General features: G+C 53.8%; 2 protein-coding genes, 1 long non-coding RNA gene and 1 pseudogene across 6 annotated transcripts; 1 reads left to right on the top strand and 3 right to left on the bottom strand.

Moving 5' to 3' along the window:
- Nucleotides 1-51823: 51823 nt before the first annotated feature.
- Nucleotides 51824-57090, bottom strand: FOXF2 (forkhead box F2). The gene is made up of 2 exons (XM_067751834.1): nt 55688-57090; nt 51824-52706 (listed from the first exon to the last, which is right to left on the bottom strand). Exons 1-2 carry the CDS (start codon nt 56844-56846, stop codon nt 52540-52542), a joined length of 1326 nt encoding a protein of 441 aa, XP_067607935.1. The 5' UTR covers nt 56847-57090; the 3' UTR covers nt 51824-52539.
- A 663-nt stretch (nt 57091-57753) lies between these two features.
- Nucleotides 57754-90945, top strand: LOC137231466 (uncharacterized). 4 transcript variants are annotated; one of them, XR_010946559.1, is made up of 5 exons: nt 57754-57891; nt 71025-71208; nt 73718-73800; nt 87458-90097; nt 90464-90945. It is a non-coding gene; the product is annotated as an uncharacterized lncRNA (long non-coding RNA). The 4 variants fall into 4 exon arrangements; XR_010946558.1 differs by having other exon boundaries at nt 71025-73239; XR_010946556.1 differs by having other exon boundaries at nt 71025-73800.
- A 3871-nt stretch (nt 90946-94816) lies between these two features.
- Nucleotides 94817-95131, bottom strand: LOC137232946 (small ribosomal subunit protein eS27-like; annotated as a pseudogene).
- Nucleotides 95132-106089: 10958 nt separating this feature from the next.
- Nucleotides 106090-109511, bottom strand: FOXQ1 (forkhead box Q1). Its single transcript, XM_067751831.1, has one exon. The coding sequence runs from the start codon at nt 108047-108049 to the stop codon at nt 106922-106924; it is 1128 nt and encodes a 375-aa protein (XP_067607932.1). The 5' UTR covers nt 108050-109511; the 3' UTR covers nt 106090-106921.
- Between the last annotated feature and the right edge of the window lie 31445 nt (nt 109512-140956).

The raw sequence follows: 140956 nt of genomic DNA, 5'->3' as shown, positions 1-140956 counted from the left end.
GTGTCTCTGCAGGGCCCGCTCCTGACGAAGCCTGACACTGTGCTGCTAGCAGAGGAAACGTATGTAGCAGCTGCTCGTCACGGCCGGCTCACGGGGGAGAGCTTGGAGCCCTGGAGGCGTTGCCAAGGGGCCCAGGTGATTCGCAGGTGCCTAGGTGTCCTGCCCTGCTTTCTGCTGAGGCTGTGTCACGGAGGGGAAGGGCTGTGAGTGCCTGGGCCCTTGTGTGTGTGTGGGGGGGGGGGGGGCGGATTCCCGCCACGAAGGAGCCTGAGGCTCAGCTGCCCGGATGGGCTGTGAGGGCCGCGCCGGCCACCCCACGTCCAGCTCAGTGGCCTTGGAGCAGCCAAACACGTGATTGCGTAAACTGAGGCGCGCTCTGTTCTGCCAAGTCCCAGGGACCCGTGGGGCCAAGTGAGAGCGCGAGGGCGCGGTGCGGGGTCGTCACCACTCCCAGGGTGAACCGGGGTGTGCTTGCTCCGGCCCGCTCCCGGGGGGCACGGCCCGGGCACAGGAGAGCCCCTCAGGCGGATGCTGCCCAGCTGGGAGGGGTGGCCCCGGCGCCCGGTCCTAGTGGCGGCCGAGTATCCTGGCCCCGAGGTGGGACCAGCGGCCGGAGGACCCGAGGCCCGGACGCGGCCCGGAGCTGAGGGCGGGGCCGGCGAGCTCACTGTCAGTCGCAGGGTTGCGCAGTGAAGGGCGGCCCGTCCCCGCGTGAGCGGCCCCTCCCACGAAGGGGGTACCAATGGGCGGGGGGCGCCGGGAGGGCCCGGGCAGCGGAGCAGAGCTGAGGCTGCGCTTCGGTTCTGCCGGGGAACCACGCCTCCCCGGGGGAGGCCCGCCGGCGCCCCGGCCCCGGCCCCGGGCCCGCGCCACATCGTGCGGCCCAGCAGCTGCCCCCTGCGCACACCCGCACGCGGGCTCCGGGTGCAGGCGCACGTCTGCATGCGAGCCGAGGCCCTGGAGGGGTGGGGGGCTGGGGGCCGGCCTGTGCCCGCCCACCTGCGCGGCACCTGCACAGGTCGGGGCGCAGACTGGGGCCCTACGTCCAGTCCCGGGGACGGCCCAGCGAGACCCTTGGTGTCGGTGCCTGGAAAGCTGGTGGGCTCGGCTCTCCCCCGACGAAGGCAGCCGCGGAGGAGCCTGGGGTCGCCGAGGACCCGAGCCTACTGGGCCCCGAGGCTTCTCTGGTCTCACCCTCACGTCCCGGGAGGCACGCCCTGCTCTCCCCGTGCACGAAAAGTCCCGAGGGGTTCGGGGGCAGAACGTGCTCTGTGTTTGTGGTTGAAAGAGGGACAGGAACTGGATTCCAGGCAGGCTCTGCCGCCTGGTCCCCTCTGGCTCTGGAGGCCCCGTGTGCACAAGAGGACAAGCCGTCCCTGCCACCGCCAGAATGTCTGGGTGCTGTACACAGCATGGGGGCCAAAGTGAGGCCCAGAACAAGCAGTCGGGATGACCCAGTGCCCTTTAGGCTGCCAGGCTGGGCTGGGGAGATGCCGAGCGGGGGCGGTGGCCTCTGAGTAAGGACGGGGGTGACGATTCATCTCGCTGGGTGGTGCTGACTAATTCGTCCTCCTTAGAACAATCACTGAGCCCCTGGGGGGCCCTCAGGTGGGCCGAGCAACTCCGACAGGAGCTCTGTACACCTGGGGAAGCCCTGACGTGGAGCGACAGAGCTGCTGGCCCAGCGCTGGGTGGACCCTGGGCCCTGGTGTCGCCAGCTGGTCCCTTGACTTTGGGCCCTTTCTCACTCCGAGAGTCCAAGAGTCTAGTTCCAAGCCTTAGATTCCCTCCTCCTGAAAGAAGCCTTTGGATCCAAGACTTCACGTGGGCACCGCAGGCCCTGCCCACAGCTCCTTCTAAAAGACTTCACGTGGGCACCGCGGGCCCTGCCCTCAGCTCCTCTAAAAGGTCCTGGAGCAGGTGCTCATTTTTCCCTTGGGAAGAGGCCACTTTAGTCCCAAGTGTTCCTTTGCCTTCGCATCGCAAACACCAGACTTGCGTGGGGCTGGGATTTTCGCTCAGAGACTTGTTCTTTGCAATGAGATAAAGTAAGCGCACCCCAGAGGGTTTTGCAGACACAGCAGTAGCCACTGCACTGGCCTGGGGACCCTCCCCTGCTTCATCCGGGGTGAGCCCACGGCAGGTCAGCCACCCCTGCGGAGCCGTGGGCCTGTCAGGCCCCTGTGCCACGTGCGCACCAGAAGTACGTCTTATACTCCCAGCCAGCACTCCCCCATGTACGTAACTAAACAAAGGTCTCACAAAAGAGTGCTTACTTTTACTCCCTGCTCTGATATTCCCAATCACGTTTTCTGTTATGTTCATTCATGTTCTACCTCTATTTTGTTATAAAACAATGCTGGTTACAGCCCACTAAAAGGATTTCATGACCCACGAATGGGGTGAGACCCTTAGTTTGAAAAACCCCATTCTTGTAGGTTGAATTCTGGAGTCAATCCTAACTTTCAGGCATGTTTTATCCTCATTTTATAAGAAAATTCAGGCTTTGGTGTGTCATAGCTTCCAGGGTTGTCAACCTTGCTTAGAGAAACGAGTTCCAAGAAGCTGAGACTTAGGTACGTGTGTATTTATTCCTTCCTTCGACAGACATTGGATGCGCCGTTACTGTGGTTACGGGGGACAAGGCACTGCCAGACGCTGAGGGTATGAATGTCAGTAACCACAGTCTCTCCTGAAAGAGCTCGTGGGCTGGGGGATGGGAACCAGTTCAAGACTGAACTGCCTTGGGGTTCCCTGAGCATTGCTTTGGGAACAGGACTCCATCTGTAGGACGGGAGGATGGCCTCTGACAGGTTAACATCCTGTTGCTTTGACCTCCAATTCTGGGGCCACCATGTTGAGAGCCCCAGCTGTCCGCCCCGGGATACAAGCTGGGCCGAGGTCCTTCTCCTTCTCCTGTGGGCACCTGGGATTTCCTGAGACGCCCCGGGAAGGAGACCTGAGCCTCTGGGCCTCCGTGGTGAGGGGTGGCCAGCAGGGTGCCCGCAGGGGCCATTCGGGAAGCCACAGGCAGACGATGCTCTTCCCCAGTGGGCGAATCCGTGAGGAGCTGAACCTGTAGCCTCGGAAAGGACAGGAGTGGGAACACCGGGCCAGGCTCTTCCAGTGCTTTACAAAACCCACGCGACCAGGCCGCGGGGAAGGGGCTGAGCCCACTTTATAGATGGGGCAGATATAGTGCGCGCTGCCCGAGATCCCACAGCCAGTCACCGGCAGAGAGGGGAGGAGGTTGGTCACCTGTGTGCAGGGGCTGATCCCCAGGGAGGGAGGGGCACGAGGGGCAGTGGTCCCCGCGGGAAGGCTCGGGATGGGGGAGGCCTGAGCATCCCCCCAGTCCTGCCCTGCACCCCGCTCTCCGCCGCCCTCTGTCCTCTCCAGGCCGAGGCCGGACAGCGGCACCCAGCGCTGCTCCCCGGAGAGCAAAAGGTGCTTACTCAGTCTTGGCCCTTGGCCTGAGCCGCTTTCTGTCCCTTCCCCAAGGTCCCATCTTAATCACTGAAATGCATCGGTGGGGACCCCGACGAGGCTCAGGCCTGCGGTTCACAGGGAAGACATCCTTCCTGTTTCCCAGAGGGTCTGCCTCAGCCTCTGTGCTTGTAGACGCACAGCTAAGGAATCCTGTCTGTGTGACACATTGCTGCCAGGCAGCTCTGCCCACTTGTGCTGGTCCCTTTCTCCCTGACCCATAAGGCATCACGGCCCGGGAACACCTGGGCAGATGTCCCCTGTGAAATGTCCACGCGAAAGCATCAATGGTTTCGAGGTTCTCTCGTATTTCCACATCAAAGTGTGCGTAAAAACAACCCCTGCTCCTCGGGGAGACCACAGATGCTGGGGCTGGGCCCCTTCCATCCCCTGCAGGTCACTGGCTTCGCCAGGGCCTTGCTTAGGAAAATGGGTCATTTTGGACTCTTGAGTCTGCACTCTTTGGCCCTGTATCAAACTAAAAGTTTAATGTGAGAATCGAACCATCATTCTGGGGCAAGAAAAACTGTCTAGGTGCCCGACAAAGCCATATAGAATTTCACAGACCAGAGCCAGCATTATTCAGAGTTGCACACCCGCATCCCTAATTCAATTTATTTATTCAGCCGGGGACTTGGGGAATATACAATTTAAGCTGCAAAACAAGACTATAAAGGGTGTTGGATATCAATCTGGTACTAAAAGAGGAGGCTGCGGCCCAGCGTCTTCTTGACACCATGTGGCTTTCTCCAGAGGTCCGTGTGTAGGTCCAGAAGGCTTTGTGCTGACACAGCCTTTGATAAGATCAGCCTTCGAGCTGCGGGCGTTTCACTGGGAAAACTAGAAAGAGTTCAGTTTTGAATATGCCATGAGTTTTGAAGAGGCCCCTGGCATGAGCTTTGATGGGGTGGGATCTGTCTTCCGTGGAGGGACAGACTTTCTGGGTCCTGGATGAGCTGCCTTCCTCTTTGTGCTCTGGGCTGGACTGTCCCTACCCCCAGCTGCCATATGGTGAAGTCCTAACACTCAGGGCCTCATACGTGACTCTGTTTGGCACAGGGTCTTTACAGAGGTGATTAATCTAAAGTGAGGTCCTTAGGGTGGATCCTAATCCAATACGACTGGCGTCCTTATAAGAAGAAGGGGTTCGGAAACAGACACACACACAGGGAGAAGACGGCTGTCTGCAAGCCAAGGAGAGAGGCCTCAGTAGAAACCAACCAGTAGAAATTAATACAATGTAATGAGTGAAAAAGATACCCTTCCTCCCTCCCTGCCTCTCACCCTGCCCTGCCCCATCCCTGCGGAGGAGCGATGAGAGTGGTTCAGACAAAGGGGGAGGGTCCTGGGTGGAGAGGGACGAGATCAGGAACGTCTGTTGGCAGCTTTATTTTTGTAACAAGTGTGAATCCAACAATACAAACACAGATAGGAAAGGAATATCACTTTTCTATTTCCTTTCAAATCAAATCAAACACGACCCAATGCTTTCAGTCCATCTCATTAGAATAAAAATAAAATTAAAACAAAACCCTGCTTCTTTTGTGAAACCTCTGCTTCCTACGTTGGGCAGCTGCATGCCACCTGCCTCTCTGGCCAAGTTCCGCAGACTCTGCCGACTGGACGCCCCTCACCTCTGTCTCCTCCTTTCTGACCTGCCCACTGGGAGGGTTTCCTCAGTAACTTCTGTTCCTACACCTCTTCCACACGACCACCAGTGAGATGGTTCTAAAATGTCCCTGCAGCACGACGCTCTTGCGCCCGTAGGGTGAAGTCTTTATTTTGCCTTTATTTTTGAAAATGTTTTCATGGGACAGAGACATTTAGAATTTATATTTTTCTTTCAGCACTTTAAAGATGTCATTTCACTTTGTTTTGGTCTCCAGTATTTCTGATGAGAAGGCAGCCGTATTAATGTGTCTTTTTTTCTCTGGTTATTTTATGATTTTTCTCTTTCTCATGAGTTTTTAACAACTTGAGGTTGGGGTGCTCAGGTGTGGTTTTATTTGTATTTATCCCTCTTAGGACGTGATCATCTTAAATATCTGGGGATTGTTTTTAATCAAATTAGGAAGAATTTTGGCCAGCAGTTTTTCAAATCTTTTTTCTGTCCCATTTTCTCTTTTCTTTCCTGCTAGGACTCCAGCTACACATAGGTTAGATTGCTTGACGCTATCTCACATGTGACTTTAGCGCTATTCATTGTTTTTTGAATAATTTTTTCCAGGTCTTCGGTTTGGATAATTTCTATTGAAATAATCTGTCTTCAAGGTCATCGATCTTGAAATATTCAGCATTGTGCAGGTTTCTTTAAAATTTCAGATATTTAATATTTAACCCTAGGAGATTTATTTATTTAGAATTTCGGTTTCTCTCCTAAAATCCTCTAACTCTTTATCTTTTCTTGCCAGCTTTTTTCACGTATCTGTTATTTAGTCATTTGGGGTCACCTGTGACTCTGCCCTGTTGACTGCTTTTTCCCTCGACTCTGGGTCATCGTTTCCTGCTTCTTTTCATGTAATTGTTGTATATTGGGCACTGTGGGTGACATGCTGTAGAAATTCTAGATTGGCTTTTACATTCCTATGAAAAATGTCGGCATGGAAAATGCTAGCAGGAAATTAATCCCTCTGTGATTCCATTCTTTCTGGGATTCTCTCCTCCTCTTCTAGCCACCATGGTGGTTTCTAGCCACCGTGGTGGCCCCAATATCTGGCCTCTGCCATCTGCACCCAGCGACTACTGCTTTCCCCTGGTCTCGAGCCCCCTGGCGCCTGTGAAGAAGTGTCCGAGGAGGACATATTGGGTAAATGGGGATCTTCACTCCGTCTGCGTCTTTTCTTTCAAGAGTTGCATCTTCTCCAGTTTCTGCCTCTGTTCTTTGCTCTCTAGTGCCTCAGAATAGCTGTATCCTATCTTTCGTTCAAAGTTTATAATTGATGCTGACAGGAAGCTTAGCCTGGCATAAACTGCTTTGCCATTTCTAGAAGCTGGAAATCGCCAAGACTCTAAATATGCCATCGCATTTAATCTTTACCACATCTCTAAGGGGGTCAGGATGGTTTTGCAGAAGACACTGAAGCTCAGGGAGATGGAGTAACTTACCAACCGTCACCAGCGGGTCAGTGATGGGAAGGACTCCAGCTGGACAACCGATTCCACAGCCAGTACCACAGTCATTGAATGCATCTGTCCATGCATGTGTGAAAACCTGTGTGCCTCCAAAGCAGTGAGCCTGGAGGGGGCCGGGGATAAGAGCCACAAGCACCTGGGGTGGGAGGCACAGCGGTCCTGTGGGGACGTGGAGAGGTGTCCCCCTCAACAAGACAGTGTTCTTCACGAGGGTCCTCACTGCAGGGCGATGACAAGGCACCTCTCTGGGCTACAAATGCATTGACAGTGAGGAAGCATCAGATCAGGACCTGAGTGGATGAGCAAGAGAGTGATGTTGGTGAGTCTATTTTCTGGAAATTCCCGTGAAGATACGCTGGGGGAGAGTTTAGAGAGAACGTATTAGAGCTGTAAGGTGATGCAGGTGTGCAGATGGGACCCTGCGCTGGACAGACTATTGACATGAATGGGCCCATGGGATTCCAAGATCTGACCAGTTGTAACTGGGAACCCAACAGCCATGTTCAATGTTTCCTCGAGAAAACGTGTTCGGGCAACTGCCAGACGATGGACTCAAAATAACCTTAGGATAGCAGTAATAGGTAACATCTAATTGGGGCGTGTTCTGTGCCCGGGCTGTGATGAATTTCTTATCTACATTATCTCATTTAATCCTCGCAGTAACTCTGTGATAGGTACTGTTATTGAACCTATTTTATTTTATTTTTTATTTTTATATTTTTAACATCTTTATTGGAGTATAATTGCTTCACAATCGTGTGTTAGTTTCTGCTTTATAACAAAGTGAATCAGTTATACATATACATATGTCCCTATATCTCTTCCCTCTTGCATCTCCCTCCCTCCCACCCTCCCTATCCTACCCCTCTAGGTGGTCACAGAGCACCGAGCTGATCTCCTTGTACTATGTGGCTGCTTCCCACTAGCTAGCTATTTTACATTTGGTAGTGTATATATGTCCGTGCCACTCTCTCACTTCGTCCCAGCTTACCCTTCCCCCTCCCCGTGTCCTCAAGTCCATGCTCTAGTAGGTCTGTGTCTTTATTCCCGTCTTGCCCCTAGGTTCTTCATGACATTTTTTAGATTCCATACATATGTGTTAGCATAAGGTATTTGTTTTTCTCTTTCTGGCTTACTTCACTCTGTATGACAGACTCTAGGTCCATCCACCTCACTACAAATAACTCAATTTCGTTTTTTCTTATGGCTGAGTAATATTCCATTGTATATACGTGCCACATCTTCTTTATCCATTCATCTGTCGATGGACACTTAGGTTGCTTCCATGTCCTGGCTATTGTAAATAGAGCTGCAATGAACATTGTGGTACATGACTCTTTCTGAATTATGGTTTTCTCAGGGTATATGCCCAGTGGTGGGATTGCTGGGTCGTATGGTAGTTCTATTTGTAGTTTTTTAAGGAACCTCCATACTGTTCTCCATAGTGGCTGTACCAATTCACATTCCCACCAACAGCATAGGAGGGTTGGTCTACAACTACAACTAGTCAGCGCTACAACCACTCTGTGATACAGCCTGTGGGGTCCAGGACATGGCACCCTAGGAGGTCTGTCTATTTATATTTAACTTCATAGCTGAACTGTATCAATAAGATGTTCTCTCCTAGGACTTTGGAATTAAAATTGGAGTCACTAAGCAGTCTCGGTTAGAACTTGAACTGGGAGGACGTAAACCCTTGGGAACAGAGAGCAGTCATCTTTGCCCCATTGTTGAGAAACAGAGAGAGACAGACAGACAGACAGACAGACAAGTGAAGAGAAGCACAAACGGAGAAATGGAGGTGGCGGAAGAGCTGCCCTGCCCTGGTTTCACGTGATTTCCATTTCCTGGTTCTTGTCCCTCTTGGGTCTTGACTGTACTTCTTGTCCTTGTGTTCTACGAGGTTCCCTCTATCTCCGTAACCCATTTTTTCACAGTCGCCTTTTTTTTCTTTAAAGATTTTTTTTGATGTGGACCATTTTTAAAGTCTTCATTGAATTTGTTACAATATTGCTTCTGTTTCATGTTTTGGTTTTTTGGCCGTGAGGCACGTGGGACCTTAGCTCCCCCACCAGGGATCGAACCAGCCACCCCTGCATTGGGAGGCGAAGTCCTAACCACTGGACCTCCAGGGATGTCCCTCACAGTCGACTTTTAATGCATTTCTGTTACTTGCGGGGCAAAGGAAGAGGGGCAGATTTAGGAGGTGATGAGTTCAGCTGTAAACAGGCTGAGGTAGCGGTACCAGGTGGCGCCTCAGGCAGATGAGAGCCTTAGTGACATGTGGGACGACGAAGAAAAGGACATCTCCATCCTGAGCACCCAGCCCATGGCCTGGAACGTGGTAACCGTCTGACATCATACATTAAATAAAGAATGAAGATTGATTTGCTGCGCAGCTGCAGACTTCTGTTTCGTGGTTGAAGATTCTGTGATACCCCAGTGACTCTAGTTCTGGGCAGCAGCTCCCTTTTAAAGCCCTGTTAACGGAACGGGAGATTGAGTTTATCATGAGTGGCTTCTAGAAAAATTCCATGGGAAGGTATTTCCTTTTTTTATTGCTAATTCCCCTCACAAAATCACCAACGTTAGCTAATTTATTCTGATATTTGGGGTCTCTCCTAAAAGTAGAGAGGGAAAAGCAGCTGTAGTTCAAAGTTTCTCTTCTGCATTTGACAGGTAAACCTCAAAGAGCCTGTGCTCTGGACTGCTGGAATCTACTTTTCTGAGAATTAGCAGCGGCTAATAAGAACCTCAGCTCAGGAATGAAGCTCATTGGAATTATTTGAAAAGCTGCTCGATGAATTGCTACGCCTTTTTCCAGGTGTTTTCTCTTTGGGCCTAAGGGTCGAAAATGTAATTTAAAAAGCAAATTGCGAGGCAGGTACTTGCCAGTAGACTTAGTTTAGATCAGAGATTTGAACGCTGCAACTACCCTGGAGGGAAAGCCAGGGAGGAAGATTAAAGAGACCAAAGCGTGGACGTAACTGATTTGAAAGCAACTCACAAGGAAGATGGGGAATCCTAGCGGTTGTACCAGGGATTAGGAAATGCAAGTGATTTGGGCCATTTTACTTGCTCTGAAAACCACACAAAATCGTTTTTCCATTTTCCTTAGGGCTTGGAACCTCTGTGTTCACCATAAATCCAAACAGATGTGTCTGATTCCAAACGTTCTCCCAAAAGACCATGTCTGCACCTCCACAGGGCAAAGTGGCATGTGGTACAGTGGAAAGCGGGACCCTTGTGTGATCGCCCGTTGATCTTATTTTGCTCCAGGTGGAGAAAGGGGCAAACCCAAGTCACGGTGGCTGCAACTGGGTTTTGAAAGCACATGCTGGGTTCCATAAAAAGTGAAATGCAAAATTAAACTCGGAGAACCAAAGATTTCATTGAGCTCCAAGGAAGAAGAAAGTGCGAGAGGCAGGGAAAGAATAAAACATTTGAGGGGGGAAAATCTACTTGAAAATCCCTGAATTTTGTCTGTTTAACTTGATGTTTTACTCTTGTAGTTGCCTATAGGGGTCCCTTGTGGTGGGGGTTGGGCATGTCCTTCTCCTTACTCTGAGGTGCTGATTGTAACCGAACACACGCACACATACACCACCACCCTCCCCCTACCACACCACCCTCAGCGTTTGGAGGCAGGACACCCCAGGCTAAAAGCAAGGATAGAGCGTTTGTATGCAGAGGTCAGCCTACCCTGGATTTATATTTACTGAGTCTGCTTGAGAGGCTTAAAGTCCTAATTTAACAGCCATCTGTTACAAAACTTCTCTAAATCAGCCCTTCTCCTATGTCAGATGCTATCTGGCATTTCTTTCCACAATTCAGCCAAACCCGTACTAAGTTATTTAGCTTATTTCGCGTCTGCAGCGCGCTGACGTTCCTAGCAAATTTACCTACTCTGTTCTTTGTATTTACTTTGGCTGACGCATCACTGCGTAGTTAGACGAAAGGAAATCGCTCTGTGTCTTCTAAGTTGCTAACGCTAAGGGGAGCACTTAATCTTTTGAGGAGAAATCCAACTTCAAGACACGTGACAGCAAACACATGGGCTCCTTGTGCTGCAGTTCTCAGGAAGCGTGACTAATGTCCAGGGCAGAGCACACTTCATGACGAGAAATCACATCGGAGTTAGCTGGATTGCTTCAGCACTTGAAAAATTCAGCATCTGGGTCTATTTTCAGAGATCCTTGTGCCATTTGAGAAGTGTGCTTCCTTTTTCCTCTCGGTTACTATGGTAATAAGGATACTATTTAAGTGCAGAGTTTATCGATTGTTTTCTTGATATAGGTATTCTGCCAGGCCACGTAAGATTCATAAGCTCATTTACTTGTTCAAGAAAGTTGTGAGGGGCTTCCCTGGTGGCGCAGTGGTTGGGAGTCCGCCTGCCGATGCAGGGGACACGGGTTCGTGCCCCGGACCGGGAGGATCCCACATGCCGCGGAGCAGCTGGGCCCGTGGGCCATGGCCGCTGAGCCTGCGCGTCCGGAGCCTGTGCTCCGCAACGGGAGAGGCCACAACAGAGAGAGGCCCGCGTACCGCAAAAAAAAAAAAAAAAGTTATGAGGTAGGCAAGTGCTTTGCACAGTACCTGACACACAGAAAGTGTTGAAAAAATATGAACTACTGGTTTTAACTGTTAGAATGCTCTGGCCCAGAGAAGTTAAATCACATGCTCCTGGCCCCACAGCTAGTGAGTGCGAAGGCGGCTAGTGAGAACTCAAGAGCAGTGACTCTGAAGCCCATTCTGCTCACCTGGAATATCCCCGGAGATAGTAGATCCCATGCCCACACTGAGGGTTATCAAAGGAGCAGTATTGACCCCCCTGTATTCCATTCCCTTATCCCAGGCCCCTTGGGGACCAGTGGGGTGAGAGGACGTTCCATGGTTTTGGAACTAAGTTAAGGTGGCCCCAAGGGACTGAACTTGGACCTTGGACCAGTGCAAGTAACACCATTGTCTACCTGGAGCCAATTCTGGGAAAATAGGTAACTGGTAACTCTGTTCTCCGCCACCCCTCCCCCATAACCCCTACACGTGTGCACACACATACACACACTTAGCGAACACCTGTGCACTTGCATGCACACACTTAGCACACACGTGTGCACACATGCACACACAGCACACACACTTACCCAGCCACATGCCCGCACACACATCTCAAGGTCTTTCCCTCCTCTCTCCCAGCCTCCCAAGGCCCATTCTCCTGCCAGCGGTAGGACTGGGGGGTAGAAAGTCGCCCCTCCAGTGGGAGGACTTTGGAGCAGCTCAGGGGGCGTTGCTGGCCCGCAGCTTCAGCAGGAGTTGATGGGGGGCCGCGAGGAGTCCTGGAGGCCGTGCTACTCCTTCATGAGATAGGCCTTGACTCAGAGGGGCCGGGTACCCGTTATAGATTCTTGATTATCTAGCAATTAGAGTCTAGACTTTTTTCAGAAAATAATTTAACTTTTTACTTTGAACTAATTATGGACCCACAAGGAATGGCAAAAAGCATACAGAGTCCTAACACCCTCTCCCATCCTCCCTACAGAGTCCTAACACCCTCTCCCACCCTCCCTACAGAGTCCTAACACCCTCTCCCACCCTCCCTACAGAGTCCTAACACCCTCTCCCACCCTCCCTACAGAGCCCTAACACCCTCTCCCATCCTCCCTACAGAGCCCTAACACCCTCTCCCATCCTCCCCTGACAGGAGCCTGTCACATCACTGTAGCGCTGTCAAAGGCGGGACATCAGCATCGCACTGCTAACTAGACGTCAGACCTTAAGCAGGTGACACCAGCTTTTACCTGGACTCATCTGTGCGTGTGTGTGTGTAATTCTGTGCCGTTTTATCCCACGCGTAGATTCGTGTATAACCAGCACAAGCGAATTCTGAACTGTCCTGTCCCCACAAAGTGGCCTGCTCATCCCATCTCTTCAGAGTCACCTCTCGTCCCCATCCCTGTTCCCTAGAAACCACTGGTTTTTCTCCATCTCTATAATCCTGCCACTTCCTTAATATTGTATAAATGAGATTATGTAGCATGCAGTGTAATCTCCCAAGACTGGCTTTTTTCTTTTAGTGTACAGCCCTGTGGTCCGATCACATACTTGCATGCATCAAGGTCCAGTCCTTTTTACTGCTGAGTACGATGCCTTTGTGTGGACGTCCCACATCTTAGCGATCCACCCTTAGAAGGACGCTCAGGTTGTTTCCAGGTCCTGGTGATTACAAGAAAAACTGCTGTGAACACCTGTGTGCAGGTTTTTGGGTGGACTGGTCCCTGCTTCTCTGGGATAAAGGCTGAGGAGAACAAGCCCTGCACTCTATGGTGCGTGTATGTTTCATGTCGTAGGAAACTGTTTCTCAGACCGGCTGCACCGTTTACCTTCCCACCAGAAGTGTCTGAGGGACCTGGTATCAGGTCTGGCCCCAGGATCTGTCTGGATGGACCGGGATGCCACTCACGGGGCAGCCAGTGAGAGATGGCATGGGTGGGAGGGGGTCACTGAGGGGGGCCTGGGGGCTGGACCTGGACGCTGGTGTTTATTTATTGGAAGATGGTGGTAAAATGTACGTGACCTAAATTCACCACGTTAACTGTCGTCGGGCGAGCGGTTCCGTGGCGTGAGGCACATTCCCGACGTTGTGCAGCTGTCACCACCTCTGTTCCAGAACCTTCTCGTCCTTCCAGCGGAGCCTCTGTCCCCATGAAACCCTAACTCTCCGCACCCCACCCACGTTCCTGGCAAGGGAGCGTTAGCTGTGACTGACACTTTGGGATGCGCTCTCTTTTGGGGGTCGGGAGGCCTGGTGTCTTCAGACCCGGGGGCTTTGCGGGCCGGGGACACCAGGAGCTGGGGGCCCCTCGGCGGACCCCTGGAGGGAGCATCCTGGGGGCGGGGCATCTGCGCGCCTTCGGGGGGCCTCTCCGGGGTGTGTCCGGTCCCCTAACATCCCTCTGTGCAGGGTCTGGAATCGGCAGAGACGGCGTGGCTGAGGGGAGACGGGGCAGCGGGAAGGAGGGGCCACCTGGAGGGGGCGGCCTGGGGGCCCGAGGGCAGGTGAGCCTAGTGGAGGGACAGCGGGTGAGCAGCCATCAGAGAGATTCCTTGTCCAGCTGTGTTTGAAGGGACCTGGCCGCCAGGGAGGCCCTTTTAGGGCTGTCATGTGACCCGGGGGAAGAGGAGGCCTGTGCTGGGGACAGGTGACAAGTCCAGAGACGCGGCAAGAGACGGAGATCGAGGGGTGAGGGACCCACGGAGAGGGCAGCATGGGGAGAGGGCAGTGCGGAGGGAGGGCTGAGACTTGGGGGTCTCCCGTGTGATCTGCCGAGAGTGACTGTCGCCTTGACAGCCCGGCTGTGGACTAACCTCCAGTGTCCCCACCCCCGCCCTCTTAAGCCAGGGACCTCGGGTGGAGGACGGGCCCCAGTTGGGTCCCTGGTGCTCCCGTGACAGCAGGACCTTTGGAAGCCATTGCATCCTCTGAATCCTCTGAATTCAGGACCCATAACAGGACCTGTCCAGGCTGTGCCAGAGGCTTGGCAGACGTCAGGGTGTCGTTAGGTATCATCAGGGCGTTAGATCAGCGTTTCCCGAGCCTGCCAGCCCCGCTGTACCCGCAGAGCCCCAAGGCGGCTCCCCGCCCTGGGGGTGCCCCCAGAGAGTCCCCTCCCTTGAGTGCAGGTGGGACTGTCCATGTGGCAGGATTTCACTCCTGTGATTAGGTCACTACCGTTGACTTTGAGTTAATCATAAGGGGAGATTATTCTGGGTGGGTGCAAGGAACATTCTTGTAATTGTGAATTTCTCTGGGTTTTCTTGGGGGGTCGTTCACGATCACGAGCCCGTTCACACTGTGCTCCCTCCTGCACTCACGGCTCTGCTGTAACCCCTCCCCCCTCCTCAAGGCCCTGGTTTGTGAGGAGGGATATGAGCCTTCCCAGAGTCCCCCAGGCACTTTCAGAATCACCGTTCCAGATGCTTTTTGGAACCCAATAATTCTGTTACAATTCAGTAATGGAAATATTTGGGATCAGAGGAGGAAAAATGATTTTTACTTGGGAAGCTTAGAAACCGGGAAACTTGAAGACATTCAGAGGAGAAAGGAAGGAAAACAGGGGTGATTGGGGTACAGTGCGGATGCTTGGAGCTTACAGTCCAGGGGGCTCCACGTTTACAGCATCCGAGGGAGCCCTGGCTGGGGCAGTGCTACGTCCTGAGGTGAGGGAAGGTTCTCGTTGCTGGGTGGAACGTCCACCTTATGTGTTACAGTCAATGGGCATGCATATGCACATGTATTGTATAACTTGCGGTAACTAACTTCCTAAAGACAATTCAGTAGCTTTGTTCCCTTTGGCAAGGATGTATACAAAGTAAATGCCCGTCAGCAGAGAGAAGGTTCATAGATGGTGGTGTATCCCCAACACGAAGGATTATGCAGCCTCTAGAAAATGGAACGATGATTCCTCCCCCGAGCTGGGAGTGACTTCCGTGGGGAGTGAAGTGTGAATACTAAGACCCCCTATTTGTACACAATGAATCTACTGCGTAAAAACAAACACCGCATCTCTCTATATTTATACAGATATTTGCGTCTGTTTATAAGAAGGAGAAAGTACGGACACACCTTTGTCAGGTTTTTAGGAAGGGTGCCCCTGTTTCCTTACTATACCTTCGTCCTCTGCCACAGACCAGAAGCCTTTTGAGGCACGTGGAAAAGTTTCGCTCACCATGCGACCGTCTGCCCTGAAAGAAGCCACTGCGTGAGACGCTGAGGCCTGAAGATAAAACAGCCCTCGGAGTTCATTAAAGGCTCCTGTGGGGACAGGCGATCATCTGTTCTGATGGATGTCCCTCTCTTGCCATGGTCGTTCCGTGTTATGGTTCACGGGTGATTGTCAAGTTCACGGCCCCGGCAGGAACATCTAACAGCCCGAGTTCAGGATGAACTGGTGGTAGGAAGCCCGTCTCAGCCGTGGAAACGTGTCCTGATGATTTTGCTGAGACGTGTTCTCCATGAATTAGCTGTTGGCTCGAATAGAAGCTTGTGTGTGTTTGAGCCCCATCAGCTGGCGTTTAAGCTGCGGTTCATCAGGGCCGATCCTGGCCCCAGCTAGAGTTTCACAGACATCTGGAAAGTCAGCGCTCTGGGAGGACTGGCATTTTTGTGGGGTTGAAGGTAGGGGTTGGGATTACGGCAGGTATTTGGGGCATTCTTCCCCGGCCCCTGTGTGGGTCATGGGAGGTCCTCTGCCTCTCCGCTCCCCCAGGTCTCTCTTAGCTACACTGTTTACTCTTTAGATGATGACAGTGAGAACAGTAATGATTGTCTCCGGGTGTAACTAAAATTCTGAAGGTAGATTCTACGTTAAGCACGTGATGCAAAACACTGGGAACCTGTGTCTGGTCTTCATCACAATACAAAGTAAAGGAATGTAGCAGTGAGCTGAGTTACTTTAGTCCTACGAGAATCTCTGGGGCTTTTTTTTTTTTTTTTTTTTGCCGTACGCGGGCCTTTCACTGCTGTGGCCTCTCCCGTTGCGGAGCACAGGCTCCGTACGCACAGGCTCAGTGGCCATGGCTCACGGGCCCAGCCGCTCCGCGGCATGTGGGATCTTCCCGGACCGGGGCATGAACCCGCGTCCCCCGCATCGGCAGGTGGACTCTCAACCACTGCGCCACCAGGGAAGCCCTCTCTGGGGCTTTGAATTCGCTGCTCTGGACAATCTGAATATGATGGTTTGGGGCCATTAGGAGAAAGAGGCCCCGAGGCAAGGATCCCTTCCAGGCAGAGCTGGCTCACTAGCCCCTGCAGCCCTGCTCCCCATGCCTGGTGGATGTGGCTGCAGACGTGGGTGCTTCCCCACCGGCTTGCCTGGGGTGGGCCGCGCCATTGACTTTGGCAGTGACTTTGTGATCTAATGTGACTCAGAATGTGTCCTGGGCTGAACGCGTCCTCCCAAATTCAGGGGTTGAAGTCCTAATGCCCAGGACCTCAGAATGCAACTGTGCTTGGAAAAAGTCTTTAGAGAGGTGATTAAGGTAAAATGAGGACATGCGGGTGGGCCCTGACCGAATAGGACTGGTGTCCTTATCAGAAGGGGAATTAGGACACAGACGTGCGCAGGGGGAAGGTTATACGAGGACACGGGGAGAAGACGGCCATCTACACACCAAGGTGAGAGACCTCAGAGGAAACCAGCCCTGCCGACACCTTGATCTTGGACTTCCAGCCTCCAGAACCATAATAAAGTCCATTTCTGTTGCTTAAGCTGCCCATCTATGGTGCTTAGATACGGCCACCCGAACAGACTGGTAGTGTCAGTGCGCTTTCTCTGCTTTCTCTCTTCCCATCTTTGTGGGTGGGATGTGGGTGCCGACGGCACACCTGGAAGCATGGTTGACGATGGTGGACCCTCCGTTGTCCTGTCTCTGAATACCTCTGTGGATTGCAGCTGGCTACTCACAACATTCGAGATTTTAAGTGAATGAGAGATAAAGTTGTGTTGTGCGAGGGCGTGAGATTGTGAGGCCTATCCGTTACGACAGTAGAAATACCCTCCACAAGTGGAGAAGTCTTCAGAGTCACTGAAGAGGCGCAGACGTCCCACCCGGGAAGGAGCCACCAGCCTGAGAGGAGGCCCGTCCTCCTGCGCAGAGCACTTGGGGGTTATCTGCAAGAGGTGGGTTCCAGCAGCCTGGACCCGCACCCATCACCAGATGGCCCTGGGGCTGGGAGGGAGTTTGTGCTGAAGCCACGTGCAGCCATGAAAGATGCCGTGATTGGGGACCAGAAACCTGGGGTGAGGACTCCCGTTTAGAGAAACGGTAGGTCCCTGCAGTAAACAATAGCTGTGGGAGAAAATACGGACCTTTCACGCGTGTGTGGCTTCCCCATCGGGGCCGTTCACGTTGAGTGTGCTGTGTGAACTGTTTCGGGACTAAGTAACTTAACAAGTCACCAGAGCACTGAGTGACTGAGAGGTGGTGCCCTGGGACAACCAGGGGCCAGTGACTTTTCTGGGGTCCTTACAGTTCCTGCTGTTGGAATGAGCTCCAAGTTCACGAGTTGACTCGGAGCTAAGCCCCAAACTGCTCTCGGCCACAAATGAGTTAACGGTCTGCCATCCAAACCTGGGATCCCTGGCACCGTGTGCAGGCTGGGGTGGGAGCCCAGGTCCGGAGCCGTCGCAGCCACCAAGCCGTCCCCCTGCCTCCGAGCACCGTTCTGTGCGCCGAGGCCAGCTCGAGCCCCCGATACATCTTCCATCCTGCGGGCCTTGTCCTTCTGAGCTCAGAGGGCACTGAGCTTTCCTGCCCCCTTGAAGCCTGGCTGGCCAGACATGCTAGGATGGGGAGCCCCTTCCGAGCGGAAGCCTTGGGGGGCAACCCGTACTCCTCTGCTGTCCCTTCCCTGGCGCTGTGATGGTGTATCACGAGTTGGGGTCCGTGACGCAGCTGGGGAGGATGAGCTGCCCCAGGGAGGCTGTGTCTGAGGATGTGCCCGGACCTGCTCTGCACTCGCCAGGTCTCACCTCTCGTCCGGTCAGTGGCGGGGACTCGGGGTTTCGTCACCGCGTGACCTTGGCCGTCCTGATGAAATCCCTGTGCAATGTCTCCTAACGCCGACGGGGCGGAGGCTGCCGTTCACCCCTCTAGATCTGCTCCACTCCTCTTTCTCGGGTGGGTGGGGAACTCTGACCTGGGCATAGAGATGCTTAAATAAACGTGACGTTACCCGACCTGCGCACAGCTAGGGTCTGGCCTTGGAACTCAGTCCCACTGTGGTGGCTGCCGTGTAACCCCGGTTTCTGTCTTTCTTATTCATTGTTTTATCTGAGCGAAAGCAAAACTGAATCTGGGAAGCTGGGCTGTCCCCATCTGCGCTCTGCCTCGGGCTGGGACAGAAAGGAAGCCTCACTTCCAAGATCAGGTGCTGGAAGACCGTGTCTTCCACCCTGGGGGTCCCGTCGCCCTCTCGCCCACTTGCTCTGAGGGAAGCAGCTGCCGTGTGGGAGCTGCCCTCTGGAGGGGCCTGTGTGGGAAACGCAGCCCGCAGGGGCCCTGTCCCGCCCACATTAGGATGAGGCTGCGGTCCCAGCTGACAGCTCAACGGCAGCATCATGAGAGACCGACGGGTGGAGGCGCCCAGGCTCCTGACCCGTAGAAACTGAAATGATAGACGTTGGTTGTTTTAAGCCACTACGTCTTGAGGCGGCTTGCTATGCGACAACAGATAACTGACACACGGGTCAGAGGGCCACGCGTGGGAGGGGCAGGTCCAGTCTCTGACTCTCGCTGTTAGAGGGAGGGGGCCTGCCCTCTCCGTCTGCTTCCCTGTCTCCTAGCGGCCAGGCACAGAGGGGGCACATGCGAAGCGTGACGGATGAAACAGGAAGGCAGGAGCCTGGCCCGGCCCCCCCCCCCCCCCCCCCCCCCCGCTTCATGGAGCTGAACTGTCCAGCCAGCTCCGACTTTCATGGAAAGACAAATAAGCTTCTTTCTGTTTGAGCCATTGAGATTTGGAGTCTCTTATAAGGACGCTGAGCCTCTATCATGACGAAAACACCCACCTGAGTTCTGCAGGATGGGAAAGTCCCAGGGAGCAAAGTGAATTGGGACCGAGCTCCTTCACAGAAGCTGAGGACACTCGTGTTATTGAAAGTTTATTGAGAGACGTGAAGTCAGATGCACACGAGCTATTTTCTCCCTTTAAAACCGTAGATGATAGAAATGTGTTTCTCGAAAATGAAATGAAGGCTAGATTTGGGAACACCAGATCTGGGAATGGCATTGATCACTGTGACCAGCTGATCACTAAGAGGGAGAGAGTTCAGGTACGTGGCAGGCAGGCTCGTGAATTGCATCCGTATTCACAAGAATTCTTTTGTACATCAGGCTAAATTGCTCCTTTCACGAGAAAAAGAATCGTGTGGGATTATGTTTAGACTAAAACTAAGAAAGTGGCATTCTTCACGTGTCACAGGTGTGTCCCGTGCAAGAGCCTCTGCGGGCCGCAGTGGCCACGTGGGCTCCTCTGGAAGCCTCGGGAAAGGTCAGCGCTCCCTCGGGTGGAGCGTGAACTGAGGGCGTTTTCATTCGCTGGGAGAGTTATGGGCTGGAGGAAGAGATGGGGCCTTCACGCTGCCTGTGGCTGTTTGCTTTTCTAACCCTCAGATTTAATGCTGCAGGTTTTACAAATAGCTAAAATAGGACAGATGTAAAAACCAGCATTGTCTTGGCCCAGCCTCCAGCCTGTCCAGGTCGGGACTGAAGCAGAACCCTGCCAAGAAGTGTCCCGTGTCCTGTTTTCATTTCTGATTTTACCCCGACTCTGGTCCTGCTGAATGTGAAAACAGACTAAATACAAATATCTGAAAAAAAAAAAAAAAAATCCCCGAGCCATCAGACACAAGTGAAGATCTTACTAAAGGGAAGGATTTGTCTTTTCTTGGATTGGAAGACAGTAGCACAGAGGGTCATTTTTCCTAAATTATTGACTTGAATTCAATATCATTTCAGGTAAACACCTCAACAGAATTTGGGGAGAACGTGACAAAATTATTCTAAAGTTAATCTGGCAATAAATATTTGAAAATAACGGAGAATATTTTGAAAAGAATAATAAAGGAAGATTTGTCTTACATGAATGAAATTCATTCTTACAGCAATAAAACAGTTATAGTAATAAAACTGTGTGGTCTTGGCCTGGGAACAGACAGGTAGATTAATGAACTGGAACAGAGGATCCAGAAAGAGACAGATATGAAATGCAGCAAGTCAGTCAGTTGCCATGTCAACTCAAAACTAAGAAAACAAACAACCTAGTAAAAATTGGGCTCAAGGTTGGAATGGGCATTTCACCCAAGGAGATACACAGATGGCAAATAAACACATGATTAACCGGTAGAGCCGTTAAAACTGCAGTGAGTTACAGTTATGCACCTATTAGAATGGATTAAAAACCAAAATTCAGAAGGCAAAGTGCCGATGAGAGTTCAGGACACCTGGAGCTCTCATCCTGCTGGTGGGAATGCACACCTGTGCAGCCCCTTTGGACGACACCGCAAGGCAGCCTCTTACCGAGTGAGAAGCACCTACCACGTGACCCAGAGCTCCCACCCTGGCTGTTTATCCGAGAGAAATGAAGAAGTGTGTTTTCTCAGAAACCTGTAGACGACTGTTTCAGTCCATCTGCGCTGCTGTAACAGAAACCACAGGCTGGGGGCTCATACCACAGACATTCACTTCTCACGGTCTGGAGGCTGGACGTCCAAGGTCACGGTGCCAGCAGGTCCAGTGTCTGCTGAGGGCCTGCTTCCTGTTTTCTCTCTCTGTCCGCACGTGGCAGAAGGGGGCTCTCTTCTTTCAGGGCACTGATCCCGTCCTGGGGGCTCCAGCCTCCCTCCCTGATCACCTCCTGATTCCATTACATTGGAGGTTAGGATCGATTTGCAGGGGGCGGGGGGAGGCACAAGCGTTCAGTCCATAATAACAACATTATTCATAATCACTGGAAGCCCAGAAGATTCCACATGCCCTTCAGCTGGCAAGCGGTAAACAGGATGTGTAGACTCCTGCTCAGCAATAGAAGCGGGGAACTACTGACACACCAGGACGATCTGAGGCAGAAGGGGCCACGGTCAGACCACACTGTCATCCTATCCCCGTGACGTCATGGGAGAGGCCACGCACCGGGACTGGGAAGGCCAGTGGGCTGCCGTGGGTTAGGGACGGGGTGCGGCTTGACTCCACAGGGGCAGTGAGAAGGAATTTGGGGGGTGTTGGGACCGTTCTGTATCTTGCTTGTGGTGCTGTTTACGCAACTCTCTACGTTTCTCGGAACGCATGCAGCTATCCACCAAAAGTGAGCGATACTGAGCATCAAATATAAAATAAATTTTAAAGAACATCATGTCATCTTAGAGTAAAAAATTAATTATCTGACACATGGGGTGTGATTCCAAGCTAGTGATTTAGACAAACGTAGAGGTAGACGCTTCCCTCAGTCCCCATGTGAAAATAAAGTCCAGATGGATTGAGGCTTTAATTGAAATACAGAAATTATAAAATGTCACAAGAAAACAGGGGTGAACAGTTTTATAATCTTGGTTGGGGGAGGTCTTTCAAATAAGCATGTCAGAAATCCCCAAACCCATGTATGTGATGGTGTACTAATTTAAAACAACTGGGTAGCAAAACGGAATAAAATAGGCATGTTGAAAACTAAATTGGTGAAATCATTTGCAAGTCACATGGTAACAGATTAATTTTCTTGTGAGGCAAAGAACTCAAAAAAGAAAAAAAATATAAAAGAAACCCAAATAAAAATTTGGAGAGAACGTGAACAAGCAGTTTACAGATTAACCAATGAACACAAGAAAAGATGTTCAACCTCCTTAGTGATCAAAGGAAGAAATAAAAACAATAGTTAGTTTTGTTTGTGTATCAGGTCAACAAAGGGCAGAGGGATTGACAAAATCTGCTGGTGGCAGCGCTTGGAAAATGGGAAAATCTATGGACAATTTGTGGGCGTGCAAACGCCCATAGCCTTTGGGTGGGGCAATGTGAATGCCTTGTTCGCCTAGGAAATAATAACACAACTGAAAAGATCTATCTAATTCAGGATATTTCTTGCAGCACTGTTTATTATGCCAACGTTTTTTGCTGCCGCGGTTTTGTGAGCCTTTAAATACTAATGTTCTCTGTGACCTTCAGGTGGGGAGTATAATATACATAAGGTTCTCAAAATTACTTGACCAGAGGAAACCCCTGCTCTTTCCTTCCCCCAACGGTCACCCTCAGGTCATAAGGAGGCGACTGGAAGAATGGCCCGTAAGTGTTAACAGAGGTCCCATCCGACATGCTGAGACTTTACCGAGTTCTTTGTACTCTTCTGTCTTGCTTGAATTCTTTAAACAATGAGCATTTACCGTTTTGATAAAAAAAATAGAATAATGAACTGTTTTCAAAAGGAAGAAAAAGGATCCGGTGATTACAAAAGAAGAGTAACTTAAAACTTCACTGTAAAGCAAACCTCTTTGTAAATAAGATTGACGTAAAGACAGGAGCCCTGTACGTAAGGGGCACTGGCATGTTCACGTGCGCCTACGTCCTAGAGGCCCCGAGTCCAAGGAGGACAGTCCAGGCCTCGCCGTGGCACCTGCTGGTAGCCCTGGGCAGGGCAGCCAACCCCCTAAGGCTTCGTTTCCTCACCTGTAAAACTGGAGTCATGCTGTCCGCCTTGCCTCACTCACAAGGTGCTTGTTAAAATGAGACCATTATTGCAAAACGACTCAGCTTTGAAATGATCGGAAGTGAAATCATCGATCCTTGAAGTCATTGTAGGAAAAGTTACCAGTACTTGAAGCATTTGAGGCTCTGAGAGACTCCCTTTCTCCTGAATCACCGTCACTATATAATGAAGCAACATGCAAACTGGAGACAGAACTAACCCTCAGGGCTAAGCCCCCTGCCCGCAGGTGCATTTTAGAACCTTGTTACTCAGAGTGTGGTCTGCAGACCAGCAGCAGCATCAGGGCTGCCCAAGAAATGCCTTGTCTGGGGCTGAACTAATGCTACCAAGACGAACTCCCCGACCAAGGGATGCACTGCACATCAGTGCTCGAGAAGCATTGTTTTGGGGACAGAGTCTAATCTACAGGACAGACCTCGTTTTATTGCACTTCGCAAATATTGTGTTTTTTACAAATTGAAAGTTTGTGGCAAACCTGCCGCGAGCAAGCCTATAGACGCCGTTTTTCTAGGAACATTATTTTTTTAATTAAAGTTAAGTATGTTGTTTCTTTAGACATGATCCTTTGCACACCTAATAGACTGCAATCTAGTGTAAACAGAACTTTCATAACTTTCTGGGAAAGCAGAAAATTCGTGTGACTTACTCCGTAGTGGTGGTTTGGACCCGACCCCAGAGCATCCCCGAGGTCTGGCTGTACGCTTGCATCTGTGTGGTGATAAATAGAGCTTTGCTATTGGCAGGAAGGTAACCAAATAGGAGTTTCTGATCTAAACGGTTGCTACAAGTTGTGGTTCAGAAAAGGAAGTTATCTAACTTTGTTGAACTCGAAGTTCCCTAAACCACTGCTTTTTCACACCACCAGTTAACAGGAATGAACCCCAGGGAGCGCCCCTCAAGGCAGCCCCGCTGCACCGTCTGTGGCGGCCCAGTGCAAAATGAAAATGCAGGCCGCCGTGTACAAAACTCGGAAGGATTTTCCAGTGTCGACAGCAGAGGCCCTTGTAAGCCCGGGGCCCCGAGTGATGGCATGGGTGTCACACCTGGAGGCTGGCCGGCCCTGCTGGGGAATGTTCAAGATATAAAGAGCTGTGATGAACGGGGTCCAGCCCGGCGTGTCACCCCAGAGCCTTATTAAACCTGATCCCCTCAGCTTCTCGCTGTTGGTTAGAGCCTCGGACCCTGCTGCCCCGATCTCAAAAGCGTGGTCACCAAGTCCTACCTGTGGGTGTTGTTAAGGGGGCCGAGAGGAGCCAGCTCCAGGCTGTGGCCAGGTGGGCCCGGGGCAGGGATGCTCGGGGCGGGGGGGCACCTGAAGGGGTGGAGGCGCCGAGTCCCTTGTCGGGAGTCCCCTGGTCCCGCCTCCGCGGGGATTCCTCGGAGACCTTCCAATCCCATCGAATAACCAGCTGACACGTTTTACCTTAACTCTACGGGGGGGGGGGGTCTCCTCTCCTCTCCTCACCTCCCCGCTCCAGCCTCCATCGCTCGTCCCCTCCTCCCCTAACACACGCCCTGAGGGGTGGGGCGACAGGCAGTCTGCCGAGCATCTCTGGGCTTCGGGGCTCTGACCTCGGAGAGGCGTGGGTGCCGAAGGGACGGCCTCCCTGCGCTGATTTCTCTGGGAAATGCTGGAGGGAAGAGGGGCATGGAGGCTGACGTCAGCACGGCACCAAGAAGGCCATCCATCCCAGGGCAACCCTGCCCGAGGACCCGCGGGGGACGTGTCTGTGGGCTTTCTTAGAACCTTGGAAAAGCAGTGCTTTAGCGTAATTAGTGTGGTTTTATCTCGTGAGCCTAGAACAAACGTCCTGTTTCCTTCTCTGCTGAGGTCAGAGAGGTGAAGTCGGGGGAGGTCTCACGTCGGACCTTGTAGGCAAAGCAGGGACTCGAGATTTGCGGGGTTTGGTGGGGAGGTGACGTGACCTGGCTGTTGTGCTGAGAATCGAAGGAGGGCAACCGGGAGGAGGGTCCGGTGAGAGGCCACAGGGGCCAGGTGGAGATGGGGAAAGCGCTTGGGTTTGGATCTATTTTGCAGACACAGTCAAAAGAATTTTCTGATAGATGAGATGTGGCGGCGGAGAGAGAAGAGTCGTGGACCCAGCGCTGTCGGGCTGGCGAGCAGAGAGCCTGGGGGCAGCTCTGGGGCAGCAGGCTCTGGGGAGTGCGGCTGGGGTCCTCCGGGGGGGTGGGACTTGGGTTTAGGACAGCAGCGGGGGGTCATTAGCTCACAGCCCTGGCCGGTGAGGGGGCGGAAGCCCGGATGCTCTCTGGTACTGGTGTTAGGAAGAAAGAATGCACAGAGGAGACCCCAGGGTGGAGTCCTGGAGGCCGTGAGGAAGGGGTTTGGAGAGGGGCAGACACGTCCGTCAGGGGCTGCTGAGGACGGGCTGGAGCGGGGGTGGGCTCCACTGAACTGAGTCCAGAGAGCAAGGGGACAGAGGTGACAAAGCCCAGGCGAGGATTCTGCCCCACAGGTGAGCTGAGGGTTGGGACAGGAGACGAGGAAAATGGGGTCAAGAGAGAGACCCGCCTTTTTCTTAATGAGAGAAGAGACAGCATGTTTGTACGTTGATGGGACGATCCCCAAAGAGGGAGCATTGATGATCCCAGAGGGAGCCTGATGGAGACCCCAAGCTTCTGCTGTTCAGCCTCCACAGTGGCGGGAACGACAAAATTCTTTCCAACCTGTACTCGCTCTCTAAGCCCAAAAAAGCCACGCAGTGAAGGACTGGACACCGAACCAGCAAGAATATGGGAAACACTGAAGAAATTCCAGGACTTGAGTCATCCTCCAGGAGCTCAGAGAATTCTGCCCCATCCACCGGGAGCCCGCACTTCCGAGGTCCTGGAAGACCAGTCAGGACATGATGTTTCCGTGTTGCTATTGTCGTTGTGTCCCTAGAAGCTTGCTTATGGCTGGCACAGAGCAGGGACTCAAGAACCATAGTCAGACGAATGCTGAGAGTCACTGTGAAAACCTACCTTCCCCAACGCAAATCAAAACCCCAATGAGGTATCACCTCACACCTGTCAGAATGGCCGTCATCAAAACCCACAAATAACAAGGGTTGACAAGGATGTGGAGAAAAGGGAGCCCTCAAGAGCTGTTGGTATCTGAAGGAAATGAACTCACTATCTTGAGGAGACATCTGTATCCCTATGTCCATTGCAGGATGATGTACAAGGCATGCACACAACCTAGGTGTCCGTCCATGGGTGGGTGAATAAAGAAAATGTGATATATCTGTATCTATAGCTATATCTATATCTATGCCTATATCTATGCCTATATCTATAGCTATATCTATGCCTATATCTATAACTATAGCTATATCTATGCCTATATTTATACCTATATCTATACCTATACCTATATCTATATCTATACCTATACCTATATCTATAACTATAGCTATATCTATGCCTATATTTATACCTATATCTATACCTATACCTATATGTATATCTATACCTATACCTATATCTATGTCTATATCTATAACTATAGCTATATCTATGCCTATATCTATACCTATATCTATACCTATACCTATATGTATATCTATACCTATATCTATATCTATACCTATACCTATATCTATATCTATAGCTATGCCTATAACTATACCTATATCTATATCTATGCCTATATCTATAACTATAGCTATATCTATGCCTATATCTATACCTATATGTATATGTATATCGATACCTATACCTATATCTTTATCTATACCTATATCTATATCTATACCTATAACTATACCTATATCTATAGCTATAACTATAGCTATACCTATATCTATACCTACATCTATACCTATATCTATACCTATACCTATATCTATATCTATACCCATACCTATATCTATATCTATACCTATACCTCTACCTATACCATCTATATCTATATCTATACCTATATCTCTACCTATATCTACACCTATACCTATATCTATACCTATACCTATACCTATATCTATACCTATATGTTTACCTATATCTCTACCTATATCTATATCTGTACCTATATCTATACCTATACCTATATCTATATCTACACCTATATCTATACTATACCTATATCTCTACCTATATCTATGTGTCTATTTTTGTTTTAAAGGGGAAATCCTGTGATTTGCAACAACATGGATGAACCTGGAAGACATTATGAAGTAAAGTGAGCCAGACACAGACAAATACTGCACGATCTAACTTACCCGTGGAATCGGAAATAGTCAACTCACAGAAGCAGAAAGTAGGAGCCAGGGGCGGGGAGGAGGAGAGGAAATGGGGTCAAAGGGCATAACGTTGCCGTCTGTCGGATGATTGAGTGGAGACCCAATGTGCGTGCAGGGTGATGACTGAACTTAATAACACGGCACTGATCACAGAAATACTAGGAGCGAGTGGATGTCGGTAGCTCTCATCTCACACCCACACACTCACACACACGGCAACTCTGTGAGGAGAGGGATAGCTTGACTGTAGTTAGCACTTCACTATGTACATGGCTATCAAATCATTATGTTGTACACCTTAAATATAAACAATGTTTATTAAAAAATACTTCCCCATTTAAGCCTTGACAAACACATGCAAGATATCCCACACGTCCAGAATAAATTTTCACACATTTATTTAAAAATACAGCACAGAAAAGCAACAGCAGAGATTATGGGACACGTCCTAATAAAATTTAAAATTGGGGAATGAGAGAGCTCAGATCTGACGTGTAAGGGTGATGAGGATGGAGGGGGTATTTTTCTTTGCAGAGTTTCATCCTGACGGCTATGGTAGGGTTTCCTTTGCTTTTCCCAACGAACAGGATTGCACGTTTTTGTGGCGTGTTCTTCTGTGAGGGTTTTCAGTGGGAAACTGAGCTAGCGATCAGACTCTCATCTCAAATTCAAGTGCCAAAAAGACTTTTAAATCTTAAGAGCAAAGTGGAGGCAACGTGAGATTCTGATCTGTGCCCCACCTATTTGACCTGTAAAAATAGCATCATCCTCTCTGCCCGCCCTGAGAGCCCAGCTGTCTGGGCGGCGGCTTTTAGGAAACCTTGTGTCATATGAGCTTCGTCCAGGAGATGGCGCTGTTGTGCCACAAAAGGAAACCTCTTGGTCTGAAAACCCCAAGAACAATTTTAAAACGGGAGATCCTAGTCATAAGATGAATCATTTCTAGGGCTCTGACGTACAGCATGGTGATTATAGTTCATCGTATTGTATCACATACTTCTACGTTGCTAACAGAGTAGATGATAAATGTTGTCGGCACAGAAAAGAAATGGCAATTATGTGACAACCTGCACTTCACAACACGCAAGTGTATTCGGTCAACACACCGTGCTCCCAAACTCACACGCTGCTACCTGTCAACTACGTCTCCCCTCGCCCAAGCTTGTCGCTGAAACCGGGAGGCTGCGCCCTCCATCCTCCAGCCCCGGGTTCCAGCAGGCAGATGGCTTTCTTCCCGTGTCTACACTGCACACATTCTTGAATCCGGGTGTTTGCAGAGTGTGTGCTCCTACCGTCTTCTCAGTGTCTTATCTGTTTCGTTTCTGAGGCTAATCTTGTCTGTCTGCCCTCCTGGAAGTAACCCCCAAGTGATGGGGAGGGAGAGGAGGCTTTGCCCTGGTGTCGAGAGCTGCACCCCGGCCCCCGTGGCTGAGGGCCGGCCCCCCGACAGCGCAGAGGGTCGTCCTCAGGGCCAAGCAGGAGCTGAGAACTGCAGGGCCGAGAAGGGGGCCATTCCCTCTCTTGCAGTACAGATCATCTTGCTTTCCCCATTTTTTATTGTGGTAAAACATAAAACTGAACATCTGCACCGTTTTCGAATGGCACTCAGTGCATTCACAGCGCTGTGCTACCCACCCCTCACCCTCTTCCAGGACCTCCCGATCTCCCCACTAAACTCTAGCCGGCCCGCCGGCCTCCTCTCTACACTCTGTGTCTGTGAATTTGGTGACTCGTATGAGTGGAATCATACAGCGCATGGTTTTTGGGTCTGACTTATTCCACTGGGCACAATGTCTTCAAGGTTCGTCCATATTGTGGCCTGTGTCAGAATCTCCTTCTGTTTAAGGCTGCATAATATTCCACTGTGTGGAGAGACCAGCTTTTGTTTATCCGTCATCTGTGGATGGACGTTTGGTTGTTTCCACCTTTTGGCTGTTGTGAATAATGCTGCCGTGAACATGGGTGTGCAAATATCTTTGAGATTCTGCTTTCACTTCTTTTGGATAGATACCCAGAAGTGGAGTTCCTGGATCATATGGTAATTCTACTTTTAGCTTTTTGAGGAACCACTATGCAGTTCCCCACAGCAGCTGCACACTTTTACATTCCCCCAGGCAACACACAAGGGTTCCCATTTCTCCACATCCCCCCTAACGCTTGTTCAGGTCATTTTTAAAGCACTGCTGGGCGTGCACACCTAACCTAACGTAAAGAGTTAATTTCCTAACAGCGCCTCACTCAGAACTACTGATGGGTGTTTCTATCAGGATACCCGCCTTCTAGTTGCCAGACAGTTTGCAGATTATTTCTTTTAGTCAATTTGCCTTCTACGTCCCTCTTTCCGAGACGGTCATTTCAGATAAAACGACACTAACTTTTTCTTGTTGGGAAAACATTGCCGAGTTGTTTAGGGTTATCCCTGAAAGCGGAGGGGGTGTGAAAGGAGTAGCTTCAGGACGTTGTCTTCTCGGTTCTCTAGCCAGATGCTGCGTGAGGATGAGAGCCGCAGGTCTTCAGATGAGCAGGTGGGAGTCCGGCGGGTTAGGGCAGGTGGTCTCGGACCTGCAGGCAGCGCAGCGGGGCTCGAGTGCAGTAGGCACTCCCAGGCCCCCCGCTGTCCGCGGTGTACGATGCAGAGGTTCATCCCGAATGTCCATTCCTTAAATTTTACCAGGTGCCAAACGTGAGTCGCGGAAGGTTGGTGTAGATGGTGGTTCGTCTATATTATCCAAAAAAACACGCTCTGAATTTTTACTTAAGTTTTGTTTTCTGCCCTCACTACAGTAATTCTGTGGGGAAGAAATAGCATTTCTGGAATGATAGATGTTTCTGGAATGATCCCAGCTGCTCTCCTTGGGATTCAGGAAGCCCCTCACGGGGCGGACGGCGTGTCCAGAGGGTGAGTCCCTGCAGTGTGCCTAGCAGGGCCCTCCTCGCGCACTGCCCTCGCTCCCGGCGGGTCCCTGCAGTGTGCCTAGCAGGGCCCTCCTCGCGCACTGCCCTCGCTCTCAGCGGACTCTATCCCGGCGTCTGATTCTTCGTATATGAGCACCCAGAGAAGACATCAAACAACACGTTATTTAAAATCAGGTTATTTAAAATAAAATTTAAATTATTTAAAATAACATTATGATGCGTCATTAAGATAGGCATGTTGGCATAAACTCTGCTGGCTTTGTCCATAAGGACAGTGGGAAGTCGGATATGATAGTGCCCTTCTTAAGTTCCGAGTTCAAATCTGTCATTTGAAAGGACGTCTTCTCCTATCTGTGCAGCATATAGAACAGGTGATTCCGTGAGCTGTGTGTGACCACACAGGTGAGTAGGAATTTTTACCTGGATATGAGGCCCTGGCCTCGGTTTCTCGGGATTTCTCTCCTGAAGGGTGGTCTGAGCCCGTGACCCTGGGCTCCGGTGGAGACGGGCAGAGAGGGCACCACCCAGTGGGGGCCGGGCAGCTGCCTCTGCTCTTGAAGATGCTGGAGGCGGGAGGAGCATCTCCCCACGACAGGCCGTCCTTTACCCGCAGGGGATTCTGAGCCACTTCTTCCCAAAGTTTCCTAAACGCTCCAAGGCCTTGGAGTCCTGGCCCTTCCTCTCACCCATCGTGCAGCCTTAGACTTGCCGAAACTCTGCGCTTTAAGCAGAAAGAGGTGAGGTGAGGATGACCTGAAGTCGCGTGTGCAGAGTCTTGGTGACAGAACGTAGGTAACATTCTATCGGTACCCCCAGAGCGCAGGGCATGGCTGTCCCTGAGCACCAGCTGAGGCTGGATTTGGGGACACAGTCGTCAGTTCCCAAAGTCCTGAAGTGAATGACTCTGGCGGGAGACAAATGCACAGGTCCTCCGGTCTCCACAGTTTCCGGAACGTTCGTCACTAGAGTGGTCAGTGCTGTCTCTTGGCAGGTTCTGAGAGGAAGGGTGATGTGGGGACAGGTCGGGGCCAGAAGCACACTGCCCGCCGTCCCAGGAGCAGAGCATCCCTTTGGGGTGGGTTCCATGCAAGGAACCACAGCCACTCTTACTTTCTGCGGTTGGTGCAAGCAGGGGCCGTGGGTCTTGGTCACGTGGGTAGAGAAAAGCTCCCCATCGTGGCCCCCCTGCTCCCGAGGATGCCTGTGCACAGGGGTGGGTGATTCCAGCCAGTTTTCCACAGATCTGTTCCGTAGCTGTTTAAAAGGTAGAGACACATTGAACGATTAAGCCAGAGACAGCAGGACTTCAGATGAACGTGCTCTGAAGAGCGGCCTGGCTGGAAGAAACACAGTGGGTTTATCTCATTCCCACACGAAAGGCCTCATTTTGCTTTTTTTTTTTTTTTTTTTGCTGTACGCGGGCCTCTCACTGCTGTGGCCTCTCCCATTGCGGAGCACAGGCTCCGGACGCGCAGGCTCAGCGGCCATGGCTCACAGGCCCAGCCGCTCTGCGGCATGTGGGATCTTCCCGGACCGGGGCATGAACCCGCGTCCCCTGCATCGGCAGGTGGACTCCCAACCACTGCGCCATCAGGGAAGCCCCTCTATTTTGCTTTAACTGTAATAGAACCAGTGTTTTGGCTCAAAAGAGAAAAGCTGATCTTATACCTACAGCCATTTGAAGAAACATAGTCCTAAAAATAATAACAACGACTTGTGTACAATTAACTATGTGAGTTTTTTTGTTTGTTTCCTTATAAAAAGGAGTGGAGCAGGTAATGAGGCTGTGGAATGAGGTGGGTTAACCTAGGTGAACTCGTTTAGCTTTGAAGCTTTGGGGTCACACACCACCTGCTCTTCCCTGGGCACACAAGGTCAGTGGCTATAGGGCCCCTAACAGTGTGACGCACGCGTGTGTCCCCTACACTTGACAAATGCAGCAGCTCGCGCATGGCCATCCTGTAGGGAAGGGAAGACGCCCCGGAAACGGACATTTCAACTGGGATCCGCCTCCGTCATTTCTTTTGTCTCCTCTTCACTAACGGCGATGACGTTCTAAGAGGGTTTTGAAGACGAAGCACACGAACGTGGCTCACCGCTGTCCTGTGTGATCCATTCCACTCTCTTTGCTCTGCCCCTTGTCGCCCCAGATGCGATGGGCCTGGGGCCAGCTATTACCGCCCAGATGCCTTCCCTGTGCCCCTCACCCCGATTCACCATCTCCGAGAGTGGCTGCCCAAGCTTAGGGTCTGACCTAGAAGCTCGTTTGCCCTTTTAGGACTGTTCACGGTCACGGCTGGCACTGGTGTAGCCGTGTGCACGCGTGTTCCAATGCTTTACCTCGTATCGAGTCATTAACCTGTGCAAACACCCATGAAGCAGGCGCTGTTACACACCCACCTCACAGGTGAGAGCACGGAGGTCCAGCGAGGTTCACTTCTGTCCTCGGGTCACACGGCAGTGGTGGTGTCAGAACCGGGACTCGAGCCTACGTCCTCAGCCACTAATTTAGAGCCTAATTTCAGTCTGTAAATTAAAATTCTAGCCCTGACCTCAGTATTCTAATTTGGAATCTACTGATTAAATGTAACCCCACTGCCTGCGGGCACTAGCACTGGACGGTGGTCAGCACCAGGCCAGGTCTCAGCACAGAACCTTCCAGAAATCACGTGGCCCTGATGCCCACCTGCAGTGAGGGCCTTTCCACACTTCAGCCCAAACATTCAGAACCACTCGATGACACCGCCCAGGTCACCAGGCTCAGGGGGAAAAGGGCAGATTGCAAGATGTCAGAACCTCAAAAGGAAAACGCTGGTTCTTCAAGGAGCCCTGGCCAAGGCGTGCCTCCTTGATCGGGACAGGCTGAAAAGAAGTCCCCGGGCAGGAACTGCAGGAGAAGGTGCGCATCTTACTGGTCTCGAGGTGAAGAGGTGGGCGGACCTGCATCTGCTTTCAGGACCAGTGGTCCCATCAGCCTCCTCTGATGCCCGACACTCCTCTTGCAGAGACGCCTCTCCTCACCCCCACCCTTGCTCCGGCCGGCCCCGGGGTTTGCTGTGGTGACGGGTGGATTGCAGCACAAGTGATGCTGTTCAGGGTTGAAAACGAGGCCTCCGGGGCCCACCCGACTTCTCCTGCCACCCCGGAAGGAAGCCTTGGCTTAGACAGACCCGTCACGAGAGCTGGCAAGGAGGGGCCCAGCCCAGGGCACCAGCCCTGAGTGCGGCCTTAGGCCTGCCTGGCCGGCCACCTGCCAGCACAGCCTTGGGAGCCAGAGCTGGGCCATCTCCAGGGCTGTGGGAAGCACTGCACAGCTGCCGTCCTTGCGCTGTGGTCCACCACCCAGCGAGAGGGCCGGTCCATCTCCCTAGTGGGGAGTCCTGTGTAAGAAGGTGGACTTCCTTCCCGCCCCGTGGGGCCCTTGGCCGCACTCCCTCACACCTTCACCCTGGCCCCGCTGTTCCCGGTCCCACCTCTGCACCCAGGACACCTCAGACCCCGCCCCATGGCATCCCGTCTCTGCTCAAGGGCTTTGCACTGACTGTCCCTTCCTCTGGAATGTCCTGCTCTGGGCTGGCTCCCTCGCCCTTTCCAGGTCCCTGCTGCTACGTCCCTTCACCTGGGAAGTCCAACCTGCCCCACCTGAGATGTCTCCCCCTCTCCCCACGCTTTACCCTTCTTCACTGCATTTGTCACCACTGGACATCTTTGTGGCTCTGTCTCTTTGTCTGTTTCCCTTCCTGCTCACCCATCCCTGCCGTTAAAATACAAGCTCCGTGAGTGCAGGAATGTGGTCTTTGTTCACTTTTGAGTCTAGCGTCTGGGCGTAATAAAAATACGAGCTAAGGTCTGCAAAGGCAGGCGCTGTCTAGGGCCTTCGTTTACCCTCACAAATATCTTCCCATTATTCCAGGCGCTATTCCCCACATCTTATAGGAGGGAAGCTGAGCCATGGGCAGGTCAGTTCTGCCCAGGCAGACCTGGCATTTAAACCCAGGCAGACTGGCTCATAGAAGGTCCTCAGTAAATACCTGTTTAATGAATAAACAAGCAAACACATTTCCTAACTCTTCTGCGGAAGCAGGGCTGCCTCGGTGCAGGAATCTGAGTGATTTCTCCCAGTAGCCCTTCTGCCTTCGATAAAAAACAGAGTTGCCCCTCAGCCTCCTGGTATCATAGTCTACTTTCCTTTGGCCTTTTTTTCCGTTGAAATTCAAGCAAGATTGCAGGGTACAAGAGCAACGTGCAAAATCAATTATATTTCCATGCACTAGAAACTAACAATCTGAAAATGAGATTAATAAAACAATTTCATTGACAAGAATCCAGATTTTCATATCCAAAAGAATTTAGGAATAAATTTAACAAAAGAATGTAAGACTTATCCTCTGAAAACCACAAAACACGGGTAAAAGAGATCGAAGAAGACCTAAGTCAGTGGAAAGACACCCCATGTTTACGGATTAGAAGATTTAATATTGATACGATGGCAATACTACCCAGATTGATCTGCAGATTAAATGCAATCCCTATCAGAATTGCAGCTGGCTTTGTTACAGAAATTGACAAGCTGATCGTAAAACTCATATGGAAATGCAAGGACTGACTCAGGGTGGCCAAATGTTCTTGAAAAAGAAGAACAAAGTTGGAGAATTCATACTTCCTGATTTCAAATTTACTACAAAGTTATAATTATCGGGCAGTGTGGTGCTGGCATAAGGACAAACATATAGGCCAATGGAACAGGGTTCAAATCTATAAATCAGACCAACATTTACGGTCAGTTGATTGTTGACAAGAGTGTGTGCCAAGGCAATTCAATGAGGGAAAGAGTGGTCTTTCCATCAAATTGTGCAAAAGAATGAAGGCTGGACCCCTTCATACTTCACACCATATAAAAAATGAACTAAAAATGAACCAAAGACCTAAGTATAAGACTAAAACTATAAAACCCTTAGAAGAAAACATAGGCGTAAATCTTGTGATTTTGGGGTTAGGCAAACCTGTCTTAGATACAGCACACACAGCACAAGTGAGAAGAGATGAAATTGGTGAGTTGGACTTCATTAAAATTAAAAACATTTGTGGTGCAAATGATACCTCTAAAAAAGTGAAAAGGCGACCCACAGAATCGGAGAAAATACTTTGAAACCGTGTATCTGATAAGGATCTTATAGCCAATATAAAGAACAAGTTAATAATAAAAGATAACTCAATTAAAAATGGACCACGGATCAGAAAGGACGGTTCTCAAAGAAGATGTACAAACGAACGATAAGCACATGAGAAGATGCTCAACATCATTAGCCATCAGAAAAATGCAAATAAAAAGCACAACGAGGGCTTCCCTGGTGGCGCAGTGGTTGGGAGTCCGCCTGCCGATGCAGGGGACGCGGGTTCGTGCCCCAGTCCGGGAAGATCCCACATGCCGTGGAGCGGCTGGGCCCGTGAGCCATGGCCGCTGAGCCTGCACGTCCGTCGCCTGTGCTCCGCAACGGGGGAGGCCACAGCAGTGAGAGGCCCGCGTACCGCAAAACAAACAAACAAACAAAAAACCACAATGAGGTACCACTTGGCATCCAGAAGGATGGCTATACATGAAAAGACAAACAATGACAAGTGTTGACAGGAATGTGGAGAAATTGCAACACTTATATATCTCTGGTGAGAACGTAAGGTGGAGCAGCCTCTTTTGAAAACCTTTTGGTGGTTCCTCAAAAGCTTAAACGTAGAGTGACCACATGTTGCAGACATTCCACTCCTAGGTACGTACACAAAAGAAAGGAAAATTTATGTCCACACAAAATCTTATACATGAATATCCATAGCAGCATTGTTCATAATAGCCAATAAATGGGAATAACCCAATACCCAACAAATCATGAATGGATGAATAGTATATAGTATATTCATAAAGTGAAATGCTTCAACAATAAAACCAATGCCCTGAGACAACATGGGTGAATCGTGAAAACACAGTGCTAAGTGAAGAATACATATACTGTACGATCCCATTTTCAGGAAATGGTCCGGACTAGACAAACCCAGAGATAGGAAGTGGATTAGTGGTTGCCTCGGGCTGGGGTAGGCGTGTTGGGACAGAATGGGAGTGAGGGCTGAGGGCTACAGAGGTTCTATTTGGGGGTGATGACAATGCTCTAAAGTCTATTGTGGTGATGGTTGCCAACTCTGTGAATACCCTAAAAGCTACTGGGTGTGCACTTCGAGTGGTAGGTGAACGATCTCAGTAATGCTCTTAATGAACGCCTTTTCAGCGGGCGTGTATTTCACGCCAGCTGCCTGGCTCTGCAATGGATGTTTTCACATGAATTATATAATACACACAAACACCCCCAAAGGAACGATGATCGTGCCAATTTTGAAGACGAGGAAACTGAGGTTCAGTGTGACCTGCCGAGTCATGAAGCTGGCGGGCGTGAGGAAGAGTTCAGACCCTCTTCTGAAAGCAAACCCTTCCAATGGCCCTACAGCCGCTGGTCCCCAAATCCTATCTGCTGCTGGGTGCCTGGCCTCATGGGAATTTCAGAGAAGCTCAGGGCCACGCGTGAGCACATCTCTGCTTTTGGACGGTCGTTTCCATCGCTGAGCTGGCCTAGGTTTATATCTATTCTCCAGCCAGGCGGGGCCCCCTGGTATGGCCTGGAAGACCGATTCCGCAGTCACCTGCTCTGTGGCCGTGGGCACGTCAGGGATCCCCGAGCCCCACTCAGCTCATCAATGAAAACCAGCTGTTGACACTGCCCCCGGGTGGAAGCAGGGTCTGCTACACACACAGCCCAGGTTCCGCGCGTCCTGAGGTGTCGGCGGCAGAGTGCACGGCGACCCGGGCCGGGGGGTGAGGAAGGGCGATGCGGGGCTCCAGGGGGGATGGGAAGGGAAGCAGTTTTGAGGCAGGAGGACAAGGCCCGCTGGGGGGCAGGCGGGGGGGCGTCCCCAGAGTGCCTCTCCCAGCTCTCATGCTGGCGTGGCTTCTGCCCGGGCCGTGGGGGGTCTGGAAAGCCCTTCGCGGTGGAATCTTTCTCATCGTGGAGCGTCTGGTCCTCCTCGGTGCTGGGAAGCCTGATCCTGATTAGGCTTCTCCCGGGTGGTCCATCCTCCAGGGCTCGGGGCTCCTTTCGCGTAGGGGGTGGATGACACCGGCAGGCTTGTCTTTCCCGCCATGAGAAGCCACGGGGGGAAGGAATTTGCAACGTGGCTGTTCTCCCTGCGCAGCCAGCATCCTAGGCCTCTCTGTTTACTGCTGAGGGTGATGACCCCCTAGAGGGCCTCGCATCCCAGCTGAGCCCTGCTGCCTCTCTGTGACCCGCTCTGAGCAGACTGCTGCCCACAGTGTCCCCCCTCCCTGCACCTGCTGCCTGGGGTCGCCAATGGCTGTGGTCAAGGAGCTGCTGTTTCATGCACATTAGTGAGAGTCCCTCCTGTGACAACATTTAACAAGTGTCTGGGGCGTGAGATGGGAAAAGAAAGGGCCTTTTGCAGCCCCAGAGACTTGGGCGTAATTCCAGCCATACCACTGAGCATGGAGGTCATAGCCCTGTGTCCTCGGGCGAGTTGCTTGCCCACTCTGAGCCTTGTTTCCTATCAATACAAGTCTACCTGAAGAGTTATTGGGAAGATTAAAGAAAATGTCATACAGCATCGGCTATGGTATTTAGCACATACAGGTGTTCGACAGTGGTAACTACTACAAAGGTAAAAACTGTTACCTACACAGATGTGACAGCTCAGGAGTCACTCACTTTTCGTCCTGTTGAGCGTAGCACTGGGGGTGCTTCCTGTCACCTGCACTGGCCAAGGTACTTACGATCCCACACTAGCCTCGGGGTTGCACCAGAGCTTGGCATCAAACGAGGCCGGTGGAGCCACACTCCCTGTTTTGTGCTGGAAACTGAGATCTTTACTTGGGCCCTATGACCTCAGAAGAGGTTTCTGTCTGCAAGCCCTTGAGACAGGCTCTTGGCCCCTAGTTCTAGAGGTTTAGAGCCAGGAAGACGTTCAGAGACCGCCTGGCCCCCTCCCTTAGATTTGATGAGGAAAGGCCAGAAAAGTTCAGGACTTGCCAGCCAGCGGGGAGCAGGGCGTTACGCGCTGGGCAGAGCTTACTGAGCATATACTACGTGCCTGGAGCTGTTTGCACCACTCGACCTGAACCCCCTTATTTAATCTGCACAACAACCTGTTTCCTCTCCTCATGCTGGCGAGGATGAAGAGCGCCCAGGCTGTGGTCCTTAAGGTCCGTGTGTCCCACCTCCCGGCACCTCTACGGCCTCGTGAGGGACCTGCTGGCCTTCAGTGTCGACAGGCTCGGCCTGGGCTTTCCCGTGACTGCAGTGGTTGGACCGCGGACCTGGAGAAGAAACTCTAAGAAGCACTAACCTGCATATTCTCTGGCGCCTTTGCCAGAACCATCTTGTGATTGGCAATGGAACGGCCTAGGGAGGGAACAGAGCCGGGGTCCTGCTTACCGATCAGAGTTGACGCGAGCGTCACACAGCTGACTCTCACCTCCATCCGTGAAGCAGGCCGAGGGGAATTCAGAGGCGACGTCGCGCCTGGAGCCGGCCTGAGGACGCTCTGCCGGCTTCAAACTCTCTGGCACCCCTTACTCAAGCCTGCACGGCAGGAAACAGCTCCTGTTTTACAGGTTCTCTGCCTCAATAGCAAGTCCTCTTTGGTGACGGCAGATCGTAAGCTCAGGATGGAAGGCAGGTACCTCATACATCGTCTGGCGGTGGACGGAGGCTTCCTCATCCTGGGGATGGGGGACGGTCTCCAGGGTCAATTACAAAATCCTGTCCAGGGCTTCCCTTGTGGCGTAGTGGTTAAGAATCCGCCTGCCAATGCAGGGGACACGGGCTCGAGCCCTGGTCCGGGAGGATCCCACATGCCGCGGAGCAACTAAGCCCGTGTGCCACAACTGCTGAAGCCTGTGCGCCTAGAGCCTGCGTGCCACAACTACTGAAGCCCGTGCGCCTAGAGCCCGTGCTCCGCCACGAGAGAAGCCACCGCCATGAGAAGCCCGCGCACCGCGACGAAGAGTAGCCCCCGCTCGCTGCAACCAGAGAGAGCCAGTGCGCAGCAATGAAGACCCAATGCAGCCAAAAATAAAAATAAATAAATTTAAAAAAAAATCCTGTCCAGCTTGGGTTTACAACGGTGAGGGTGGCCCCATGTGCAAGGCCATTGCTGTAACACAAGATCTTCCTTTGATGTGATCTGTTTGGGGCTTCCTAACTCTGTCTCGGGTGTAATGGTTTTAGCGACATCTCAATAGTCACGTGATACTTCCGCCTTCAGCTTTTCCCCTGAAGGACCTTCATGCCTTAACAGCCTCGGGCAAGAGTCCTGGGCTGCGAATCGGGTGCCGGTCACAGCCCCTGTCGTTGGTTGTCTCGGTTCCTCCCATTTATTTTCAGGCAGTACCCACGGCATTTCCATGGGCTGCCCAATGCCTGTGCGGCACTCATCGCTTTTTTACAATTAGGCAGGTGTTCGGACACTGGGTTTATCTCACAGCTTCCATCAGGCCACGTGCTCTATGGGGGTGAGGCCCACACCAATTCTGCTTGTCTCCATACGCCCAGGGTCTAAGATGCCACGGAGTCAGGAACAGATGAACTCTAGCACCTGAGTGAGCTCGACCTGTGAATAGACTAGCCCCCGGCTCCAAGTCATGGCAACACCCGCTGCTGTCTGTGCTCGGCACGGCCATCTCCTCCCCTCATCGTCAAGACGGACAGCTCTCGGCGACACTGCGCGGTGACGTTCACTTGTGACGTGAGCTACAGCTTACTGACTTCAGCGGCAGCATTGGAAAGGGACTTTTTCCCTAGAATCGACGACTCCTTCAAAGCTGTTCTTCCGGTGTGTGGGCCCCAGGAGTCCTGGCCTATGTTGTCATCGTGCCTTCATTGTTTGTCCAAGGATGGTCTCAATTTCATCCTCCATCGACGTGCACTTATGCTGCAAGCAGACGTCTCGTGGTAAAGATGAGCTCTAAATTATGTGCATGAGACAGTGGTGTTTTCCTGGTAGAAATGTGTGATGAGGAGATTCACCCCCACCTTTTCTTTAGATATATCATTATTTCAATGTCCTCTTAATAAGTTCAGAGGTCTAAGACCCGTTCATATCATGGAGAATACTTCTTCAAATATGTGCTGATTATTAAATTTGCAAAAATATGTGGGCTTCCCTGGTGGCACAGTGGCTGAGAATCCGCCTGCCGATGCAGGGGACACGTCTTCGAGCCCTGGTCTGGGAAGATCCCGCATGCCGCGGAGCAACTAGGCCCGTGAGCCACAACTACTGAGCCTGCGCGTCCGGAGCCTGCGCTCCGCAACAAGAGAGGCCGCGACAGTGAGAGGCCCGCGCACCGCGATGAAGAGTGGTCTCCGCTCGCCGCAACTAGAGAATGCCACGCACAGAAACCAAGACCCAACACAGCCAAAAAGAAAGAAAGAAAGAAAGACGCTTTCATTAAGAATAAGTAAATAAGTAAAATTGCAAAAATAGGTAGGCTCCCCGGTTTCTCCTGTTCACGCTTTGCATCGATGCAAAGTCATATCCAAAGCTAGTGTATAATTTCGACGGCTCGGTGTTTAAAACACACGATGAGCCAATACTTAAAAAGCGGGAGATTTTACGTAATAGTTTGGATTCGGCAGCGCTCCTGCTGGGTTGCTCCGGCCCCTGCTTCTTCCTCCCGTGCCCGCTGTTGAAATCGCTGAGAGCGTGGGTTCTAGGTGATTTGTTTTCTTTTCTTCAAACTTTAATTAATGTTTAAACAAATTTTGTAACGATGAGTGAAAACTGTAGCTTTTGAGGAGCTTAAGTTACGGGCTTCAGAATTCGTCTGTGTGAACCCCCTCTTAGTCACGTGGGACTCCCAGAAGCAGTGAACCTTTTAGATTGGAAAAGTGAGGAGAAGAGAAAGGAGGTGACGGAGTTTAAGCCGCACGGCGTCCCAGCTGCTTTGTCAGCTAGCTGAGCTCCTCCTCGGCCCTGTGGCTCTGGCCTTGCAGAGGCAGCGATGCCCTGGGGGGTGGCGGTGGCAGCAGCCCCGTGGCAAACATCTCCCTTTTCAGCGGGGAGGGTGAGCCAGCGCTGAGTGGGATGACGATTGGTCAGCGGCTGCCAGGGAGACGGGGTGCTCATGTCTGTGGTCAGCGGGGACTCAGGGGATCGTTTCATCAAGCGTCCGCGAGGTCGCTGTCGTCCGAGGTCTTGGTGTGTTCAGACTCGGATACTTGCTGCACCCGGAGTGCCTGCTGCCTGGGGGAGGGGGTGTCGGGGGTGGGGCAGCCCGTCCTCTCCTTCCTCGTCCCGCTGGTGCAGACCCTGCCCCTGGCATCTGTGTCCATGTGAATTACTTGGGTAATTTACTGCGTAAATCCTAGCTTCCCTCACACAGCACCCTCCCTGCGGCCCACAGATCCTGGCGGGCCGAGGGGGACAGGCCGCAGCCCGGGTCCCCTCCTCTGCTGGGCTCTCTGGGACCCACCTCCCCTGCAGCGGGCTCCACGGCTTCTGCTCTTTCTGGATGTTGAATCTGAGCTGTCTGGTAACCGTTCAGGCAGGAAAGATGCCGTCCACTGCACACTAGGAAAGCGATTTGTGGGCATATGTGTGCTTCTACAGAACACTCAGCTCTTCTCAGCAAGGCCTCTAAGGTCTTATCGGCAAGTGCACGAGAATGAGAAGGAAATAACCAGCTGGGACGCTGGAGAAAACTTTCCTTAGTTTTGGTGCACACCGAAATGATAAAAATTCCCTCACACCTTTATGCGTATACGTGTGCAGGTTGGCCCTGCGACTGCCTGCGGGGGGTGAGGGTCGGGCAGGGCCGGAGGGCCTCAGTTGTCACCCTCTGTACCAGCGGACCCCCTGCCCGTCCGGGATGTGAGTGTGCCCACAAAGAACTGGAGTACGATTTAAAACATACGATAACGAGTCAAAAAGCTAAAAATTAAAACAGAAACATTCCAAGATAAGGAGAAAAAACAAAGAAAGAAAGGTTGGGGCCGCTAGCAGAGATGAATTTAACAGGAGAGAGGAAGTAGGGGGAGGGAGGGCGCTAGGGCCTGCGAGCTGCAGACCAAGTGGGGCTGGCGGCCAGAGGGGGCAGCTCGGGAATCTTCCTGTGGCCGGAGCTAGATGTGCCCACCGCTCCTGCGATTCCAAGTCCACGGGTTAGAAGCAAAGCAGTGCTGGCGGGCTGCCCAGTGGAGGGGGACGCGTCCTGTCCTTACCAACCTCCCCCCGTCCGCCGAGCGCGTCGTCCCTGCAGCGTCCCTCGGCCCGGGCTCCACTCAGCGCGGCGACTCCACGCGTGTGAATGCGTCTTTCCCAGGCCCTCAGCTCTCGGGTGGGCTGGCGTGGGGAGGGTGGAACGTGGGCCAGGTGAGCTGCACATCTTGGAAACCTCCCCTGAACACCACTTCGTAGAGAGGGCTTCTGCTAAGACTTCCACAGCGAGGTTAAGGTTACGGCCTCCGGCATGAACCTCGGCGCAGAGACTCTGCATGGGCCATGGGGGTGAAGCCAGGGGTCTGGACGGGCCCGGCCCCTCTGCCTGGAGAAACGGGAAATGATGGGATGCCCCCCACCTGGAGAGGCACAGAGTGAAGAGCCTTTAACGCGACAAAGGCAGAACATGGGAAGACCATGCTGTGCCTTCCCCCTCCCGAGGCAGGCGGGAGGTGGTGACCCGAGTGTGTCTGCAGTCAGGCCTCCTTTACCACCAGCCTTTGCCTTGATCACTGTTTCACTCCATCTCAGTCAGTCAGCCTCAGATCCTGCTCTCCCACGTCCCTCTGTCCGTCTAGCCAGACGGGGCTCGGACGGAGGCCTTCGTGTCAATCTCAGAGCCGGGAGGGGCGTGCCCTGGGCTGCAGTCGGCCTGGTCGTGGGCTGGGACGTGGTGACGGTCACCGAGGCCTTAGAACCTGTGGCTTCCCACGGCCTGCGGGGGACTCACGTGCCAAGGGGAAGGGGAGAACGGAATCAGTCTCCGTAGCCATTTACTGCTTCATATGTTACAAAGCAGGAGAGATTATGTCTTAATTACACGCCTTTCGTTCTCAAAGGCTCTGTTCATCTGCAGTGGCCACTAGCATTTAAAATCTATGGAAAACATGTGTCTCACCACGGAGCTTAATACCGTGCGGGTGATTTTCCAGGAGCCGGGGAGGTTTCTGTAATCATGAACGATTGCTACGTTGGCTTAAAAAGAGTGACGAGCTGGGTCAGCTGCCTGCAGAGAGGTCGTGGGTGGCGTCTGGGCGGGCTGCAGCGTCCCTGGGTGCCAAAGGTGGGTGCAGGCAGAGGGCGCTGGGCAGCTAGGCCAGAGGGCAGGGCTATCCCCCAGGCCCTGGCTCTTCCCCTCTCAGAGGAAATGCGGCAGACATTTAAATATTTCCAAACCAAACAAGACACCCTGAAGGATTCTCCTGTGGCCCCATCATCTGCCTCAGGCCGGATCTGAAAATATCAAACAACGCAGTGACAGAGGCGGCCTGCGGAAGAGGGCGGCCGGAAGGCGGGACAACAAAGCCGCCGTCGCCCCGTGCTGGGCTTCTGCCGGAGGGTCAGAGCTGCTGTTAAAAACTGCAAGAACCGGGTGGTCTTCAAGGCATGGCTCCACGAGGGTCCCGGTCTCCCACCCTCCCTCAGGGCCCAGGGAGCCAGCCCTGTGGCCTGGAGGGCTGCGTTTGCATCTTGAGCTCTTTCCCACCAGGACCCGCTTGCTTTCAGGCTCTCAGCGCCTGAGGGAGCATCCCTGTACCCTCATCTGTTCTAAAAGGGCTGTCCTGCCCCCAACAGTTAAATCAAATTTGACTTTTTCATCTGTGCTTTGATGGTAACGGGAACAAAGTCCCAGAACGAACCTTCCGCGTTCCCCTGCCATTACCTCTCCTTCCCTTGGAAACTCTGAAACGCCTCATCTAAGGCCAGCGCTGAATTTGGGGAAGAAAAATGAAAGTTGTAACTTTGACCTCGTTCTGCATGTGATTGTTAATAGAATTGCGGTTTCTTTCTTGCTTTTGTGATCTTGTTTTCCAAATTAAAGCCCTCAGTGACTCAGCCTCCGCTCTGGTCCTGGAAGGGCGGCAGGGAGGCTGGTGGAGCTGCCGCTGGGCTTCGGCGGAGGACCGGCAGGAGGGCTCATTCCCGGGGGGCATCGGCTGGGCCCCCTCCCAGGGGTCCCTCCCAGGGCGGGTCTTGTCCCTGAGCCTGTGGGGACATTGCAGCTCTCAGAGGAGACGTGGGGAGCAGAGTCTGAGTCCCTGCGAGTCTGGGCCAGACCCCTGCACGTGGCGGCCAGCTCTCCTGTCCCTGGGAGCAGGTTTCAGAGGGGCCGGCTCCCACCGCCCCTCCCACCAGGCCTGGGGGTCCTGCCCATACCCTGGCGCTGGGTGAGAAGCTGGCTTGCGGGTGAGTCAGAACCCGCTCAGCTCAGATCCCAGACAGCCGTCGCACCGACAGTGGGACGTCCGGGGCTGACGTGTGCAGGTTCTCACGGGAGCTTGGGCTGGGTGCGGGGAGCCCTAGAGGCCCTCTCGGGGTCCATTCCTTCTTGTGTGATGAGAATGGGGTGTCTGCACGGTCTGGGCTGTGCCCCGAAGGTTCCTGGGCACAAGCCCTGACGCACCACGGGCACCTCATGGATCGCCAGATGCCCTGGCGCTGGGCCCGTCTGCCCTCCAGTGAGCCCCTCCCCTGTGGCTGCCCCTCCCCCATTCTTTGCCGATCCCCCAAGTCAGATGTGTGGAGCAGGGTGGATCCCGGTGGGGAGTTCAGCCCTCCCTGTTACTGGTATAATGGTGAGCAAGCTGGTCATCTAGGAAACGGGTTTAGTAACTAGAACCTCAAGGACTATGTTGAGGACCACGGATCCTGCGTTGGGGGCCCGCCAGCTGCTCTTTCTGACACTCCATCTTCATGACATGGTGCTAATGACACTAGCCCTTCCCCAGTTCAGAAAGGAAAAGCCTTTCCCCAGCCTTCCTCTTTTGGGAGGTGTGATCCTGGATGCAGGACCTGCGTCTGATGCAGCTTCAGGGCTAGCACGCCCCCGGGGGATGGTGGGGTCGTATCTGGGAGGCTCTGCCCAAAGAATGCAGGCTGGCTGGCGAGGTGGGGGGGACTCGGCTCCCCAAAGGAAACAAAAGCTAGCGTCTGGCCACTCAGGGGGCAGATGGAGGGGAAGGCCACGCTTGGACGGCCCAGCTCCCCTCAGCATCCTTCGGAGAGCGGGCTCAGCCTGGAGCTGCCTGGACAGTGGAGGTGTGGGAACCGTGAGAAATCAAGTGTGTTTCTGTTCAGCTGTGAGCTGGGTTTACAGCTGGTACAGGATGAATTGTGTCCCCAGAGTCATGCTGGAGTCCTAATCCCCTGGTGGCCTTGTTGGGAGATGGAGTCTCTACAGAGGTCATCAGGTCACAGTAAGGTCACTAGGTGGGCCGTGAGCCAATGTGACCTGGGTCCTTATAACATGAGGACATCGGGACACAGAGACAGACACGCACAGAGGGAAGATGACATGAACACACAGGGAGAAGGCGGCGTCTACAAGCCAAGGGGAGGCTTCAGAGGAACCGGCCCCTCGAAACGTCTTGCTTTTGGACTTCTGGCCCAGAACTGTGAGAAAATGAATTCCTGTTGCTTAAACCACCTGATTCGCGGCACTTTGTTACGGCAGCCCCAGCAAACTAAGATGATAGCCTTGCAACCCTCCCTGCGCAGGCACTGGACGCAGCCATCCTTCTGTCCCTGCTCAGGACCATCCCCACGGAGAAGGCTGGACCTTCTGCACCTGTTCCAGGCCCTGCTTCTCTGCATCGTGTGCCAGGACCTAGCTGCTCTGTAGCCCCTGTAATCATCAACATTGGAGACGGGTACCAGTACCCTGTTGCCCAGGTTAGGCAACGGAGGCCCAGACAATGTGAGCGGTGCCACAGCAGCAGGGCTAGGGTCCAGTGAGCTCTGTCTGTCTGTCTCTGTGCAGGGAGTCAGGCTGCTGCTCGGGGGAGGGACTCATGGACGCCAGTAGGAGAGGCCATCTGAAGACCTCTGGGGATATTCTCCTTAGTGTGTGAACTTTCTCCAGGAGAGAGTTCCAAGGCAGGCAAAGGAACAGGGTTTCGCCCCACTGTCGGGACGGGACTGTCTGTGGGCTTTTGTTTGTCTGCAGGCCAGCTGCCTCTACCAGGGAACCCCCGAGGCTGGGGCAGCATCTTTAGCTGGTGTCAGAAGTTCACTGGTTGATTCATACCTAGACGGAGGTCCCCCTGCCCGCCACCTGCCTGGTTCCTCTCGGGGCTTGGGGCCTGCTGTGAAGAAGTTTCATCCAAAAGAAAGAGGTCTTCTCCCCCGCCCAGACCTGTTCTCATCGCCACAGGGGACGCCAAGTGCTCACAGGAGGATGGTGCAAAGTCCACGTGGACCTTGTCCCTTCGAGAAGTGGCCAGGGCCCCTCCAAGTGCCGTTCGCGTCTTAAACAACGTTGCCCTGCGCCGTGGCTCCAGCCCGTGGACTTGCCTTGGGCAGGGGGCTCAGCTTAGCCTTTGAAAACAAAAGCAACAATTGAAAAGAGGCTGTTTTTATGCTTCTAGAATTAGAGGAAGGGGAAATTCCTGCCTTTAGAAAAGGAAACCTCAGAAGGTGGTTATTAAACTGTTGCGGTGAATTTGGAGGTTGGGAAAGATGGCAGGTGTAATCAAATGTCAGCATCTCAGTACTTGGGGTTGGGACCCCAACTGAACAGAAGACCGTGTAGGTGTCTACATGTCTCCATGTGTGTCTATGGGTGCGTCTGTCTATGTGTGACCATGTGCGTCTGTACGTCTACATGTATATGTGTGTGTGCCCGTCTGCCCATGTGTGCTCTTTGAGCATTGGCTCTGATGCTCCTGGCCTGGGCACCAGGCAGCCTTTGTTTGGCTCTCCCGGTCAGTGGGGGGATCCCCTACTTGGCCCCTATTGCTGGAGTATTGCTGGTGCACAGGGACTGGGGACCCTGCGTCCTTACTGATGCCGTGGGTCGGCACAGCCTGGTTGGGCCAGCCCAGGCAGCCCAGGGGAGGGTGAGGGCCTCAGTCTCTCCTGGCTGGTCCTTCCCCGTGTCGCCCCCCTACCCATCCTCCCCTCCCCCCGTCTGTGCCTCTCCCACCCCGACTCAGGAAGAACTGCAGTAACTGATTACTGTGAAGTTACACCTGGCGGCCGCGGGGTGGTGTCCCCTTTCCCTGCGGGGAGCAGGGGCCCGAGTCGCCCTGTCCGCCCATCAGAGATGCTGCGTGACCACGCGGGGGGCTGGGCACAGATCTGCCGGAGCTGCCCAGGTGGCAGGCGGTGTGCCAGGGTGGGGGACCCTTGCTTTACAGACAGGGCACTGGTGTGGACCCCAGCTAAACACAGCTGGGCAGCCTTTTCTCTTCTGCAAGCCCGTGACGATAAGGCCTTCCTTAAAGGATTTCTGTGAAACATAAACAAGATAGCGTTCATTAGCGGTTGTCAATCCCGCCTGAGCAGCCGAGGCAGCTGGGGGCCTTCTGGGCACCGCCGAGGCCAGGCCCCCCGGGGAGCCGACTCTGCTGGCTGGGGGTGACTGGGGTGGGTTTTAAAGCTCCCCAGGTCCCCCTGCCAGGCTCTGGGGCTGTGACCCGCCGCTGTGTGTACAAATCACCGAGTAACAGCCCCTGACCTGCTCCTTCCGGACCAAAGGCCAGCCTGGTCACCTGGAATTTCAACCCAGTAAAGTGATTCTCGCCTAATGCAGGTTCTTTCCCTTCTTGAAGAACAGCCATTAGCAGCGGTCGTCCTGTGGTTCAGCCACTCACCCCACACGACTTCCTGCTGCTTCTGCCTGGTCATCGCTGGGGTGGACAGAGTGAGGGAACCCCTGACAGGGCTCACGCAGGGGCGAGGAGCCCCAGTGAGGGGACACCGCCTGGTGGACAAAGTGACAGTGATGTGGCCGAGGGCTGCCTTCGGGGATCGAAGATGGAATGGAAAACAGAGGCCCCCTAGACTCACCAAAACGGGAGCAGCTTCTGCGTGGCACGGTGCCGTCGGGGGACAGAGTCCCTGCCTGGCCGTGGTCAAGGCCGCCCTCCATGTCTCTTTGCCTGTGAGACAGCAGCTCCTGGGCTGGGGGGGGGGGTAGCAGGGGGCCCTTCCGGAGGGAATGCCTGGAGGGCATCAGCCTCCCTGCTGCCCCCGGGCCCCTTCTTCTCTCCCACACACTCGGGCTGAGAGGACTGGCGGTCCAGCCCTGGGACCCTCGCGTCCCCCGGGGACCCGAGAGACAGTTGCTGCGGACCCAGGGCGCTCTGAGCTCCAGAAGAACTGCTAGCACTTTCATTTTTTCCCAACTGAGCTTGACGTCCGTGAGCTGTGGCCTTCCCTGGCCCGGTGTCTGCATCTGGGGTGTTTGTCCTTTTGCTCAGATAGGGTTTCATGGAGACAGGTTTGGTAAAATGTATTTCCGTTCTGATCAAATATATTAAAATATATTTCCATGCTGAATAAGCCGGTGCCTGTTTTGAATTAATCACCATGGTGCACAGTAATTAGGTAGATCGGGACCTACAAAGGGGTTTTTCTTTTGGGAAGGAGGCGCTAATTCCATCTAATACCTGAAGATTGCCCCCAGAAATCAGACTTCCACTTTCTAAAATGTAAGTCGAGATGATTCTCCCCAAATGCTCTGGACGCTGCTGCAGCGGTTCAGAAAATTTGAGCACGCACAGCTAGAGAATTCACTTACTTCCCCAGAATCCAGCCAGAAGCCAAGGAAAACAGAAGGACGTGGGCTTTACAACCAATGCTCTGGCCCTGGAGGCCTGGGGAGATGGCGGTGGCCTCACAGGATGGCAGCCTAGCTTCAAAGCCTTCTCTGCTCACGTCGGGACGGGAACTCCTGAGATATTTTCAGACACTCCTCTGCAGATCTCTCCTCTCTCTCTTTCCATCTCTCCCTCTCCCCGCCCCCCCTCTGGGTCCTGCCTGACCCATCTGTATCTGGGGGTCACTGAGGTCACAGCCCCCCTTTGCTCTCTCTCTGCTCCACCCTCTAAAGACGTTATCACCAATAAAGGAATTCCTTTTCCCGCCTGCTCCAATCACCACCTGCCTCCATCTGGAGAACTGTGACGTCACTGCTGTGTACATACCCAGACTCACAGTACCGAGGTGGATAGACTTTAGTGATTCCACCTGACTTTTCTTTGCAAAGTTTACTAGAATAAAACAAGACATACCATTGTTTTGAATAAAAATGGGGAGTTTCTACTTCTTGGTGCAGGGCTGAAAATTAGGCCTTATGTTTCCCAGGGGTCAGTAATCCATCATAGTTTTTCTGCGGACAAACTATTTTTGAAAAACCTTTTCAGATCTTTGCTTAACTAATGAATGCACAAGCCTTAACACCCGCCCATATCCATAATTCAAACTGCCTTCCTGGACCTGTGGTTTTCAAAGTGTGGTTCCTGGACCAACGCTGTCAGCATCAACTGGGAGCTTACTGGGAATGCAGACTCTGGAGCCCCGCCCCAGACGCACTTGTGAGAAACGGGGGGCGGGAGGGGTGGACCCAGCAGCCTGTGCCCCACTGGCCCTCCCAGTGACTCCGATACACTGGGGCCACCGCACCTGTGTCTGCCACTCCAGGTGCAAAGGTCTCGTATGTGACGTTGGGGAGTGCGTGTGAAAGGAAGCAGAATCAGGGACCATGGCTGGGACCCCTGCCTCCAGGACCTAGTGCAGGCACACCTCTTCTTATTGGGCTTCGCTTCAGTGGGCTTCCCAGATAGTGAGCGTTTTTTACGAAGTGAAGATTTGTAGCGACCCTGCATAGAGCCGTGCAAAAGGTATCATTTTTTCCAGTTGCGTTTGCTCACTCTGTGTCTCTGTGTCACATTTTGGTAATTCTTGCAATATTTCAAACTTTATTATTATTATATTTATTATGGTGATCTGTGATGAGTGATCTTTGATATTACTACTGTGACTCGCTGAAGGCTCAGATGAAGTTTAGCATTTTTTAGCAGTAAAGTATTTTAAAATTAAGGTCTGCACATTGTTTTTCAGACATAATGCTATTGCACACTTAATAGACTCCAGCATAGTGTATCCATAACTTTTATATGCCGGGGGAAACCAAAAATTTGTGTGACCCACTTCATTGCAGTATTTATTGTGGTGGTCTCAAGCCAAGCCCACAGTATCTCCGAGGTCCGCCTGTGCGGATCTGTAAAGCGGACCGGCGTCCCCACGTCGGAGGAGTAGGAAAAAGCCCCACAAAACAGGTCATTTTGCGAAAGTTCCTGCGTAGGATAAAGGACCCTGCATCTCCATGCGCGGGGCCTCCTCGCACCACTAGGGGGCGCGCTGGGCTCGCCGAGGCCCGGCGGCCACAGCCTTCCCTCCCAGGTCCTGTCATTCTCTGTATAAACAAGTTACGTGCAAGTGTTTAGGATATAAATTACGACCATGCCGGCTGCCTCGGAAGGAATGTAAACACAGCACTGTGGTCAGAGCAAACTCTGAGACTGACTTCATAATTTATAGCAGCCCCCAAGTAGCCCCGAATAAAAGGAAAAAAATCCCTATTTAACTGCAAATGTGATAATGGGACACAACAAACGTTTAAATCCCTGCTTAATTTTGGAAAATATAGAAAGGAAGCCTAAAGATTAGGCAGATGGTTAGGACTTTTCAAAACAAGATGTTTTACTGAGACCCTCTTTGGACTGAAACACTCAGAATACAAAATCCCTGTGTGGGAGACGCCCACCCAGTGGTATCCGTTCCTGGTGACTGACTGAGAGACAGTGCTTGCAGGGAATGAGACTCGAAGGCAAGTTCTCAAAAACAAAAGAAGACCTGGAGAACCTCTCTGCTCGCTCTCGGGTCCACAGTTGCCAGCGCTGCCCAGGAGTCTGCGGGGCTGGTCAGACCAGGCGGAGCTGAGGCCCATCGGCCTGTTTCCTTTCTTTTTTGTCCAGCGCTTCAGCAGCTCTGCCTGTAGCATCCGTGATTGGGAAGCCTCAGGAAACCAAGCGAGAAAGGAAAGGGCTCGGAGGAGGGAATCCCGAGGAAAAGCATCACTCCCTTGCGAGCGAGAGGAGGCAGCAGAGTGACTAACAGGGAGACAAGTGGGGGCCGCGGCCGCTGTGCCTGAACCGGAGGGCGGCAGACATCTTGTCCTGCTTCTGTCCCTGATGCTCGGGGACTGCCCACACCCTCCACGGGCTTCCCCCTCTGGACGAGGGGATCTGACGGCCACCCAAGGAGCCGGGGCCCTTGCACTGGGCACCTACCCCTTGCTCGGAGCCCGGTCGGGCCGAGGGCAGCCCCGGGTGATGTTCTGCCCCGTCACTGCACCCTGTGCTGGTGGCGAAAGGAAAGAGCAAAGGGCGGAACTCGCCGTGTGCACAAGAAAGGCAACAAAGGGGACGCGACACTTGCTTTCCTCAAGTCTTTATTTTGCCGGGTTTTCTTTTAAGCTCCTTTCACCTTCTGTTTTTTGTTTAGCCAGAAAGAGCGAGGCTGAAGGAAAGAAATAATAGAAAATGTTTCTTCTTCTCTTTCTCTCCTGAGAAGACCCACAATCAGAACCCCGCCTGTGCTGCTCAAGGCGCAGACCCCACACCACGTCAATTACATGACTTAGAAAAAAAAGCCCGCCCAGTGTAGAGTTGCACTGCCCGCTGGTGAGGAGACGTGGCGATCGGACCCGTGGGGGAAAGAGACACCCCAGCAACTATTCGTTATATACATTTTATTGAAAAAATTTTACATCAAAATAGTTTGGCAAACTGTAAAAGTATACGTAAGTGCAAATATATCCTCCTTTTAAAATACAAGCAAAGTGTGAGTATACACGAAGGTCATAAAAATATCTTTAAACTATGATGGTAGAAAACAACCTTGTAAAAAACGTTGTATTGTCACAATACTGAAGACCACGTTCTTAAACTAGACACGCTGCTAAATACTTCCTTGACCATGCTCTTTGACGCCTGTCCAAAGGCAGCGTTTGGTAAAACACAGCTCTCCCACTGAGCCAGGCAACAAGGTGAGGCTTTCTTGAAATCCTGTGCTCGGCACTGCCTTTCAGAAAAGCACACACATTTTCCATAGACAAAAACACACACACACAGCCCCTCTGCGTGCTTCAGACCCTGATTACTGAAGGCAAGGGAACCCCCAGAGTTCCATGCTTGTGTTTTCCGCATGGTGAGTCCTCACCATCTCGGCCGAGGAGCGCAGTTCTCCCTTCTCTGGGAGCCTGCACGAATTCGGGGCATTACCTTGGGGCTGTCCTTCTGCCAACGGCAGGCAAACATCAGTGCAGGATGCCTGCCTGGCCTGGGGACTCTGGCTAAGTGAGCGATGTGCTACGTGCAGCCACGCTGCTCTGGGAGTCCACCTCAGCCTCGCCCCAGGGGCGACAGGGCCTGGCCCGGCCCCTCCCTCCGCTCACATGACACAGGGCTTAATGTCCTGGCAGACGCTCTGGTGGTGGTGGTGATGGTAGTAGGGGCCGCTGGCCGAGGGGTGGAAGGAGGAGACGCTGTTGAAGCTGAGGACGAAGTCCTTCCTGTCGCACACGGGCGTGGAGTGGTGCTGGTATCGGGGCAGCCCCACTGCAAGGAGGGAGGAAAGAAAACTTTTCAGAAACGTATCTTCCGCTGAGGACAGGGCACATAATGTTGGAAAACTTAATTCAACTTTTGCCTCCAAGGGGGTTGGCCTGTCTTTTTGTCTATTGCGGTAAAACTGGGAGAGGAAACCCAGCCCCAGAAGCTTCTCAGAGTTTCAAACTGAAGGCCACAGGACGACTCTGGAATCCCGGTTTGGGGTCTCCTTTGGTTTACACGGGGCCGCAGAGCACAGTCCCCGCGAGGCCAGGCTCTCTGTGCCCGGGTGTCTGTTACTCCCAGAGGCTGGGCGGGGCTCTAACAGCCCCTGGCCCCAGGCCCCGCGCCGGGTCCCTGCCCGCAGGGCTCCAGCCGGTGCTGCCGAGGCCCAGCCCCTGCCCCCGAAACACCACGGTCTCCCTCGCTTCTGGTTTCGAGCCCCCCTGCCTTATTTCCCAACCGACTAGCCGGCTCCGAGGAGCAGGCTCTGCACACCAGGGGGGTGACAGAAAACAATCCCACGGCCAGAGAAGGGCCGAGAACAAACGCGCGCATCTCTGCGGGTCGCGCCTCGAGGGAAGCGGGACCCCCGGAGCAGGGCCTGCCCTTGGGTGAGAGCCCGGCTGCGGCCCCTTTGCCGCGGGGGGAGCCTTTGGGAGAGCCGGGCCGGGCCGCAGCCTCTCCCCGGGCCTGAGCCAGGCCTCCGGGAGCCGACTTTTGCTTTTGCTTTCTCGGCGCCTCCGGCCCGGGGGCGCAGTTGGCTGGGCTTCCGGCTCGCTGGGCCCCGCGCTTCTCCCGGCCCGGGCCTCTCTCGGGGCTGGGTTGGGCTGGGCCCTTTTCCCCGAGGCCTTTCTAGTCCCGCGTGCGCGGCGGGGACCGCCCGCCCACGCGGGTGCAGGGCCGGGTTGTTCTGCGCCCGCGAAGACCTTACCCGGCGGCCCGCGGCGCCTCGCCCGGCCGCATCCAGCGCTCGCTGGGCCACCAGGCGGCCCCGCGATCAGCGCCCGGCAACACCGACTGTGGCCAAACGCGCGCCCCGACGTGAGCCGTCGCTGCCGCGCAGGTGCGCTTACCCCCGCGTTAAAGCACCTCGCGGTGGCGCTTCCCGCATCTCTAGCCGGCGGGCCCGGCGCTTTGATGGGACCGAAGGACCTAAGAGCCCAGCTCCTTCTTGAAAGGTTCTCAGGAGGCAGAGAGGCCGAGGGGCCTCCCCGAGCACGCGGGCCTGGGCCGCGCGGGCGTCGTGCTGGGAGCGCGCGCTCGGGGCACCTCCTCGGCCTCCCCGCTCCTCGAGGGGCCCTGGGCTCTCGGTCGGCCGCGGCCCGGCCAGGGAGACGCCAGCTAGCCCCGTGGGGAAGAGCGTTCGAGGGGGCGGGAGCCAGAGCGCGGCTGGGGGCTGGGGAGAAGCAGAGCGTCCCGGCCGGGCCATGGCCTCCTCGGGGCTCCCAGACTCGGTCCGTTGGGCGCGCGAGCTCCCGGGGGGCCGGCGAGGCAGTGTCGCTTCTCCTCTAGACAGAGTCGTGCTCCCGCGTCCCCGCGCTTCTGGGACCGTGCGTGCGCCCAGTGTGTGGCGTTGGGCGAGGGCGGCCTCACAGAACGGTCAGAAGGCTCTTTCTGCGCCATTCTGAACGTTGAGGGAAGTGTTTCACGGCAGCCGCGGAAGTTTCACGGACCCGCCTCGGAGTCCCGGTTGCGGCTGAGCAGGGCGGCGAGAGCGCGGAGCGGGGAGCCGGGAGGGGAGCGGATGGGCGGGAGAGCGCAGAGCGCGCCGCCAGGGCTCAGAGGTGATTGACAGCCCGTCCCAGGGGGATTAAAAAACAATAAGAGGGGAGGGTCGTCTGTGTTGCTTACTTGTTGAAATTCCCATAAAACTGAACAAGACTCCGCTCTCAGTGGGTTAAGTCAGGCTAAAATCCTCTCCGGTGTGGTCCTGCCCAGACTGTCTTTGTTTAGTTAACCTCTGAGACCCGCATTTAAAAGGCCTATTTGGGAAATTTCACCGTCCAGGGAACCAACATCTTTCGCCCATTTCTGGACTTCCTTTCTCCCTGACGCTCTGCCCCACACCGATACACGAACATGTAATGTAGGTGTCGTCGTCCTGCGAACCCTCTTCTAATCGGGGCGGGTGAGTGTCAGCTAGAGCCCCCGCTTGCCGGGCAGACCAGCCTGCCTACGAGGGGTTAATGTAAGGGTTTATCTCCACTGTCCCCATAAACCTGGCTAAATATTCAAATTCCCTCCTCCACCCCCATCTGTCCCCTCCCACCTTTCACCGCCTTGGGCGAGTCAATAAATTTTCATAATCGGCAACCAACACAATTTACACCATCAACACGACAAGGGGCGCCCAACGGGCAGGCGTTTCTCAGGGGAGCCTCGCTGCGGGCCCCAGGTCCTGCTGGCCTAGGCCGGACCCATGTGTCATCAACTTGGGTCCACCGTGGGGGGAGGCAGGAGACTCCTCCACCGCTTGGCGCCTCTCCTCCCTGGCAACACTTCCCTTTTGTGCAGGGTCCTGGAACCCCTCTGCTTTCCTGGCGTCCCTCCCTCCTTTCCCCTCCTCTCAACCCTCGCCCAGCGGAGCCCCTCCCCACGCACACGGCAGGTACCGAGCATCTCCCTTCTGGACATGTACTTTTGGGTGAAAACACAGCAAAACCAATTTGAAAAAACGGCACAAGAAAGCAGCCACAGTGCCTTGGCCAAGGCCTCCTAAGGCCACAGGCTTCCCCCTAAGCTAAGTCAGGCCTGAGATTGGAGCCCTGCAGTCCGTGAGGACACTCGGAGAGCCCGAGGACGCAGGCACTTCACTCCATCCTCCTCGGGGTGAAAATTCTGGAGGCCCGGCAGGGGCCAAGCCTGTCGGGAAGGCCCAGTGACCCCGACCCCACCCCCCCATAGGGTACCAGCTTCCCCTGGGCCTCGGCCACTCAGAGCGGGGAGGCCTAGAGGCGACGGGCCGGCGGGCCAGGCCCCCGTGTTACCTGGGAGGTCCTCGCGGGCGTTCTGGTGCAGGTAGCTCTGCTCCAGCGAGTAGGTGGACATGCTGGTGTGCAGGCCGGCCGGGGCCGCGGGGGTGCCGCCCGGCGTCAGGGCGGGCGGCTGCTTGAGGTAAGGCGAGGCGCCGGGCGAGCTCCAGTGCGCCGCGGGGCTGGTGTAGGGCGAGTGGCACTCGATGGCGCTCGCCACGGCCGGGGACGAGGGCACGGGGCTGCTGCTGCTGTCCGGGCCGTAGTCCCCGCCGCCGCCGCCGCCGCCGCCGCCCCCGGCCGCGCCGACGCCCCCCGGCCCGGCGGGCACCGGGCAGCTGGCCATGTAGGTGGAGCCCGGGTTGGGCGACATGTGCGGGACGTGGTGGTGGTGGTGGTGATGCGGGTGCGCGTGGCCCGGGGCGCCGGCGCCCGCGTCGTAGCCCGCGGGCATCATGTCGAGGCCGCCGTAGCCGCCCTGCCCGTGGCAGCCGAGCGGCGCCGATGGGGGCGCCTGGAAGTCGAAGCCCTGCGGCAGCAGCGAGGCCCCGAAGCCCAGGCCGCTCACCACGCGGTGGTACATGGGCTTGAGCGCCTGGCACTTCCGCCTGAAGCCGCGCGGCCGGCGGCGGAACGAGCCCTCCTCGAACATGAACTCGCTGGCCGGGTCGATGGTCCAGTAGTGGCCCTTGCCCGGCCGCCCGAGGCCCTTGGGCAGCTTGATGAAGCACTCATTGAGCGAGAGGTTGTGGCGCACGGAGTTCTTCCAGCCCTGGTAGGCGCCGCGGAAGAAGGGGAAGCGCGCCTGCAGGAACTGGTAGATCTCGCTGAGCGTCAGGCGCTTGGCGGGCGAGCTCTGGATGGCCATGACGATGAGCGCGATGTACGAGTAGGGCGGCTTCTCGGGCCGCCGCAGCCCCGAGCTCGCCTTCTTGGCGCCCGCGCCGCTGCCGCCCGCGCCCCCGCCGCCGCCCGCGCTCTTGCAGGCGTTCGGGGCCGCGCCGGCCGCGCCGGAGGAGGAGGCGGACGACGACGAAGACGAGGCGGCCTCCAGGGCGGCGGCGGCCGCGGCGGCGGCGGGCGGCGGGCTCATCAGGGCGGCCTGGAGCGCGCCGGGGCCCGGGCTGCGGGCGCGGCGGAGCGGGGCCGGCGGCGGCCCGCCCTCGGAGGTCATCGGGGGCCCGGGAGCGGGGCCCGGCGGCGGGGGCGCGCCCGGGGCCGGGCGCGAAGGCGCGGGAGCGCGGTCGACCCAGAGGCCCGGTGGGCGCCCTAGCCCGCCGCCCGGGCTGCAGCCGCGGCCGCTCCGAGCCAGCGCTCCGCCGTCGCCTCCCTCAGCTCCGCCGGGGCTTCTGGCGGCGGCCGCGGGCCGGAGGCGACGCCCCGCGCATCCCTCCCCGGGCCTCGGGCCCGGCCTGCGCGGCGGCCTCCGGGCCGCGGAGCCGGAGCGGCCGGGCGCCGGGCGGCTGCGCGAGCGAGCGGGGACCGCGGCCGGGACCCCGGGGACGAGCCCGACGTCTCCCCTCAGGAGCGCGGCTCGCTCTGTCTCTCGGACTTCCTCCCTCCCGCGCCCTCCCCCGCCGCCCTCCTCCCCCCCCCCCGCCCTGCCCCCTCCTCCGCCGCCGCCCCGGGGAGGGCGCGCTGGGCCGGCGCTCACTCCTCCCCCCCGGCCGGCCGCCCGCTCCCTCGCTTATCTCTCTCCTCGCTCTCCGGGGTCCCCCTCGTCCTTTTAATTCCTCTCTCGGATGCTCTCCGTCTCCCCCACCCACCCCCTTTCAAACCGCGGGATCGCAGGCCGACTCACATTGTGCCGGGAAGACGCCCACCACGCCCCGCAAAACTCGGCCCCCTAGACTTTAGGAAATCGTCCTTCTCTTAGTCCCGGACAGCACCCCTGCCCCCCATCCCAAAGCCAGCCGCCCCTGGCGGAGCGGACCCACCCCTTCTCCTCCCCCCTTCCCCCTCCTCCTCTCCTCCCCTCCCCTCCCCTCCCCTCCCCTCCCCTCCCCCTTCCCCTCCTCCCCCCTCCTCCCCCCTCCTCCCCCCTCCTTCTCCTCCCCCTCCTCCTCCCGGCCGGTCCTGGGCCGGCCGAGTGGTGCTGCCGCGGGTGCCGCCGCCAGACCTCCTTAGCCGCTGCCCCTGCGCCCGCACTGACACCGTCTGTCAGCTCATTTAGACATTGCCGCCTCCGCCACACGCCGGGGTGCCCGCGACGCCCAAAGGTAACGTGCCAACCCTCTCTCCTGTGACGGGCCTGCGGGCTCCCACCGCTGTTAGCAGAGGGCAGAGGCCAGGCTCCTTAAAGACTCTCCTTTTTAGAGACCCTGGAAACGTGGTCGAATAGGACTCCTGTTTGCATTTGTTTCCACTTCCTTTCCGTTTGCCATTTGATGTTTTGTACGAAATGCAGAAAGAAGGCCGCGCTGAGTGACAGGAGTGAGATAGCTGTATTTGTACTCAGTCCTGAAGGGGTGTGCAGCTGTCACGGGGTTTACACCCCCAGGCCCCGTGCCGCCCGCCCAAGCGTGCCTGCTATCTCGAGGCTGGCTTCCGTGGGACGACACCCCACCCAGTGTGCCTGGGTCCTCTCCATCTAAGTAAGAGTCAGGCTGGGAGAGAGGATGTGCCCTCGGAGGAATCACTCCCGGTGAGACCGGACAGTTAGTTATTGGATTACACGTGCAAGGAAACGTCGTCTGACCAGGGACGGGGCTGGAAGTGGGAGGAGAACAGGAGGCCTGGGAGCCTCCGGGGCCGCACGGGGCTGATGGGGGAGGCCCCCAGGGGAGGTGCTGCGGACCGCGGACCACAGGGGCGGCGGGGCCGGGCGCTCCTCTGCGACTGCTCAGAAAGGACCGGGGTGCAAGCGCGCGCGCTGGGCAGGCTGGGGAGTCGGGGCGGGGGCGGGGAGAAAGGGAGAGGGCGCCAGGTCTGGAGAGGGGGGCAGCCGGAGCCCCCGGGTGGAACAGGCCCGGGGCAGGCCCTGGGGCTGCACCCGCTCTGCGTGCCCAGGAGTGCTGGTGTTGCTTCTGGCCGGGTGTGCCGGTGGGGCAGGAGAGGGAGGCGTGCGAGGGGTGCGAGGGGGAGGCTGGGGGCTGGGTTGGGCTGGCCCCAGACAGTGACCTGAAGTTGAGTGGAAGCAGGCTTTTTCCATCAAACCCTGCCTGGATACCACACACAGAGACCGAGTGTCAGTTTACTGCCCTGAGCCCGGCTCCTTTTCCCTAAGCTCCACTGTAATTAGACAAAGAAAACCTAAATTAGCTGAACAGGCGTCGACAGCTTCCTCCAGAGCACCCCTGGTACCTACATGGGAATGTGTCCCAAAATGGCTTGATTGTAGCTGCGAGTCAGCTAAGAAAACACGGCCCAAATGAACTCAGTTTACTGCTCATTTCCAATAGAAAAAAGAACCAAGCCGCCCTTTTCCGGATGGGATGTTTTGGTTGAGTTGGGGAAGGGGGTTTGCAGTTGTTTCCACTTCTAAGAATTCCTTTCTGAGTGACTGGGGAGCTTTTCTTTTTCTTTTTGATAGGGCCCCATTAATTTCATGGTATTTTTTTCTCTTACCCCTTTTGTCATTTTACAGGGAATAACTTAATTATAAGTGAAGTGGAAGTATTCAATAGAGTGTGTTCACTAAATCAATGCTGTAAATGTCTGAAAACTAATGAAATGCAATAGACACTGGAGTGAGGAGAACAATATCTGAAAGGAGCTCCCCTGACACAGACTTGTGTGTGTGTGTGTGCGCGCGTGCAAGCAGTGGGAAGAGAACTGGTCCAGCTGAGAAGCAGAGGGACCAGGAAGGCAATCATCTCATTTGGAGATGGGGGTGGTGGGCACTGGATCTGGGGAAAACCCAGCAAGTGGACATACCGCTGGCACTGGACCCTCTCTGATTTTCTGCACCTGGGAATTCTAGGGCCTGGATCTCAGGCCCTAAAAGGTTTTAAGACCCAGAGCGTGAAGAGTAAAAAGCACTGACCCTAAAATCCAGGCAGGGCTAGTAATAACCTTACACACCAGTAACTCCCAGTCTGTTTGAGAATATGATGGAAGCTATGGAGCCTTCCTCCAGAAAAAAAATATTCTCAATTTGCCTGGGATTTTAGGGGGTCCACAGATACTCGTTAAAACCCAAAAACTGTATACATTTTTAGTTTCTACCAGTTTATCTGATTCAGTGATCAAGGGTTTTAAAAATCTCCCTTCCCATCCAAGTGACAGTGGTATCCATTTTACCTAAACCCTCTGAACTTGCAAGAAATGCCCACTTATAGTTTGGGCAGCCTTCCAGAAGGCCAGGCAGGTCCTGGACAGGCAGCAGGCTTTGGAGAGCAGGTCTGCAGACCTGGAGCCCCTCTCCACAGGGGTCTTAGTGCTGCCCTGTACTCCAGGACTGTCCGGAGGTCGGTGCCCTTCTTAGTTATCTGAGCAGGAAGGGGCCCTTCTTCAGACCACTTTCTCGGAGACCCCCCTTCTGCCTGTGGAAACCGTTCCCCTGGCAGAGACCCCTCAAGTCTAGAAATTTGTTCTTGTAGATTTCACAGGCATAAGCCTTTACATTCATATCATGGGACCGCCACGTGGTCTCGGTACCTTCCCCTCTAGGGATAAGGAAACTGGGGCTCAGAAAGGTCAGACGGTTTGCCAACACTCGCACGTGGGCAAGTGACAGAGCCGGCCTGCAGCTCAGGGCTGGGTTCTCCATCCGCTGCTGCTTCCACTATGGGGCAGCAAAACAAAGTCTCAGAAGTTTGTCTTAATTACTGATTTATACAGATCTCCTGGGTGGAATACACATGATAACCGATTATGTCAAACTCTCTGTCCCTGGCAGGAATACCTGAATTTCTGCGTGGGAGACGGTTGAGAAGGAAAAAACCTGTGCTTGTCTGTGAAATAGTTTTGCTCGGGAGGCTGCCCTGTCTCGGAGTTCTTCCTGATTGACTTTCACTGTCTTAAAAACAACAAAAGTCTTGACTTCTTTCTTATGGGAAGGAAAGGTATGGTTCCTTAAAATGACTGCAGATCTGGCCAGGCGCTCCTCAGTTAACCAGAAATACTGGGGGGTGCCCCTGTATTTCTCAGAAATACCCTGAGCTGACCCCTCGGGTAGACCGTCTCCATCTGGGCCGCGGATTCCTTTCTGCTGCAAACCCCAAGGTCCCGCCCCTGCTCCAGCGCAGGGGAATGTAAACTTCAGGAAGCCTGGGTTTCTCAGATTTTGTCCTGTAATCGGCATTTTATTCTAGGAAATCTCTTCATTATTGCGGTTTACGTTTTATGTTCTTAGAGTGCTTCCCCTGCCGCGTGGGTTTTACACGAAATGGCTTAGACTAAACCAGCTACCCACCGGAGAGACCCACCCTGTTGGCGGGCACCTCTGGCCCCGCGGCCGCCCTTCCTTCCCCAGCCCAGCAGAACTCCGACGCAAAGCGTCCACCCTGTCCAGTCTGTGCTTTGGTACAAAGTTAACGTGTGTGTCGAGAGGCCTTTCCAGACAGCGGTGGGCACTGCATGCTGAGGCCTAGGGGGTGAGCCTGTGTGGGGAAGCGCCCCAGAGGCCAAGCTAGAGATGCTTATTTATAACAGAAAATGCGTCCGCGGCCGCGAGGCCAGGAGGAGGCGCCAGGGCGGGCTTGGAGAGGGCACCTGGGCCACAGCGGTAACGGCGGGAATTTTACACCCTTGTGGACGTCTGCCTTCCTCGGTCCAGAGGCCCCAGACCTCCGGGTTTGAAAGCAGCCACCCAATTCCAAATGTTTATTTAGATAGATTCTTCCGCTCTCCAACGCCTGTGTTCCGGGCAGGGCTCTTTTTATAGCCACCTTCCTGAGAGATCCGCGGATGGGCCCCAGATCCCCTGCGCCTGGCGGTGGGCAGACTTGATCACCCTCTTGGCGGGATCGGCGGTGGAGAGGTGAAAAGGGGTCCAGCCTGCCAGAGCCCCTTCCCAGGAGGCCGCACCTCTTCCCACCTCTGCACTGCCCGGGATTCAAGGCCCAGCTTCCTACCGCGTTTTTGGGGGTGGTCCCGGGAGCCAGCCTGTCTGCCCGGTTCGGCTCTGCAGTGGACCGGCCTTGGGCCTCGCGGACAGCCTTCTGCGTTTATGTGGGGAAGGCCGGGGCTTGCGAGGAGGGTTTCCATGGCCGGGACGGCCACTCCTAACAGGCAGCTAACAGGGGCGAAGGAAAATTAGGGAAGCCTGTCCCACCCATTCCCAGTCTTGGGAGGAAAAAAAGCGGAACAAGTGTGGGAGGGGTGCCCCTCCGCAGGACCACCGTGAGGCGGCTTGGGTTGCTGGAAGGGAACCCCCGCTGATGACACAGAACCCGTGGAGCCAGGCTGTCTTAGGAGTGAGCCGGAAGGCACCCTGAGCTCGAAGTCCCTTCCCCGGCGCCCACCCTGCCGGGCCCCTGCTCTGCAGCCCCCCCTTGGGAGGCCCCGTGCCCCGCTTCTGCTTCCCAAGCTCGGGAAGAAGGTGGGTGGCACGCTGGGCAGGCCCGGCTGGCGGGAGCAGAAGGAAGGAGGGTGCCCGCCCAGGGCTGCGGAGGCATCGACCAAACGCTCGCGCTCGGAGGTCGCAAGGCCGCGCCTCGGACGCTCCCCGCCACGACGGAGAGGCCAGACCGGCCGGCTGCGGGTCCGCGGGCCTGGAGGCGCCCTGGGGGTCCCAAACCAGACGAGTCGGGCTTTCTTCTCGCGTCTGGCTCGCCTCCTCCCCTCCTGCCCTACCCCCTCCAATAAATAAATATTCCCCGGGGCAGCGAACCCCGCGGGGCCCGAGCCGCGGTGGATGAACTTCCTGGAGCATCAAAACTCCCCTCCTGTCTCCCCGCTGCGCTCAGGATATGGGGCGCGCTCGCTTCTCTTCAGAAAAGGAAACGTAGCTCTTCCAAAAATATAAATCAGCTCTGACGTCCAAATATTTCTTTTGTCCTCCAGCATCCTCTGCAGGGATAAATAAAACGTGCTCGGCGCCCAGAGCCCGACTCGGGACCTCGGGGCGCCCAGACGCCGCCTTGGAGGAGCTGCCTTTCGGGAGCCTTCCCTCCAACCCATCCCCCATTCCCCCCTGCCCCCCCCCCCCGTGCCTGGTGGTCGGTCCTTTGCGGAGGCGGCCTGACCCTCTGTCGCCCCGGGAAGCCCGCGGGAGGGGGAGGGAGTGCTCGCTGGGGCTGGGACTGAGGGGCCGGGAAAGCACCCGGGGCCGCGCCTAGACAGGCCCCAAGGCCGCCTCCCCAGGCCCACCTTGCTGTCGAGGTTCGCGTCTTCCCAAGGAGGGAGCGGCTGCAGGTTTCCCGTAGCAACCCCAGGGCAGTCTTCTCTTCCAGGCGGGCACAGAGGGCGCTGAGACGGACGTCTCTGAGGGCTGCAGCTCCACGGGAGGGAAGAGGCTGCGGCCTGGCTGAGGCTTGGTCCCAGGGGTTCCCAGCCCACCCAGCCTCCAATGGTCTGACCCGAGTCATCTTTACGCGTCCCCCCCATCTCCCTCCTCCAATTTGGGAAAGGTGGACGGACAGTTTTGGGTTGGGGTTCGAAAAGAAATCTCTACGGAGGGAAGGCACATGTAGCAGGGCACCCTGAGGAGCTGGCGTAGGAGCCAGAGGAGTCAAAGCAGAGCATCCCAGGGGCCGCTTTTCACCCTGTGCCCTGACGTCCTGGTGTTGGGAGCCCACCAGCCTTTTTGCCGTCACCCCCCCCCCGTCCCCAATCACCCTGCAGCGCCCCCGCCGTGCAACCTGAAGGGCTTCGGTGGCGGCCGGTCCAGGCGAGGCGTCTCCACCTGCCCGGGACCCCCTCCCCGCCTCCCCCTTGGCCAGGAGGTTCTGGTCCAGGCCTAGGGCTCCAGGCTGCGTGGTGGGGGGCTGTTCTCCAGCCCCCCTCTCTCCAGGGGGGTCTTTATTGATGAGCTGCCTTCAAACCCCCGCCCCAAACGCCCCAGAAGGGTTTAGACGATCCATCACCCGCCACTTCAAGAATGCTTCCTTCCTTTCAAACAATCCTCGCACACCAGACGGGCTGCGATGGGGAGGGGCGCGCACTTGAAAAGGGAACGCTGTATAATCAACGTCCCAGCCATCCCGCAACCTTTCGGAAACAGGGACTCAGGCCAAAAACCCCTCTAGATGATTTACGCGGCCTGATCGTCCCTCCCTCCACGTGGACTCTGCCCTGTGCCGGCAGCGCAAGGCCAGCGCACACCCGGCTCCAAGGCGCGTCCACCCGAGCGCATCTCTGTGGGTGGTTCGCATTTGAGGGGAAAGCGCTTTTCATCTCGGGGTTCACGGCAAACGGAGTCTCGGCCTGGCGGGCCACGGTGTCCTTGCTGGTGAGAGGGCTGAGCCGGGAAGGCCAGGCATGGTTTTCTGGAGCCGTCAATGAGTGTCACCCTCCAGCCGTCCAAGAAAGTCCCTGGTGTCTCGGTCCCGGGCTGGCCTCCCCTCCTCCTGGGCGCCCGCGTGGAAAGAGCGGGAGTTCCTCTTGCTTCCGCTGGGTGGCGCCAGGCCCTCGGGAATCGCGGTCCCCGCGGGTCCCTAACCCGCCTCGCGCGCCCGTCCCCGCAGCCCGGCCCCAGGCGGACTGAGTCCTGCAGATATACTCGCTCACCTCGGACTCGGTTGGCCACCTTAGGACACACCCTGCTTTCCCGACCCCTCCAGCCCTTAAAATAGAAGGAGGCCAGCCGCATGCCTGGGACCCCTCCACGGAAATGCGCCCTCCTTTGCAAACATGGGTCTTGCTGAAGAAAGTCTGGCTTCGGTTTGGCCCTTCTGGTTTCCCACAGCCAGCAAGGGGCCGGGGCGGCGTCTTTGTCTGCAGCCTGCCTGGAGCTCTGGGAGCCGAAGTCTAGCAGAAAACAGACGACAGACAGACGGCCGGGCACCCGGACAAGCCAGCCTCTTGGTTCGGGGAAGTGTTTTCCACTCTGGACCGCTGCGAAGAGGCTGCAAGACCATCTCTTGTCTTCTGGGTCTACAGTGACAGAAAGACAACTTTTTGCCTTTATTATTTCTCATTCCTTTTAACTAAGGAAAGCACCCTACACTTGTCCTGGCGGAGGAAGTCTGCAACATAGAAGGGAACTTTGGGGGTCCTTAGGGGCAGGCTGCATACCCAGGTGGGGTAACAGGCAGGGTAGTGGTGGGCTTGGGAGTGGAAAGGCCAGGGCTGCTGGATTTGGAACCAGAGACCAAGATGTCCCCTACTGGCCTTTCCTCTGCGACACCGACTCAAGAGCTGCACTTTATCTTTATAGGAGATAAGAAGGCATTCTCCATGTAGTCTGACTTTTATTTTAAAACTCCTAAAAATTAACGGTATTCAGGTATACCTTACATACAATAAAATGAAGAGGTTGAGTTTTTATTGTTCTTTCTGTATTTTTTCTTTGTACTAAAAGTTTCGTAACGCACAGAAGTGGAGGGCTGTATACCCACCACCTGGATTTAACAGTTATCAAGATTTTGCCACACTTGCTTCATTTATCTCTTCTCTGTCTATTTTCATTTCTTGCTGAAATATTTCAGGGCAAATACAGATGTCGTGTTTTTAAAAGGCACCTTATTACTCCTCCCCACGCCCTCCGGCTCTGGCTCTCTCATACCTAAAATTATATTTTAGTGCCGACAAGCACAGTTCCTTAGGGAAGCTGGAACTAGGGCCGGGACATTGTTTCTGGATGTGTGTTTTATAAGCACAACTCTTTATCCTGCTGCCCACTCCCCCCAGGTGACTTCCAGCCCCAAGTTTCTTGGCTTTTCCCTGCCTGCTGGAGCTGCCAGGAGGTGACGGACGTTCCCTCCATCACTGGGGCTGGGTGTGTGCTTTGGAGCAAGCTGTGGCAGGGGCGCTCGTCTGTGCAGTCACCAGCGTCACTCCCACGCCGCATCCACACGTTCACCAGCTCCTACGTACAGAATTCATTTTATTGCAAGGTCACACGTGTCCTTGTGATGTATGTGTGTGTACGTTTATCCTTGTGGACCATACAGTACTTTCCAGTCATTTACCCAGACAGTGGCCAGCCTGCAAAGACTTTTTCATTTGGTTTGAAAGTGCCTGTGGAGGATTTTGAACTAGGCTGGGGTGTGAAGGGATCCGGGGGAGGGGGAGAGTGAACCAGGAAGCCCTGGTTGGCCCCTATCCCCAACGCCCAGTCGTTACCAGGACTCTGTACAAATATTTCATAAATATTTGTTAGTTGATTGGTCTGATTTTTCCTGCTCCCCCAAACCATACACGTTACCTTTGTTCTTAGCAACCCCCAATGTAGCCGGAGCAGCGATGCGATGTCATAGGTGGCCCTAGATTTTGTTTGACAATTGTACCTGCTCCAGGTGACCTTGGGTAAGTCTCTGAGTTTCAATTTCTTCCTTTCTTCCTTCCTTCCTTTCTTTCCTCCTTCCCTTTTCTTTCTTTCTTTCTTTCTTTCTTTCTTTCTTTCTTTCTTTCTTTCTTTCTTTCTTTCTTTCTCTTTCCTAAAATGGGAATAATAAAAATAATTTTAAAAGGGCCTCCTCCCACTGTGACTATAAAGATGAAATTTTGAAATATACACATTTCTACGGTTGTTTTTGGCCCCATCCGACAGAAGCGCTGTGCGAAGGTACTGTGTGAGCCTCGCGCGTCCTAGGGGTCTCTCCTTCCCTGAGCGATCTCTTACATGCGCGTTTGGTTGGGTCCTTAATAAGGAAAAGGTGGGTCTTTGTCTACCAGTTTAAGCCCGCCTCTGCGGGCTGGGGTCTCTGCTCTCCGGCGTGTTCCGGCTGTGGCTGGGGTTCTGTATCTTCACCGCCGAGGGCGAATTCTCCCCGGGTGGGGGGATGTTTCCCGGGCACCAGATCACGCGGCTCCTGGAGGGATCCTACACTTTCGCAGCACCCGGGCCGGAGAGCGCCCTCGCAGCACGGTGGGTGGGTGCCTGGGGGCTGGCGCGGGGCACTGAGGAGACCAGGGCGCGGTTTGTGTGTGTGTGTGTGTGTGTGTGTGTGTGTGTGTCTGAGCTCCGGCAGAGGAGCTCACTCGATCGAGGAGGGTAGAGCGTCATTTGTCCCCAGGAAAGTGTGCCTCGCAGAAACGCAAAGCGCCCGAGTAATAACGCCAGGCGCGCGGCAGCCCGGGTGTGTGGGACCTGGACTCGCTCACCGGGGGTCGGCGGAACCTCAGACGGCTGATGTGCACTCCCTCGGGTTCGAGAGCCCACGGAGAAACGGAGAAGCGCGGAAAGAAAACTAACCAGCACGCTGCTGCACGGGCGGCAAGGGTTCCTCGCCGGCCAGGGTCTACGGTAAACCGCCGCCCACGTTTGCTGTTTTACACGGAAATTTTCTCCATTCCGCCCCATTTCCCGTTTGCAAGAGGCGCAGGCTCTGGCCAGTCCTGTGGGAAGCGGCGAGGCGGGCGAAGAACCCTCTCCGTCCAGCCTAACCAAGCGCCCCGGCAGCGGGTGTGAGGGGTCTCTCGCCCCGGTTACGCCGCGCTACCCCGTTAGGCTCTCGCAGCTCTGACTCGGAATATGTAACCTGCAGTTTGAAAAATTAATTTTAAATGTATACTAAGGTCGCAAATGCTATTTTGCCCATTTAATTTTACTTGAGTATCTCCCCCCTCCGCATACAGCTTGCACTTACTAGTTATGCGGCCTTGTGCACTTCAGTTTCGTCAGTTCTAGAACTGGGATGGAATAACAGCTGCCCCACAGGGCTTCGGGGAGGGTTAAACGAGTTCAGACAGTCGAGTGCCTAGAAGAACAGCGCGCCGCACGCAGAGGGCGCGCAGCCGACCTCGGGCCTGGGATGCACGGCGCAGACCCGCTGACCTTGGCCCCGCGTGGCCGCGGGCCCCGCTGCTTTCCCATCGACCTCCCGTCGCGGCCCGCGGAGCCTAGGGACGATTGGGCCCCTGCGCCTGTCCCAGCACCGCCCCAACTCCGGCGCTTCGTTTTAGCTTTCGAGGTACAGACAGAATGAAGAGTTGGAAACGGAGCCAGGAGAAGAGGGACGCAGAGGCCCGCGCGCGACCCGCGGGCGCGAGGCCGGAGCCCGGAGCCCGGCGCGCGGAGCAGGTGCGGCGCGCCCAGCCCCACAATCGATCCGGGGCCGCGGTCGCGTCGGGCTCGAGGGGCATCCCCTGTCCCCGCCTCGGCCGCTCAGGGCGGCCAGAGCTCTGGGCGGTGCGCCGCTGCGACCCCAGAGGGAAGGGAGCCTCCTCGGGTGGGAGCCGCACAGCATCGCGGGGCACGGAGGGCGACAAGTGTAGCAGCCCAGCCGGGGATGGTGAGCGGAGACAGCGTTTTCGTTTTCGCGCCTTCCAAGTGTCCCCGTCGGATGCTCGGCCGCGCCTTCTCCGTATCGGACCGTCTCCAGATACTGCCTGGAAAAGGCGGACAGGACAGGGCCGCTCTTTGGCTGTCGGCCTGTGCTCGGGACCAGCGTGGCCTCTCCGGGGGCGCAGCGGCCCGCAGGGCGGCCGGTCCGAGCGCAAAACCTCCGCCTGTCGGCGCTGAGGGTGGCCCGGACGTGGCTGCTCCACTGACCGAGCGGGAGAGGGGAGGGGAAGTGACCTCTTGAACCGCATCAAATTCAAATTCTGTAAGAATTTTTTTTAAGGGAAGAAAAGCGGAAGGACAGGGAAATGGAGAAACGCGGGGTCCACCTGTGGCTTGAATGGCCTTTTTAGAATCCCTGGCCCCTGGGGTGTGCAGGCTTCTCTGCGGTAGACCGACGGCTGGTAACGAACTTTGGGTTTTCCCTCTAGAGGGTGAAGCTCCCAGCTGACTTCTTCCAATATGCGTATTTTACATAGATAAACACCTTCGCAGCTTAATAGCCATTTAAATAAATCATGCAGGTAACTTACTCTTAAAACGATCTGGCACAAAATAGCTTTTCTTTCCCGGGGGTCGTTTTCTTCCTTCTTTTCATTACTGGCTTTCACAGCTAAAGTTTCGTCTCCAGGTTGGTGGCTTTGCGGTCTTTTCACACATCACTCTGCTGTCTGTTCTATTGTAAGGCTCACATGACTTTCCTCACCAACGCAGGCCCAGGATAGATTCAGAACTTTATTTTCCATTGGAGGGATGGTACATTTTTGGAAAAAGCAAATGCCCCTTTGGTTTTATCTAGTGAGTGAGAATGGGGTGGGGTGTCGGCAGCACGGCAGAAAGAGACCCAGCTGCGCGCAGTTCTGGGCTTTGAAAGAGAGACCCACTGATGGGTCCGAGTCACTTATTCCATCCTCAAGTCTCTGGAGTTAAAATATGCTAAGAATCTGGAAAACAGTGAGTTGTTTCCATTTGTCAACTTTTCATTCAGCAAAAGAAGCTCTGAACGCCCACCGTCCCTCCACGGAAAGGAAACGCTGTCTGGGACGTGGAAATACAAACCAAACTCCAGAACCCAGGTCTTAGGACGAAATGGTTGTGGGCAGTTAAGCAGGCCCGCTGGGAAGACAGGATTTGGGGTGGAGGCTGGGCGTGACGGGGCCTCTGTGAGCCCATCTGAGTCGGAGGACAGAATGCACTGGGGGGTCTGGGCTAGTGTCGGGGAGGGATGTAGTGGAGGGGCAGGGCTGGCCGATCTCTGTGGAGAGCATTTCCAGGAGGCAGGGTCAAGCCTCACTGGTCCCGGTCAGCTGCTGGTCAGGTGGAGGGTGTGTGTTGGCATCCGGCAGAGGGAGTGGGCCCTGCTGAGCCCAGTGAGGACCGAATGTAGTCAACGTCTTTTCCTTTTGTGGTTTGAACCTGTGGAAAACGGCTGTGGCTGGAGGGCTCTTAGAAAAGGGCTGAGCCTGAAGACATTTCCATCTGTAAGTCAGTTACAAAAAAAAGCTTTGCTGTGCGTTTTATGGACGTAGGGATTTAATAGAAAGGAAAAAGAAAGGATGTAGGTGCATCTAGCAGGTAAGTATGACTGGGAAGTAAGTGGTTTTTTTTTTTGGTGAGGGGCTTTTATTTTCCAACAGCAGCAAATATAAGTCTGTAGTAATGTGAAAATTATAGGTAATGTGGGGTACCTTGAATTCATTATAATATATTCCCGACCCCGTTCTAACTAGGAAATCGTTTTGAGGCCACAATTTGATTGATGTCTGGAGTTTGGGTGTCACTACGGTGGAAAGATCAGAGCTGGGCAATGTAGGTAACACCGCTTAGAAATATTTTTCCTGGCCTATGATATGTGCAGTTTTCTAGTTTTCGTTCACGTTTCTGATGAAGGGACATAGGGCACCTTACTTTCATATCTTGAGTTAAAAGTGGAATTTCAGTCGATATGTAATTTCTGTTACTTCTGATTATGAGAAGCTCATTTGCGTCATCTTCCTGTAAACTGCTTCCTAAAGCTTTAAATACTACTTAAAGGAAAGGTTTAAATTTTGAAAATTTACATGATTTTAAAAGATTCTAAATTTCCCTTTTGCATTGTATTTCCTTGCTATTCACTTTGTCTTTTCTAGAGAAGGTGAACAACTTAGGTTAATGTCTATTAACCTCCCATTAATCCTTTAGAGCGGCAGAGAGGTAAACACGTCTTCGCCCTTTGAAACTAGGAAAATGGAGTCATTGGAAGATGAAAAGTAAACCCTGAGGTCAAACAGGTTGACACTTTCATTAATAATTGGGAGTTTCAAAAGACAGCAGTACATCGGAGAATGGGAGGAAAATGTGCTTTAAAACCTTTGTGTTATCTAGAGAATCGTCTAGATTTGCCTCTCTGTGCGCCAGGCATCTTGTTCCCCCTTCTACCTACTAGTGACAGCATCTCCATATCCCTGAGGCATCCTGCTTCTTCCACTTGGTGCTGGCCCGGGGCAGCCCCACAGCTGGGACCCCCAGGCCCAGGCCTGTCTGTATCACTTGTCCCCTGTGCTTGGGCCCATGCAGGCATGGGGTCAGCCTCAGGCACCTGGAGCCCTTCCCTGGGATGCTTAGTGAAGATGATAAATAAGAGTGCCTGCTTGGAACCCCTGTGACCATCTCGTGACTTCCCTGGCTCTGTGTCAGAAGCGCACTCACGATAGAAGAGGATGACCCCAGAGGAGAGCAGAGGAGGGGGTGGGGCCGGCCAGGCCCTAGAGCTCTCATTTCATTCCTCGGTTCCAAAATCATTTTTGAGTGATGCTCTGTGCAAGGCACTTTCGTAGGTGCTGGGGAAACATTCAGGGGAGGACAGTCAAGGTCTCTGCTTTCAAAGCTTAAGTTCGGGGAGACAGACAACCAACAAATGTACCAAACAACCTTTCAGATAGAGAAAAGTGTTTGAAGACAGACCGCCAGCAAATTAACATAAGGGAACATTTCTGGTGGTAATGAAGGAGAGGAGAAATGATTTTCCCTCTACCTTTCTAGGTTCTGTGGCTGAAACCCCCCTGCGATAAAAGACAACACGGGAAGAACAAGCACAAGTTTCACAAGCGTCTACATCCTGTGCTGTGTACATGGGAGAGACCCAGGAAAACGGAGTCGCTCCCTGAAACGGCCAAGCCTCCACTTCAACACCATCTTCAGCTAAAAACAGCAGAAAGATGTTGAGGTTTGGAGGAGTTAGTTACGGGGGGTCATCAGGAGAAGCGGGCGAACGCGGATGAGCTTGTTTCGGAGGTTGAAGTCCCTGCTCTCTCAGGTGACTAGAGTCTCCCGTGATGCTGAGTCCTCGGCGGCTCTCTGGTACAGAGAGGGAGACACTGGCAAATGGAGATTCCCTCATAAATGCAAAGCCCTTCCTGAGGGCGACCTCTGCCAGGTTTTCAGAGCTTCTCCTGTGTCTGCCTTTCCTTAAAGATACTCAGATCAAAATAATCCTTTTGCCACAAGGGCCTTCCGCCCCCTGCGGTATCGGAGGTGATAATATAACAGGGTGATGCAGCTGAGACATGGACGTCGGGTAGGTGGTCGGCCACGGGGGACCTGGGGGTATCGTTGATCTGGGATCTGATGACCCAGAGGAGGCGGCTATGGGAAGGTCGGCAGACAGAGCAGCAGAGACAAAGGCCGTAAGGAGTGATCTCGGGATGTCGAGAGTACCGAGGACCAGGTTGCTCCGCTCCAGGGGAGCTGCTGGGGACGAGAGATGCAGCAGTAACAGACAGAGGGTCATCAAGCCTGCCTCTGGGCTCCTCTCCTTTTAGGTGCCGTCCCCGTAAAGAGCCACCGTCCTGTCGCAGTCACGTGACATCGCCAGGTTTTTACAATATAGCCCAGCAGGTTCCAAAGCTTTTGGCTGTCATCGTCCCCATTTTTCCACGAGGCGCTCACATCCTAGTGGTGTATGTTTGCAGATATGCTGAGTTTTTTCTCATTTTGGTCACAGAGGCACGTTATTCCTAAATGCTGTAGGCACTCAAGTCTGGCTGTGGGATTGGTGTGGGTAAGTGGCCGACTGGAGGAGATTCTTATCAAGTTCAGCCCTCTTCCGACCGTGGTAGGCAACGCGTGCAGGTCTGGAGCTCAGGATGCTCGGAGAGGAGTGGGGGAGTGTCGCTCTGACTGCAAGGATGAAGGTGACAGTCATGACGCCAAGATGAGAGTCGAGTGCAGGGTTTCCAGAAAGCTGAAGGGGGAGTTTACTTGTGGTCGTTAAGTAGATGAAAGATTCATACTTTGAAAATCAAAAGTGGTCTGTCGAGTGTTTAACCTATAGTGAATACAAACCACCAAAGGAACAGCACATCAGTCTGAATTCTTACTGAGAAGCAACAGCACCCACTCTGGCTGCTTTCAGCAGAAAATGCATTTATTAAAGGACACTTAAAGGCTCTCTGGCTTGGGAGGGCTGAAGAGTCCGTTTTGGAGGCTGCATCACCAGAATGACGTTGAACTCCACCCCAAAACAGGTGTGGAAGGACCCCCGTAGTTGCTGCCACCGCCGGCGCCGCTAACACTGACCGCTGGACATCAGGGTCTCCTCGACTAATTCACGCCCCTGAAGTCACCTGGCCAGAAGGGAGTTTCTCCACTCCAGGCCTGCTGCCTGCTTCCTTGCAGTGTGCTCTGTCTCAGAGAGGTCTCACGTGGGAGGGCCTGATTGGCAGAGTGTAAATCTCAGGTGTGAACCCAGTACAGGGAGGCTGGGAAGGCAAGTTTCTGGTTGCCACCTTGGGAGACAGAACTCATTATGGAGGAAATCCAAAAGACATGGGGTCAGCGGGTACATGGCAAATACCTTCTGCATTCAGGAAGGAAGGGAATCCTGAGAATCATGGCAGAAATCAATAAAATGGGCGACCTACCTCAGCAACATCGAGATAATTTACAGACCAAAGACGTTTCTTGGAAAAGAATAATAAGATAGACACACCTCTGATGAGACTTAGAAAAACATTGATGTTACACATGCACAGTCTTACACATGCACACAGTCGCACACATGCACACACACGCACACATACACACACATCAGGAAATATGTCAGGTAGAGTATTTACAATTTGTAAACAAATAATTCTTCATCAGCTCCAGATTCAAAGTCCTGAGAGAGGTGATCATTGGACGGATCGGACTCAGATGCCTGCCCTGGGCATGTGGGGAGAAGAGAGGTTCAGGCCCCCGATTTCTGGGTTGGCAGGTACTTCCTCCCAACAGGATTATGCACAATAGGAAACACCCCAGGGGGCAGCCAACAAATGACAGATGTGCAGCCCCTGTACTGTGAGTTATTTCATTAGTTCCCTATTGATGGACGTTGATATTCTTTACGAAATTTCATTACTATAAAGAAGCCTCAACAAACATCTTTGTCAAAATTTTTACCGTAGAAGTGAAATTACTAAATCAAAATATATGAATAATTTTATGGCTTTTGAGTAAACTGTCAAATTACTGTCTCTAAGAGGCAACACTTTACAGCCTCACCAGCTGTGATAAAAGAGGATGCACCTCACTTCATCTTTCCTAGTTTTGACTATTTCATAATGGAGGTGATATCTCATGGATGTTTTAATTGGAATTTTTAATTATGCCTGAGGGTAGGCAACTTTACATGCATTACGGGTCTAATATGTACAATATTTTGTAAGAGAGATATCATTATCTTTGTTTTACAGATGAGAAAACTGAAGGTCAAGGAAGATGAAGGAACATCCCCTCAGTCCCTCAGTCAGTCCAGGATGTGGGATTCAAACCTAAGGTATTTTACTCTAAAGCCCTTATTCTTAACTACTGTTTTATTTCAGAGAAATGGATGTATTTGACTAAATATACAAATTAAAGTATATGAAGACTAGAAAGAAATGTAGTCAGAGTTTCCCAAAGGGTGTTCCAAGGAACACATGACTTCTCAAATTCTCAGAGGGAAAAAACAATTCGATATTTAAAACTTTGGGAAATGCTGGATAATGTGTCCCTTCTTGGAGACTCATAGCAAATGTCAGGATTTTTAAGGCATTGAGAAGTCTTGCACCAAAGAAACTGTTTAACATTTCAGGGAAGTAGCGTTCCAAGGAACATGTTTGGGAGATGCTGCCAAACATGGTGCCTCGTATTTCTGTGTCATGTTTTATTGCGTTGGCTACAACATCTAGACAATGGTAAATGATATTGGAGGGAGTGGCTATTTTATTCCCTATCCGCCCCCCACACACTGATTTAATGAGAATGTTTCTAGAATTTCATCACTAAGTATTGTGTTGGCCATGGGTTTAAGAGAGATATAGTCTTTATTACCTTCTCTTCCGGCGTATAGAACCAGAAATGGATGTTGAATATGAATGAATCAGCTTCTCACACAAAGGGGGGAAATTCAGTGTGTATTCATCAAGTTGACAGTGTGTTCGATGGACAGGGCACCCTTCCCCGTGTTCCTGAGTAACGCAGCCCCTGCCCTGGGCTGGGGGAAGGCACATACATTTTCTCCCAGAGGCAGCACGTGGCTTTCTCACCTTTACCGTGGGCCGGAGAAGGGGGAGCGCACCTAACTTGCTTAGTCAGCAGATGTTTTCTGAGTACCTCCTGTGGGTCAGGCTCAGTTGGCTCTGTGTCTCTAAGCACAGCATTTAGCCTGTGCGGGGAGGGGGCGCATAAATACAGTCCACGTAAGGTGAGGTGTGAAGAGTTGGCTTTGATGTTGGCTGTCTGCACCCCACGCCAACGGGACCTAAGATGTGGGGGGGTTTCTTCTCAGGCCCCCTCCCCCTCTTCCCCTCCTCGCCCCCCGCCTTCTCACCTTGGCTGCAGGCAGTGGGACACGACAAGCATGTTTTCCCCAGAGATACACAGGCTGACCCAGTCCTGGCTCAGATGTGGCATATATATTGAGAATGGAATCAGGGCAGGAAGCTTTCGACCGCTTAGGACACAGGACTTTGCTTTTGGCTGGAGAGGACTTGGAGACGGACTCGGAGTCCTTGGGGCGCTGGCGAGTGAGTGATTGCATTTCGGTTTGGGAACCATTTTTTTCACCCATAATCTCCCCATCTTCCAGCTTATGGGGTAGTAAATAGCCCCTGTGTGCAAAAAGAACGCTGACATCATAGGTCTGGGCACTTAAAACAGCATTTCACCAGCACTTTTATTAGCAACGTGCCCTGAGGCTGCACAGCCAGTCCTTCCCAGCCCCCTTATTCTGTTATGAACCGCACTGTCTCAATGAGGCCACTTTTTCAGGGTCCAAGTCATTTCCTGCATCCTCCCGCCGCCAGGACTGTTGGGATGAGATGCAGTCCGGTTACACAGTACCAGATGCAGACACACGTCTTCCATCTCGGCTGTGGGTACAAAGCGGTTGTCAAGAAATGCCGTGTAATCCTGACCTAAGAGGGTGACAGTTCATCAGGTCTGTGACAAAGCGAGGTGACTTCCACCTTCCCTTCTGCTCTTTGTCCCCAACGTGGGACCTGTGAAATTCTGGAGATTCTGAGTGAGGGAAGAGAATGTAAGTTGAAAGCTAGGTGAAGGAGGAAGGGCTGGGAGTTAGGGAAGAAGTATTAATGCTCAGTCTTCATGGGTCTTTTTTTTTTTGGTGAGTTTTCGAAGAGACTAGGACTGAAAACTAAGAATTCTCCTGTGAGTGGAGGAACCCTCGTTTCAGAACTGACGGGAGTGAAAGCGCAGAGGGCGTTGAAGCGGTCAGGTTTTCTGCCATCAGCGTTGCTTTCCCGTCCCTGGTCGCTCGGTGCATGACGAAGAGTTGGAATGATGGGTTGGAGTTTGTAACAGTGAGTCTTCTTAGTATCTATGAAGTATTGATCACACAATGTCCAACGAGTGCGTAGAAACCACTTAGGATATCAGTATAGTTGGTTTACTGCAGAGTCAGCATAAATTCTCCTTGCTTCTCCTTCCTGACGGGTAGCTCTTCTCATTTCAAATGTTACCTGTAAAGTCTCTGCTTTGCAATTCCTAGATTATAAAGTGGTCTGTTGTCTTTCAAGATAGAAAATGTATGCTCAAGGATCCATCCTTAAGGAGGCTGTCAGACAATGCCTTTGTGATGTGCGGATGCAGGGAGGCTGGTTCAAGACCCCTTCCCCAGAGTCTGGGGGGGGCAATGGCCCCTGAGACCCGGGTCCCCCCGCGCTGGGCTGCCGAGCGGGGTCGTGGCCGCCACGTCGTTCCTCCAGAGGCCGGGGCCTGGTGAGGGGTGGAGGGTCACACACAAGGGGCAGCGGGGCCGGAGCCCTCCAGCTCTGTCCTGCCTGGTTTGCCGGCTGAAGGCTCAGCCAGGGCTGGTTCGTGCAGCACCCGCTCTGTTCTCTCGACCTCATTTTTACTGCAAATTCTTCTTGTGCAGAAAACTTCCCTTCCACATTCTTGTGCTTTCCCGTTTAGATTTGGAGAGAACGCTGATTCTTCAAGGCTGTCATTCCAAGGCCCAGAGCGGCTCGCCTCACTTTGTTTGTAATACCTTGATGAAAGTTTGCTAAATTCCTTATTTTTAAAAGAATTTTCTTTGTCCTGGGGACAAAGAGGAAGAAAAATCCAAACAAACAAAAAAATCAAAGGTTTCCTGCTTTTCTAGGTTTATCACCATTTGAACGTGAAAATAAGATTTTCAAATCCTTTTTGCTTTGAATGAAATTCAGATGTAAGGTCCCCTGGCCGCTGGCCTGTCCCTGAAGCAGGGGGAGGGCTGGAGGAGAACTCCAGAGCCTGTGAATTGCCTTCCCCTCCTTTGCCTGCCTCTGAGTCTCCGGGTGGCTCCTATGAGGTTGCGCTGTCCTCTCTAAGAATGTGTCTCCCTGTGCTATGTGGCTGCTTCCCACTAGCTATCTATTTTACGTTTGGTAGCGTATATATGTCCATGCCTCTCTCCCGCTTTGTCCCAGCTTACCCTTCCCCCTCCCCATATCCTCAAGTCCATTCTCTAGTAGGTCTGTGTCTTTATTCCCATCGTACCCCTAGGTTCTTCATGACCCTTTTTTTTTTCTTAGATTCCATAAAAATGTGTTAGCATACGGTATTTGTTTTTCTCCTTCTGACTGACTTCACTCTGTATGACAGACTCTAGGTCCATCCACCTCACTACAAATAACTCAATTTCGTTTCTTTTTATGGCTGAGTAATATTCCATTGTATACATGTGCCACATCGTCTTTATCCATTCATCCGTTGATGGACACTTAGGCTGCTTCCATGTCCTGGCTATTGTAAATAGAGCTGCAATGCACAGGGAGATCAGCTCGGTGCTTTGTGGCCACCTAGAGGGCTGGGGTATGGAGGGTGGGATAGGGAGGGTGGGAGGGAGGGAGACGCAAGAGGGAAGAGATATGGGAACATATGTATATGTATAACAGATTCACTTTGTTATAAAGCAGAAACTAGCACACCATTGTAAAGCAATTATACTCCAATAAAAATGTTAAAAAAAAAAAAAGGAATGTGTCTCAGGTTTCCTGGTGTCATTTCTTACGAGGGCCACTTAGCAGACGATTACGATGGGGCCTCCGAGGTGAAATTTAACTCCTGCTGTCCGCGTGCTGGGGCCCGGGGGGCGCTCCCTGAGTCCTGGGAAAACTACCTCAACATGGCTCCGGACCCAGGGCAGACCTACGAAGGCAGGGACCCGAAATCTCCGAGAATTCATTGACTTGGTTCCTAAAATGGGGAAGTATTTTATTTTTACAAGTTTCTTTTCCCTTGTCCTTGTTTCAAGTGAAATCTTTTTTCAGGTTTCATTGTTGTGGACTAGGTTATCTGCAGGTCAGTGGGACCCCAGGTTGATTGCATTTCCTAAAATTGTGCTTTTCGCTGAATGTGGCACAAGAGATTGTTTGCGGCCGGCTCTGTGGAACAGGACGGCCCATGGAAGCAGTCACGAAGGTGTTCTTTCTGTTTCTGCTGCTCCCCGTGGGGGCATTTTAGGGATCTCCGGTGCTTGAGGGGCCTAAAATCAGCAGAGAAAAATCCTGGACTTCTGAAGCATCCGGCCAATTTTGTGGAGTTCAGAACAACTTTGTTTTTCAAGACCTTTTTTCCATGACTTTCGAGAAGCTGGCTGCATCTTGCGGCACTTTTCCTTTGGATGAATCATTTTCCAGATCCAGTGTGCAATGACTTGCAGCCAGAGACGCAGCCTCCTAACTCCAGATGCAGGTCCAGATGTCTGCAAGTTCACGGAAGGGAAGATACAAATGTCCTGGCTTTGCCATGTGCCCTGAGAAGCATCCTTTTTTTTCTCTTTAGAGAGAGGGAGAGAGGGGAAAACCCACCAGATTTGCTTCACTTCCTGCTTTAAACACTTATGCTTTAGAGTTCATTTGCATATGAAATTGAATCATGTGATAGTACATGTGGGGAAATTTTGCCTGAAACCCATTTCCCTTTAATCCGCAGATGCTGTGGATCGTGAAATGCTGGCACTTGTCAGGGTGGCAGGCTTTCCCGGAAGGCACAGTGTAAACTACACGCTACTCAGTGAGCAGCTTTGTACACGGGTCCTCAACCTCTTTCTGAAGAGGATACCATGGAAGTTTATTTAGTTCCCTTATCTTTAAAATAGTGTAAAGACACTCAGTAACTCCATAGAATTATTGTGGCATCACTGAGAATCCTTTGGGGTACTTTGCATGGGAATAAATGATCGTTCGTTAATATGAAATTATAGAATCGAGCCCCTTCAAAATAGGATTTTTGTTTGTTTTATTACTTTTCGTCTTTGTGTTGCTGGTGTATCTACCTGTGGCTATTTGTAAAACTTTCCTATTTTCAACAAATACATATTTAACCCTTGTCGCGGGCCGGGAACCTTTCTACGCGCCGCGGAGTCAGAGGTGCACGAGGTGGACCTGGCTGTCTCTGGCACACGTGGAAATTAAGGGAGTGCAAGGGGGTAACAGGAGAAACAGTGTTCTGGCCTGAATCGTGTTTGGGCCCTAACCCCCAGGACTGGATGACTGTATTTGGAGGTGGGGACCTTTACCGTGGTGGTTAAGTTAAAATGAGGTCACTAGGATGGGCGCTGATCCCACAGGACCGAAGTCCTTATACGAAGAGGAGATGAGGACACAGACACACACAGAGGGACAACCACGTGAGGACACGGGGAGAAGGTGGCATCCCCAAGCCAAGTAGGGAGGCCTCGGGAGAAACCAGCCCTGCCCACACCTCAATCCTGGATGTCCAGCCTCCAAACCGTGAGGGACTAAATGTCTGTGCTTTAAGCGCAGCCAGAGCAGACCAACATAGACAGAAAACGCGCTCGTGAAACAGAAAGGCAGATTGCGCGTCAGGACGGTGGGCCGCACGGCAGCTCATCTTGGGTGGGCTAACACAGTGCTGTGCCCCAGGCATGAGCGAAGAAGGCCTCATCCTGCCCGTGGGGCCAGCCTGCCGCGGGGACACATGGTGAGCGCGTGGCCTCACCAGCGCTCTCTCTGCAGAACGTCTGAGGCCCTGGAGCCCCGCCCGCGGGCAGGAGAGAGGGTGCTGCGTGGTGTCAGCTCTGAGGAAGATCACCCTCAACGCCGAGGGGTCTGTTCCGAGCGCGGGGAGGAGACGAGCCCCGTATGCTGGCCTCTGTTCGCACGGCCCCGTTATCGGGAAGAAGCCTGTTCTCTCAATCTCATTTTTGTCTCTGGTAAGTGGAGAAATGTGGTTTGCATCACTCAGAGCCTTGGGAATGTCTTACGGGATATTTCTGGAATGGGCAAAGTTCAGCACAGGCTGGAGCCAAAACGTCCCCATGACTGAGTCAGTCTAGTCCGAATGTTTACGACCGTCTCGAGAATGGTCTGCATATGTGCGAAGCTGGCGCTGCGGTTGATCACATCCCTGGGAACCGAGGAAACGCCGCAGGAAAGCAAGAACGGCGCGCGGGCTGCCCGCGGGTGTCTTTTCTCTTTCGGAGCTTGCGGCTGCGGGAGAAGGCCAGCTGCACGTGAGTGTTTACCAGGCTCTTCCCCTCAAAGGACCAAGCCTCCTCAGCCTGGTTGGAAGCCCCAAAGGCCGCAGGGAAGCCCAGGTGACCTGCGTCATGATCTTCTTCCTTCTTTGCCCTGGACTCCACCTTCAGGACCGGTTCAGTCCAGCATCTCTGAAGTTTTTGACGGGAGTCACCCACAACAGGGTTCTCAAAACGTGGTCTGTGGGCCCCTGGAGTCTCTGGGACCCTTTCAGAGGTTTCGAGGTCAAAACCACTTTCCTAATAATACTAAATACTCTTCCCCCCTCCCTCTCCCACAAGTGTGCAGTAGGGTTTTCCAGAGGCTGTGGAATGTGAGCTCACTATTCTCGTGTTCTCTAGAATGTTCTAAATAAGTAGGGTTAAGTTGTACGTATGTGCATTTTCAGAGATTAACAGCTTTCAATACTTCTCTGTTCTTACTAGTTATCTTCCTTTATACCTACTATAATTTCCATAAATTTATTTTGGAAAATCTCAAATTCCCTTAGCTATCATTAAAATTACTTATGTTGAGAAATACTAAGAACATCTCCCCTAGAAGCAGGAATTAGAGATATCTTTTGTAATTTCTAGTATTCAACATTTTACAAGATATACCAATGAAAAAGAAAGTAGAATTATTTTTTTACAAATGAAACGCTTATGTACATAGAAAATCCAAGAGAATTTTTTTTACAAATGAAATGCTTCCATACGTAGAAAATACAAGAGACTCAATACCAAGCCGGTTAACAGGACTTTTAGTATAAAAATAAGGTGAAAATTTTATTCACAGCAACAAACATCATAATACACCAAAGAATAAGCAAAATCAAAATAACCTATATTTTTTAAATATCATAATATTTGATCAAAGAACAGAATGTAAAACCTGATTAATAAGGCAATAGTAAATACATGAATAAAGAAAACAATAATTCTTCCCAAATTAATACATAAATTTAATGCAATTTTAAACAAAATCCCATTAGCTTTTTTTAGCTAGACAAAATGTGTCTAACATTTGTATGGAAAAGTAAAGGCATGAGGTCTGACAAGACATTTTTGATAATGAAGATTAGTGACCAGGGGTATATACTTATATATTATTAGAATTTACCCGTGAAGCTACAGAGAGGTATGAGCACAGGCTGGACAAATACATTAGTAGAACAAATGCAAACATTGAGAAATAATCCACGTGTATGAAAGAACTTCATCTATGATAAAGTTGGCATGTTATCTCATTGGTGGAGAAAGAATTATTCAATAAATAGTGCTGGAAAAATTGTCTATTCATGTGGAAGAAAAAAAATCATACATAACACCATAAATAATCATCCACTTCAGACAGTTTAAATATATAAATCTAAAAGTGAAATAAAATACTGGAAGAAATATGAGAGAAGGGTTTTGTAATATTGTGGTAAAGATGACCACCCAGACTGGGTAGGAAATGCCTAGCTATAAAGGATAAGATGCACAGACTCGATTATATAAACATTAAAAAGCTTTAAAGGGAAAAACCCCAAAGCCAAAGATAATAATATTAATTATAATGCGGAAAATTCTATGTTATTAAGAAAAAGGTAACCTAGTTTTTTAAATGAACAAACTATATAAATAAGGAGATCACTGAAGAGAAAATATGAAAAGCTATATATAAAAAAATGTTCAATGTCACTAATAGTCAGGGAACAATAACATAACATTTGGGAAAATAAGAAAGAAAAGTAATTTCAAGTTTCTTACGCAGAAATACAAAAAAGTAACTATACCTTTTCATCTTGTTTTTGTTAATATTTCAACTTATGGAAAAACATTTCTAAATTTTATAGTTGTGTCTGAAACTAGTACTATTTTAGAATGTAATATCTTATTCTAAAATAAAATGAAATTTATTTATAATATATTTTGTGGTGGTGCAGTGGTTAAGAATCCACCTGCCAATGCAGGGGACATGGGTTCCAGCCCTGGTCCGGGAAGATCCCACATGCCGTGGAGCAACTAAGTCCATGCGCCGCAACTACTGAGCCTGCGCTCTAGAGCCCACGTGCCACAACTACTGAAGCCTGTGCACCTACAGCCCGTGCTCTGCAGCAACAGAAGCTACCGCAATGAGAAGCCCGCGCACCGCAATGAAGAGTAGCGCCCGCTCGCCGCAACTAGAGAAAGCCCGCGCTCAGCAAGAGAAGACCCAACGTGGCCAAAAATAAATAAATTAAAAAAAAATATATATATTTTTTGTTATATTTAAGGGTGACTCAATGGCTTTAAAAGGGGAGATTAGAAGGCTTGCCTTCTCAGTGCACAGCTGCGCTGTCTGCGTAGAGAGATGCTGCAAAGGATAAATGCATGCTTCAGGGCCTTCTCTTAAGAAAGAAGTCTAATTCAAAGAAACTGGTTGAGACTGCAAGTAAGAAATGGAAATATGACGAAAGCTATTTCCCCCTCAGCTCTATAGATTAAGAATGTACCTTGTGCTTAACGCAACAGAAAAAATTCAAATTATATTAAGGTGCCAGTTAAACCGAGCCATCACTTTTGGGCCTGTCATTCAGAGTTTAAAGGAAAAGACATAGAACATTTTAAGCATAGACTTGATGAGTTCTTTTAAAAACCAAAAATTGCTTGATAAAACTTGTCGAACGAGAAATGAAAAAGCCACAGAAACATCTTCCAGAGTAGGCGATGGTCTTGCTGGAGACTGGCTCACAACGGCACAGAGAAGAGGCAAGCCAGGCGCTGACATTGCTGGATGTCTGCTGGCTGACGAGTCAGGTCAGGAGTCGTGGCACGGCTGCTTTCTGACACCACTGTCACCTGTCGTGTTGAAGCTGTATCTGCAAACAGGAAGATCTTGTCTGCAAACGTGTACTTTCAGCTTAAAAAGGATGGCTGACTTACCGTTTTGCTTGTCTTCATCTGGGATTCTATCAATGATCATGGAAGGAGGCTTCCTTCAAGTGAGTGCTGGGTAACAAGCACACATGGGGTGAAATATTCCGAGGGATGAACACCTTTTCTGAACCTTGTGGTTTGCTCTGGATCAACTGTGCTGACGTTCGCACTGCTGGCGTCTCACCACAAATGAAGACACAGGGACGAGGAGCTGTCCCGCGCCAGAGTCACCAGGTCTCCACTGCCATACTCACGGGGGGAAACGCCACCTTTCCTTAAGAATGTCTAGAAGAAGTAAAATTGCTTGTTAAGATTCCAGGGGTCTCTGAGGCACTGTTCATCTTTCTCCATTATTTTTTCTTTCTGTTTCTCATACTGGATAACATCTATTCATCTGTCTTACCAAGTTCCGCTTTGTTTTCTTCTACCTGCTCAGATCTTACGTTGAGCTCATCTAGTGAATTTTCACTTCAGTTTTTGTAATTTTTTTTCTAGATTTGCCATTTGGTCTTTAAGAAAACGATTTCTTTGTATTGCCATTCTCTATTTGGTGAAACATCATCCTCATACTTTCCTTTAGCTGTTTAGATATGGTTTCCTTTAGTTCTTTGGACATATTTAAAATTACTGATGCAAAGCCTTTGTCTAACCTGCGTGTGGGCCATGATTTCTTGTTTTTTGCATGTCTTGTAATTTATTTGGAAAACTGCATGTTTTAAATAATATAATGTGGCAACTCTATAAATCAAATTCTCCCTCCCACCCAGGGTTTGTTGTTGTTACTGTTTGTTGTTGCTTTTGTTGTTGTTTGTTTGTTTAGTGGCTTTTTTTTTAAAAACAGAACTAATTCTGTAAAGTCTGTATTCTTTGTCATGTGTGGTCACCAAAGTCTCTGCTCGGTTAGCTCAGTGGTCAGCTCATGACTAGACAATTTCCTCCAATGTCTGGAACCAGTAAATCTTCCAGTTTTTGCCAAGGTCTTTTTGTGTGTGTTGGGCCATGCCTCAGCACGCGGCAGGGCAGATGGCGTCTCTGCCTTAGCCATCGCTTGCTGTGCACAGAGCCTCAAGGTCAGCCAGAGGTGAGAGCTTAGAACCCTCTCAGGTCTTTCCTGGGATGTGAGAGCCATGCACACGCCTGTGGCCTCGTAGAATCCCAGGAATATGTCAGGGCTTTTCAAGGCCCTCTCTGGACATCTCATGCCTCAGCTTTTCCTTTTAAGTTTTTCGGTTAGCCTAATTTTTGCCGCTGTTTCAGGCAGTCATGATGTTACACAACTGCTACTGATTTGTTTTTCACAAACACCCCTGGGGGAAACATTGTTTGCACTTTATTTGAGTCGGGTCATTTGATAAAGTGGGGTCTTTCATAGAACCACCTAGAAGCCATATAATGAGAATTCACTGGGGAAGGGGCCTTGAAGAAGTTCCAACTCGTCCTTCCCCTTTGGTGGCTGCCAGGCTCCTGGTTTTCAGTGGGATTTCAGGCTGTGGGTTTTCCAGGCTCCAAGGAGAGAGGGAGGAGGAGAGATGGCAATAGGGGAGTTAAAAGGCCACAAAGCCCTCTCTGTTCCGAGGTTCAGCTGTTTTACCTGAATAAAAGATCGTCGGGTTATTGCAAGCCTTGGTTAATTTCCAGAGGTCAGAGAAAGTTGATGATGACCGTTTTTCCCAGGGCTTTTGTTGCTTTTATGGAGAAGAGGATTTCTGGAGGTCATTCCTCTGCCATTCACAATGATGTCTACACTGTTTTAACAGCAAAAACCTGAAAACAACCTGACGGTCCAACAGCAAGAGAGTTTACCATGCTCTGGAACGTCTGTATCGTGGGATATTGGAAAAAGACTCAAAAGAATGAGTTATGTCTCTTGAGCTGGAGGGGTGTCATGATGTTTTAAATTAGAAAAGTTGGAGAGAGAGAGAATGAGTTCATGTGTGTGTGCACGTATGTAAGGATAATAGTGGGATGTCAAGATTGACTGCGGTGAGATTTGGAGAGTAAACGGAAGGGCGTGTGTGATAGCTTATCAGCTGTTTATTATCTTCGCATTCTTTCAGAGATTGTGAGAAGCACGTGTTACATTTGTCATTTCTGGAGATAACGTTAGCTCAAGCAATATTTATGAGGACAAAGCTATACGTTATTGTACGAGCCTGAAGGGTCTTACGTGTACCGTTTTCTCTTTTTTCTCCGCTTTCTATGTCCATGTCAATACATTTCCAGAGTCGTAGCACAGATAACCTTGTGTCATTCTTGTTCATGCACATCAGAAGACCGCACAGTTCAAAAAATTAAGTACTGCACTGACTCCCCACGTTCGGTTTCTAGCCTTGAGCAATGAGCAGTTCAGCTCATGACAGAATTCCCAGCTGTGCCTCCGGTGAAGCAGTGACCCTCCGAAGACAGCTGGCAGGGCCCCCGCAGCCCCCTGCCGCCTGCCCGCCACTTAGCACGTTCAGGATGAGAGGAGGGAGCTGTGTGGGCAGGCCTGGCCCATCTTGCAGAGGAGGTCTCCTCGGAGTCTCACAGTACATCTTGTCGTCCTGTGTTCTCGGTCCTCAAGTGACCACTCCAGAATCCTTAGTCACCAAGACCTCTGAGAGCTGCTCTTGACTCTCGAGAGGAGGTCGCAGGGGATGCCCAACGTCCTCCACTGCCGCCCCCCCCCCCACGGGGCCCCTCCCACCGGCCGACACCAGGTTCAAGGAGCCCTGGGTGGGAGGGCGCTGGAGGCTGGGGACCCTCCACTCTCCCGACACCCGCGACGGTCAGCAGAGCAGGGCCTCCCCGGCTTGGCTGGGCTCCGCGGCATCCCCTCCACCCGCTTGTTACCCCGCAGGGGTCTGGGCACGAGCCCGCGCAGCGCTCACCCTCCAGGCGCCACTGCAGCCTCCGTGGCCCCGTCCGCGCGTAACTCTCTAACGCTGCTTCTCTTGCCACTTTCTCCTGTCTCTTTTCCTTCCACGTCACACATCTCCTCTCTTTTGGTCACAGCAGATTTACTGTGTGAACGGTGCTACATTTGGACCGTGACGCGGTCTCGTGTTGCCCAGAACTCGCACCTCGTCGCAACACCGCTGTGACCCTGTGGAGGTCAGGGGGAGCCGTGGGCTGGGGCTGGGCGGCTGCCACCCTGCTGAGCGCAGGATGGAGCAAAGACCCCACTCCCACCAGCGCTGCTCTGGAGAAGCTCAGGACGGCGTCGCAGACGTGGGGTCTGCAATGGAGATGCCGGTGGTCCAGGACGCCCACTCACCTGGAGGGCCCAGAGCATGACACACCTGCCCAGTGGCCATCTCCAGATCTGGCAGGGTGCTGGCGTCTCGGCCAGACAGGGCAGCGTCTGAGCCCCAGCTGAGTGGGTTTTCCTTGTGAAGTGTGCCCCCCACGGCAGCGACCCCGTCCCGTAGTGTCGAGGGGCACCCAGGTACACACTCCTTCTGAGCACGGCTGCCCCTGGGGTTAATAACAATAGTGTAAAAATTGATTCTAAGCTTGGGGCTTTCACAAATGGGTGGTTCCCTCAGGTGCCCCTGATGTGTTTCTCACGTTTGAGTTCCTGTTGGGGATTTTGTTCTAAAGGCGTCAAAGGGCCGTGTAGGGGTGGGTGGGTGGAGGGTGGTCAGAGCGAGCTCAGGGCGGGGAGTCAGCTCCCCCGTCTCAGGACGCAGTGGATGGTCTAGGGTGTTGGTGCGACCTCCACGTTCCCTGAAGGTCCCACTTTGGAGCTCCCTGTGGGGCCAGGACGAGCCCTCGCAGACACTCGCGTTACTTTGCAAACACGCTGAGCTCACAGCATTTGCTGAAATCTTGTGCACCTCCTTTACGGAGCCTCTTGGCTTCACGTGAGGGCTGGTGGTTAGCGATTGCTCCTTGGTGTCACTGGTGATAAGAGAATCCTTTAAAGGTGGCGTCTGGGTGGTGCAGGTCTCAGCAGAGCCAGGACGTGCTGCTGGTGGGACGGGGAGCTGGGACTGGACAGCAGGACGGCTGCCCCTCCACCACCCCCTGTTCCCCAGGGTCCTGTCTGCTCATCAGCCGTCACAGGGATTTGCAGACTCAGAGACTTGGGAGCTTGCCCACTTACTTGCACTCTCGGGAGACTAGCTCTGGGTCCTGGGGGGGAAGCTTGCCCACAGTGTGGTGTCCCGTGACTTCACAGCCACAGGCTGCACTCCAGGCCTGCACTGAAGGGCCGTCCCAGGCAGCATGGGGTCACGGTAGCACACAGGCTTTGGAACCATAGGGCAAAGTTGGTGCAAAATCGGTCTCCAAGGCAGCACGCAGGCCTTGGAAAAGTTATCTGGCCGTCCTATGCGCGGCCCCCTTACATGTAAAAGGGAGGGGAGGGTAGTGGTGAGTCTAAGGTTATCAGGCCATTAAATGACATAATACACGCGAGAGCTCAGGCCTGTGCTGACACACAGTGCCCCCCGGATCCTACCGGGCAGGGCTGCTAGTGGACACAAGCGCAGGACAGGGTGGAGATGAATTCTCAGAAACCCACCGCTGCTATTAGAACAACAGAGGCAATACCGTCGATGGACATGTTTTGTTCTCTTAGGTACCGAAGACGGCAGATTTGGGCTCCTGCGAATAAACGGCTTCCCCGATTTTGCAGAAAGGTTCCCTCACGAAGCTGCAAGTGCTGAGATAATGGAGCCGCAAATTAAAGTCTCGTTTAAAAAGTGACAACTGTATGTGGGGAAGAAACCCCAAACCAACTCTCTAGCTCCAAACCACCCGCTTCCATAGAAAGGGATGTAGGGTTGTCGACCAGACTTCTCTTAAACTGAAAAGTTAAGAAATGTCCACGGTAAGAAAATGCTAAAAGTTCAAAATGTGTGGAGAGCCTTCCTGGTTCAGTCGACTGATCCTCCTGCCTTGAAGTAACTACATTGTCAGTTTTTGCGTTTTCCTCTAGGAATAATCTGTGTGTGAGCAAAGTTAGGCCAGATATTCACTTATCTCTTCATCATTTTTAATTTTTAATTGTGGTAAGATACACATAAGATAAAATTTACCATCTTAATCATTTTTATGTACACAGACTAGTAGTGCGAAGTGTATTTTCACTGTTGAGTGCCCAATCTCCAGAATTTTTCTGTCTTGCAAAACGGGAACTCTGTCCCCATTAAACAATAATGTCCCGTTCCCCCTCCCCCAGCCCCTGGCACCCACCCTCCTAATTTCTGTTTCTGTGAGTTTGATGACTCCAGAGACCTCATGTAAGTGGAGTCACACAGCATCTGTCTTGTGGCTGGCTTATGTCACTGAGCATCATGTCCTCAAGGCTCCTCCACGTTGTGGCAGGTGTGAGAATGTCCTTCCCTTTTAAGGCTGAATAACGTTCCATTATTTGGATGGACCACCTCGTGTCCATCCATCCTCCATCGATGGACACTTGGGTGCCGTCACCTTTTGGCTGTTGTGAACAGGGCTGCTGCGAACACGGGTGTGCAAATATCTCTGTGAGCCCTTGCTTTTAGTTCTTCACCCATATATTCCTAGAAATAGAATTGCTTGATCATATGTGAATTCTATTTTTAATCTTTAAAGGACTCATTATTATTATTATTTTTTGCGGTACGCAGGCCTCTCACCGTTGTGGCCTCTCCCGTTGCGGAGCACAGGCTCCGGACGCGCAGGCTCAGGGCCCAGCCGCTCCGCGGCACGTGGGATCTTCCCGGACCGGGGCAGGAACCCATGTCCCCTGCATCGGCAGGCGGACTCTCAGCCACTGCGCCACCAGGGAAGCACCAGGACTCATTATTTTTTAATGGACTTTATTTTTTGAGCAGTTTTAGGTTTACAGAAAATTAAGTGGGAAGTACAGAGTGTTCCCAGTTACCCCTCCCTCCCTCCCACGGCTTCTCCTGTTATTAGCTGTTTGCATTAGTGTGGTGCGTTTTACAGCTGATGAAGCAATACTGGTACATTATTATTTACAAAGCCCACAGTTTACCACAGTATGATTTCACTGCCTTAAAATCCCCTGCTCTCCTCCTCACAAACCCCTGGGACCCACTGATCTTTTCACTGTCTCCATAGTGTTGCCTTTTCCAGGACGTCCTAGAGCTGGAATCACGCAGTGTGGAGGCTTTTCACATTGGCTTCTTTCACTTAGTGATACATGTTTAAGGTTCCTCCATGGCCTTTGGTGGCTTGACAGCTGCGAACATGTGGTGTGTGCAGCTGCTGTGGGTGCGAAGTGCAGGGGTGGGGCTTCCCTTTTTTGGGGGGGGGGAGGATGCATCTTCAATTTAATTATAGCCTTTTGGAAAGAAAGGAAATACTACACGATAAATATGGACTTCCGCTGTAAGACATCCCAATTTTAGAACATTAAAATTCGTATGGGAAGAAAAAGTGATTCTCGTGCAGGAAGCAGTGTGGTAGGTGGAGAAGATGAGCCTGAACAGCCTCAGTTGGGCTCAACAGCGAGGCCGTACGTCATCCTGATGGGACATCTGCCTGCAGCTCCCCAAGTTCTGTAAGCTGGTGATTTGACCTCTCCCAGAGGTCAGCACTTTCCATAGCTCAGTCTCACAGACACTGATTCTTTCTGAAATGAATCAGAAAGACCTTTACATTTTTTTCCTGGACTGATCTGACTTCCAGAGTGGGGGCTTTTTGGTCACCGGGGTACAGATCCTGTAGGATGCTGCCCTAACTAACTAGTTAGCATCCTAGTTAGTTGGACCTCTGGGAGCCAAGGCAACCCGAGGCCGGTGTGCATCTCACCGTGACTACAACATGGGAACCAAGCCCACCCCGCTCCAAGCTGCACGATGCTGGTGTGGACGCTTTGCTTCTGGCTCTGAGATCCTGACGGGGTGAGGGCCGCAGGCTGCCCATCGCTGCAGAGAAGGAAGATGGGGTAAGCCTGGCTGCCTGGCTGGAGATGCCGTCGGTTCTGGGAGCAGGAGCTGACAGCGCCAGGATGGGTTCCCTCTGATGTCAGTCCTGAACACTTAGATGGTGACAACTAGAAATGACCATGCCACCAGCCGGTGTCCTGACCTGAGCAGTGCGACCAACAAGAGCCAATCACGTCCACCTACGGACGCCCCTGAGGGAAGTGGGACGCGGGAAGCAGAGTCGCCGGGCAAAGTCACCAGCCACTGGTGTCAGCTCAGCCCTGGGCACCTCGGAGCTCATCAGGGAGGATCCCGCAGAGTCCAGAGCTCGTGAGTGTGTCCCGGTGAGCCTTTCAGGGGGGACCCAAGGCCACTGGGATGCACGGGCTCCCTGGCCCCCGGGACAAGGGCTGGAGAAGGGAGGCTGGCGGGAGAGGGCGGCAGCCCTTCTCGGGGTGTGGATGAGGTGAGGAAGCTGGGTGAAATTCCTTCTCTAAAACAGCACTTCTCAGAAGTGAAGGTGTGTGGAAATCATTTGGGAATCTTATGCAAATGCAGACTGTGTTGCAGTGGGTCTGAGACCGGGCCGGCTACTCTGCATTTCTAATGAGCACCCAGATGATGCCCGAGCGACTGGTCGAAGGTCGCCCGAGTCCCACGGCTTTACTGGAAGCTAAACAAAAACGGGCTTTTATTTTCTTTTTTCTTAGATCTCCTCCACTTACCTACCTGCCTGTGATACTGCTCCAGATAAGTACATTAAGAGTGTTCATTAAGGGCTTCCCTGGTGGCGCAGTGGTTAAGAATCCGCCTGCCAATGCAGGGGACACGGGTTCGAGCCCTGATCCGGGAAGATCCCACGTGCCGCGAAGCAACTAAGCCCGTGCACCACAACTACTGAGCCTACGCTCTAGAACCGGGAGCCACAACTACTGATCCCACGTGCTACAACTACTGAAGCCCGTGCGCCTAGAGCCCGTGCTCTGCAACAAGAGAAGCCACCGCAATGAGAAGCCTGCGCACCGCAATGAAGAGCAGCCCCCGCTCGCCGCAACTAGAGAAAGCCCGCGCGCAGCAACAAAGACCCAACGCAGCCAAAAATAAATAAATAAATTTATTTTTTTTAAAAAAGAGTCTTCATTAAAAGACTGTTTTGTATCCATGGCATGTCAGTTCCTATTGGTGGACATTTAGGTGGTTTCTCATCTTTGTTCCTTTAAATAAAAAAAATCTTAATCTTCGTGGCGTAGAGTTGATTTACAACGCTGTGTCAGTTTCAGGTGCACAGCGAAGTGACTCAGTTACGCGTATACACATTTTCATTCTTTATAGATTCTTTCTCATCTTTGTTCTTACAAAAGCCAGACTGCAAGGAACAGCCTTGTCACATGAATGTTTCCCGTTTGTATGAAAAGATGTGAGTTCAAATGAAGGAAAGCGTATAGGAGGTGCTTGTCCACTGAAAACTATGATTATTCTAATGAGTGGGGACACCAGGGCTTAGGCTTTCTGACAGTCTGGTGTCATTTTGACTCAGGTCGAGCCGGCTGTCTTCCGAGATGCTGTCAGTTTTGCATGTGCTGCCATTCAGCCCCATTATCTTTCCCATCGTGCACTTGTGCAACCGTTCCCTGAAGTCTAAGTGTGGGAGTGCTTTCCACAGCCTGCTAATTCCATTTGCTAGCTTTAGACTGCCGTTCTCACCTGCCGAGATGATTGTGCTTGTTGACTTTGTCATCTAACATTTACCCTCGCTCTCCTGGGTTATTTCATCTTCACATTTGATATCTCCATCCATCTGTCCATCCGTCTGTCCACCCATCCACCTACCCAGTGACTGTCTCCAGAGTGCCCCACGCTATGCAAGCCTTGTGCTAAGCTCTGGGGTGTGCACCGTGGTGAATGAAACAGAAAGGAATCTGCGTTCTCCTGGACTTTCATTCCAGTAGGGAGGACAGACACTAAACAAAGATAAATAAGTTCCATGGATGGTATGCTGATGGCAGGTGCCCAGGAGGAAAATAAAACAAGGACGAGAGACGGGCAGGGTGGCCAGAGGAAACCTCACACAAATGTGACATCTGAGCAGAGGTCTGAAGATGTTTCTATCCAGTTCATTGGCCAATATGGTGAAAAAGAATTCTTTGATCTGTCACTAGAGGCCTCTCTATAGGTGGACGTTAATCCATGAACTGGCACCTTTGGGGTACAGCCGATGAATCCACTTACATGGTCTGTGCTTAAGTATCCAGCCTGCGTTTCTCTACGTTGGTCTTAAAGATATTTGAGGAGTGTGAAGACCTGGACTCTTGGCATGCATGGCTCTTCCCTGAGCCCAGCTGGTCAACCTCTCACCTCAGGGAAGTGAGTTTAATGTGAAGGACAGTGTCCCCCCCCCCCACCCCCCCATCGCCTGACGGAGCGGCAGCCGCTGTGGGCAGAGGGCGGAGAGGGCGACTCCAGCCGTTCTCCATCCTCATGGGCCTCGCTTATAAACCGCAGGTGGAAAGACCAAGTTTTCTGGGCAAAATCATGGGAAATTCAAGGTTTTTTCTCGGGAAATTTTGGCCCTGCCCTTGTGCTGTCAGGAGGCTCCGTGCGGGTGACCAGGTGTTATCTTCAGTCTAACCTGCAGGCTGCAGTGTTGCCATGACTATCTCCTCAGCCACACGCAGGGCTGGGCTCTCCAGGTGAACAGACAGGCGGCAGGGGTGGTGGTGGGGAGGTTTCGGGCAGACACCGAAGTCACGTGAGAGACAGAGAGCACGTGAGATCGCCGTGCACCCCGACATCGGGGCAACGCAGGGCCTGCGTCAGGGCCCAGCCGTGGTGCAGTCAGCTCTCCTCGGCTCCTCTGGCCTCGGTTTCTCCATCTGTAACGTCAGGGGAGTAGCCCAGATGATTTCTAAAGACAGTTCTCTAAGCTTCTTGTATTGGTTTTAATAGAAGCAACCCGGGCAGCAACACTTTAGAACCTGATTTCACACATACTAATTCTGACGGAGGAAGACCCATGTGGCCGGGCGACAGCCTCATGCAGGCCTGGAGGAGCCAGGACAGGCCAGGCCAGGATGCGGGAGGCTCGGAGGCCCAATGGGAGGCGTGACCCCAGTCGGTGAGTGAGGCCAAGGGGCTGGGACCGAGCGTCTTGACCTGGTGGGAGACGAAACAGCGGCAACAGCAGCAAGAAGCTGTCGGCAGGACCAGAAGATGCCCACGGAGTCTGCAGGCAGCAGATACTCCGACCCTCCTCCGAACCCTGGGGACCCCTTCCGGGTAGAAGGTGCCGGCACTGTCTCTTTTCCGGAGAGCGGATCCGTGCAGTCAGTGCCTCCCTGGTCAGAATGGCCCTTTGTTCTGCGTCTTCATGACTAACGATGCTGCTATGCAAAGGCTTATGCAACCTGGCAGAGCCGGGCCCTCGCGCCCGACCCGGGAGCCTGTGATCTGGGAGCCGGGCCTGCAGTTGCGCAAGAAGCAATTAGGGGTCCAGCCGAGGCTTGCTGGCTCCCCATCGGCCGGCTCCCAGCCCCAGCTCCTTGACAGGCTCGTTAGTGTTGAACCCTCCGAGTGCAGGAGAGTGTTTTGCCAGCTGCGGGCACGGCTGTGGAGTTCGCTGTGGGGCTGGGCTGTAGGAGGTGGGCCCGTGGCTCTTCCTGCAGGGTTTGTCCTTCTGCAGGGTTGGCCCCGTGGCAGGGCTGACCTCTCCTCCTTTTCCATAAAAGTCATTTTTAAAGCCCTCTGAAAATCTCTCAATTTTTACAGAGTTCTTAAAAAATAATCCTCTGCACCAGCCCATTATCTTCTAAAATAGACCTCAAATATGATTTTAACTTTGAGAAATAAGTGACAAGAATCAATCTAGCTTCCCATCAGCTACCAGAATCTAAAAGGGGAAGAGACAAAGCTACTGTATTTGGAAAACCCTCAAGTGCACTAGCGGCAGAGGCCGCCACCGGGAAGCCCTCCCCCTGCCTCCAGGACGGCCCAGGCCTGAGAAAGCCAGCCAGCCTCTTGACCTCGTCTGTCTCATCTCTGCAGAGCCGGGCGAGCTCCCTGCCTCGTGCTCCATGGCGCCAGTCGCTGGGCGGCCCAGAACATCGGGCAAAACGCAAGTCTGTGTGTCACGGGCGGAGGGCGCGTCTGCCTTCCGGGAGCCGTAAGGACTTTCTCCCAGCGCGGTTTGCAGGGACCAGGGAAACAGCCTGGCACTTCCTTGTTTCACGTATAGAAGAAGTTAGAGGGTATCGTGCTCGTGAAGTTTGGTAAAATTGCTAAAGCTTCAGTTGTGCTGGTGTCGGTCTGCATCCAAAGAGGCAAAGGGCTCATCTACTCCAGAGAATGAGAAAGTTTCTGCCCTAGCTTACCTGCCACCCTCCCTCTTCTTCCTTCCCCCACCCCTTGGTTTTCATTCCTTTTTCGTGAAATAGGCTTCTTTAAATTGTAGAGCAATGAACAATATGGCAAAAACTAGTTCTTCCAACCAGAATAAAAGCACGCACGATGAAAGAGAAAATGCTCTCAGCACACCCCATCCCTGCGGCCCCAGCAGCCACCCAGAGGTGACTGTGCAATGTGAGCATTTGGTACAATCTTTCTGAACATTTCCCGGACCAGCACTTTTGCGGGTGGAGACACGTGCAGAGCTCTGTGCTGAGAATGGGGCCTCTGTCAGAATGCAAAACACACATCCTTCCATGACACTGACGTCCTAATTGCTGAGCGGTCCACTGTGAGGCTGTAACCCAGCTAATTGAAACTTGATCCATAAATGGTATATAAAAGTTTTCCCCAGTTTTGGGGGATGACAAACAGTGCCGCCCTACACACTCTTACACGTGCACTTGTGCACAGTCAAGAGAGTGTGCCCTTGTGATAAATTCCTAGCAGTGGAATTGCTGGGTCAGAGGTTATGTGCTTTTTACATTTTAGTGGGCGTCGCCCAATTGCCCTGCAAAAAGTTTGCGCCAATTTACAGCCCCGTTAACTGTATGAACCCCCGTTGTATGAAAAGCCAATTTCCTCAGAACTTCACCAAATTCACATTCTATCAAACTTATGGCTTTTTTTTTAAATCCAAAATGTGTTTATTGGGATGGTTTCCGATTCATCTTGATTCCAGGGGCTTTCAGTGCTGCTTCCGTCTGAAAGAGCACCGTTCTGTAAGCCTTGCTTTTCCTCCTGTAGGCTGGCAGAGGACGGTAGAGCAGCCAACACACAAAACTGCTGTCTGTGCATGGCTAGAGACAGTGGTGATTGTAGCATCCTGGGCATTTCACATCCCTGAAGTAGGACCTGGGGCTCTGCACCAGGCGCTTCTCCTTGTGTTTCCTCTTCTCTTCTGGAGACGGACGAAGGAGATCCTTTGTGAGAGGCATGTTCTCGGGGGAGGTCGTCACCGTCAGAAAGGGCAAACTTATAAGTCTTTGCCAATAGGCAAAAAAGGGCAAGTCATTATTTTCTTAAATTTGCATTTGTATTATGAAGAGTGCTTATGGAGTATTTGCCTTTATTGGATGGAAACATGCTGGTCTTTACTACTGTTCATTTCCATTAGGTTTTTAGTAGTTTTAAAAATTGATCTATAAAAGCTTTTATTTATCATTAGCCTTTATTTGTCAACTAAGTCACAAATACATGCCCTGCTTGCCTATTATTCAAGCACACAGCAGTTTGCAATATTTATAGAATACAATTTATCTGCTTTTCCTGGAGAGCATTTAGGGTTTCCACCAGGCTCACATGAGCCCTGCCTATGTAGAGAAGACTTAACCTCTCCTTGCTCTCCTCTTGCACTGCCAAGGGTTTGCTTCCGCACGTGCGTCTTTGCTACTTCAGATCCGTGTGCTGGCGTGTGCGGTGAGACGGGGATGCGGCTGGAGGAGGCTCTGTTGGGCTCTTGTTCCTTAGCCTATTGGCTCTACTGACGCGCTGCCGGGGCAGGGCTTTCCGCTCCTTTGGAAATAAAAGGATTCAGACAGGCTTTTGGAGGATCCAGGCAGGAACTTGCCTCCTTCCCTTCTTGGATCAAAGATTCGGCCCTTTTCCCAGTCGGGGGGGACCCTGGGCTGTATTTTGAAGGAGGCCTCAAGGAGTAAATGCAACAGGAAGATTGAGAGAAAAATGGAAAACAGGCTTCTGGTGCGAAGAGAAAAACACCAATTTAAAATGACAGAATCACTTACGTGCATAAGCCACAGAGCTAAGAGGCCCCGTTTTCACTGAAACAGCAGGAACAACAAACACGACCACTGGGCTGAAAGAAGAGCTGAGGAGATGAATTCTGTTTACCTTTTGTTGGTTCAGCTCTGCTCAAGAAAGAGAGAAGGAGTATCCAATTCATTCGTTACTCTCGTTTTAACAGTATCTCCACAGTGAGTTTTCCTGGTTGAACAGATGAAACTCCTTATGGAAAGTTCTAGAGGTCACATTCTGGCCCAGGTTTTCAGTGCTCCTCCCATAGCTCATAAGTAGGTGGGATATTTTTTCTTTGAAGACCAGATAAGTTAATTGCACAGTCAGTAGCATCAGCGATTTCTGTTTCTTGGCACGAGTGACGTGATATGCCTGTTGGCAAAGACCTACAAACTCTGACTTGCAACATAAATCATATAATCCTGTAGATTAAGTTCCAGGCAATCTAGCTGAAAGGCACAGAAGAACCCTTCCCCCACCCCCACCAAGCGTCTGCCTTGTGGTAAACTGTGTAATTTGTATAATAATTGTAAGGTGATCGATGAGGATATGATGCCAGAATTAAGGACTAAGGTGTATCACTACTGTTAGTACCGATCACCACTCGTGTTTCCGTGCTCCACGCGTAGATGCGAGTGTGTGCTCTCACTTCATCCCGCTGCCCCGTGAGCCCTACAGGACCTGTTCTGTGATGCCCGCTCTACGGACGCAGGTTCAGAGGCTCGGCTGACTGAGATCACACAGCCCCCGATGCAGAGTTGTGACCTGCGGGACCACGTGACCCCAAGCTCTGTGTTCTTCCCGTGATTTCTTACTGTCCCTCCCCCTGCAGACGAGACAGGGCCCCGGGAGAGGCAGGACCCTTTCCAGGGGTAGGGTAATCCCACGTCACCTTAAGGATCAGGGTCAATCACACTCTCCCCCTCCGTCCCTTCTGCCATTTACCGAGGAAGTCTTTCCTCAAAGGGCCCAAAGAGCGCCCACCCCGACCCTGGCCAGTGTTCCAACTCTACCAAGAGGGTCCACAGGGAGCCCTGGGGGCAGGCCTTCCGGCTGAGGAAGGGCTGGACCAGGACCCACCACGACGGCCCGCGTCTGGGCCTGGCGCCCGAGGTGACGGTCCCCAGTGCCACTCTGCAGCCATCAGTCCCACCATCCGTGACAGCCCTGCTGCCGGTGGCCCCTGCGCCCCACAAACGTGGCTCTTCCAGGCTTCGTGATTCGCTCTGTCCTCCCCCCGCCTCTTGCGGCTCCTTCCCTCGAGCCCCCCGTGTGTCTCGCATCCTGGATCCCCACCCTCCCCTCTGCTCACACCACTCACCCCCATTTTGGACATAACCTTAATTTTCTGTTTTTGTGTATTTCTGTCAACTGATTTCCGCCGAAGCCCGTTACACACTGCCCTGGATGACGTCGTCATGTCCTCGGTGGTAGACACTGTCCACGTTTGCACGGTGCCCCGTCACACCTCCAGCCCCTGTCCCTCCCGCCCTCAGACACTGGGATGCCCTACAGGGAGCCAAACTCAGTCACCTACAGAGTCTGCCCCATGCACTCAGGGCCATGCTCAGATGGCGCCTTTGAGCACATTAGAAAAGAGTACTTTCCTCAAAACACTTTAGTGCCATTGGGCAAAAGTCGTACTTGACACATGGAATTATTATGACTGTGACGTGAATAGCACCCCTTTATTCGTATTAAAGGAGGAACAACTACACACTCGCACCGGCCTCTTGTCCTGCATCTCAGAGACTCCATTGCTGTCGGGGTTCAGGGTTCGCCGTGGGCCGGCCACCCCCGCTGCCCGGGAGTGTCCACCTCCCCAGGGAGGACGTGCGGAGTCTTAGTGAATTTCTCTTAGTGGAAGGAGTGACACGGGCTTGTCATCCTTCTGGCGCAAGCAGGGAGGTGGGTACCGCCTGGGCCTCCATCCGGGAGGACAACGCGAGCTTTGCTGGAGGAGTCCACAATTCTCCAGTGCGCTGGGGCGGCAGCAGCAGACAGCACATGTGGGACGTGTGCGGAGGGGGTCTCTCTGAACGGCTCTGTCCCCGGGTCTGGCGGGCAGCTGTGTGTGGTTACGTGACCCCGTGTATGCATCCTTCAGGCAGCTTCTGCTTCAGGGCCAGAGCCTGCCCCTGCTACGGGCGTGCTCAGCGCCAGCAACACGGCTTCATTCTCCACAAGGGCCAGGAGGGGACGCGCAGGCAGGCGTCAGGGAGCCGGGCCTGGGAGCAGCGTCTGGACCGAGAGCCAGGCTGGAGGGGCGGGCAGCGTCCTCACGCCCCGCGGTGCCCCGTCACTCCCGTCTCCCCGGAACCTGATGCTAAATGTGGGCTGTGGGCTTTGCTAAGTCCTGCATTTGCTTTCTAACTTGAATACTCAGAGTCGAAGGAATTCAAAAGCAGATCTATTCCAGCGCACTTGAACAATGCATTTGAATGTATGACTCACATCCTTGGACAAAGGAAAAGGGACCCCTAGGAGGGAAAGCTGCCCGTGGCCTGTGGGCAGCAGAACGTCTTCACTGTATGGACTGTACTCTCTGCCGGTCCCCTGGACTCACTGCTGGTCACCAGAGGTGTTTCCTTCATACCTAATGTCTCCACTAGTGACGTACGGCAGGCAAAAGCTTAAGCCTGGCAGCAGGAATGTTTCCTGAAGACTCTGCCGTTGGTGTTGGTCTGTGGACGGGTGCGTTTGTATGTGGACGGTCAGTCCTCAGAGGTCAGCAAGCCTGTACACAGGCCCTGTAGTTACAGCACGAGGATGGGAGTCGTGTTTGCGATGGAACATGATTGCCTTGGTCTCCCTGTGCCTGTTTTCTCTTTTCTCCTTTTGGAGAATTTATGCCCCGTGTCCACTATATAACTTGACAGAGTGACTCGAGACACTTGAGACAGCAGGGGGACAGGGTGGGCAGAGGGGAGTGGGGGACACGTCCCCAGCAGGGCCCTGTGGATCCCTTTGCGAATCACTCTGCAAGCAGCCACTGCTGGCCCAGATGTGGGCTGATGCTGTGGAATCAACTGTGACTAAAAAATGGGCTGGTTTTAATCTCCTGCGATTCGACAAGAAAGCGCCACTGGGCGAGCTGTTCCCAAGGCCCTCTGACGGCGGAAGGGCGTGGCTTGAAGGGGTGCCTGGGGCCACCAGACACCTTTCTTCTGTCACAAGTCATTCTCGGTTATGAACTAGAAATCTGGGCTCAGATTTGTCTTTACTGGATCCAAGTTGGCAGACAGCTCCTGCCGACGCTGTAGGAAGTAGAGGTGGAGGGTGCACGAGGGGACGGGGACCCAGCGCTCACCTTTCCCGAATCCGGGCAGATGCACTGCACGATCCGGGGACTTGCTTCAGCCAGAATCCGGAAGGAGCCTCGTCATTCTGCGCGACACGATGATGCGGCCTTTCGTTGCGTTTATAACTGTCCCCAGAGGCTGTTAGTCAAAAGGGTTCAGCTAATAAACGTATTATCCTGGTTCAGAGCGCTGACTTGTGTAACTGCTGTCGGGGTCAACGATGTCCTGTTTGCTCAACTTCCCGGAACCCCGACACTTGTGGGTACAGAAGCAGGGTGCAGGCCGGGGTCAGGGATCAGGGATCTCTTTGCCGCTGGGTCTGAGCGTGGTGGACAGGCTGGGGCTGTGTCACCTGGTCCTGGTGACTCCATCTGGGGCCCCTCTTTTGGTGACCTTTCCTTGCAGGGGTGCTGGACCCTGATGCAGGCCCTAGACCGGCAGCAGCCCGCAGAGCTGCTCTGGGAACTAATCCGGGCGTCAGGTGGGACCACAGCAAGGCTGCTTCTCTTCCTCTTGGGCGCCCGGTCCCTTGGTCTGTCCTCGGCCAACTGGTCAGCCAGAGGGAACAGTGCTTCTGAATGTAGGAGGAACCCGTGGAGCATGCTGGGGGGTCTGGTTTGTTGGGTGGTCCGGAGACACTTCCTGTGTGGAGTGCCATGGGCGCCAGGGCCAGGGGCTGCCTGCCAGGCAAGAGTGAGGAGGGGGCAGCTGACCCCTGCGCATGATTTCAGAGGCATCGGGACACTTACCTTTCCTTCGAAAATACTCCCCTGCCGACCTCCAGTTATAGCCAGACTTCCGTGAGTAAAGCTCTATTTCCTTCAGCTCAGCTGGGAGTGGGAAACATCCTGGTTTGGGCAGTACAGTGTGTCTTAGCGCTTATTCTCCGTAGGAGGGTGTCTGTCAGATGCGGGTGATTGGAGTTAATCTACAAACGGCAGCACATGCATTTCGGTGCACAGGCCTGAGTTTGGGTCAACATATACGGTCCTGAAACTACTCTCGCCATCAAGATGAAGACTGTTTCCATCACCCAAAAGTCCCCCTGTCCCCCTGAGAGCCCCCATCTCAGCCCCTGGCAAGGATCTGATTTCTGTCCCTTTTGCCTGTTTCAGTTCCATGCATGTGGCCTCGTCCGGAGGGAAGCTTCTTCCTTTGTGTGAGGCCCCGTGTACTTGCTGTCGTCCCCCGGAGGGCGGGGGACAGAGCCGCTGCCTGCACTGCCGGCCTGACCCCCGCTGCCCGCAGCCCAGCTTCCTCGTCCCCACGTCCTCCCGTGGGCACTGTGGGTGTCCTCCGAAGGCCAGCAGGGGGAGGAAGTTCACACAGCAAAGGCCTGGCTGGCATCGCGCCTGGGCTGACCCCGCAGGGTGGCGCTGAGGGCGCTGATGACAGAAACGTGGACGAACAAGTGTGACTGAAGCAGGGCCGTTTGGGAGGATCTTCCCCAGAAGGAGAGGAGCCGGGGCTCCCACAGCTGAGCCTGACGGACCTCTTCCCTGGGGTCCCAGGGACAAGTCAGCCCCCCTCCGTTTGAGCTTGAGTCCCGCTGCCCCCGGTCCAGAGCCCTGGGGAGAGAGGCCGCTGTCCGGCCCCAGGCCAGCACCCGCAGAGCAGCCCACCGTGTGAGCAGGGCCTCAGGAACTCAGGGGGCAGAACAGATGTTTGCTCCCCATGAAAGAGGGCTGGTCCCTGCAGGCGTCATGTGGCCCTTGTCACTCCTCTTACCCCGGGCCTGAGGATGTGTCTGCAGTTCCCTTTATTAAATAATACCTGTTACTGTAGGACTTGGTATTTCCAGGGCTTTTCTCTGGTTTCCAAGTTTGCCCTCCTTCTGACGGCCCACATTGACCTGATTTCAGTATTTAGTATTAGTATCTCCGTGCTCCACGTGTGCACACACAGACACACGTCCATTTCCAGCCCCGAGTCCTGGGTGCTAGTGCGTGTTCCGGTTGTATCGACTCTGCTACCCAGAGAAGCGCCATTGGCATATTTGGACTTTGTTCCTCAATAAACAAACGAAGGGCTGGTCTGATCCCCTCATCCCGGGGTCTGAGCACAGGCCTGGAGCTGTCGCTGGAGCGGGAACCCGCCCCGGATGCCTTGCTTATCGCGAAACCTCAGGAAAATAGCCCAGCCTCTCGAAGCCTTCGTTTCCTGTCTGTGAAATAAGCATGTTGGCGTTTTACACCTAATTCTGAAAGCTGGGATTCTGGGCAAAATTTAAGTTGTTGAGAACACACTGGGGGCAAATGTTTATTGGAGCTACATGTTATCATGCACTAGAATGACAAGCTATATATGTCTGCTGAGCCCTGGTGGTCTCCAATATGTTTTGCTGTGTCTATGAGAACTTTAATTATGTTGAATAATGCTCTAAGGAAGCTTGTCCCTGAAACGCACATTTGCTCCCAAGTTGATTGAGTTTAAGGGAAAGGAGAAGCACCTGTCAGCATGACATCTGTGACATCCCATGAGCTGAGAGAGGTGCTGGCCCAATCCTCTTGTCCCGCTGAGGCTGGCGGGGGGCCCCTCCCCTAAGGTCGCCCAGCTTCCAGAGACCTGGCCAGAGTTCCGGCTTGTCTTCGAGTTCCCACTCTGAGCTCTCCCTTGACTGGACCACTTCTGTGGTTTTGAGCGTTACCAGATATCTAACTGCAGTGAGCCTAGCCAGCCACAGGTTGCCAAACTTTTCCACCTTTTCCCTTGACAGTTAGAACTTGGTGATCAGAAACAACAAATCCACGTCAAGGCTGTTGAATACATATGTTATTTTGGGCTCCAAACAGATGTGACAGAAAGGATCAGTTATGGCAAATCTTCTAAGTTAAACTTTTCCTGAAAATAGCGGCAAAGAGGGTCCAGGAGTGGTAAGGGAAGTGTGGTATTATGTTAATATTTATGTTGGGCTGTAGTTCACCAGGAAGGAGGGTGTAAGGCCTGTGTGTGAGCTGGCGAATGACAGGAACAGCATTTGCTCCTAGTCGCCCATCCGTCTGAACGCCGAGCAGAGAGGTCCACGCACCAGCACCGTGTGACGTCGGAGCCTCTGCGAATTTGAAAGAGGGCCTGGAATCGGGGGCAGTTACAGTTCTATGGTTCTGATCACGAAATTAGAAGATGCTTATTAGGGCCATTTGTTGACAGCATTAAGAATTAACAAATTATGTTGTTAAAGCATGACAAAATTTAATGGTTTCATTAGAGAACTATAAAGTCTGTTACTTAAGAGAGAACTATGGTGGTTTTAGAAAGCGGGAAATATTTACTGGACTCTCTGGGGTCTAATTTCTATAACCCAGGCAAAGCTTAGCTATTATGATGTAAAGAATTAAAAAGACAGTAAAACAGAGGAGAGATACCTTTATATGTGTGACGCCAACGAAGCCCCTTACCACCTAGGAAAGTTGTGAGTCATGTGAGTCCACTGCGCTGGCATTTTCTTTAGAAGGTAAAATTGCAAGGCCGGTTATTGTTAAGAAGTTCCTTCTTTCCAGAGTGGGGAAGGGGCCGTTTTTGTTGTTTGGGGAAAGTAGGAAAGGTGTGTGGGGAGAGTGCCCACCGCTTGTGGCACCAGAGACCAGGGCCCGTGGAGGGGCCCTGAGACCCTCTCAGCACAGAATCCTGGCTGCCCCCCTCGTAGGGATGGGGCTGGCGCTCTGCAGAGTGACAAAGGGCGCCAGGAGCACCACTTAACTGACGCTTGAGGGTCCGTGACCCCCGCGCCTGGCCTCCCAGGCCGAGGAGGGGACAGTTGTGTGAGGTGAGGGTACAGCTCTCAGTAACGAAGGCAACCATTTTCCAGTTTGGGAAGCTTGCCTACCGTTTAGTAAAAGTGAACCGAGACGATCACCTGAAGAGTTCAACTAAGTTCGGGCCACAGTATGTTTTGGTCTGAATTACGCGGATAATTGTGTTATGGTGGAGAGAATTCTGAACTGGAGTTGGATCTTGGTTTCCAGTTGGGTCTGTCAGGAAGGAGTGTTTAAGCTACTCGCTGGACCCCGTTTCCTCGTCTGTAACATTAGGGTCTATCCGAGAGTCAATGAGTCATCTGTGTACTTGTGTGTGAACACCATTCCCCGAGAAAGGAAAGCCACGTCTGTGACTCTGTGTGGCAGTGGAACAGGGTGGCCTGAGGACTCTCCTTAGGCTGCTGCCCGCCGCCGGCCTGCGGAGCACCTCCCAGCACCATAAGACCGTTCTCCCCTGCCAGGGGGAGACTCTCTCTGTTTCTCTTCTTTTCTGCACACTCCACGTGGGACGGAGAAGCTGGAGGGAGCCCGCGTGAGGCTGTGAGCCGGGAGCCCAGGGCCTGGAGTGACCGTCTCCAGGGGTGGCCAAGTCCCTGCAGGGGTGGCAGGGCCGGGGCCACCGCCAGGGCCAGGGCCCTCCTTCCCGTATTTGGGAGACGACTCCTCCCTCTCAGGACGCGGTTTGCTGCTCAGGTTCTCAGCCCCCAAAGGCCGCAGACCGGCTCCTGGTCGCTTGGGGCCTGGCCGGGCACTGGGGCATGTCTGGGCCCTGCAGGCCGAGGCTCCAGGAAGGGGCGTGTGCGTGCGTTTCTCTCTCAGGCCACCGCCTTCCGGGGATCGGGGGTCAGGAAAGGGGACTGCAAAGCACCCGGGGGCTGGGGGGCTCTTTGAAAACTGACCCAGGGCACCCTGGCCGACGGCCCAGACTCCCAGGTATCAAAGGGCGTTGCCCAAACCAAACAGATCCGCCCTCACCCCGCGGTCCCGAGCCCCCTACTCGGCCTAGGGTCAGCTGCCCGCGGCAGCCTGGTGTTTGCACAGGTGGGCCTTGGCCCCTAGGTCTGGAGGCTGGGGAGAGGGGTGAGGCAGGTTAGGGGATGGGGTGGGCTGGGGGAAGGGGATGGGCTGGAGGAGAGGGGAGGGGGTGGGGTGGGCTGGGGCCGGGGGAGGGTCCTGGGCGGGGAAGGGGGAGGGGATGGGCTGGGGCCAGGGGAGGGCCCTGGGCGGGGAAGGGGGAGGGGAATGGGCAGGCGCTGGGAGAGGTGCAGGCCCTGCTCTTTGCCCACCAGAGCTCGGAGGAGGAACCGGATTTTCTGGGCGGAGGCAGGAAGGGTGGACCTCGGCCGGGTCTCTCAGGGGACCTGCCGCAAGGAAGCCGAAGCTCCCAGGGCTGGGGCTGCGGAGCAGCGGCGGGACCCCGACCCTCCGTCGCCTCCCGCCTGGGTCCACCGCGAATGATGGCCGCTCGGTCGTGGGAGCTGGAGCTCGGCAGTGGTCGTGGCGCCGGACCGGGGCGCAAAGGTCCCGTGACCCTGGCCTTTCTCTAAAAAACCTGGTGGTCCCTGGTGACACGGCGAAGGGGACCCCTCACTCACCTAAAGTCCGGAGTGTTCATTAGGAAGGAAGGCCCTCTGAGGGGAAGGGAGAAGAACTGTGATTGAGAAAACATCCTTTTTTACGTTGCTGTTTCTGTCCATTTGCAGAACTTTCCCGGTGTGTCGATTTAGAGATGAAACCAGTGGGGTTACAAACCCGACGTGGAGGTAGGCGGCAACTGGCCTCTGGAGGGGGCAGAGTCGGAGGGGAGGGTCAGTCCGCGGGAGTCAGTGATGGGGGCGGGGGCTCCCCAGGCGTTGGGTGTGGCGTCAGGAGCGCAAAGAACTGAGCGAATGGATCCCCGCCATTTCAACCCGCTGAGCCTGGACCACCGCTCCGCTCCCCCCGGCCCCCGCTTCAGTTTTATTTTCTAATTATTGGTCGTGTGGGTGCAAATCTCTGCTTAAATGGGTGCTTTTTGTCATAATTCAACCCTGTTATTATCCCTCTTCATGACTACTAAGTAGATATAACCAGATCGGTCAAGACTTGTTTCTTGTTAACTAGACTTAGGGATGGGCTTTTTTTCCCTCCCATTCCTGCCAAAACACAGCATCCTGAAATGAACTCCACTTTCTTTCCCCACTTCACCATACGTAGACCCCAAATCATCCTCTTGTCTTGGATAAGACGACATCTGCCCGGAGGCAGGAACAACAATGGGGGCCGGCACTTACAGCCTCTGACTTTTTCCGTCTTTGTATTACTTTTCGAAGACTGCAATCCATGAATTGTTAGCGCTCTATTGCCTTTGAATTTGAGAAACCGATGTGCACACTGCTTTCTGGTACTTCTGCTGATGGAAACCTTTCGTTTTTAATATGGGTAATCATCTCTGCCCCATCGGAGGTGGCCTCTCTCCTCAGATCACAACTGAAATAGGCCTGGCAGCCCCACCTCTACAAACCTTATCCTCCTACAAAAGGAGAGAGTGACAAATTACTACTGATGGGTTCACACCCGGGTGGACTGGGCATGCCTAAAAAGGTGGTTTTGTTTTGACAAAAAACCAGACTTTCGAATTGCTCTTAAAACTGCCCTGAAGAAGTCTTCAGTGTGTTAACAAGTCCCTTGCCAAGATGGTTTCCAGCTTTTTGAGCAGATGATCAGAAGAACCACTGTACCTGACAATGTCTGCTTGATGCTAAGGCTGTTAATAGCTGAACTTGTCTACTAAAGGATTCTTGGGGAAGAGGGGCCCACACCTTATCTTGCTCTAGTAACTATTAAGTGAATTCTTAGAGAGGTTACTGGTTTGATGTTTAAGAAATCCCACTGATGGACGTTCCACCCCGGAGAATTGTACAGCAATTTGTCAGGTAAGGAAACCTGCAGCCTCTACCTTCACTGAATTATTCAGGAAAATATTTGGTACTCCACAGGGAGTTTCTTAAGAGTCAAACCCGAACCCATTTGGAGGTGGGGGGCGGCGGGTAGGGTGTAAAAAGCTCTCCATCTCCAACCCATCACCACAAAATGCCGAAGTCGATTGTGAGTTTTATTAAAAAATAAGCACTATGCCTGGCTTTCATAACATTCATACATGAACATGTACACAGACACAAATAAAATAATATTAAAAATAAAAATCACACTTGCTTTCACGTGGCAGTGGTCCTGGCACCCCACATGCACAATGTTAACTTGTCCTTGGAAGAAACCGTTTGGCCCAAGGAGACCACAGTTATGAGAGAACCCAACCGCGAATAAAGCCATAACCGTTGCCTGCAACATTTTCAATTTGGGTTTCAAAAATATATGAATAATTTAACTACAAATCCCAACAATATATGTATTTTTCATTTTTGGCACAGTGAGACGTGGGTCAAGAGCAGAGGCATGGCTGGAACTCCTCTGGCCCCTCCCGCCCTCAGCCACACCTGTAGAAGCCACACGCTTGCAAGGAGCGGGGCCGCTACCCCCGCAGTAGTCGTATCATGTATCCCATGGAATGGTTCCCTGACGTGCTTTTTTGTTTTTGTTTTGCTTTTTAAGGGACAAATCACTGGACGGTGCAACGAAAACAGGAGGAACAAGGCGGAGCCTGGACACTAGGAAGGGAGAAGTCTCCGTGGAGGGGGCAAGGACAGGCTTGGTCAAGAAACGAGACCGTTGTGAAGCGCTGCTTTGCTCCGCTGCGACGTTAGTTATAAAGGAAGAAGGGAAATGTCCGGGACCGCGTCGGACACTGGCGTCGGAAGGCGTTAGCTCTAAGGCACGTTTGGTGGAGATGTTTTCTTTGACGGTCTCCGTTCTCTGGGTGGAAAGCTCACCCCCACCCTTCCCGAGCCCGCGTTCCCGGCCGGGTCCGTCGCGCTCAGGCCAGGAGCGTCTCGGGCGGGCCGGGCAGGTGCGGGCCCGGCGGGCGGGCCGAGGCCACGTGCAGGGCGTCGGGCAGCCGCACGGGGCAGTACAGGTGCGCGCAGGCGGCCGGGCCCCGGAGCGGCTTGGCGGGGGCCGGGGCCGGGGCCGCCAGGGGCGCGAGCAGGAGGGGCGGCGCCTCGGCCCCGCGCGCGCCCAGCCGCGGCGGCTCGGCCGCGCCGAACGCCCCGAGTGGCAGCAGGGCCGCGGCGGGCGCGCCCGGAAGCAGCGCGGGATAGGGGGGCGGCAGCGGGCAGGGCGCCGCGCCCCACGGCGGGCGCGTCCCGGGGCCCGCGTCCCCGGAGCGGCGGCTGCGGAAGGGCTTGCTGAGGATGCTGTCGATGGCGAAGGGGCCGGAAAACCTGCCCGCCGGACTGGCACGCCCCTCGGACCGAGCGGGCGAGCGCGCGCGGGGCGTGGCCAGCGCCGGGACGGCGGGCGCGGGCGGCGGAGGCGCGGCGTCCGGCGGCCCGGGGCCCGGGGCCGTCGCCCGGTGGCTGAGGCGCTTGCGGCGGCGGCGGAAGACCCCGTCGGCGAAGGTGTACTCGCTGCTGGGGTTAAGCATCCAGTAGTTGTCCTTGCCCCAGGGCCGCGAAGGGTCGCGCAGCACCTTGACGAAGCAGTCGTTGAGCGAGAGGTTGTGACGCACGGAGTTGCGCCAGCCGGTGTAGCTGCCGCGGAAGAACGGGAACTTGCCCATGAGGTACTCGTTGATCTCAGCCAGCGTCAGGCGCCCGCCAGCCGAGTCGCGGATGGCCATGGCGATGAGCGCGATGTACGAGTACGGGGGCTTGGGCCGCCGCGTGTACGGCTTGCCGCGCGCGCCCGCGCCGCCGCCCGCGCCCCCCGCCGCCGCCGCCGCCGCGCCCGGCCCTCCGCCCGCGCTCCGCTCGCCGCCGCCCGCCAGCGCCACGGCGCCGCCGCCCGCCGCCGGGCTGTTGGCCGCGCAGTCCCCGTCCGAACCCAGGGAGTCGTCGCCCGCGGCCGACAGCGGAGACGGCGCGTCGCGGCCGCCCGCCCCCTCCAGGTCACTCCCCGGCTTGTCCCGGAGGCCCTCGCGGGGCCCTAACACCTCCAGCTTCATGCCCGCGCCCGTCCCCGCCCGGCGCGTACCCTTTTCCTCCGCTTGGTCCTGGGCAGCGGGCGCCGGGGGCGGGGTGGCGATCCTGGGCCGGGGTCCTGGCCTCTCTCTCCCGGAGCTCACCTTCCTCTTGGAGAGACAGTCGTTTTCCGGACAGCAGTCCCCTTCCACTGGAATTTTTCTTTGGAGGGGTTTTGCTTATTGGGTGAACCGAGAGGGGCGGAGAGGAAGCAGTTGGGGGGGGAGCCTGTTGCCTTCAGTTCGAGGAATGGAGACTTCGGGGGAGGCGTGTAGGGCCGCGGTTCCAGCCTCGGGTGCCCGAGCGCGCGGGGCTTGGAGTTCCTGTTGGAGGAGGAAGCGTGCACATCTGCTTTCCGTTCCCGAGACGGGGTTTCTTCTCTGCAAGTCCCCGGTCCCGGGCAGGCGTCCTCGCGGGTCGAGACGGTGCCGGCTGCTGTGCGTGCCACCCACGCCGGGAGGGAGGGTCCGGCCTTCAGGCTCTAGCGCCCACGGAGCAGAGTCCCCGAGGCCGTGGCGCCCGCAACCGCCTTTCCGCCCCCGGTCTCCGGAGCAGCATCTCCACGCCGGCCAGCTGCAGCTCCGTCTCGCCTCCACCTTCGGCCCGGCCCAATATAACCCCGCGGCGCCCCGCGGGGGCGGGGCCTGGGCGCAAACCGAGAGGGGTGGGGAGCGAGGTGGCCCAGGTGGCCGCAGCTCCGGAGCAGGCGCGCACCAGGCGGGAGCCACGCGGCGGCGCGGCAGCAGGTTGTTTGTTTTGGGTCCGCTCGGCCCCGCCCTCCGCCTCCCGCCAATGGGAAGCGCGCGCGCGGCAGCGGTGCGCGCGTGCGCGCGCGAGTGTGCGTGTCCGCGAGTCCGCCCGCCTGGGAGGGGCCCCTGCGCCCTGGAGCTCACGGAAGCGATTTGGGCAAGTGGGCACGGCCGGGGGGCACCTGTAGGGGCACCTGGCGGGGTTGGGGCCCGCGGCCTCCCTCAGCTACACGCGGTGTGTTGGCTTCTCTGGGGGTTAAAACAATGCTGCTTCCTAGTGCCACCCCCTCCCGTCGCGGCCGGGGGCGGGGGACGCACAGCGGAGAACGCTCAGGACACACTCTGCAGTGACCGATCACCGGAGCCGCATGGTGTGTCCTTCTTGGGACTTCACTTTGAGGACCGTCTCTGTCTTGTTTCCTTCTTTCGTGAATAAACTAGTGGACTTGAAATTGGTTACGCTTTCTGAGATGACCTTGACTCGCTCCCATGTTGGCCTCAGATTTTCTTTTGTCTTCCTTTGCCTCTTCTTTTACGTGGCTGGTGGCCCCTGCGAGGAGCGGCGGGTCCCCTTCGCCCGCGCTGTGCGGTTCTGCCTGCGCGGCTCCCACCCCCGGGAGGGCGGTTCCGGAGGGCGAGGGCGGGCGCAGTCCTCCTCCGGGACGTTCGCTGTGGTTTCTGTGGCACCGGCGACTGACCGTGGGGGGACAGGGCCATCTCTCCGCGGCGGGACGTCGGGGTCTTACGCCCAGGTGGCGTGGTGCTCCTGGGAGGGGCGCCCGCCCCCGCGAGGGCGCATTTCTAACCCGCTGCCCTTCCACGCCGAGGTTTCGTCCTTTTCCGGCCTTTGTTGCAAACAGCTACGGAGATGCGAGTAGGCGGGACCCCCGCCCCCGATGTTTATTTTATTACTTTCCACCATTTGTGCAGAAAACGTACACAGCCCTGTCTTATCTTCATTCAGGCAGTTTTAAAGGCATTCAGCATGGGGCCCGAAAAATGACGAGCCCATCGAGGGCTCTGTTGTTTCTGGTGTTGGAGGAAAAGCTCTCGTTTGCAGAGTTCAGACTGACTTTCTTGCGTGCCTGCGCGAGTGGGGAGCGGGCGGGAATAGCTTTCTTCCGGAGCCAGCCGACCCAGAGGGCTCAGCTCGGGGCCGGGGAGTTTGTGGTCCCCAGGACCTAGAGCGGGCAGTGGGCCGGGACAAGAAAGCCGCCAGGTAAAGAGCCAGGGTAAAAGCCATTCAGAGTGAGTGCTGTCCTGGTATGACCTCTGGGGGCAGGCGGACGAAGGCCTGTTTTTTGCGGGAGATAGGCCGGCAGGTTGAGGTGTGGGCCAGGTTGGCCGCTGACACACTCCACGGCCTGGGTGGCACGGGGAGAGTTCCATCTTAGAGACACCTACGTGAGCAGCCCTGCAGGCCCGGCCACCCGGCCGCCACACCGCTGCCCCCAAGCAGCCCAGCGCCTCTGCTTTGCACCAGCACTCACCTGGCGGGCGGTTCCCTCCCCGCCTCCTTCCCCATCCGCAGCCCCGCCTATCTTGGGATCGCCTTCCAGGCCCCGCAGCCGTGCTCAGGGCCCTCGAGTTAGTCTGGGAAGTGCTAGTGAGCTGGGCGTGTTGACGGGGATTTTGTTCAGAGAAGAGAGAAGAGGATCGCGCTCCCCGGCCCCGTTGCCACTCACATGTGACTATGTGACCCCGGGGCTGCATTCCTCCCTCCTCCGCCTGTAAAATGACGCCCGTGAGGCCGGACTCCTGTGCCAGATAGGTTTTTGGCACGGCTCCTTTCTCGGGGTGAATTACAGCAGCTGCATTTCCGCCGCTGGGGACTTGGAGGGGTCCTTGGGTGAATTTTCAGCGCCCCGAGAGAGTCCTGCCCCTCCCCTCGGCTCTGCTCCAGGCTGCTCAAGCCTGGCCTGGTGAGAGGGGTGCACTGATGTGTGGTTGCTCTCCTTGCCTTTCCCCTACTGCGGAGTCCCCGCCAGGGAAGTAGACCCCCTCTGCCCGCGGCAGCAAGCTGTCCTCCCCCCATCCCAGCATCCTGGTGGGGAAGGACCAGCCAGGCACTCCTGGGGGGCGGGCCTTCCCTTGCCTGGGGCTGGGTCACTGATGGGCCTCAGGCTGCAGGTTTCGGGGGGAAGGGGGTGGCGTGGAGGTGAGAAAATTATCACCAAGAAAACCTTTTCTATTTTCAGAGTGACTTAGAACTTTGGGAGGTGGGGAGTGGGCTTTGGAAAGGAAGACCCCACTGAGAATGGGGGCCAGTGGGCCACCTGGAAGGTTAAAAAGACCCCCAGGCGCTAAAATGCAGTCCCGCAGTAGGCCAGGAGTTCTGTCTTTTTTGGTCACTGCTGTGTCCCCAGTCCTTGCCTTGAGAAGGACACGCTGTGTCCTTGTTCATGACACGCTGTGTCATGAACGCTGTGTCATTCACTGAGGAAAAATGCATTTGTGTTCCGTTTCCCTTGTGATTGACTTTGCTCTGTTACCTTTAACTGTTCTTTCACACCCAGGAAGTCCTTCCCCTGCTGCAGATGTAAGAAAACAGAAATGGATGGAGAAGGGCATCCCTCCTCTGCACCGCCGTCCGCGATGCCCTCGACACCAGTGCGGGTTGCGGGCTCAGACACTGCAAACATTTCGCGCGCGGTATTTTGTTAGTTCACAAATTCCCTAGAAATGCTTGGAGATTTCTGCTCCCTGATTCTCTGTCCTTCGGGGACCTACCCTTGATGGGTTAATGGTAAACGCCTGTAGGTGGGGCCTGGCCAAATACCTGTAGGGGTGGAAGACTCTCATCCGTTTATTCCCTTGCCCTTCAATTTCTGTGGCGATAAGGGAATAAACTGGCACGGAATGAGCTCACGTTTCAGCGATGGGCTGGGCACCCAGAAGTGGTTTAAGGCAATGGAAGATAACGCTTCCACCTCCAGACACCAGGAGCGATAGCTTGACTGGAAACTGCAGATTCAGAGCTTGCTGTAATCTGACGGTGCCTCACGGCCCCAGTGCCTAAGCCTTGATGTGTAACTCCTAGAATGCCTGAGCGTGCTTGGTCCACTGGGACCTGACTCCCAGTGGAAACATGGGTGGCTGGCTCCGGGGGATTAGGAGTGCACAGAGCCTCCTGGCGCCAAGGGAACCAGGGAATCACGTCCCTCACACTCTCCCACCCCAACCCCCCGACACGTGGAACCAGCCGTGAGCTTCCGGCCAGGTTACCCTCTGCCAGGAGCCACCGTTGGCCCCTGGGTCTGAAGAGAAGGTGGACTTAAAATTGCCTTCCCTGGGGACCTGGGCCTCTGGAGAAGTCTACACTATAAAGCTGTTAGAGCAGCTCTTGTTGTGAGCCCCAGGCCACGGACATGGCTTTGATCTAAGCTCTGTCGCTTGGGAAGCAGAGGGGGCTGAAGGTCCGGGGGCCTGAGGTCCTCTCCAGGGCTCAAGCCCAGCTTCCTGTACACCCCGTTCTCACAGTGAAAAAATGGGAGGGGAGGGAGCGCTTTGCACTTGGCTGTAGCCGAGGCGCCCTCGGCCTGTCCGCTCCTGTGCACACGGGCCCCTGGGAAGAACCTGCGGGATGAGGGGGGCGCAGATCCAGCCCCGCTGTGTGTGCATCGTGTCACAGACCTGGCCTTGCTGGTTTGCACTCTGCCACTTCTGTCCCCGAAGTTCCTCTTGGTCCTCAGCTGGGAACACGGTTTAAGCAAGGAACCCAGCATCTGTCCGGGCGTGGTCCACAAGGGGCAAACCCAAGGGCCGCGCTTGAAGATTCTTTGGAGAATCCAGGGGTCACAACCAGAAGAAACCCCCTGTGAGCTCCACCGAGCTGTGGGAGCTCCCTCTAGGCAGTGGGTCCTGGGCGTGGGGAGGGGCCGGGGGTCGGCACAGTGATGGTGGAGAGGAGAGGAAGGGTCTGGAGACAGGGAAGGGAAGGGCGGAGGGGAGGGGGCCTGAGGGTATGGGGGGACCAGCCCCAGCGCGTGCTGGGGGGTTAGAGGTCAGGGAGAAAGCTGCCTGCTCTGAAGTTCACAATAAACCCTGCGCCGTGTAGGGCATATTATCAAAGAATGAAAGAAAGCCCGGGGTAATTTATCACAGTAAGGTGAGAGCTTTGATGCTGGGGTCAGAGCCGTCCTCAGAGCTGACCACGTCCAAGGAACCCTCCTGGTCCAGCTTTAGTCCAGTTTCCCTTTTACCTGAAGTTCTTTAATTTGGAAGTTTTAAAAGCAGGGCAAGAAAAACTGAGCCTCCCTTTGCAGTGAATTTTCCAGTCCTGCCTTTTAAACGTTGAGACAGTCGCGTCCTATAGTAAATTAAAGATCAGACTCTCCCCGATGTTTCTCGAAGGAAGGAGACTGTCTGTCCTTCCATGAGGAGAATTGCGGTGGGCGGGCCCTGACTCGCAGGCCCCTGGTTCTGCTCCTTCGCCCTGCTGTCACAGGGATCTGGCGAGAGAGGGGCAGGTGGCAGACGGGACCTGCTGTGTCCTTGGAAGAAGATGACGGTGCCTGCAGGGCCCACTCAGCCCTCCCCACGGGCAGGGAAGGGTCTGTGCCACCCCTGCCTTGGCTGGCAGCCCCAGCTCTTGGACCACAGGCCAGGCTTGTGCACGGCGAGTGCGGGCAGGAGGGGCGAACTCCCCATCACCCCGGAGAAGATGAGGTCACTTTGGACCCTGATGGGGACCTTGGAGATAGATGACCTTGGGTTTATGTCTCTGCTCTATCAGGCAAGTCCCCAGACCTCACTTTTGTCTTTTTAACCTAGAACAAGAACTGCTGTCAGAGTTGAAACAAACATCCTGATCAGTGTTTATCAACTTACGGTCCCTCTTGTTTCATCTGTATCTCCCCCACCCCGACTTCCCACCCTCCACTAGCTTTTTATGGAGCAAATCCAAGACATCATATTTTTTCTTCCGTAATTCCGTCAATATCTTTAAAAAATATGGGCTTCTTTTTAAAAAAATAACAATGTAACCCCATCACCATTGTCAAACATTGAAAAATTGCCAATGTTTCCATAATGTTACCAAATATCATCATAATTAAATTTTCCCAGTGCTTTCATTTTTAATAAATAGTTTAATTAATCCAGGGTTCAAATAAGGTCCTCTTGCGTTAGATTGATAAGTCTTCTAAGTTTCTTGAATCTATAGATCTTTTTTCCCTGTTTTTAATTTAATCGTTAAATAAGCAGGTTGTCTGTCCCGTAGAAATTTCCTATAATTTGGATTTTGCTGATTACGTCCTGTCGGTCAGCACCGTCTTCTGCCTGCTGTGTTTCCGGTGAATTGACAGATCTAGAGGCTTGACCATGCTCACTTTTGATGTTGTTTTCAAGAATACTGATGATGTTGTGGGTTTCTGTCAGGAGGCTCATTATGACAGGGTGTTGCTCTTCTTGTGACTTAAGGCTAATCAGTGAATTCAAACGTGAGCTTGACTCATCCACTTCAAAGCTCCCCATTAGCTTCTCACCTCCTGGTCTTTGCAGCCGTTGCTGACAAGTGCCCTGACAAGTGCCCGTCACCACCAGGGGTGGCAAGATGGCGACATTCTCTCCTTTATTTACAAGCTCTAAACGTATTTGAAGAAAAACCATTCCTCCTCAGCTCTTTGTCACTTGGAAATACCGTGTGTGCAGAAAAGAAGGTTAAATGCCTGATTCCTTTTATTTACTTCTTTTCAAATAGTTTGATAGTTCTTCTAGGATCCGTCGAAAGACACACACACGTCTATATAAGTATCGTAGTTAACAAACAGGTCTTTCACATATATGACTTGCTTAAATCCATTCACAGCTTCCTAGACTTCTACTATGACAAGATACTCCAGACTCACTTTCTACTCCTGCCTCATACCTGGAGTTACCTGTTTATCCAAAGTATCCCTGGTTCTTTATACACAGAAATAGTACTGAGGGACCAAGGTCTGAGATCTAGACCTGTTCATTGCTCCTGGGTTGGTCATTGTTTCCAGGACTTTACAATGGACAGTACTAGGGAAAAAATTTTCTTAAACTATATGCTATTTCCAATTCCACTATGGGATTGCAAGGTTTTCACTTAGGGTTTTTAAAATTTTGTGTCTATATCTATTTTCTCTTATGCTGAATATCACAACGACATAGCTACTCATTGGCTTTATCATTCCTGTGTGTGTCTCTCTACCTATTCCTGTTTCAGAATGTCACTTTCAATTTTTATTATTAACATTGTGATCGCTGAAAACAATGAGCTTTTTTAAATTTTTTTAACATCTTTATTGGAGTATAATTGCTTTACAGTGGTGTGTTAGTTTCTGCTTTATAACAAAGTGAATCAGCTAAACATATACATATATCCCTATATCTCCGCCCTCTTGCGTCTCCATCCCACCCTCCCTATCCCACCCCTCTAGGTGGTCACAAAGCACCGAGCTGATCTCCCTGTGCTATGCGGCTGCTTCCCACTAGCTATCTATTTTGTCCTGCCCCTAGGTTCTTCAGACCATGTTTTTTTTTTTAGATTTGATATATATGTGTTAGCATACAGTATTTATTTTTCTCTTTCTGACTTACTTCACTCTGTATGACAGACTCTAGGTCCATCCATCTCACTACAAATAACTCAATTTCATTTCTTTTGTGATCACTGAAAACAATTTGAGTTTTACTTGCTGTTTTTCTTCTCCACGGGAATACAGCTCACTAGCCACACAGTCACATTACTGAGTTTTAAAGTTACTTGAGATAACTGGACCCTTGATATCAGGTTAACATCATTTGGCGCATTTAGCTTTTTGTTTCCTTCATTGTTTTAGTTTTTTCATAATTATGTAGTACTTATCTGGCTTCAAAATCAAAGCTGTAACCTGAGTTGTATTCAGGAAAATTTAATTTTCATCCCTGCTTTTTCCACCTTGCCTTCTTCTCTACTCTGTAGGTAACCATTTGATAAAAGTTTAAAAATTACCCTTTGCATTAGTTTGCTAGGGCTGCCGTAACAGGATAACACAGACTGGGTGGCTTAAACAACAAAAATATATTTCTCATGGTTCTGGAGGCTGGACATTCAAGATCAAGGTGTCAGCAGGGCTGGTTTTTTCTGAGGCATCTCCTTGGTTTGCAGACAACATCACAGCACCATGAACTTGGCCAGTGAGAATGGAAGGTACATAATCGGTGGCATGTGTTGCGTGATGTGTAGAGGGTCCGTGTAAGATGAGGGGCTCAATTGTTTATCGGAAAATGCTGTCGTTTTAGGTGGTCTGACTATGTACTCACTGCCCAGAACAGTCCCATTTTCTGCTTGTTGCCCCCATGTAATTATTATAGGGTCCCCCTTCCTCTTAAAAGTGTTCCAATTTTGGACAGTAAATTCTACGGGCACCCTAGTTTTGAAGGTCCAATAAATAATGATAAAACGGTTGGCCTCTGTGTTAAAAATGTTAGGGCTGTCGTTTTCTAGTCCTGGCTTGAAGTCTGAGCTCTGCATTATTCCCAGTTAGTTTCTTCGCAGATTCTGGTGCTAAGCCAGACTCAGCCTGTTCTAAGGTCTCCTCCATCCTTTTCGTAAATGATCCCATGAGCCTTCGACTTTGAGGTTCAGCTTTAGCTGGGAAGAGCCTTGTCCTGGTCTTTCCCAGCCTAGGCGGGTACATTCAAGAAGTGGTCAGCTGCTTTCTAATTAATTCCTCCTCCCAGGATGGAGTCTGTGCTGTTACCTGAGGTAGGCTGCATACCCGTCTGTTGGCGTACGCTGGCCCCCTGGGCAGGATTGTATAAGGCTGCATCACAGCATGTGCAGAATTTAAACGCTGGGTATGATGTTCAGAAAGCGTGCTGGCGATGCCGACCGAATCAGACTTAATCAGCGTGTTTGCTTCTGCAGCAATGAAAATAATGTGTCCTGTGTAGTGCTGACGGTGATCTGCCCTAATTCTCCCTTTTGAGTTTGGAGGATTCCTACAACTTCTCTACCAAGTTCTTCCCGAGTTATAGCAAGAGCGCCATCTCTCCATGTTACTGCTGTTTTCACGTACCTCGAGTTATGTGCTTCACTTTCAGAGTCTTCCGTGTCGGCTGGTTTGCACACTGCCTTCAAGTTCACTTACAGTCTATGGGGCCGACTTTGTTCTCAGGCCAGACTGGAATCGAGCTATTCTCTGTTGAATTTATAGTGCCTAGTGCCCCAGGAATAGTGCCCAAGCTATTCTCTGTTGAATTTATAGTGCCCTACATTGTAACTGATATATAATTTCTCCATTTAAAATTCCCCATCAGGGAGTTTAGGTTATTTCTCTTCCTCCTTCCTTCTCATTTAAGCTCTTTATCTGTGAATTAGAAATCATCCTGATTGTGCTCAACAGCCAGCAACCTAGCGCTGGTGCTACCATATTAAAGGGAAGCGTGTACAAGTTACGATGGGCAGTTGCACCGAATGGAGACTATGGGCGTCTTTAGGACATTCAGAAGTTCCCTTCAAAATTCCACCAGACCCCCATCTAACTCCTTAATCTTGGCTAAATGAAACTGAGTATTGACTATGGAGCAATAAGGAATATTAAGACAATATTATTCTACTAGTTTTATGCCCCAGAGTATCTGCCACTCAAAATAGTTGATCAGTTTATATTTTTAAATGAATAAACACATGACATCATTCATGCGTTTAAAGCACTTCAAAAAGCTTTTTGTTATGGAAAGTTCCAAACAATTATTTTAAAAGGTAGAGAAAATAGTGTACTGAACGCCCATGTACCCAATATCCCACTTCAACAGCTACCAACTGGTGGCCAATATTGTTTTATCCTTACTTCTTCCATTCCCCTGCCACCTACATTTTTTTTTTTTTTAGATGTTGGGGGTAGGAGTTTATTAATTTATTAGTTTATTTTTGCTGTGTTGGGTCTTCGTTTCTGTGCGTGGCATTCTCTAGTTGCGGCGAGCGGAGACCACTCTTCATCGCGGTGCGCGGGCCTCTCACTGTCGCGGCCTCTCTTGTTGCGGAGCGCAGGCTCCGGACGCGCAGGCTCAGTAGTTGTGGCTCACGGGCCTAGTTGCTCCGCGGCATGCGGGATCTTCCCAGACCAGGGCTCGAAGACGTGTCCCCTGCATCGGCAGGCAGATTCTCAACCACTGCACCACCAGGGAAGCCCTGCCTACATTTTTTAAAGGACAAATCTCAGATATCATGTAATTTCATCTGTATTTCACTATGTACTTCTGAAGATAAGAACTCATTTAAAAATATAACATAGGGCTTCCCTGGTGGCGCAGTGGTTGAGAGTCCGCCTGCCGATGCGGGGGACACGGCTTCGTGCCCCGGTCCGGGAAAATCCCACATGCCGCGGAGCGGCTGGGCCCGTGAGCCGTGGCCGCGGAGCCTGCGCGTCCGGAGCCTGTGCTCCGCAACGGGAGAGGCCACAGCAGTGAAAGGCTCGCGTACTGCAAAAAAAAAAAACCAGAAAAAGTAATACAAAAAATAACATAATACCATTATCATACCTACAAAATTAACAGTAATTTTTAATATCATTGAATACTCAATAGGTGTTAAATTTTCAATTATCTTGAAGATGTCATATTACTTTAAAGTCATTTTTATTGAGGTGCATTTTTCATGTAATAAAATGTACCTATATTAAGGGTGCAGTTAAATGAGTCTTGACAAATGTACACACTCCTGTAACCACCATCATAGTCAAGTTAGAGAACATTTTCACCACCACAGGAAGTTCTTCCATGCCCCCTGCACGCAATTTCACCTCCTCTTCCCAATCTCAGCCCCAGGCAACAGCTCATCTGCTTTCTTTCACATTTATATGGGCATAGAAATAGAGGAATATAGATATATATCTATCTTCTTCTGGCCACTTCAAACACTTACTGCTGACAATTGGTTCTCAGCAATTTGACTGTGATGTTCCCCTCAGTGGTTGGTGTTTATCCATCGTGTGTATCACGGAGCTTCTTAGACCTGTGGATTTGTTGTTTGCATCAGAGATGGAAAATTTCCAGTCGTTATTCTGCAAATAATTTGTTTTTGCCACCGGCTCTCTGTCTTCTTCTTCCTGGACTCCAGTTACATGTGTATTTGACTACTTGATATTGTCCCACAGGTTGCTGAGTTTGTGTGTGTGTGTTTTGTCTTTTTTCCTTTCTATTTATTATTTGAATATTTTCCATTTCAACGTCTTCCTGTTCACTGACCTTTCTTTTGTAGCATCTGATCTGATGTTACAATTGTCCAATTAAATTTTCCCAACAAATAGTGTATTTTTCTTCTCTAAAAGTTCCATTTGATTGTTTTTAAAAACACTTTTCTTATGTCTCTTCATCATGTGCATGTTTTCCTTTGAGATTTTAAGTATACGTGTAAGAGCTCTTCGGAAGTCCTTGTCTGCTCTTTCTAACATCTCTGTCATTTATGGGTCTGTTTCTTCTGACTGATTTTCCTTCTTGTTATGGGTCATAATTAGCTGTTTTTTGCATGTCTAGTAATTTTTGATTGGATGTGGGACGTTATGAGGTTTAGGTCGTTGAGTGTTTGGGTTTTGTTTTCTTAAAGTGTTTTGGATTTTGTTTTGCTAGAAAATTAAGTTACATATTTCTGATGAATCCTTACCAGGTTTGTATTTAAGCCCTTTTTAGGGCAGTTCTGGACTAGTCTGTACTTTTGGGCTAAGTCAACCCTATTACTAAGGTGTGCCCCTCTGGCATCTCTCCATATTGCTCTGGGCGCTCAAGCAGGAGTGTCCACATGGCTGGTTAGAATGTGCATCCCTCCCAGCCCTGTGAAAGCTCTGGGAACTGTTCTTTGTCCAGCCTTGTAGAAATATCCCCTATGAATGCACAGATTTGGATTCAGCCAGAGGCTCAAGGGGCCCCCATGCAGATTTCTGGAACCCTTCTTTGCACAGTTCAGTTCTCTCTGGTACGGCCTCCCTGAACTCTGATCTGTTTCCCTCAACTCAGATGTGGAGCTCCTCTTAGATGCTCCTGTCCCTTTGCTGTTGTTTTAAATTTGCTTTCAGGCAGAAATCCAGGAGATTGTAAAGCTCAGCTTCTTTGTTTCTTTTTCTCCAGCGTCAGAGTCATATTGTTGGATATCTTATGTCTAAAAACGTTTTCATTTATGTTTTGCACAATTTTCTGTTTGTTTGGGGGAGGAAAATAATCTGTACTGGTTTCTCCTTCATGGCCAGTAATTTAAGTTGTAATTTTAAAAAGCAGTTTGTATACTTGAATTGGGATTCAAATAAAGTTCACACAATGTGATGGGCTGGTGTCTTTTTACCTTTTTAAATAATTAAGTCCATCCTTCACCTTCCTCGCTCTCTCTTTTTTCTTCCCTTCTCTTTTGTTGAAAACTGGGGAAGTTTGTATGTTGAGTTTCACACGTCATTCTGGATTTCACTGACTGTTCCCATGTGTCGTTTAACTTATTCCTCCATACACATTCCCTGGTAACTGGTGATTGAACTGAGAGACTCGATCAGATTCAGATTAGTTTTTTTTGAAGATGACTTTAAAGGTGTCGGTTGCTTTTCCATCAAGCGGCACATGCCTTTCTGTTGTGTTAGCAGCCACTCATGCTCAGTAACTAGACTAGAACATTTCATTTAATTTGCTGATTTATCATAGAGACTGGGCCTCAGCAAGGATGAATTTCTAGACTGGGCAAATGGGACTATTATTTCTAGCCGTGTACTTCAAAATATGAATTACAGTGACAAATTGGAGCTCCAATAAAAAGTGGAATGTTTTTAAACTTGCTCAAAGAAAAGTTGACCCATTTTTACAAAGTGGAAGGAGGCCAGCCTGAATTATATCAGTCTATACATGTGACTTTCAAAGTTGTGCTCTAATTAAAGCTGGGCTCAAGCAGTGCTGCCAGGGGGAAGACACCCTTCCTCTGCAATGAGAGGCGGGAATGACTTTTCGGATCAGTCATAAGACAAGGATGCTTCTTCGGTGCTTAAGGCACGTTAAAGCTTTTTCAAGTGTAAATTTGTTTAAATAAGTCCTTTCCTGGTAGTTTGTGGGGATGACATGTTAGCTATGAACGTAGGACTTTCTAGGTGAAGTTGAATATCTGTCCTAGCTCAAATACTAGTTGACATAATACTGTTTATTTTTACAAAGCACTTTCACTATGTTCTTTCATTTCTTCTTCCTCAAGATTTTTCTCGATATTAGCAACCTAATTTTGTAAGACATGGAAACCGGAGCACAGAAGACCCGGGACTGGGAGAAGCTCGTTCAGCTCCTGGCCTCCGCTGTGGTTGACACCCTCCCCCCTGCCCCACCCCATGCCCTGGAACACAGCCGGAAGGTTCTCCAGTCTCCCCACTTGGCACTCCTGTGCAGAGGAACCAAGGCCGGCATTTCCTCGTAGCTTTTGGGACAGTGATCGCAGGTCAGGTGTGCGTGCGGTGTCTTGCTTTGAGCTTCCTTCCTCCGTGGTGTCTCGGACTCTCCGGAGCATCTTTTCAGGTGTTGGTTGATCGTCATTGGTAAGGTCGACGAGCAGAGCGTGTAGCTGTGCTCCCAGAGTGGTCCACGCCACACAGGCGGTCCGTCTGCAGCCGCCCCTGCCCTTCTGGAGCGCTCCCGGGATGACCTGTATCCTTGGTGAAGCGCGATATTGGTTTCCCAGGCTCCATGTGCTTATTTGGGGAGCATTGCCGTGTTAGTGACCTTCACCCATCACACTCCAGATACCCCTTAGAGGGTAACCTCCTCCTCTCTAAAATATTTGTTTAGTGTGGGATGTTTGGTTTCGACTTTCTGGGAAGTCCGTTTTAAAGGATGCTTCAGCTGTGTCAGCTCAGGTGTGGTGACAGCTGCTTAGCGTTGATGTGACCGACATTTTCTTCCTGCCACACTGGACCTCATATTCTCGGCCTCTTTGTCTCCTGCTCCTCAGGGAAGTAAAGTTAAACTTTATCTTCACTGTTCTTGTAGAGCTGCAGCCACCAGACATCCCAGATTTGGGCAAAAGCCCTATTTCGACTCTTCTGACTAATGGTCCACACAAATTGTTGAGATGCTGTCCGGAATTCTGTATATTTCAATGTTGAATCTGTCTCCCGGGCTGCCTCCTTGAAAGCAGAGATGGACAGAAACATCTTTTGTAAGGTCTCACCTCCTGTTGATTTGAAAACTATTGTCATTGGATCTTACCGCAGGAAATTAGTTTCCTAGTCTGGGTTACCCTGAGAGAGGCTGGCAGAGAGGCCTGTAGGCAGGCGGTTGGTTTGGGAAATGATGCTGGCGAGCAGGGAAAGGGGGGAAAGAAAGGAGGGACCCTACAAGCTGCCTTACGGTGGGGGACTGGCCCCCAGAGGCCTGCCCGGGTGCCTGGAGAAACGCGTCTTGGAAATGTCTGCTTTACCCACGAAGGGTGGAGCCTCTCTCCGTGGCCCTGTCTCCCGCTGGTCGGCGGTGGCCCAGTGGGGTCACTTCCTGTGTCAGTGCCCATACGTCCCAGCAGGCACCCGAGAGACCTGGCCAAGCTGCCTGCTCAGAGCTGGTGGCAACAGTGGCTGGAAGGGGAGGTGGGCCGGGGGGCTCCAGCCGTGCCCGCCAGTGGGGTTGGATGTTTTACTGGGGCAGAGGGAAACAGACGCCCCATAGGTACCTTTACATGAAAGTACTTCTTCATTTTTTACCAGATCTCCATTCCCGTTGAGACGTGAGTCACGGTGAGAGAGAGCGCCTGCCCTTATGCAGCTGCCCACAGCCCCTCCCGAGGAGTCCGTCTGCGTCCCGTTTCCAGTGTCCCCCTGCCCTGGAGGGGGCATGGTGGCTCACTGTGAAGAAGGTACATTTCTTTCTTTCTTATTATTATTATTTATTTTTATTTTTTTTTAGAAGGTGCATTTAAACCAGCACAGTTCTGAGGGCCTGTCGGTTTACCAGACCCACGTCAGTTCAAGCAAATCACGCGTCCTTTTCAGCATTCTCTTCATCTTTTATTATCTTAAAGGGCATTGAAGGATTGGTCACCAGAATTGTGCGGAGGGACTCCTGTGAATGGGAATGTATTCAGCTGGTCGTACGCATGAGCTTGTAGCAGTGAGGCCTCAGGGCATCCTGACTCACAGAGAAGGACAATTTCACTTTGCCACGGAGACCGGGCGGTTGTCATGCAGACAGGAGCGGGCGCGGGCGCGGGGCTGGGTCAGGGGAGGCTGCCCTGTCTGCTTGGAGTCCCGTGCGGGGCTGGAGGCCGGGGCCGCGCCTTCCTCTCTCTGCTTGGACGCTGTCTGTCCACTTGAATACAGTGGATGCTTCACAGTCTGTGAGGACGGGGCAGGCGGGGACCCTGGGGTGTGGTCTGGCCGAGGCCCCGCCCTTTCTGGCCCCGTAATCCTGTCCGGTTGCCTCCCGTCTCCACCGCTCTTCCCTCACTGGGGGAGTGAGCGTCACGGGGAGGATTAAACACGAGCCTGCTTGGAGGCAGTCAGCTTAGCACGATTGCCTGGTGAGCGACGAGAGTGCAGAGGGTCAGCAGGCAGTGCCGCCCAGGCCCTGGCCGGTTCCTGTATTTTTCCCTGAGGAGGTTGACCTGCGCACCCCCGAGGCCTTGAGCAAGTTTAGGCCGCTGCCAGGACGGTTACGGGAGCTTGGAGACGCTTTCTGGGCCAAGGGGCTGCCCAGACTGCCTGTGTGTGAGCCGAGGGGCCTTGGGATGCTAACGCTGGCCGGCGCGTGGTGGCCCCCCTCCTGGCCCCAGAGTGTCCGAGTGGGTCGAGACCAGGCCGCCAGGGACGTGTCCGCCTCTCTGCTCCGGTGCACTGTGGTCCTGCGTGCACGAGGCCCCCGCAAGGCTGGGGGCCAGAGGCGTGAAGAGGGGCAGGCTTCTGACCTTTCCCCACCGGCTGGACCGAGTCCTTGGGAACAGCGGCTTCACAGACTCTCTCACGAGCTCACCACACGCTTAGCCAGGGTGGAAGGAAGGCTCTCCTGCTCCAGGTCTGGGCGCCTCCTGGGTCAAGTTCTCAGCTGACGTGGGGTCACCGTTGCCCTCTGGGCGCTGTGATCTTGTGGGGACGTGCAGACCCAGAGGGCGTGGCTTGAGGATGCTCGGATGGCAGCACGTGGAGGACAGGATCATAGAGGCCGGGTGCCCGGTATCCACCGGGAAAGGAGCTCTCGATCGGGTGAGTTTTGAGAGGGTTTTGCGAAACTTTGCTACCGCCCTCACCCGCGGGGGCAACTGCAGACCTGGAGTTTGGGAAAAGAACGGGCAGGACGGTGCTTTTCTCCACCGCGGACGGTGACCAACCCGGTGCCTTTCTGTCTGTTTGGCTGTTTGGGGCCGGGAGGCGGCAGCCAACGTGCAGCGTCTCGTTCACTCTGGAGACACCCCCTGTGGGCCTGGACTCAGCGCGTGAGGATGGCCAGCTGCCTAAAGTCAAGGGGCTGGGGGGGGGTCTTGGCCCCGGGCTGACCACAGAGCCCCCGAGCTTTACACCGACATCTCCTGCCCGACACCCACCGGGACGCGGCCGGGTCTGTGCACCAGGCGCCAGCATGGGCCCCTCCTGAGCACTTTTACCCATGGTCATTTCACAGCTCCGTGCTGCTGCTGGCCTGCGTGTCGGCCGATCGTCAGGTGCAAACGCAAAGCTGAAAGTAAATCAGGCCCCCCCCAGCACACAGGGTCCCCTCGGAGAGCTTCCTGGTCAGCGTGTCACCGGGGCGATGTTCCTGCCTGAGGAGGAGAGGAACGGATGTGTGTGTGCACGTGTGTGTGCAAGCACACGTGTGCGTACAAGCGCATGTGTGCGTGTGCGTATGAACACATGTGCCTTAGATGCGTGTGTACATGAATGTATGCATGTGTGTACATGTGTGTATGCACGTAGGTGTGTGAGTGTGTGCATGTGTGCCCATGTGCGTGCATGTGGGTACGCGTGCATGCGGGTGAGTGTATGTACGTGAAGGAGGACCGGAGGGAAGTCCAAGCGCTTGGAAGCACGCGTGAGGCGTTACTGGAGGCGCCTGGCTTCTGGCCACTTTCCTGCCATTGACCAGCGGATCCAGTCCCTTAACTAACCTATTTGGAGGTTAGTTCCGTCAACGGTTAAACACAGGGATTGGACTGGAGTATCCCAAGGAAGGCTTGGCGACTCCCGGTGGAGAGCAGCCTCCAGCCGGCCTTGCCTGTGGCTCCTCTTGGGGACGAGCCTTCCTTGGCGTCTGTGCCCTTGAACTTGGGGGGGGGGTGTGGTTCGCGTGCCGGCCCTTCTTGTAGGTTTGTTCTAATCCTCCATCTGGGCAATGCTGGTTTTGGCTGCATTTCCCAGCTTCCTCCTAAGAGCTGTGATGGGTTTTACCTCCTATCGTGTGGCCCCGAGGGCTGTGGTACCACCCAGTTCACAGGTGAGCTGAGCGATGGGACAGCCCAGGGGACAGGCTGGAGGGCGGGGCAGCACCCGCTTGCTGACGCCAACGTGACCGCCCTGGGGAGGACCGTGGGCACCCAGAGCCTGGGCCTCCAGGCTGCCCAGCGAGCGCTCAACCCTGACTTAGAGCTGCCGAGATGGGACGCTTGTGTCTTCCTGACCGAGGGCTTCTGGGCGGGGGCGGGGGCGGGAGGCTGCCTGGGGGGTGTGAGCTGATGCCTGGCTCCCATCAGAAAACGGGGACCAGGAGCTGTGCTGCTTGGAGGGTTTGGGGGAGACCAAGGACGTGACGAGTGCAGAAGGGCTAGGCAAGTGCGCGGCCAAGGGCACGGTGGCCAGGCTCTGGCCGGACGCACTTCGGTCAACTGCGCGTTTCCTCCTTTGCAAGGAGTCGGGCTCCAGGCGTGGTGGGAACAGCCCTTCCAGTCTGCAGAGCTTTGGGAGCAAGGGCAGGACTAGGGTCAGCCGAGCCGGGGCCAGAGGCGGGCTGAGGGCGAGCTGGGAGGGGCGGCCGCGAATTGAGCGGTACTGATGGACCGGGTAGCCGCTGGCGAGGGCGTTGTTTTGGTCGCGACAGTGCATTAAGCGGATCACTTTCTCCTCTGGCTTCCAGGGAGTTCTGACGTATTTGGGATCTTTGTAAATTTTGACTCTGCCACCCTGTATAATAAAAGGCAAAGGCAGAGGCTTCTGTGCCACGGGAAGGCTCTGGACCAGCCCCTGGGGCCTGCAGCTGTGCGCGGCGGACAGAGGCAGCCTGCAGCCCTCCAGCTGGGTCGCTGAGCTCGGGCGCTGTCCTGCGGGGCGATCTTGGAGACACACAAGCTGAAGTTCTAGGTTCCTAGCAGGGCAGCCAGGTCGCAGCAGCTTCACCCTCCTCCCGGTGCCCACGAGGCCTCCTCTCTGCTCCACGAGCTCCGTCTCTAAGGGCCCCGGGGGGTGGTGGTGGGCAGCGGGCCATCTGCTGAGACTCGGGTCCCATGAGGCACAACGCTCGACGAGCGTTTCCAGGCCACCGTGTGACGTCGTCGTCATTTCCCCATCTTGCTGGCGAGGACCCTGGGGCCAAGAGCCTGGAGCGACTTGCCACGCGGCCAGACGCCCAGGTGGCGCCCCGAGGCCTGGCCTCTGACCGCCCCCCCACCCCCCTTGGCGTGCGCCCCGCTTTCTGAAGAATGGTCTGTCAACAGAGCCTAGTCTCTGCTTCAATAAAGGGAGGTTTAAGTTTGGGAATGAGAAGAGGAGGGTCGGCTCCGTTGGAACCATCCCAAGTTACAAAGGCCACTTCTTCGGGGGGTGGGATGGGGAGTGGCAGAAGGGACAGAAAAAGTCCTGGAGGGGCAGCTCAGCAAGAGACCCAACAGAGCAGGAACCGCTGCTTCGGCTGACTCAGTCCGTCTCTTCCTTCCTCCCTCCCCCTCCTCACTGCCAAGCCCCTGGCTCGGTGACTGAGCCACCAGTGAGATGTAACATCAGCTCAGCCCGCCTGCCTGTGATTCTCTGTGCATCAGGGGTCCTACATCAGGCTCTTTCCAGCCCTCACTCAAACCCCTACACTGAGTATAAACAGAAGTGAAAGTTGTAAATTGGGTGTAAATACATTCCACAGAGAAAAAGTCAGTAGCCAAAAATGACAAAGTTTATTATTCTTAATATACAAAGAGTTATTGCTAATTAATAAGAAAAAGATGAACACTCCGATTGTAAAATGGGCAAAGGGCATAAACACATAACACCCCCAGCTAGAAACATCCCTAGAAGAAACACAGAGTCAGCCCACTGGCATCTGGAGGTAAGTGGAAGCACAGCCCCGCTCGAGGACACGGCTGTAGAGGCAGGTCTACCTGGACTGAGTTCGGGGGTCACTATTTATCGGCTCCTTGACCTTCGGCAAGTGAAGCTCGCTAAGCCTTTGTTCTCTGTGAAACAGGGGCAGCGGTACCTGCCTGCAGGGTTATCGTGAGGGTGAAAGAGCGAATTCCGTGAGGAGCTTAGCCCAGTGCTAAGCACGCTTTCGTCATCACTGCTAGCAGTACAGGTGCACTGATAACGAGCCATGTTCGTAAGTTCACACCTCACTGAAATCAGAGACAGGCGATGAAAACAGCAGTGGAATATTATTTGTTACCTATCAGGTTGGGAACAAGGTGGAAGGATTGGTAACAGCCCCTGTTGGTGAGGTGCTGAGACAGTGGGACCCGGCACCCACCCTCCATGGAGCGGTTTGGTGGTTTGCACTGACGCTGGAACTGCAGACGGGTTTTGGCTCTTCTGCTAGAAATGAACCCCACGGAGGTAATGGGACCAGTGCACAGTGACGCATGTGTAAGCATATCTATCCTGCCGTCGTTTGTATGAGCAACAATTCAGAAGCAACTATAAATGGGTCAGGTTAACACGTTTTACACCTTAGATTTACACAATGTTATGTGTCAACCCTACCTCAAAAAAAAAAAATTCAGAAGCAACTTAAACGTCCCTTAGTGAGGTTGATTAATAAATTGCACTTCCTCCGTACGAGGGAATCCTACACGACCTCTAACAGCATAATGAAGTGTCCTAGCCTTCCACTGGCCATCATGGGTGAAGTTCTCTGACACTGATGGATAAACAAAGTGGGTTATAAAGTAACATCTTCCTGTGTCTCCATTTGTGTCCATCCACCTGTTAGTTCAGAAACAAGTTTGGGAGGATGCACCCACTTTAAGATGCCGACATTCCTTTCTTCTTGGGAACTAATTTTATGATTTGATTTTTGTGTGTCTATTATCTTTCAATTAGAAAAGAAGAAAGGAATGGATTTTTTTTTTTTGTCCTTTAACAGCTTACTCTATAAACAGAGATCTGCATGTTGATTTTGCTCATGTAAACTGACTAGGAGTTGTGGTCCGAGAACACATCATCCTAGCTTTCTTCCTCTTCTTTTTTCTTTCTTTGTCGTTCAGAAGCGTTTCTTCATTCTTTAGTCTATGACTCACGCAGGAAGACAGAGAACCAGTGTTTGGCGAGATCTTTCCATGCAATGGAGAGAACCTCAGCCTTGGCGCCAGTGAAAGGCAGGCACGTGGCCTTGCCTCTCCGCCCTGAGAGTGATGCGGTTCTGCAGGGGTGGGGTGAGCTGAAATGATCCGGCCAGCGTCAGACAATCAGACATTCGGCTGCTGTCACACACAATAGCCCTGGGGCCAACGGCGGTAACAAGACGAACTTAAAGCCTCCTTTGCCTGTGCTGCTGAGAATCACTGCAGCAGAAGGATCCCTGAGGCGTCTGCTGGACTGTTACCCAGCTGGACGCTTAGGGGACTGAAGGGTGCACCACGATGGCTCCCAAACAGTCCTCTACCCATCTCTTCCCCTCCTGGCTTGAACTTCCCACCATAAGCCGGATGTTCACGGTGTCCCAGTCAGCCTTGTTCTGTGCCGTGTTCAATGTTGAGCAACCGTTGCTCCAGCTGAGCTGCCCAGAGCCCTGGGGGCAGGCGGGGCAGGAGTCGCCATCATCATTTTGCAAATGAGGAAGGAGCTCAAACAGACCTGGGGCTCGTCTGGGGACACGGCATGGCCAGAACTGACTCTGGGTCCTCGGTCCCCACTGGTTTTGTTTTCTTCCCTGTGACTTCACAGCTCTTCAGAAAGCCATTGCCATCATGCTCTGTGGACCGCCCGAGATCTGCCCTTCAGTTTCCTGACTGAGACACACAGTTTTAAAGTGTGATCCTGCATGTGCGTGCGCGCGCGCACGCGCGCACACACACACACACACACACACACACACACACACACACAGAGAAACCGAAGTTTCAAGAAGCAAAGCTTAACCTTTCTACCCCGTGTACTCCATGACTCAGCTGTTTTCTAGTCTTTTCATTCCATTCCATCCTATTCTTTTTCCAAATAGGAAAAAGACTCAGTAACTTGATTTCGTGACCCCTGGGGACGGTCCTCTGGCTGCCCAGCGAGGCAGATTTGGGATTCCTGTGAGCAACTCCGGAGGGTGGGCTCCCGGGCCGGGGTCGGTGGAGCCAGAGGGGAAGGGCTGAGCTCGCCGTCTCTGCAGGACGGAAAGGGGGGCTGGGCAGGGTGGGTGCAGACGGAGGCGGGCAGGTGTGGACGGTGCACCTCTCGGGCTGAAAGGTCTGCTTCATTTTCCTGCCCCCTGTCTTTCTTTGCATGAGGATCTTCCTGGTTGCCTGGAGGCCTCTCGGCCCTGTCTCCTTTCCAGTTTGGGGACGGGCAGCCTCTCTGGGGAGGACTGGGCAGGAAATGCAGCTTTCCCGCCCCACTGGCTGGTCAGGGCATCACGGCCACGCCACCAGCTGCTGAGGGCCCTCACTGCGGCCGCGTCCCCGGGTGACTAGACCAGGGTCTCCCTGGAGTCGCCGTGGGCCTTCAGCAGGCTTCGGGCCAGGGTGCCCTTGAGCTGCACCCCGACAGAGACCCCACCCAGCCCGGAACAGGAAGCCTGCAGCCGGGCTCTTCATCTTTCTTGGTCGGAGATCGTTCTGAGCTCTGAAGAACCTCACAAACCTTACAAAACACACAAACGCACACGCATCAGAAAACTGGGGGTAAAATGTCTCGTGTTTCACGGATGCAGAAGTCGGTACCTGTCCAAAGCCGGGAAAGGACTGTGGACCCAGAGGACCCTAAAGGCTGAAATTCAACGAAGGTGGTGCTAGGAAGTGATTCGCAAGGAAAATTCTTCCTTGCCAGCTCAATTTTATCTTGATTTTCCGGTGAATCTCACTGTCTGTTGCTTTGGGCGTCACAGAATCAGCCCTCTTCTTTTCCATACTCTCCCCTAAATTTCTAGCAAGTTTTCCTCGTACGTTAGGCTGTGTATCATTTATGCTGACACCCGATTATCCCCCAGCCACGCTGCAGGAAGAGCTGCCTCCAGGAAGGCTGCCTGGAGCTGGCCAGGCCCTGTCTTGGTCCAAGGGCTCCAGCTGCTTCTTCCTCTTTTGCTACATGTCACCCCCACTGGCTCTCGATCTGGATCTGGATCTGTCCAACGGGGTAAGAATACCCTCCCAGAAAGTTGCTGCAGGGATGAAATGAGTCTGTTCATATAAAGTACTCAGCACAAAGTGTAGCACACAGGAAGTGCTCAGTAAATGCAGACTGTTATCAGTATCACTGGCCGCTGCCTTCGCTTTGGGACTCTGCGTGAGCTGGGTTACTTCGTGCGCATCAGTGTCGGGCTCTCCCCTTCCTTCAGACTTCTGGTGTGTGTGGTTAAGCGTTGAGGGCGTGCGTTTGCGTTTCTAACCGCAGCATTAGACGTGGACTCAAGCACTGGGTGCCCCCGTGCTGAGAACCGGCCGGCATCTCTCTCGGGTGGTCCCACGTCAGGCTCCAGAGGTAGGGCTGCTGCCCTGGGACCGCGATGAGGATGCTTGTGACTGCCGAGCTGCTGGCGTCTCGTGTCCGCGCTGGCGCCCTTCCTGCTGTATTGCTGGGCTGCCTTCAGTTCTGCTTTCAGAAGAAGGGCCACTTGATCTCAAATTTATGGTTTTCCATGAGTCTGAGCACTCGCAGTAAATCTGGGCTGCTTCAACCTCATTGTTAAATGGGTCCCTTGTAGCCTTATTTCTTGTTGCGATGAGTGAAAAAGCTCCTATGATGGACGAGGACAGTTGTAGACTCTTATTATTGTTACATAATAATTCACACTTAAACAGATTTATCACTTCAGATTCTGGTTCAAGACACGGCAAAAATCCATGTTTTCATTGAAAAATTATGTGCTTTTCGTAGACTCGTAAGAAAACGTGCGTGGCTGTTGTCTGGGAGCTTGAGAGCAGAAGTCGCTGTGTATGCCTTCTGTGTCTTCGTAGATCCCAGGGCAGTTTAGACGCAGAGCAGACAATAAATGCCTAAGGTGCTTAGAAAAGGACCAACTCCCAGTTTGTCTGAAGTGGTGGCCCAGGGATGAACACCTGAAGTTAAAAGGCAGAGCAGCCAGGTCGAGGGGGCCAGAGCCGCAGGACTTGCAGGGCGGCTGGCCCCTGTCCACCGAGGGCCTCCCCAGAATATGGCCTCCCTTCTTGTCTTAAAGGTGTGCTTTGGGAATAGTCAGCAGGAAGGAGAAAGCTAACCGCTGCAGTCAGTGCTTTGGTGGAGGAAGGTTCTAGATCACGACAGGTGCCTGTCATTGGGGTGAAGTGTCTGAGGCGTGAGATGTACGGCTGGTCAAGCTTGATGTGCCCCTAAAATACTGGAAGATGGGCAGTCCGGGGCTAGCACCGCTACTCCACTAGGTCCTCAGAGGCCCAGGCTCCTTCCTGCTGTCTGTCCTGTCACTCCCTAGGCTTCATCATCCAGTAGATGCTTGTGCTCCTGCCATCACACTCACATTCCAGCCAGCAGGAAGGAGAAAGGGGCAAGGAAGGGGGCCTCTCTTCCTTGTATGCAGGATCTCCCAGGAGGTGCATACGACACTCTGCTTGAACCCCATTGACCAGAATGCACTCACATGGCCACACATAGACAAGGATGCTGGGAAACGTAGTCCTTACTCGGGGCAGCAGGGGCGAAGAACAGGGAGCCTAGCATTTAAGGAATGGGGAGAACCTCTACGGGGCCCGGCGTCAGCTTCTGCCACGCTGCTCAGGGACTTGATAGCTTAGGCAGAGGGGGGCTTGGAGGGTCCCGCGTGAAGCCCTGGAGGGTAGATTTCAGTAACCTGGGCTCCGTGTTGCGGAGCTGAAAACCCGGGTGACTGACTGGTGGGCTGGGCCGCTGCACCGGAATCGATCCGGAAGACGGGGAGAGGCAGGGACAGGACTCCAGGGCGACGGCGTCTGGGGAAGCCAAGCGAAGGTTCTGGAGTCACTCTAGGACTCACGTCCCAGAGCTTCTGTGTGATCTTGGGAAGTCGCTGATCTCTGGAAGCGTCCATGTTCTCGTCAGCCCCGTGGGATGCCTGATATCCACCCCAGGGCTGTGAGTGGGGCTGAGGGGTGTAACGTGGGGTGGGGTGGATGTAGGTGTTCAGGAAACGGCGTCCGTTTTTACAGCTGGCCACCCGGGAGCAAAGGTGGGCCCGACACCTGGAAGGGTCGCCCATCAGCCTGGGCCAGCTGAGCTGCGGGCAGTGGGGAGGGAAGGGCCGGGGGCGGGGTCCCGCCGTCCGGTCTCAGCTCCTGTGTGGGTGCCCCGCCGCAGGAGGCCGTTGGCTCGTGGTTTTCAGGGTCCCTGCAAGCCCCAAACTCCTTGGACTCCTCATTCAGTGCCGGTCAGCCTAGTGCAGCTGCACCAGGCAGTGGTTTTGATGCTGACACAATTCAGTTATTTTAGAAACAGTTTCCATAAACAGAGAGAAAACAAATTGTTTTTTACTTGCGTTTCAGGCTTCAGTAAATACTGACGAGTGCTGGCAGGTAAGTTTCCGTGATGGAATCTATCACCTGTTCAGACTGCACATCGCGGGCACACAATGGACTCGGGCTGGACGTGACACAGAGAGCGACACGGGCACCCGGAGGTGAGAGGTGGGGCGGGTCACGACAGGGAGAGGCTGTGCCCGCTTCCCTTGGACGCCAGGACTCTCAGGTGGAAACGTCAACAGCGTGTTTCTGAGAGCGATTTAATCATCGTCCCCAGCAGCAGTTTTGTATAAATAGCCCTGACTGAGGGCTTGTGTCCGGCTGGGAGAAAGGAGTTCCAGCACTCCGCTCATTCTGTTAGGAGCCTGTGCCTTTGGGGAACGCGGGAGGGAAGAGGAGAATCTTGTTCTCAGTCCAGCGCGCTCACTGGAGTCCCAGGGGCCCTGCCAGTTGTCGACATGGGGGACCCACCTCTGGGCTTCTGAGCCGGTGGGTCTGGGAGGCGGCCTGGTTCTCACCGAAGGGTTTCCATGCGTCCCGAGGCTCGGGGACCACGAGGTGAAACCATGGAGTCATCACACCCCTCCGCTGGCGCTGCTGAGGGTCACTGTTGAGCACACCCGCCCCGGTGCCCCCATTTCATGCCAGGGAAGCTCTGGGTGCTCAGGTTTCCTGGGTCCCCTGTGCAAGGGCGCTGCTCCCAGCGTCTCTCAAGCAGAGTCTTATTTGTCCCCAGAAAAGGGACACCTGGGAACTCGTTGTGATGAATTTGTAAGCCTGCTGGGACCCAAGGAAGTCTGGGTGCCCCTCGCTGGGTAGAGAACGGCCCAGAGCAGCTTCCCGTCCTCTCCCTCCAGGCCCGTCTAGGCACGGAATGTTCCAGAATTGTGCTGCCCTGTAAGCAGCTGCAAGCCTGAGGTGGTTCCTGGGCACGCGAGGTGCAGCCGGTGTGGCTGAGAGCATCTATTTTCATTTCACGTCACTTCAAACGTGCATCTAAACAGCCCATGGGGCTGGTCCTGACCGCACGGGGCAGAGCAGGTTAGGACAAAGGTCGGTCGTGGGGTCGTTCAGTGCCAGGCCGCCGGGATCTGGACTTTGTTTTGCACGGAAAGGGGAGGAAGCTGAAGCTTCTGGACTGAGTGCAGGGAGCTGGGGGTGGTGACCTGGAGGAAGGCTGGAGGTGGTGGCAGTGACCAGGTGAGTGACAAGGGGGGGGCATTCAGGGGTGACGCGATCAGGCTTAGCGCCGGGAGGTCCACACTGGTTGGGCAGCTGGGCCAATGGCGGGCGTGTTGAGTCAGGAGAGAAAACCTCAGGATGCAAAGTGATTTCGTGGGAAAAGACGTCAAGCTGCTTTTGGACGGCAGCCTCGTTGTTTGCGGAGAATAGTTTACTCTCAAGGCAGAGATAGTGCAGCGTCAGGGGCCTCCCGGGACGTGAGGTCCATCCTCGCTCTGCCCGCCCACATGGGGGTGGGCTTCCCCTCCGATGGGAGGCCTGCGGGTGGTCCCGCACCCTCATCAGACCCCTCCCCTCCCGGCCCGAGGCCCGAGACCTCATCCCCAGAGCTGAGCGCCCACAACAGAGCCTCCCCGGGCAGGACCCTTGATGCTCTCCCCCACCCCAGGCACCACTGAGCACACCTGGGTCCTGGGGCAGGTCCAGAAGCCAAGGGTGGGGAGGACCCATTCCCGCCCTGGGCAAGTTCATCTTCTGATGCGAGACAGGCGCGGGGCCTGGCCCAGGGTGGGGATCCTGCGTGGGGCACTTTGCCCTCCAGGGCCTGCGTCGCAGTGACCCCCCGTGCCCGGGGGGTGTTGAGGGAGGCTCCTTGGGGGGCTGCCAGTGAGCTCAATCGGGGGCCATGTTCCGAGGGAGGGACAGGGAGCCGGCATTGAGGATGCCGCACGTGGGGCACAGCGCAGGGCGGGGGGCAGAGGCCGGGGTGCGCCCGGGGAGGGGGGGTGCGGTGGGGGAGACGGACGGGGCCCCTGAGGGAAGGCCTGTGTCTGGTGGGCACTGGGGGCGGGCCTGGTTTTAAGCTCAGGAGCAACACGTGCTGCTTGCCTGCTTGAGGTGGTGCAGCTTCTCCCCCATCACAGCCGGAGAGACTTGGCCCTGGCCGGCCCTCTGCCACTCTCCATCCTGAAACGGGTGTGGTGTGCGAGTTTCCCGGGGAGAACGAAGCCTTGTAAGGTCCCTGGAAAGTAAGTGCTGTCTAAAGACCATCACTGCTGTCAGTTAAGGAGTTACAGCGGCAATTACCTTATTGCAGGCAGGCTGGCTCCTGGCCCCCCGTTAGCCAAGGAGCTGGCAGGAGTGCCTTGCATCCAGGTGTCGAGTTGAGTTTCTTTAGAGTTGGTCCCACATACCTGAGCAGCCCCGCCTGGGGGGCGTTCTTTCCCTCCCATCGCTTACGTACGACTTGCTTGAGATGTTCCCCTGCTTATTCCACAAACTCGGGAATTCTCAAACTGTGAGCAAAGGGCCGCAGGAGGTGGTGCCCGAGATTCGAGGTTGCTGTTATCTTCCCGCTTTGCACAGAACACTGAGGCAGGGGCCGCCCAGGGGTCAGCAGCCACGTGGTGCCCAGGACCGGCTCAGGCTGCTGCCCAGCCGCCCTGCGCCCCGCTCCTCTCAGCTCGCCCTCCGTCCCGTCACCTCCTCTCGGCTCGAGCCGGCCCAGGACCCCGGTCTGCCTCGGTGTGGCTGCCTGCGCCGTCATCCGCCCCTCGGTCGCTTTAGAAATGTGTCCGTAGAGAGCACCTCGTCATCCAAGGGCCTCCTTTCCGGCCACCGTCGAGGCCCCCCCGGGGAGGCAAGCGCGGCCCCTGCTCCCGGCGCCTCCCCAGCTCGGGTGGAGCCGGATGACGGGGCCTCCGCAAGCTCTGGATGGGTGGGTTCTGTGCCCAGCATCTCCAGACATGGGCGCCCAGCGGCCCCTCCCTCACGGAACTCCCGCCTGATGGAGCGAGCAACCGACCAGCACCCACTGGGCGAAGGGACCAGCACCACGGGGGAGGGGCCTCAGCGCCGAGGGGAGGGGCTCTGGGCGGGACCCACTGAGAAGCTCACCCCGACCGGACCAGATGTCGTGCAGGGGTTCGCCCCCGGGAGGGGCACCGCACCCGTGCGCGTGGGGACCTGGCGCCTGGCCTGCCCAGTGGGCTCACCGCGAACCGCGTCGCAGCCCGAACGACGACTTCCTTTACCTCACATGTGCTGAAGTGTGGGGTCCTAGGACCCGAGTGCAGGGCTAGCGGTGACGTGGGGGAGGCACGGGGGCGGCCCCCGGGGCTGGGGTGACCCTGGCTCCTCCCTGAAGGGGCGGCGGGGCTGGGAGCCCCCTGCGGAGCCAGGCCCAGCCTTGTCTCCGGGGTCCTGAGTCCTGTGCAGGTGTGCGGGGCTCAGTGCTCCCCTTTACCACGTGCTCCCGCAGCGCTTCTGTCCCCGGAAGGACCCGGCCGAGGAGCTAGAGGTCCTGGCCCAGCATCCGCGCCGGGGCCGATGCTGGGGCGGATGTGTCCTGGTGCTGGGACGCCAAGTCAGAGCCCCTGGTGGTGCGTTCCTCTGTCATGTCCACTTCTGGGGATATTTCAGGGTGATGCCATCATTAAAGAGTAAGCCATCGAGAAAAACCAGGGTGACGTCTAAGCTGTCTGGTAGCTTCTTCTTTACAGTCATACATCTTTCCCTCCAGACACATGTGCAAGAAATGAATTTCATTCCACTCACAGGAATTCCATGTGTGTTTGACTGGATCTTCTAAGATTTCTGGGTTCAAGAATGAAGAAGCTCAGCTCTGGGAGAGCAGACAGGTTCCCGGGAAAGTGCAAGCTGGTTGGACGTGTAGATGCTGCCATGGGGCTGAGCGGGGCCGAGAGCCGTGTCTGGACCTGAAGGCCCAGGGCGCTATCGCGTCCCTCGCAGCCTGTCCAGCTGGGGGGCAGGCGGGCATGGGCTGGGCCCTGTACTCACCGCCGCTGGGCCTGCCTGAGAGTAAGGGTGTGTGTGTGTGAGTGTGTGTGTGTGTGTGTGTACGTGTGTATAAGTGTGAATGTGTGAATGTGAGTGTATATTTCTGAGTGAATGTGTGGGTATGTACGTGTGTGAGTGTGGATGTGGGCGCCTGAGTGTACATGTGTGTACGTGTGTCTGAGTGTATATGCGCGAGTGAATGTGTGTATATGAGTGTATGAGTGTGTTGAGTGTTGGTGTCCACGCCTGTTTCTCCCGAGCCCGCCCCGGGACCTTTCTCACCGAATCCCACTCTGCTTTGGGAAGCTGGACTCTCTCCGTTGTATTTATGAGGAAAAGAGCCGTGAACAAAGGGTGTCGGGCTGGCGTGGACCTCTGCCCGCACGCTGTGCGAGTGCAGACCCCGTCGCTGACCCCCGCCGTGGGCTCAGTGGGGATCCCCTGCCGCTGGGGCGGGAAGGCCGGTGGCCTGGGCAGGAGGTGGGGGCTCAGGCTGGATCCCCGCGGATGCCACCCTTTCCCGGCCGGGGCTACCCTGGCCCTGCGCTCACACGGGGCATCGTGATGTCCCCCCAAGTTTAGAAGCCATCGGTGCCTGGCAGGCTCGGGGAAACCCTCTCTGCTATCTCAGCCGAATGACGTCCAGACAGCTCGGCTCTTATCCCTCCAAGTTCCCTGTGGTGGAGCTCGCCGCGGAGGCTTACTGCCCCCCGCGCCCACGGTGCAGCCCCTGCAGAGGCCCAGGGGAGGGAGGCACTGCGCTGCAGGCCGACCTCCTGGCCAGACAATGACTAAGGAGCAAATTACATAAAGGCCCGCGACTCGCAGCCAGTGTGTTTGTGCTACATCCATAGGCAGAGACGCTCTAAGGAAACACCTGGGAGAGCAAGGATCGTGCAAGATGCCGGCCACAGACCTCTGTCAAGAGGTGATGACTTCTCGGCTCGAGACGAGGCTTCCACCCCTGTGGCCTCTGCGCAGCCCCCAGGACCGCTCACCAGGGCCCCCGCCTTTCACCAGCACCGGCAGGTGGTGTCAGGAGGCCAGGATGATGGTGCCCATGACCCCTTTGCAGGAAGTTTCTTGTCTTTAATAATAGCTGATGCTGTTTGAAAAAATTATGGTAAAATGCACATAACGTAAAATTTATCACCTCCACCCTCTTTAGGTTCACAGTTCAGTCATGTTGTGTGCACTCCCAGTGTTGCGCGACCACCCCCACCGTCATCCCCAGAGCCTCTCCATCCTCCCAAACCGAGCCTCCGTCCCCGTGAAACCCGGACTCCCCCCCCCCAGCCCCTGGCGCCCACCCTCCTGCTCTCCGTCTCTGGCTCCTCCAGGGACCTCGCGTGCGGGGAACCACACAGTGTTTGTCTTTTCCTGACTACTTTATTTCACTGAGCATCGTGTCCTCGAGGTTCCATCCGTGGTGTGGCCTGTGTCAGGATTTCCCTCCTTTTTAAGGGCGAGTCGTGCTCCACCGTATGGATGGACCACGTTGCGTTTATCCGTCATCTGTGGATGCACACTGGGGTTGTCTGTATTCCTCTTTTTCTTAACTTTAATGCCGCTTCTGGAACCAGACATGTCGTGTGTCAGGCATGTCAGGCGGGCAAGATGTATCAGCATGCCATGTGTGTCATGCACGTCATGCGTGTCAGGCGGGGGCCGGCAGAGTGAGACGTGCTCCCGACACCTCACTGTGGAGCTCAGCCCTCTGTGGACGGCGCTGCCTGTAGGAATCCTGCCTGTGCGTTACGTCAAGTCTGTTCCACCCGGGCTGCGTCATGGCTGCAGGACAACTGAGCTGTGGTCTTTGCTGGTGACGCTGGTGCCCGCACGAGGTCAGTGCTGTGGACTGAACATTATGTCCCCCAGATCTACACGGTGAAGCCCTCACTCCAGTGTGGCTGATTCAGAAGCAGGGTCCGTGAGGAGATGGTGAAAGTAAACACGGTCCTGAGGACAGAGCCCTCGTCCGGCGGGGCTACAGCTCCTACAGGAAGAGGAAGAGACGCCCTGGCTTTCTCTCCACCACGTGTGGACACGGTGGCGGGATGGTTGTCACCAGGGATGGAATCAGCCGGCACCTTCCTCCTGGACTTCCAGCCTCCAGGACTGGGAGAATTAAATTTCTGTTGTTTAAGCTGCCCTGTCTGGAATATTTAGCTCTGGTGGCCCTAGCAGACTGGGACAGTTAGTGACCTGGGAGAGAGGTTGGAGGTGGGAAGCCGCTGTGTGTCCTTCAGTCACGTATGCGGCCTCGACGAGGAGACTTGAAGCTGTGAGTCCTGAGGACCTGCACCCCTGGGCCTGTCACCCCCTCCGTCACTGCCAAGAGCTGGGTCCTGTTGACCAAGACTTCTGTGCAAATACAGCGACTTCATTTGGAATGTCTTTGTGATTGTCGAAATGCACAATCCTTTCCTCGCTCTTAGGGAGAAATTTAAATAGTGTTATAGGCTGACTGGCGGCAGTCGGGACTCAGTTAATTCATTAACGCCTATGGGAGAAATTTCTTATTTCCTCCTGGAATACACTGCAGATTCGCGTTGTTCTGACCTTCCTTATTATTTTTCCGCATAGACCGGCAGTGAGATTCGCGTTTTCTGAGTGAATTGGTGGGTGGAGAAAGGCCGTGAGCCACATCCTCAGACATCTGGGCTGTTTATAAAACTGGCCGCGGCTGGAGCGGAGGCCGCGCTGGGCCCTCCGTCACCGCCTCCCAGCAGCAGGGCCCCCCAGCGGGAGGGGCTGGGGGTGCACTCGCCCCTCTGGGACGGCAGCTCCCAGGTATTTGGAGGGAAATGGCCTCTGACACTGAGTTTGGAGATGCCGAGCTCTGCAGAGTTAAAGGGGCTTCTCTCCGTCTTTCACCCACTCGTGCATCTTGCACTTTCACTGGACGGTCCCCGTGTGCCAGGCCTCGTGTCAGGGGGAGACGGGATGGGTCAGGTCCCCAGACACACTTACCGAGGAGACCCTCTTCCGGGACCTTTGCTGGCCCGCGGGTTTGTGGGTGCCCCTTGGAAAACACAGCCGCCACCGAGGAAGACTGAGGTGAGCAGGAACCCGGGGGTCACGGTAGCAGCTGTACCTGCCCCGCAGGTCACACGTGCCGTCTCCATCCTCACCAGCGTCCAGAGCCAGAAATGCGCCCATTCTCCAGGTGGGAGGATGGGGGCCCAGAGCCCTTCATGACGAGCCCCAAGCCCAGCTGGCAAGAAGGAGCTGGGAGTGGAGTCCAGTCTGTTCGGGTCCAAATCCACAGTTCTTCCACCTCGTGTTGCTGTGGGTCCTTGTCCTGAACTTTCTGCTCGCCAGCCTGGCTGTCTTGACCAAGGCCTGCAGGTTCCTGGAGGTCACGTGTGTAAACGGTTAGGAAGAGTTAACGTCCGCGCTCGCCGCGTGCTGAGTGGTGCACGGCCTGCCCTGCGAGGAGGGACAGCCCGTGTGGGCAGCGCCATCTGCGTCCCGACCATCACGTGTGAGTTGGCGGGAGGGGCAGGAAATTGGGGGTACTGGGTTCAGCTCCACTCAACACACGGACGTGATGCTTTGGCTCCTCGAGACCACGTCCTGGACTCCAAGTGGGGGGTCCTCTGCAGAGGAGCCTCCCTGCCAGCTGCCTCCGTAGACAGGTTCCTCCTCACAACGCTCATTGAAGGAGTTCCCAAGAGCCGTGACACCTGGAGGCCTGTTCATCCCCATCCCTGCTCACCGGAGATCCACTACACATGAAGGATGAGGGCAAAAATACCGTTCATGCAGCAAACCACTGAAGAAACGAGAAAGGAGCACCTCTGGGGCGGAGGCCTGCAGTCCTGAGCCGCTGTGACGGTCCGCAAGGGCGTTCGGGCCAGGCGTTCTTGGCTTCACAAGCACAGGGGGTTCTGCCCTCGCCATCGTCGGGAGAAGCATCTTCCTCTGGGATCCAACCCGACAAGCGGCGTATTTCTCGGTGTGAAGCAGGACCACAGGCCCCAGGAATGCTTATCTTTAGCTTGACTGGGGTGCTTTGCTCTGTTACCGGGATGGGGTCCTCTTGCAACGTGAATCCATAAACCCATCCAGACAGGCCCGAGAGCGTCAGGGGAGGTGGGACGGGCCTGTAGGCGGCGGGGGCTGCACCCGCGGCAGTGCCTGGCCCGTTGCAGGGGAGCCAGGAAGGCGTCCCGAGGAGGGGACAGTCTGAGGGCCCTTGCCTGGAGCAGGGGCCTGTTCGGCCTCCCGGACCGGGAGTGGGCAGCAGCCCTGGACCTCCCTGCCCTCCCTCTGTCCCCACAAGAGCCCTTGAGGGGAGGTGGCAGTCGGCTCCCTGGACCCATGCCCAGCCGGGCTCTGGGGTGGGCATAGCCCCGAGACCTCCGCAGTTCCCAGCGCCTCCGCAGACAAGGCCCCTTTACCCTGGCCAAGTGCCCTGC

This window comes from Pseudorca crassidens, chromosome 10 (genome assembly GCF_039906515.1).
Source record: "Pseudorca crassidens isolate mPseCra1 chromosome 10, mPseCra1.hap1, whole genome shotgun sequence".
Lineage (NCBI taxonomy): Eukaryota > Metazoa > Chordata > Mammalia > Artiodactyla > Delphinidae > Pseudorca > Pseudorca crassidens.
The sequence above is the reverse complement of the archived record's forward strand: the minus strand, read 5'-3'. Positions and strand labels throughout refer to the sequence as shown.

What these genes read in the sequence shown, in the direction of transcription:
- FOXF2 (XM_067751834.1), bottom strand. Translation starts at nt 56,846, where the DNA reads ATGACCTCCGAGGGCGGGCCGCCGCCGGCCCCGCTCCGCCGCGCCCGC. An exon ending in CGCCCGCGAGGACCTCCCAG is followed by an intron (nt 52,707 to 55,687) that starts GTAACACGGGGG and finishes CCCTCCTTGCAG; the next exon opens with TGGGGCTGCCCCGATACCAG.
- FOXQ1 (XM_067751831.1), bottom strand. Translation starts at nt 108,049, where the DNA reads ATGAAGCTGGAGGTGTTAGGGCCCCGCGAGGGCCTCCGGGACAAGCCG.